General features: G+C 31.3%; 4 protein-coding genes across 4 annotated transcripts; 3 read left to right on the top strand and 1 right to left on the bottom strand.

Annotated features, from left to right (window-relative positions):
• Nucleotides 1-43,627: 43,627 nt before the first annotated feature.
• On the top strand, nt 43,628-90,864 carry LOC125073842 (voltage-dependent calcium channel type A subunit alpha-1). Its single transcript, XM_047684942.1, is given in 42 exon segments — nt 43,628-43,754; nt 52,975-53,109; nt 57,955-58,087; nt 58,744-58,883; nt 59,863-59,963; nt 60,590-60,745; nt 61,395-61,615; nt 61,838-61,941; nt 62,041-62,156; nt 62,735-62,794; nt 63,557-63,658; nt 64,857-65,054; nt 65,293-65,507; nt 65,609-65,821; nt 65,904-66,077; nt 66,329-66,376; nt 66,535-66,618; nt 67,236-67,339; nt 67,433-67,555; nt 67,782-67,961; nt 68,052-68,318; nt 71,483-71,626; nt 71,977-72,178; nt 72,255-72,419; nt 73,792-73,902; nt 75,582-75,665; nt 75,816-75,857; nt 76,877-77,059; nt 77,231-77,322; nt 77,443-77,596; nt 77,671-77,798; nt 77,866-78,068; nt 78,158-78,369; nt 80,290-80,459; nt 80,658-80,670; nt 81,698-81,816; nt 83,302-83,456; nt 84,718-84,798; nt 85,513-85,706; nt 85,923-86,032; nt 86,137-86,287; nt 86,289-90,864. Coding segments are annotated over 42 exon segments (6,069 nt in total). The 5' UTR covers nt 43,628-43,740; the 3' UTR covers nt 86,757-90,864.
• A 667-nt stretch (nt 90,865-91,531) lies between these two features.
• On the bottom strand, nt 91,532-105,497 carry LOC125074500. Its single transcript, XM_047685835.1, has 24 exons — nt 105,095-105,497; nt 104,751-104,921; nt 103,919-104,178; nt 103,390-103,562; nt 102,771-102,861; nt 102,060-102,293; nt 101,305-101,566; nt 100,763-100,932; nt 100,518-100,641; nt 99,596-99,662; nt 98,490-98,756; nt 97,858-97,918; nt 97,738-97,781; nt 97,349-97,444; nt 96,779-97,272; nt 96,183-96,543; nt 95,080-95,996; nt 94,980-95,002; nt 93,360-94,902; nt 93,132-93,272; nt 92,898-93,014; nt 92,298-92,504; nt 92,085-92,208; nt 91,532-91,658 (listed from the first exon to the last, which is right to left on the bottom strand). The coding sequence occupies exons 1-24, from the start codon at nt 105,359-105,361 to the stop codon at nt 91,540-91,542; spliced, it is 6,333 nt and encodes a 2,110-aa protein (XP_047541791.1). The 5' UTR covers nt 105,362-105,497; the 3' UTR covers nt 91,532-91,539.
• Nucleotides 105,498-115,266: 9,769 nt separating this feature from the next.
• LOC125070482 (protein obstructor-E-like) lies at nt 115,267-122,488 on the top strand. The gene is made up of 5 exons (XM_047680376.1): nt 115,267-115,429; nt 118,981-119,175; nt 120,576-120,779; nt 121,940-122,153; nt 122,362-122,488. The coding sequence occupies exons 1-5, from the start codon at nt 115,387-115,389 to the stop codon at nt 122,417-122,419; spliced, it is 714 nt and encodes a 237-aa protein (XP_047536332.1). The 5' UTR covers nt 115,267-115,386; the 3' UTR covers nt 122,420-122,488.
• Nucleotides 122,489-133,174: 10,686 nt separating this feature from the next.
• Nucleotides 133,175-139,325, top strand: LOC125072274 (protein obstructor-E-like). Its single transcript, XM_047682836.1, has 7 exons — nt 133,175-133,305; nt 135,076-135,162; nt 136,871-136,984; nt 137,839-137,903; nt 138,121-138,259; nt 138,685-138,898; nt 139,206-139,325. The coding sequence occupies exons 1-7, from the start codon at nt 133,266-133,268 to the stop codon at nt 139,261-139,263; spliced, it is 717 nt and encodes a 238-aa protein (XP_047538792.1). The 5' UTR covers nt 133,175-133,265; the 3' UTR covers nt 139,264-139,325.
• Nucleotides 139,326-144,179: the final 4,854 nt, after the last annotated feature.

Consider the following 144,179-nt stretch of genomic DNA (forward strand, 5'->3'; position numbering starts at 1 on the left):
ATGAATTATAAACACAAATTAAGCACATGAAAATTCAGTGGTGCCTGCCTGGGTTTGAACCCGAAATCATCGTTAAGATGCACGCGTTCTAACCACTGGGCCATCTCGGCTCGAACCGCCAAGAAACTCAGTAATTACTCTTTTCCAACGTTTGAAATTCAGAGTTATGTCAATGAAATACATACAATTAAATTTATTTTATATATGCTTGCCTTGACCTTCAGTCAACAAATACTGACTGCACGCTTTTTTATCATCTTTATGATATAAACTTGTGTTGAGTAATATACATATAATGGTTTGTTTTTTTTTTATTTTACCAATGATTTCAATTTTTTAATTTAAAAAATTAAAAAGTATAAATAAAACATGATAAATAACTAATAAAAACATATAGAGAAGTTCTACAGCTTCAAAAGGCGCGAACAAAGGGTTGGTGAAGATTGTATTATTTGAAAATAAAAACATAGTAACCCGATCAATGATAATAATTCTAACAACTTTTTTTTTTTTATATAAGCAACGATGTTGATGATTTGGTAAGCATATATGCACGAATATTTCTAAAATATATCATTTGAATATTTACCACATTTCAATTCCTAATTGACAATGAGTTTAGGTACTAAGGTAAAAGTTAAGGTTATATGAATACATTAAAAAAACTATTGAAAATATTATTTTATTTTTCTGTGAAAACAAAATCGACAACAGTTGCTTTCTCAACACTAGTTCCCACTAGTCCTCACTAGTTTCCACCCGCGGTTTCGTCCTCCCTTGGGGTCAGGTATTAGGGACCTTGACGTTTGTGTAAAATATCATGATGATCGGTTGTGTAGATAAGCGTTACAAACAAATTTATTTTCACATTTATTATATTAGTTAAGATGTCAATATCTACTCACTTACAAGGAAAATATTCAAAACTATAAACGATTTATTTAAATCATAAATAATATCATACGACTTAACAAAGTAAGGCTTTCTAAAATGTTTGTTAAATTCAACCAATGGCGAATCTCTTATGTGTATTACGAAAACTTTATTGGGATGTTGGGCCATCGCCAGACTGTCTCGTAGCCTCTTTTATACAGAGGCTTGCAGACTTAATCTATTACAAGATTTTCCGATATTTTAAACTGCCATTACCCATTTCTTCATCTTTTGTATTTATTAGAATTTATTATATAGCTTATTCACAGTTCCATTTTAATAATAATAATAATTTAAATGGCTACATAATGCAATCTGCTTTATGCTTGAATGTAGCTTTAATCATACTAATTTATAACAATTTTAGGTTATGTGATGACAAAAAGGTTAACTTATTGCTTTTGCTAATAGGTTATTTGATAAATGAATCATACGGTATTTCATAATTTGTTGAAACATAAAGGTACATTTAAATCACTTCACACCTATATTGATTCAATAGTTAATTAATTTAAGTGAGATTGAGAAAACTTCACTTTTAACAACTTCCGATTTGTTGTTTCGATTAGCACTCCAAGTGCATATCAGCGACTTCTTAAAAGGTGCAGAAACGAGGAAAGTCGACAATCGATAGAAAGCGTGTGTTGTGTTGTGTGGGCGGTGTGGTGCCGGTGCACGCGGTGCAGGCCGAAGGCAGAAGGCTAAAGGCGCGGTGCGGCCGCGGCGCCGAGTGCGGGCGTGCGCGCGCACAGCGGGCGGCGAGCGGGCGCGGGCGGTGCGCGGCCCAGTGGCGTGCAGCGCGCGCCGCGGACGCCCGCACCGGCCGCACCGCAGTGTCGAGCAGGAGCCCGCCATGCCCGGCCCGCGCCTCTCCCGCGCCGCCTGACAGCATGGCCCACCCGACCGCCACCACCACACGCAGCCACGCTCTGACCACGGTACGAAACGTGAACCAATTCTCATCGACGACATCGACCGCGCTCAGTGTAGCCTTCGACCAGTGACAGTGTTTCCGACACCAGTGAGGGTCGGTCAACGCAGAGTTTTCATCTCGTTTCGATCGTCCGCAGACCGAAAGGAGTAGGCGCGAGTGGCCACCCGCGTGGCCGCTAGATGGCGCCGCGCGTCGCTCCTGCGGCGAGCGCTCTCCGCCCGCACCCCGCCGTCATAGCCTTTTGTTTCACGCTGTTCCCGTTCGTGTATATAAAATAATAATTGGCTGGCGACGGTGGTGAGTAGGGCCGCGCGGCGCCGTGCCGTCGCTGACGTCAGCGGAGCCCGGGCTCGCGCCGAGCCGCGCTCCCGGCTTCCCCGACCTTCCGCCACCGCCGTCTACCGCTCGTCCGTTACACGACACTGACACGTCAGGCTCAGGCCTCACAACTAATCCTCCGCCCCTCTCACACGAGCTCGGTTATCGGTGTGCCAAATCCGTCGTATTAACAAAACTCGTTGTGATTTTAGTAGCGACTTCATAAATACTTATTGAGCCGATCGTGCGAATGCTTGCGGAGGTTAATTCGATAAACGGAATATTGATACTATAAAGTGTGTAGGTTTCATTCATGTAACCTGTTAGGGTCGACGATTTATCTGCTCCTAGCAACAGCGGATCGCGCCGATACAATTAATTTTCTGAGTTAGCCCTAGCTAAATGAGCGGTGATTCTATTACGGAAATGAAGATAAGAGAAGCGGTATTTCGTAACGGATTCATTTAACTAAAGGAGTGCGCCCGTGAGCGACGCGCCGCGCCCATGCCCCTAAGTCTGGTGAGTGCTAGATTGTAAGGCTTCGTGTAACGTGCCATTTTCGCGTGAACTTTATGTTTAATGCATAAACACTAATCTTTTTTGTTTTGATAATTACATAAATACCATTAAAAGTCTACGTGATGTCACTTTAATATTCAATCGAAAAACAGTACATAATTCGTCGTCGTAAAATATTGACAAGAAGGGATTTGATCTATTGATACTGTAACGAATCAAATACATCTCAAAGAATATCGATGGTCAAATATTTACTAATATCACATACGATTATTAGATAAGTGACTAAGTCCAGTGGAATTATCTGTTTGTGTTTTGAAGTCGTTACCTTTGAGAACAATCAATACACCATATAGTATGACTTAATGTAAATACATTATTTTTCCATTAACTTACTGATTCATATTTGGAAGAATTTTAAAGCAGATGTTTTGTCTTACTCTCTCTCGGTAATTTCAAATATACACGAAAGTGACGGCCGAACCTTTTGAGTAAGATTGATTTTAGTAGAAGGCACGAACCAAATTTTATATTTTAACCTCTGTTGCTCGTTCTATAACTATTTTTCCTTTAATTATATGCATAAACTTAACTTCGTCTCAAATAAATTAGTTACCAATGAATCATATGAAAACCTTAGGAATTTATAATAAATCATTTTATTTAAAATCGATTTAGGGATAAGTTTCAGTCGTATCAAGGAGTTCCCAGGAGATAAAATAAAAAAAAAGCGCCATGTCGGATGTCTATACTTACGATGAAGCAGGCTCCTTTACATTTTAAAATATACCGTAGATGTATACAAAATGTTTTCCTTCAACATCAAACCTTAGCACTTTGTAAGTGCATAAACTATTTAGACAACTTGTTATAATTTATGAAGTAATCAACTCGAGTGTCAAACTAGTGGAATTAAACTTAGTCTCAAGCAGATTTCTTTAGTACGTTTATTTAACTTGCATTATTCTGAGCCAAATGCATACTTGATGTGATAAAAACGTTATTATGTCATATTTTATCACCTGATTATTTGCAATTAGAGGCGTTTGATTGTTCACAATATGTTTATTTAGCATACCTTCATACATTTGTGTTTTTTTCTTAAATAATACAAAACTGAATGGAGTCACTCACTCTTAGATAATACCAAAACTGTAGCTTAATACTTAAATTATTATATACACAAAAATAAAATAATAATTTAAAACTACCTGTTAGGGTGTTGCTGTACTATTATTATATAATTTAACCATTGCTCTTTGAGTATTTGAAACGGGATATTAACCATGTTTTTAATTTTTATTTGGTGAAATCAGTCGTGGTGGTGATCAGTCTCGTGAACAAGTCATTTGTAGATAACGTCGAAATATCGAGCTCCACCAAATAAAAATTAAAAACATTGTAAATATCCCGTTTCAAATATTTATAGTAATAAAAATAATCATATTAATTTAAAATCTTACATTGCTCTGTGTATTCAATACTCTGTAATATTCAACTAAATGCTAGGTAATGATGTCTAGAAGTTATGTTATTTCAATTTTTTATGTCTCTTAATATCATATTTTGCTATAAACATGCTATTAAGAGTTTAATATATTGTGGCCAACGTTTAAATTAATCTTGTAATATTTGGAAAATCTGCAAGTAAATTTGAGGTACAATGCATATAAATGATTTATCTTTTAATCAGTGTAGTAAGCAGGTAATGTTTTTTTATAAGGAGACATATTACACACTATTCATTTATAAGGCTTGTAATCAAAAGATAAACAATTTAAAAATTAATAAATTTAAAGATAAACTTATTTATTTTTTATATTTTTGTTATACTGTATTACAAAACTTTTAAAAATGAAATTCCCATTCTTATTTCTAAGCTGTAACCTGAGAATCCACTTACAAAGATATGAACCTATGTTCCAAATTTAAACTTTCGAGACTCAATAGTTTTTTTTATGGCTGCGCGTTGATATTCATTCAGGACAAACCTTTTTATAAGTATACTTTAGTAAATTTATGTAAAAATTGTTTTTAATAAAATAATTTTGTTACAGAATTATTATATTACGTTTAAATGTCTTCTGTTCGATGTAAATAACTAAAAACCCAACTATAGTTAAACATAATGTCTTACAAAATATAAAACAGTGTTGAGTATTAAAAAAAAAGTAAAACGTGCTGGTGATATTTGAAATATCATGTTCATTCTAAGATTGTTACGTCGGATTTGGGACAAAATACAACCTTTGAAATTGGGTCACTAAAGTACGTAATGTCTGTTAGTCAAGGAATGGTGGACGCGACGCGATTTCACTAATTTCATGCTGTATTAAATTTTATGTAGATGAAAAATATTTTATGAGCAGTAATCAAATAAATGATTAGGTAATTATTAGGTTATGATGAGACTGATAAGCAATCTTAATATGTGCAAATAGAGGATTTTATTCGTGAAATATATTTTGATTTAATAGCGATAAGATAAGTATCGATAGTACAATTACATGTATTATATTATTTTTTTATTTAGCTTATTGTTTAAATAAGGCTTTAGTCAATATTTAAAAAAGTACAAGGTTATTTCATATTTGTTGTATAAAAGTAAAAAAAAAAACTTGATTCATCTGAACTAGATTTTTACAGAAATAATATGTATAGAAAGCATCTCATTATAGCATTCAAACAATGTATATAATGTTTTTAAACAATGTATATTTTATTGTACTTGGTAAAGGTAAAAAAATATTTTATCTAATAAAATGTAGCATCTCGTAGATGACGCTACGAGATTCTACGTAAAAGGCTACGATATAATTATATATTTTAATAAAACTAATGTGATTTCAAAATCAATGTTACCTTCATTTAAATTAACCTTACCAATAATTTATCATTATTTATTTATGACCTGAAATCAGACAATAAATGACTTTAATGTTTGAAAGCTTGGTAACATATATATGCAGCTGTCATGCAATGACGTTGTGTAACGTACTTGTCAGTAAATAGTTGTAATCATACGCTCAAGGGATTGGGGCATATACTGAAGCAGAATATTATGGTATAAAAAATATTCGAAGCCGCTGACATTACCGATGACCTCGAAGACACCATAAAATGGTAATTTACTTTATTGTCAAAACAAAATGTCATTCTACTAAGTGATTTAATATTTGTCGTCTTATATCCAAGATATTGGTGATCATGAGTAAATTACTAACTCGCTATGTATATATATATATTAACTAGTTTCATGATATAAATATTGGAAAGGATTTTTAGAAATACATGCATATGTCGATTATTTTCAAACAACTTATTTATTGCATTCATTTTCTACTTTTCAATATTCAACCTTAAAAGCTCCTAACCGCCTACATAAATACTTGATATTTTCATTGAAACCACTTTGTAGAATTTTTCAAGTATGTAGTTTATTAAAAACAAAAATGTTATCACAATTTTTGCCAGTATCAAAACAAAAGCCCAACACTCAATACTGTTGATTTTAAAATGCAATTAATTTCTGCTTTAATCTGGTTCACTTAAAATAAGGTACCTGAGAAAACCTTTATATTTTTGACATGGTTTACTAAGTCAATAATCTGAACGTGCATGATTCTTTTCTTTTTTCTATCAGGATTTTTAGTTAGGCCCGTAGAAGCCAAAGAGTTTTGCCAGGGAGATTTTATATGTTAGTAAAACTGTTTAAAATCGGTGCCAAACCCATGTAGAATTCAAAACATTATCGTGTAGATAACGGACTACGACGCCACTTGTACACTTGATTATAATTATATTTCTTTATTATTTAATTTCTCGTACAGTCATCAACTCTACGTTGAGCATTCCCGGCGTAGTCAAATTTCGGTCAAAAGTATATTATCATTATCATAATATATATTTAAAGCGAGATTTATTGAATCAATTCAATTCAATCAATCTACTCATTCACACAGATGATTATAATACGAACAGATGCAGATGTGTTTAGTGTTGATCATACAGGATGGAGCCAATAAATCTCAATGACTTTATTTTAGTGTTAAATAAAGGGACGGTTGTCACCAATCATCCTGAATGTCGTGCAATCTGTATCGAATAGACATTATTACATTATGATGTTGAAACGTCGGACATAATAAAAACGATAATATAATGGATAGTTGAAATAAGTAATTAGATTATTTTTACCCTTTCTGGAGAAAGTAGAGTCAATTTTTCTTTTCTTTCTTTTGTCTATTTAAGGTTATGTTATATTTATAATAAAACCTTATATATTATATTTATAAAACTAACGTTTTATAAATATAATATATAAGGTTTTAAGTACTTTAACTTTTTATTCCTAAATATTCTTTTATTTCTTTTTACTGGGTTGTCACACAGTAAATAATTTCTAAAATATCTGCAAATAATTTATGTTATTCTGCAGACATTTAAGATATCTAAAATTTTTTATACGAGTTTTTCGTGTATCTTTTATAGTTTTGGCAGTGTTCGCTTGTATCTGACTGACAATTTTCTCTCCTATTAGTTGACATAATAAGCTTTATCTCAATATATAAACATACATCAACAACTGTCAGCTTTAGAACTATGTGAAATTTTCATATTAATTGGATTAGCAGCTTGTGCGTGCATCCGGAAAAAAACTAAACAACAAAACTAACCAATTAGTATAACTTTTTATAATAATGCTTGCTTCGGTACAAAGTGTATACAACTTTACGTTCGTTAGAACACAATAAAGATGTTCAATTAATCATAATATAAAGGGTGGTTTTTATATTTAAAACTTAATTTAAAACTATGATCATCAGTAAATTATACTTGGTGGTAGGATTTTGTGCAAGCGAGACGAGCAGCAATACTAGTAATGCTGTGTCCTAGTTTCAAGGGTTAGTGAGCCAGTGTAATTACAGGCATAAGGAACATAACATCTCAGTTCACAAGGTTGATCGAGCATTGGCGATGTAAGGAATGGTTAAAAAAAATATGGTACAAAGTCAATGGGCAGTGATATAAAAAATACCTTCATAAAGAAACATTTGAAACCATAATCTCTTATATTATGAACTGCCAATAAACCTTCCTAATATAAAAAGCATCTATTCATAGATTCATACTTAGGCTGTACTTATTCTGACAGGCAGGTCAGTGTTATAGGTCTGTTTATTATTATAACTTATTTGATTAACCATACATTATACCGCTAATGAACCGTAATGAACTTGACGCTCCAACATAAATTCGGTATGTATCGTACAGATTGTGTGTTAATACAAAAAAGGTGTAAACAGTTAAACGCAGAACATATTAACATATTATACAGAGCGAAGAATAAGCAAGACGTATTCTTAAGCAATTGTTCACATTCCATAAGGTCATTAGTCCCTTGATTGTAAACTATTTTGATAATGTAACAGTTCCTCTTGGTTTGATTTTTTTTTTGTTTTTAAAGTTAAAGTCATATTGTTATTGTATTTTTTTTTCCTTTTTTCTGGCTTTTATTTGTGCCAAAAAGACACAGATTATATTGTTATTGTAATGTATCTCTACTGTAAAAAATTGAAATTAATTATGCCATTAATACGACACAACTGTAGTCTATATCAAAAATCACTATCACTTGACTTATTCGCACTTTAATTATTTTCTAAGACATCAATACGAGATTGATCTGTAATTGAATTCAACACATTCAAACTCCCTGTCACGACCTACTTTACGACATCTTTGTATAAATGCATGCCTACGTTTTATTTGCCTACACGGCCTCTGGAATCAATATGCAATCTAGTATTTTTTTAAAATCTGAAATACACAGTACTTTAATACTGGCAAGTTTTCTTTCAGGTGGTTACCGTCTGATAAGAGAATAAAGATTTTATGTGCCCTGTGCCCTCAGTTACTCTGGCTCACCCATCCTACAAACGGCAACACTATTTTTGTCAGTAATATATGTAGTGGGTGCACAACCCAGAGAGACATACCTAGTCCTGAAAAGTAAAGTGTTACTTCCACTCATATATATACTATTTGATTGTAAATATATATTATAAAATATTAATTTAAGCTGTCACGTACCTTGTGCCTATAATTGCATTTAATTATTCTATGTTAATTCGGTTTTCAAACCGGAATACAGCAATGCAAAGTATGAATGTTTGGCGGTAGAATAACTAATGAGTGAGTCGTGGGCCAGGGTATGTAGCAAATAAAGTGTTATATTACAAAAAAAAATAGAGACGCGAAGTACAACGACATAAGATTTCTTTGTCAATTATTTAACGAAAAAAATATCTTATCTCGTTGTGATTAATCTTTTAATAAATATTTAAATAATACATGTCTTTTCTCGTTGTTTGATTATACAGGGGTATGTTACTTAATAAGAATGAATGTACGATTAATTTAATATAAATTATTTATTTTTATTTAGTTTAGCTGTCTCTCTGTAGGATCTCTATTAATAGCATTTCGTTATCTTGGCTTGTTTATCGAGTTTGGTTCCGTTATGTGTTCATCCTAGACTATTCAATACCATCATACGTTTATCACTATGCATAGATTCAGAAATCTACCGACTACATAGATGTTAAGTAAAATCAATTGTTTAATTTTTGTTATGTTGAATGCATTAAAATGAAAATGTAATTTATTTTGAATCTCGTGTTTGTCCTTCGAAGAACTTAGAAATACGTCATAATAAAATTAAATCTACGCATCAGCTAGGTCAGGTGTCAGAAAGTTTTGATATCGAGAAAAGTTTATAGCAGGAATTTGTATAGATTGTGCAACTTGAACATTCAAGTTTTCTCAAAGCCCCTGAATTAGTTTACGTTTTGGAAAAAAACATCAAAATTATATTATTGTTTAATATTTTTTTACTTGGTGGTAGAGCTTTGTACGAGCCCGTTTTTGTAGGTACCACCCACTCATTAGAAATTCCACCGCCAAAGAACATTACTCAGTATTACTTATTTAAGTAGGCTTTTACAAGCACTTTTTATTCGTCATTTTAGAAACTAAATATGTAAATAATATAAGGAAGTCAACAAGTATTAGTACTATACAATCTTGTATTGAGTAATACGCTTTTTTATTGATGTATTTTTTTTCAAATTATTTTAATTTATCAAATACTGCATAAGGTTAAAAAACCACGATACCAAGCAATGCTAAAATCTACGACCGGTCTGTATATTATTATTTTTTATCATTAATTTATTTGTATTATTTCATTAATCGACGGAGTGTCATTAAAACGTTAGCAAGATATTAGATTTGCCAGACTTTTAGAACCAGCACGCTGTCTGCGGTTAGTTCTCTTTGGGAATGCTTTTGTTTGTTAAGGAAATACGGATTGATAAAACGCTTTTGCTGGTTATATTAATGAATACATTTAATACAAAATCCCACAGATTGAGATAAATTCCTCTGCTGGAATCCAACTGCATTTTATACCCATGTATTAGTCTAGGTTGAGATGTACGAGCAATTATTCTCGTCCATCAATTATTTAGGTAACATACAATAAATAATGCTTACAGTATAAGCAGTAGAATCATTATCTACCAATTATTACTTACTTATCGTTGAATTAAGTATATAATAAAATAAACAGATATAATTAAATACAGACATAATCAAATCAAATATTTGAACGATTTATTCCATGATCGAATAAATACTGCGGTAGAGATTTAATTGGAATTATTGAACGATGTCTAGGACTTAGGATTTATTCACGGTTCAAGCGGTCTGCTGCAGAAATACGAAAAGCATGACAAAATTAAAAAATATATTATTATTTTTGCGTTCAACGTGTTTGTGTTTGACTACACAAGTTACTATGGTAATATTGTTACATATAATTAATCTTTTAAAGTCTGTCGTATTCACCATGAATTCTAAAAAAAAAACTTTCCTTACATTGTCAATGGGCCACCAATTTCAGGAACTGAGATGTTATGTTCCTTGTGCCTGTAAATACACTAGTTAACTCATGCTTGTCGGTAGAATATATGACGGTCTTGCATGAGGCCCTACATACAAATAAGTAAAGTTTTATCGAGGTTCAAAGTGCAATGGACTGTTACCTTACGACCTTAAAATTTTTAAAGTCTCTATACAGCATAATAATAATCAACACACTGAAAGTACATACTCAAGCATAATATATAATTCGCGTATCAAAATGATATTAGCAGTCTCTATTGCATGCTCGTTATTATTCAATATACTAAGTAGTTGAATGACTAATATCTAATGCTATTCTGTAATTAAGTAAGGCTTATGGATTATGAATTTAAAACAAATGTAGAGCTATTCTGTAAGAAGAAAGTCGAAACTCACCGCAGAACACGAGCTCGAAATGTCAGAAAGGGTTGTGCGATATTGACTATAACGGTTATATAATTTATAGGAAACTCGTATCAAAATGGCGTATCATCGTAACTTGGTTGTCAAAATTTCACGTGAGAGATGAGAAGTATTTTAGAACTTTTACAGAATCGCACTCTTGATCGTGGTAATGATAGCTATGTAGGCATTTTTTTTTTCTCATATAGATGTCTTTGTTTAATACAATATAATAAATATAAAATAATGAATAAACTTAGAATAAAATATTTATGTTGTTAATATAACTACAAATATCGTGATGGTCCAATCGTTTATGGGGAAGAATGCGTTCAAACTAATCTACAATAATATAACAACGTTCAACGTTGAAGGAAGTATCGTGAGGATACATCTGTATTATGTATGTATGTATTATGATGAAATTCTACCACATACATATCTACCAACCTAGATTAGGGCAGCATGATATAGGCTCCAAAACTTCAGACTACTTTGCCTCCCTAGGCCATTTATAGGGTATTCCTAGGGTATTCTATTTCTCTATTTATAAGAAATCGTTATGGTAATTTTTTTAGAATTAATCTTTACCGTCCTATTAGAACATGTATATGGCCTTGTATACTTTATTAAATAATAAATTACCTACTTGGTTTATTAAATAAAATAGCAAGACATAGGACCACAGAACCTGTTCGGGATTCATATCCTAAGCTGTGCCCCTAAAATCGAGAATTTCCGTTAATAAATTCGCAGTAGCAGACCGAAGTTTAAATGCACGTGTTGGATTGCTATCCCGCCGGATTATGAGAGTAAGTGAATAGTGAGTGCACCTGTTCGCGCATACAACAAACTTGTAAATTATCAAAAGAGCATAACTCTTATATAAAGTCCTTTGCGATCTGTCGATTATTAAATATGATTATGAAAACGCGTATACAAGGGTAAGGCACGTTTTCCCTTATCTCGAGTATTTTAATGGATAAAACCGAACTCGCTTTCCATCATGCGATTGCGTGTGCGTTAAGTTTATTGGAATAAGTGGTTCCTGTAAAAAAATTAAAAAAATAACACGTATTTTTTTTTTAAGATAGTTGACGTATCAAATTATTTACAATAATTATTTACATTTCTTATTATTATATTTATATTGTTTGATTGATGTATATATGTTGTTCATTATGGCTCAGTATTTGAATATATATGGTGTTTAAAAAATATATTATCTAAGCTTTTTAATAGATTTTATTATACAACATAATACCAATTGTACGCGCGAGAGAAAAGTGGACTGTATTTTGGTATAAAAGGGTGTTACCTCAAAACTCTGGGCTCGGTGAAGACACGTTCTTCTTGGGAGCGCTCCCTTGGTCTTCATACACTCGAAGAACACAGCCAAAGGGATGGGTGATATTATAGGAGAAGGATAAGTCCGTTACACAAGCTAATTTAAAAGGCGCGGCGCACTCACATAACACACGTTACCGCGGCTCACACCAGAAGGGAAGAGAGAAAAGGAAGTACGTCATACGTCAAAATCATTCCATAGACAAAACATAGACGTTTCAACGTACGCATACACCTAAATACGCTACATACCGCCCGCCTTAGAGTCACTCACTCTAATATAAACACTCGGACGGCTTCTACACTACACTATAACTAAACTATACTATTATTGATTAAAATACAAAAATATATTATTCACTGTCCGGGAGCGGACACACTTTAACAACTGCACGCTTGCAAACACCTTGTGCAGTGCGCACAGAAACCACTCGAACCACACCATCCTTGCCGGGATGCGTATTCTCAATAACACCGAGACGCCATTGCAAGGGTGGTAAATTGTCCTCTTTGAGGACCACTAATGAGCCTATCTTAACATTGTTCCGTGACTCTGTCCACTTGGACCTTTGTTGTAACGTATGGAGATACTCTTGACTCCATCGTTGCCAATAATGCTGCACGATATTACTTAGAAGTTGCCATCGAGTCAAACGATTTAATTTTTCATTTGTTACGTTTGGTTCAGGTATAGCTACAAGCGGTTGACCTATTAAAAAATGACCAGGTGTTAACGCTTGTGGGTCACTAGGGTCAGAACTTAACGGACAAATTGGACGAGAGTTCAACACGGCCTCTATTTGACATACGATAGTATAGAATTCCTCATATGTAAGCGTCTGCTGACCTATCACGCGCTTCAGGTGATGTTTGAAACTACGTACTTGTATCTCCCACATACCACCCATATGTGGTGAATATGGTGGATTAAAATGAAAATTAATATTTTGTTTTAGGCATTCCTTCGAAACTTTGTCTTTAAAATCACTAGAATTATGTAAGACACAATATTCACACAACATTTTACTCGCTTTTACAAAGTTTCGACCACAATCACAGTACACATCCGTACACACACCTCGACGGCTACAAAATCGTTTTAAAGCAGCAATAAAGGCTTCAGCTGTTAATTCTGACACTAACTCTAAGTGGATTGCACGAGTCACCATACACACAAACAAACACACATAGGCCTTATAAAGTTTGGCATTTCTATGAGTTCCTAGTTTTATCATAAAAGGCCCACAATAATCAATACCAACACGTAAAAAAGCACGACACCTATCCACTCGAAAAGAAGGCAAATCGCCCATAAGCGGTTGCACAGCTTTCGGCTTATTCCTAAAACAAGTAATACACTGAAATACTCTTTGTCGAACAATACTACGAGCTGACAGTATCCAATACTTCTGTTGCAATAAATATTGTAATGTTTGTACACCAACATGTAAATAGATTTTATGATAATAATCAATAATTAATTTTGTAAGATGATTTCTTTTAGGTAAGATAATTTGATTTTTTATATCATTATTCAACGAAGAATTAGACAACCGCCCGCCAACACGCAGTATGCCAGACCTATCTATAAAGGGTTTTAGCCTTTGTATACCAGTTGCACACGGTCTATTTTTTGATAAACAATTAAACACATCGCTAAACTCATTTCTTTGAACTAACTTAATCAAATTCAATAACGCTAAATTGTACTCCGACCCTGTAATATAATTACACTTAGTTTTTTCAACATTTAAACAATTAACTTTAAACCGATAACACCACGCCGTAACACACACTAGCTTAGAAAGATCTGAGTACTTATGTAGCAAATCAAAATCAATGTCATTCACACAAACAAAAGCTTTAATAACACGCCTTTCACTATTTATAATATTAACTTCACTATCCCCTATGTCATTAGTCATAGACACAGGCCACTGATCCCGTGACAAACGTAACCAAGGAGGCCCTTGCCACCAAAGGTTGTATGAAAGTAACTCTGAGGGTAACATTCCTCGCGAAGCACCGTCCGCGGGGTTATGAACCGAAGCAATATGAAACCAATTTTCAGGACTAACATTACACTGACACTCACTGGCTCGATTAGCCACAAAAGTTTTATATTGATGAGATGAACTCTTTATCCAGGACAAAGCGATAGTAGAATCAGTCCACGCAAAAACTCTATCGATCTTTATTCTATCTTCGAACACGTTCATAACATATTTAATCAAACGAGATAGAATTACTGCAGCACACAACTCCAACCGTGGTATACTAATCCTTTTAAGAGGTGCAACACGAGATTTCGACATAAGTAAATACGTCTCACTGCGTCCATTAGCAGCAGTAACCCGAAAGTAGACAACAGCAGCGTAACCACGCTCAGAACTATCTGAGAACCCATGAAGCTCAATCGAAGCTGCATTCGTCGATACAAATCGATTTATTCTCACACTCGACAAGACTGAAAACTCCTTAGTATATTGTAACCACACTTTTTTAAGATCAACTGGTAAAGGTTCATCCCACGATAAACCACGCACCCACAATTGTTGCATCACACACTTAGCAAACAATGTGACTGGGCTTAACCACCCTAAGGGATCGTAACACTTAGCAATTTGAGATAACACTGCTCGTTTGGTACACTCACACGAATCGAGTCTAACATTATAGTGGAACACATCACTTTGTGGATTCCATTGCACACCCAACACCTTGATGACACTTTCATCTTCTGCTGCAATAAAATTCACACTAAGTTCCTTATCACATTCAGGAATATTAATCAACACAGAAGGATTGTTACTTGCCCACTTGCGAAGTTCGAAACACCCTCGAGAACATAAAGCTATGAGTTCATCCTTTAATTTTAGTGCAGACTTCAAATCTGCTGCTCCGCTCACGATGTCATCGACAAAGATATCGTTAACAAGAACCTTAGCAGCATTTGGATAATTGTGCCCTTCATCAGAGGCCAGCTGTTGCAAGGTCCGTATTGCGAGATACGGAGAAGAAGAGAGGCCATACGTGACCGTTCGAAGTCTATATTCACGAACCGAATCAAATGATGAATCTCGCCACAAAATTCGCTGATAGTCCCTATCATCTTCGCTTACCAATATTCCTCGAAACATCTGTTTTATGTCCGCTACAAAAACTATCTCATGTAACCTAAACCTCAAAAGAATAGTTTCAATATCCTTCTGAAGCTTAGGCCCCACCAACAAACATTCATTAAGCGACACGCCATTACCCGACTTCGCAGAACCATCGAAGACAACACGTAGTTTAGTCGTTGAACTAGACTCTTTTATAACACAATGATGTGGAATGTAGTTAGGCCTATAACGAACATCCAAATTATTTTTAACCAATTCCATGTGACCCGAATCCAAATAATCCTTCATAAAATCACTATATGCCCTTTTCAATAATTCATTTTTGTTTAACCTTCCTTCCAAAGCTAATAAACGCCGCAAAGCGATATCCCGCGAATTACCTAAGTCCGGTCGATCAGTTTTAAAAGGCAGTCTAATTCTATATCTCCCATTCTTTTCACGAGTATGAGTTGAAACAAAATGATCTTCACAGCGCCTCTCCTCCAGGCTTAAAAAAGAACCAACAACTGGTTCGGATTCAATCTCCCAGAACCTTTTCAAAATTGAATCGAGGTTTTCATCAGATATAAAATTAGACATAGATACCTTCTGCAGGTTCTTTAGATTTTTATTTCTCACCTCTCCCATAACCAACCAACCAAACACACTGTTGATAGCATAGGGACCCCCACACGCACCTACGACACGACCGTCTCTTATGATAGAGGGAAACACCTCAGCGCCCAACAAAATATCAACCTTAGATGGAATATTAAATTTTGAATCTGCAAGCTTTAATGTTTTTAAATGATCCCACTGTTCAATAGGAATATAAACATTAGGTATAAAGTTCGTAATTTTATTTAACACTAAACATGACACAATCTGAGAATTATCATCACTATTCTCAGGTAGTATCTCACACGACACGACACCATTCGCCTTACACACATTAGACATACTGAGACCACACACTGGCACACACACCTGCCGAATCGGTAAGCCTAATCGACGAATGAAACTAGAGGTTACGAACGACGACTGTGAACCGGGATCCAACAACACGCGAGCCACCTCGCAGGAGCCGTCACGTCGCCTCACTCGAACCACGGCAGTGGACAACAAAACTGTTCCCGAGCTCGCACACACAGAGCCTTTAAGGGACACCACAGCCTGTTCTCCGCTGGCATTCACACACTCGCCAGACACTCGCCGTACACCACTTTCGTTTTCACGAACACGAGAACACTCTTTCTCATTCACACTATCTTGCTTAAAGTGCAAGAGTTTATTATGTGACATTACACACTTGTCACATTTAAAGTTTGATTTACACTCATAGGCAACATGATTACCTGATAAACACAAAAAACACAATTTATTTCGCTTTACCACTTTCGATCTATTATACGGAGACAGATGCAAAAACTTAGGACATTTATACAACTCATGATTAGAATAACACATTACACACTCATTATTATTTTTTAATCCGGTTGTAAAAGAAGAAACATACTTATTCCCGCTAGCACTCTTAACACTCAACACCCTACGCATCGAACCTTGACTCGACGCTTCACAAGCACGTATTTGCTTATCTAAAAAATCTAGAAGTTGAACATATGTCGGATATTCGCGATCACTTTCTAAGGACAATTCAAAGCGACGTCTCGACTCACTATCTAATTTTTTTAACACTAAGTGAAGCAATAAAAAACTCCATTCGCCAGTAGGAAAACCTAAAGCCTTCAATGCACTTAAATTTTCTACCAAATTATTTCTTAAACGTTTCATACCTTCGACGTCTATGTCACTACGCAACGAAGTTAAATTCAACAATTCATCCATGTATTTATTTGCGATACGACGTTTATCGGAGTATCTTTCTACAAGGGAATTCCAGGCTACAGAAAAATTATCGGATGTTAATGATAAACATTTAATTAAATTATATGCTTCACCTTTTAAACTTCCACGTAAATATTGAAACTTTTGTATTTCCGATAAACTATTATTACCGATTATGGTTGAATTAAAGAAATCAAAATAACTACACCATTCTGAATACTCACCGGAAAACGTTAACAACGGCAGCTTAGGTAACCTAACACTTGTATTCGGAGCACTACACTTTCCACAGTCAGATTTACGCTCAGAATTATTATCACTATCACTACGCTCAATAATTGACTTACGCTTTAAGAATTTATTATATTTCGCACGAATATCGATCACTTTGTCCATAAAATTATCACGGATTTCCTCCTGTTCGGATTCTACAAATAATTTTTGAGATATTAAAGTTGATTCGATTTTAGTCTGTGTTTCTTCAAACTGAGAACGAAGTAAGTCTAAATCACCATAACTCGCGTCGAACTCATCAACTAAATCCGAACTTTCGTAATGCAACATACGGTCTAATTGCTTAACGAAAAATTTTCTATGAAATAATAATTGATTTAAATCCATATTTAACACAATACAATTATTATTTTATAAAACACGAGACTAGCTAAGGAATAAGATTTATATTAAATTCAAACTAAAAAACAAGTTGTCCTAAGTAAACAAACACAATTATTATGACACTAAATAATATAATACTAAACTTTTTAACTCGACTGCGTTATAACACGACGCGTCCGGTCTATATTGTGCGGTTGCGCATCGACCGACAATATCACAAAATATGAAGGTACTTCGAAAAATAATCGACTAAATTATTTTTATGTAAAATAACACTTTTCTACAATGCAAATAATACGCAATTAATATAAATTACGTAATGTTGTAAAGCGAAATAAAAAATTAACACTATTTTAAATTACACATTAGCTCCTAACGAAAGTATTATCCGTTTCTCCATGGAATGATTTTGAAGTATTAACACGCGATTTAAAACACACAAAATCGCCGATTTACACTAAATTTTAAATCTCAAATCCGGCTCGAAGGACCAAAATGTACGCGCGAGAGAAAAGTGGACTGTATTTTGGTATAAAAGGGTGTTACCTCAAAACTCTGGGCTCGGTGAAGACACGTTCTTCTTGGGAGCGCTCCCTTGGTCTTCATACACTCGAAGAACACAGCCAAAGGGATGGGTGATATTATAGGAGAAGGATAAGTCCGTTACACAAGCTAATTTAAAAGGCGCGGCGCACTCACATAACACACGTTACCGCGGCTCACACCAGAAGGGAAGAGAGAAAAGGAAGTACGTCATACGTCAAAATCATTCCATAGACAAAACATAGACGTTTCAACGTACGCATACACCTAAATACGCTACACCAATATATTTTATTTAAATATATAATTCAGAATTGTCCAGTTTGTGTATGACCGATATTGACTTATATAAGTTTAGCTATTGTTAAAACAGATAAAAATGGATAACATTCAAAACAATAATGTTGGGAAGTTTATTTTTCGCCGTTCATATTTTCGAGAATCGAAATTGCGATTCAACGGGAGAATTCTGCTTGCATTCTTGCCATCATGCCACGCATTTGTGATTTGTTCAATAGTTATTTTTAATTTTGATCTGTATATATTTTGTCTAGAATATTTTAAATATAGAATAGAAAGATTCTATATTTAAAATATTTCTAAAGAAAACAATACTGTACTGTCAGATACACTGAATGCAGCTAAATTTGTTATTTTCTCTCAACATGCGTCTTTAAGATTAATGATTTTTAAGGACGAATAGTAGAATAATACAAGTCATCTTATGTAGTAAAGGATGTTTTTTAATCGTAGCGCAACATTATAATGTTATTTTACAATTTAGATTTATTTTGTTTAATTGGTTTTAAACTTATATGAACCAATAAAAGTGTAAATATCACTTTTTTATTTGAAATTGAATATGAATAGGAAATAATCGAACCAAAGTATTTTTGCTACATTTATTTACTATATATTCAGCAAATAAATAACGTTTACGACATCAATAAAATTTTATTCATCTATATAATCTTAAATCCACAAGGTCATATATATATAAACTATTAGTTCAATGCGTTGTATTGGCGTAAAAACTACTGTCAGTTTCGAAAAAAATACTTCAGCCTTGAGGAGAGCTAGCGGGGTGATTACACTTTAAAAGTTTTTAAAACAATTTTTGTTTATAATTAATATAATATTATTATCTTTTTAATTTGATATTGACTGGATTTGATTATTTTCGAGTGTTACTATCTTTGATGTCGGTTGTTTATAATAAACAAACTTTCCATTTCCCTTCCAGTATAAATATTTTCTTTAGTGTGGTATTATATTATTATACAATGCATATGAATTATATTATACAAATTATGCAACATAGTACATTATAATTAAAAGTTTTAAATACATCATACATATTTATGCAACTGCAATATAAAGCTTTACAAATAATTATCTTAAAGTCCACTTGAACATATCTTTGTTTTTTAATTATTGTATACTATGTGCCTGGAGTTCCACTCGCGTTAATTTTTTATTATAAATTGAAAAATTAACAATAATAACGGAAAAAAAATTTATATTTTTATGATGCTTTTAGTGATTAATCTTAATACTCCTTACTAAATCTCGAGTTAAAAAATCCAACTTCGTCCGCATCATCGGCTACGGTAAAAAGGTAGCCGAGGGTTCGTTCAGACGAAGCCGAAGTTTTTGACGAAGGCGAAAATGTACGAACTTATACGAACGCGCGCGAGTTGTGTGTCGAGAGAGGGCAGTGGCAGCAAGAGAGCGCGAAGTGTTCCTAGTGAACAACTATTCTGTATTGCAGGTCAGATCTATGACGATAGATGTACTTACTAATATATATAGCGAATATGTTAATAAACATTGATTTATTGTACAACAAACTGAACTAGCTTTACTAAACCGTCATTTATTGTTGCTTTATAAAACCGTCACGCACCATTTTACCCCCTCGAGGGGTGAAAAAAAATGCCCATGTCCTATCACGGGACTCAAACTATCTCAATAGCAAATTTTATCTAACTCGGTTCAGCGGGTTACGCGTGAAGAGGTAACAGACCATTACTTTCGCATTTGTAATCTTAGTATAGAATATAGGTATCAAGCTCTTTGACTTGAAAACTTTATGAATATTCTTGCCTGACGTAGAAAATCGTCAATAAAATAATAATAGGTAATATTTGATTGGATTGAAAATAAAAGGATCTGAGCGTTTATACTGAATAATATGTATATACATTATAAACACATATTATTATTTTTTTTACTTATTTATCTAGTACATCATTATAATGGTATTATTTATTTTAAAAGTACCACTTACTAATCTTTAGTATTAATGCTATCTGAGCATTAATAATGATAGACCATCTCGTCTAATTTAAATAAAATATCACGCACCTTTTCATATAAAAAAACGAAGATTAGATAAAGTTAAATATTTAAATTTGGTTCGTTTTTAAATCCATGATCATTAAATATTTATCTTTATATATAATATTTATTTAACGCCAATTAACAATAACAGTATTGAAGGCCAAAATTTTTAATTCAATATTGTTGTATCCTCTTTTTATATGAATCAAACTATTTCCATTGAAAAGATCCTTGTGAAAATAAAAAATGACATTTCTGTTTATTCATTTCTTGAACCCTGCTATGGACCGACAACGATACAAGCCAACCAATAGATATACGAGAGGGATACTATAGTGAATGACTATAAACAATAGTTTGTCTTAAATTTGATGACCGTTTCGCGTTGGAGCGACCGACGTCTGGAGCAGCGGCTTTGACATTTGCAAATATACATATATTTACATAAATATGTATTCGTTTCAGTCTGTTTTGTATTTGTGAGTCAGTCTATACTTTAAGTCATTGATCGCGGTCACTGTACTAAACATATCGAGACAGTTGCTTTAGCTAATATAACGACCATTAACAAGTAGATCATCAAATTGTAGACTATAAGATTTATTTATTTATTAAATAAAAAAAAAAAAAATTCAACTTATTACGGTATACACAGTAAAGGTTGGAGCCTTCTTTTAAGTGCAGCAGGGCCTGTGCCTGTGCCAGAAGACACCGCTCTTCCATATCAATATCTTAAACAGCATAGCATGTGTGTTTGTGTGTGTGTGTGTCATGCACCTACATAAATTATATATACATGTATATATTATTAAGTGTGTAAATTATAATATGCGTTTTAATAGTGATTCTACCTCATCATAATTGAGGTTTAGTAAATATTTTTTTAAGATGTCTTAAATAGGAATCCAATACAATGTACAATATATCTATTATATACAATACTATCTTATAAAAAGATGACACTTTTAACAATTATTGCAATTGCAAAGATCTAAGAATTTATCATATAAGCATTACATTAAGTTTGCTATAAAATTGCTAAGCTATAAAATCTCCGAGAAGAACGAGAAAAGAAAAACAGTGGTATTATTTATTTATTCTTCTTCACAGTCATCTTATTATTATACTTTTATAGCGATTCATCATTAAAAAAAACACAGACACCGGACACACCATTTTCTTATTTAATTTAGTTTATAGATATTTAAATTATTTTTTTTCTATTATATTTTAGGTTTATATGATTAGCCCTGTTAGAGTATTGATTGAAATAAAGCTACTTATATATTGTACATATTTATAATTGTATCACTACAGTAAAAAAAATGCCTGAATTGCTTACGTCATTTGACTTGACGTTACACTGTTTGCTCACAAATGACTCTTATTATATAGTATCGCTTTATTGAACACATTGGTATAAAATTCGATTTTTCTCGTTTGAAATTTGGTTGTGCTTGGTCGGTTCTATCTAAATTCATAACTCATAAATAAGGAATCGAACAAACGGTCTGTGTCACGAGACGAGATAACTGCGACAAAAACACTCCAGTCGCTTGGTCGAACAAGCTTTGCTGTAGTTTTACAAATCTGCGTCGTGGTCGTTTTATCTTTACTCGGTTTTACAGGTGTATTTGAAGCCTGAAATTCTGGCAAGCGCTCAGTTGATTGTCACATATGTAACAGGAGTTGGAGATAGTCTTGAAATAAAACGCTGGTTAGGTGTATAAATGTTATAGCAGAACTTCAGATTCCACGACACAAAATGTACAAAATCCATCACTTAAATTGGTAAACAGTTTACTTTTATACGATCAAATTTAACTCGCAATAAAAAAAAAGATAAAAATAACCAGCTTTTTAAAATACCTCCGGAATTCGACGAATATCATATTTCAGACTTAAAATTTAAATCACTCGTATAATATAAATATTTTTAGCTTCAACTTCGAATTTAGAAAAGTTAATAAATGCTGTGGCAGAAATCAATGTTTGGCAGAATTAGGGAGAAATAAATCTCTTTATGGCATTGGTTGGCGGACTGGTAAATGGCCTCCCTGATGAGTTAAGTGGTCAACTGCTTATAGAAATTGACGCCGTAGGAAATTTTAACCATTTCTTACATAACTAATTAACCTCAACCAACCTTGGAAACCGAGATGTTATGTCTATAATGGATATAGCATCTCAGCCTTGTTGTAATCTGTGACATTTCAATTATTATTATTTATTCAGTATTTAACACATATTATAAATGATGCCACTTCCACTGATACCAGATAGAAATATAATTATTTAGAGGTAACAAGCCAGCTGGATTTGGCACGAATGAATGTCTAATATATTTGAAATAATACACGAATACTTTATTTTAATTGATGTCACTTATGGATTATATATTTATTTGATTTTGGAATCAATATATTGTATTGATAACGTATTTTTAATGTTATTAGATTGATTTTTCAGGTAACGATATACTTTAAAATAGCATATTTATGAGACTAATCTTAACCGAAAGTAGCGGTTTCAATTTCGGGCAAGCGATGTTAATTTTTAATCATTTTTTTTTAAATAAACTTTCACACGGTGTTAAAGGAAAGCGTCATGAACAAATATATATGCTTAAATTTAAATAAGTATAATTGTTATTATTTGTATTCGATTTCTTTATCTACATACGTGGTCACGTGTCAAGCCAAGTTCAAGTAAAAGAACTGGCGAGCAGCACCGTGTGTAATATTACACGAACCATTTGGAGCCACTTTTGACACCGTCATAACTCAAAAACTATTTCATATAAACGTAAACTGCCAAGTCAGACCTTAGGCTACAATATATTCTCCTAAGTTATAAGAAGAAATTATATTTTATGTAGTTATAAATAAATTTCAGAATTGACCATTGAACTTGGCACCCATTTAGATCTCACTTCTTTTGTCGTTGAAGACCTATATCATAATATTGGCTCTCATTTCACATTTATGTTTTGATGGGATTGAGATTTTACTATAAGTTGTTGAAAGTTGATTTTTTTTAAATAAAAATGCTGCTGCTTTTATGACTATTTTACTTTCACATTTTTACTGTAGCAAAGTTATCGTAAATAACTAATTAATATCAACGATGTAAGTCTTAACGACCTTAAAAAGTTTGTTTCTCGCTTAATATAATATTTTATAGCCTTTTACTAATTAACGCAGTCATTTCTCGTATTTACGACTTACTTTTATGACCCGTAGAGAAGTCAACCGCCGACGTCATCCGTAGTGCGCAAAATCGTGATTACCGAAATTAGCACAATTAACAATATGCCATTAAAAAAAATCTTATACAGAATATCAGGATAAGGAACATATAAGGATAATATATCCAGAGTCTGAATCCTTATTTAAAAAAAAAGTTAAATACATTACAGCTACAAAACAAAACGATTTTCAATGCAACAAACGTGGACGGTATAATTCTAGTCTTGCCTGTCTACTGTTTTTTTATATTTTTTTATCAATCTATGAAATTATCGTAACATAAATAAACGTCGCCATTATCTTTTCTACAGGTTTTTTTAACTTTACAACTTTTCAGTAGAGATACATAAACATATTTGTAACTGCCGAAATGTATCTCTTGTGTTTCTTATGAACGCTGCATCTGCCCTGCTGCCCTGCCCTGTTCCCCACCATTTTTTCGTGTAAAACCTTAATGATGATCATTTAAAGTAGGTAATTTTAAATGATCATCATTGTTGTAGATTCTTAAAAATATATTATATATTTTGTTATTCTGTAAAAGCACTTATTGAATATTTTGACTGATCGAAAATTTTATAAATTACAATAACTATTTTTAAAAATTTGTGTAAAAACATGAAAGCTTCTACCGAATTTTGATTTGTGTAAGCTTAAGATATTTATGTTAGAAAAGGAAATGAAAGAAGTATTTTATAACCATAATAATCTCCTCTTTACTTAAGCCCATCTGGGTAGGTACCACTCACTTATCAGATATTCTACCACAAAACAGCAGTAGTCAGTATTGTTGTGTTCCGGTTTGAACGCAGTATAACTACAGGCGCAAGGGACATAACAGCTTAGTTCCCAAGGTTGGTGGCGTATTAGTGATGTAATTAATGGTTAATATTTTTACAGCGCCATTGTCTATGGGCGATGGTGATCACTTACCATCAGGTGGCCTATTTGCTCGTCCGCCTACCTATATCATAAAATTAAAGGAATAAAAATTTTCAAAATTAAACGCGCAAAAAATTATTATTTCTATTTATTTTAATTATTATATTTATAACTCAATATACCTATTTTCACCAAGTAACTTCAATTTTTCCATTAAACTATATCTCCACAACTACTCGAGACAAATTTCTGAACTGTGATAGTAGTCGTTATTATTATCAAAAATTGAGGCAAATAAATGGAATAAGAATGGATTAATAACAAGTAAATAAATAAAATAGTATTAAATATCTCATCTGAGATTCACATGGCACGTTGCACTCTAGCGTTGGTCACAAACCAATCACGTGAGCATAAACATTTTACACTTTACACACATCGAACGTATTGATATCGGTTTATTGACCGTAAGCTTTCGTTCTACTCAAAAAATACACTTTTCATTTCATTCTAAAATCGAAACATATTTCAATACAGTTGAAGCTCAATTCTATTTTTGAATATTTCATTTTTTCATAGATATTATTAAAAGTAGGATTTATTCCTTTAAGTTGAATTGACGGGTGCAACGCTTCCCTTCTTTTGCTTTATCCTAAAAATACTTTTTTACGGATAACATTATGATTAACGTTAGAATTACTGACCCTAAAGAATCAAGATTTCGCAAAACCCTTCCGAGTGCTTTATTTACTTTACAAAATTATGGTTTCCTCCATATTTTACTTCTACGTTTATAATAGTCTATTTTTTATATATATCAGCCAATCTGAATATTTCTTAAATTTATATAATAGTTATTATTTAATTAGTTACGTAATGTAAGTAATCATACTTACGTACGTAGTACGATTAAGTATAGTATTTTTAATACAGTTATTTTATTAGATTGGTTGTATGTACGAACATCAATTTTATTATAACATAAAAAGTTTCTGACGACTTTATTAATTTATTTAAAATGTAATTTGTCTAAGCTTGGCCAGCTATCGTCCAGCGCGAAATTTAGATCAGTTGTTTATACATATATTGATATCAATATTAGTCTAAATTACGAAAATAAATATAAACATTTTTTTTTATTTATAACAATTAATTATATGACTTGTCTTGACATGCTATATTTAAAAAGTTAAAATTATACAACAATAGTTTTTATAAGTTGAGACTTCAAATAATGTAACGTATGGATATTTTATTTGCATTCTAGATAGAACAAATGAACGATTACTTTAAAATGTTCCTTGGACATTTAAATATTTCTACCATAGGAACTATAATGCATTACTTTACATATTATAAGCAGTATCAAAACGTGTTTTATGTAAATCTGCGCCTTATGTATTAACGTATGTATGTGTTATATAATTCTCGGTAACCACACACCACGGTCTATGTAACAAAGATGGAAATCTATATTTTTCTTTCATAATTCCGACTATTTTAAATTAAAAAAAAATACTAATTATTAATATTTATTAATTAATGAAACACATTTGTTGTTGTCGATTAATTTTAATTTTAACACAAAAATGCGTTATTGATCCAGTATAGTCATGTGTATTTGACTAAACGCTTATACGAGCGCATTGTAATTTCAAGTCATATTTATACTGAATAATTTAAATGCGCGCGCTTCTGACATTTTTAATAACCTCAAAACATTCTAGACGTTTTAAATTTTTGCTTCTATTTTAAAGAATTGAGATCAGTATCTTAATCAATATTATAAATTTAAATGAATACATTTATTCATACAATCTCATGGCATATACGTTCTCAGGGATACAGAAAAGGGGATAACCCTCCCCCCACCCTTACACTAAGGCAAAGTCGCGGACGGGTGTTAGCGTTTAATATATTATATTATGAGACAGAATGATATATCATAAGATGAGTGTATCGATATACTTTTAAATAATTATACGGTTAAGCGGTGTAATTGCTTGCGACTGATCAAAAAATACCCGCAATTAATAACTCATTACTGTATATTTAATGAGTCTTTCAATAATGGTTGCTTGGTTTATGATTACTTATTATTTTGAAATTTTAGTATCGTATCATTTTTTTCAATAGATTACTTTCTATAATATATAATTTATATTTATATAATTTATAGCATTTGATAAATAAGTACTTGAAAATCAATTATTAAGTCTTTTATTTTATATGACTTAAATATCTTGTATAAACAAATAAGAAATATACTTTTAGTCTCCATTCTTAGAAAATACTTGTCTTTATTGCAATAATCCTCTCCTTCCTCTAAAACATCGACTTAACATGAATGAACAGGCTATGATATCTATGTTTTTAAATAATTTATATAAGTCAATAAAGAATTAAAAAAAATAAAGAGACAACTGAGAAAAACATTAAAAACTTCTTAAAATACTTTTACAAAACGACGAACGATTTCTGTTTTATGTCGGCTTATAGGCTATTTTAGATGAAAACTGCTACGTAGCTGCGCTACAACATTCGTAGCGATCTACGAAAATATGATACCAAATAACATTCCGATACCGCTACTTAAAAGTATTGTAAATTCTCATTTTCATTCAGTTTAGGGCGTACTCAGATGACGATATTACGTTTACCCATACTAAAATATGTTAATACGTTTTTAATATGATTGTGTTTAAATGTTTGTATATTATCCTATTTAAATATTATATATTAAAACATAAAATTGAATTCTATTACAAGTGACAAAGCTCCCGAACATTTCTCTTAGCTGTCGAACAGCAATAATGGTGTTCAGTCTTCTATACAAAAATATAGTGACAATTTCTTGTAGAGTCAAGATGACGAGACGGGCGCGTGACGTCACACGAGCGGCACTCTGCGGCTGCGGCTATCGATCGAATAAAGTCGTCGTGTCCCTATCACACCAGTCGCTTAAAATATACCGTTCTCTTTCTATCCTAGGGAACGCTGACTTGAAGGCTGCGTTCCGAAATACGCTACTAATATTTATTTTAACGCAACCGCCCGGTCTATTGGTCGAGCACGTGGTGAACGCGAACTAGTCGTTTAAATAGTAGTTAAAAATATATTTGCAGCTGTTTTTTGGATTGGAAATTAAGATTAATTAACTTTTGTGTGCATTTAGTTATGACTGTTGACTTATCGAAATTGTCAATATTCAGCCGAATAAATTTATGAATTTAAAATTTATAAAAACAATTACGCTTCAAATATATGTATTTACTCACTATATTAAATTGTTATCTGTATATTTATTATAAAACATAAGAGTTAGCAGTTACATAAATAAATAAATTCGTAGATACGTCTACGGGTATGAAGTTTATATTTATATCTACATAGCTTATAAAATTTTTAAATGTCTGACTGACATACACACAGCCTCAACCAGCGAGTCGGAAAGGATGGAATTTCGCAAAGATTTCTTTTGGAACGTAGGTGAATACTAAAATATTATTAAAAAAAAAATTGAAATTGGTAAATAGACTTCTGTTAATGAGATAGGAATATTTGTTGACTGTGGTCGTTGTTTTTTTGAAATTCAACCCAGTAGAAAGGAAAATCAGGATGAAAGTTTGTATGGAAGTTCTTTATGTTTAAAAGAGAGAATTATAGAAATCGATTTTTAGGCTTCTATTTATGGGCGATATACGGCTGATTGTGAAAACTAATACCCTATGAGGATGAACTAGAGATGAAATTTTGAATAGATATTTATCTTTTTTCGATGTTCGGAATATCTTAGGTTCGGTTTTTAGTTTTATACTTATGAGTATAAGAAAGGTTTTACAATGTTTTTAATAACTTATCACCTAAGTAGGTAAAATTGGGGATATAATTTGTTTGTTTGATAGTTGAATATATGGAAATTGATGTTAAGGCATCTCTTTATAGTCAAAAACAATCGTTACGGTAGTTTTAAATATCCATCCCATTAAAGAGTTAAATAGAGGATGAAAGTGGATATGGAACCCGAGGCAAATTGAGGGTATGGGCAATGCAGGTTACTAGCTCTAATAAATAAGAAATTTCGGTCTCTGAATAATGTTTCCGAATATACGAAATCTCTCGAAGATTAAATTATCACAAGAGTACAAATTATATATTGTCCTCTCGAAATATTTTTATTTCAATATTTATTCATATGAAACATCGTAATAAAAAGTTTAAGTTTAAGTTAATAAGAATATTACTGATATACACTAAGTTCTGAACCAACCAAGTAATGTTAAAAAATAAATATTTAAAAAAAAACTCTACAGAATAACAATGAAAAACTAATTAAAAAGAACGCTTAACACGATCAGGAAAAATTATACTGAAAATATGACATAAGCTACACCGCAAGCAATATTCTTAACAAATACAAGTGCAGGTTGAGCCCGCGAACACTTGCTATAATAATAATAATAATATTTATTTATTTCAAGTATCATCGACTCATTTTGTTAGTAATACATACTTAAATGTCTATGTTAGTACTTAACGTTAGGCTATTTAAAAAAAAAAAAAAAACATATGAATTATCTATTAGCCAGATGAATTTAAATTTGAGAGCCCTATATTTGTTTGCTCTCATAATTTTGTTGACTATATACCTGTTTATATACCTATACAACATATCATATAGTTTACACATATTGCACAGACAAACACAAGTTCTTCAATATATTTGTAATATAAATTAACTTATATTAATTTATATTTTTAATTTAATTTTTCTGCTCCAAATAATATTTTATTTAATTTTGAATTATTTATGCATCTTTATTGAATTTCTCAATAGAAGCTTACGGTTTTACTACAAAAGTTCTCACAGATTATGCATAAAATATTTAAAAGAATTGAGCATCATCTATTTGCAAAAAAAAATTTTGAATGAGTTTTATTTTTTAATACTAAATACTAATATAGTTTACTACGTAAAAATACAGATAACAAAAACAGAATAGATGAGTCAACGAGCATTCGCGACAAATCAGTATCGTTGGCGACTCTGTGGCGGTCATTTTTGGCGGGAAATTGCTCTATATCCGATCTATGCCCGATACCTCGCGCACCGTTGCGATTTGTTTATCTATTGACTCTGTTATATGACTTTATTGGTGACACCTGTAAATAACCAAGAGCACTAAACTCTAAACCAAAAGTCATAATATTTGCTCAGGAATTTGTCCTTAGAATAGTATATTTATTCTTATTTCTTAATATACAACAATCATTGGATAGTAGGATTGTCAAAAAGAATTATCAACAAAGATTTAGCACAAATTAATAAAATATGTATCTGAATATCAAGCTAATGTTCAACGTTGCATATGGTCTAGGCTATTTTTGGACTTACTATTTGCTATCACAGTAAACTCAAATTCCTTTATTCAATATAGAAGCATTACATTTACTTATTGATAGTCCTTGGGAATGAAACGATCGCCTCCTGGCTGTTTCTACTCATATACAATTATGTATATAATTAATTTGACGTAAAAAAAAAAGTCCCGCTGAGTTTCTTTCGCCGGTTCTTCTCAGGTCAGGGTGTTTTCTTTTTCCGAACCGGTGGTAGTGTTTAACTTGACAATCAATAAGAAAGTGTAATACTTCTATATTGAATAAAGGAATTTGAGTTTGAGTTTGAGTCAAATTAAACACTAGCACCGGTTCGGAAAAAGAAACACCGGCCATATAATATTAGGTCAGAGATAGACTAAAAGTTAAGTTTAAAAATTATATATTTACAGATATAGTTTACAAAGTCAGTGTAGTCGAAGAAAAATCCAGATCTTCAAAAATTTCTCAAAAATAGCAAATTACCGGAAAATCATATACAAATTACAAAAAATATAGTAAACCTTTATATGCTTAAAAGGCAAAATATGAACGATGGCTTTAGTTTAATTTATTTGTCACGATGGTTTAAACCTTTTCAAAATATATTACATATTAATTTTGAACTGGAAGTAAAAAACACCAATAGTAGCCAGTAGTTTTATATACTATATATAATATTTTTCAACGTAAAAATACAGCGTCGACTGCGGTAGCCAATATTACAGCGTCTGCAAATACAGGTATTATCTATTTTCTTTCCCTCTCAAAGTCCAATGCAACGGCAAACAGGCACGATTCGTGATCGGAGAGTGATCGGACGCACGACAAACGACTTTACGTGCCCTCTGAATTCTTCCGAACTCTGGGCTAGAACTGAAAATGTATTGACAGATAAAACTAAACCTCAATTGGCTTGAACCTGTAAAACCCACTAGTTGCTAGAACAACAAGAAAATTATAACATATTATGGAACTTTATCTATTCAAGAGTTTGATGTTGAAACCAGATTATTATGATTTCAATATAAATAATGACATATTATTTTTAACATTCTTTTTTTTATGATATCTGTAGGCGGACGAGCAAATGGGCCACCTGATGGTAAGTGGTCACCACCGCCCATAGACAATGGTAATAATTAATTAGTATTAGCATAATAAATATATATTTGTATATAATATTCTTAATTAAAACAGGGGTTTTAATGTAGTTATTTTTATTATTGTAATAAAATGTGATATTTTTCAATACTTTTTTATTTGAAGACTATCAAATCTGCCACCTGATGGTAAGTGGTCACTACAGCTCATAGACATTGGCACCGTATAGAATATGAATCATCTTTAAATAAAAAAAGCGCCACCAAACTTGGGAGTGAATATGGTAAGACCCTTGTGTTGCAAAATGAAAAAAAAAACCGCTGAGTTTCTTTCGCCGGTTCTTCTCAGGTCCGAGGTGTTAAATTCCGAACCGGTAGTATATTTTTGACTATCAATAAGCAAGTGTAAACACTATTCTATATTGAATAAAGATTTTTGACTTAACTTGACTTGTGTCTGTAATTTCACTGGCTCACTGGACCTTCGAACCAGAACAGAAAAATATTGTACTGCTATTTTGGAAAAATATTTGGATAAGTGGGTGATACCCATGAAAACAGGTTAATGTATCCAAAAACACAAAAACATAATTACATCCACATATAATTATATAAGCACTCATTAAGCATTATATTAAGTTTAATAACAAGCAATCGTTAGCACGTGGATAGCGAGTGACCACAATACAAGCTCAATAATAAATACGTTATCTTATCACTTTAACGATAAAACTATCCACCGCATGTTAATAACACTAACTAGAATGTCAACAACTAATCTCGTGATTGTGCCTAATAAGAATCGCGTCATGAATTGTGTCATAATCAAAATATACTTTATTGAAGTATGCTCGTACTCCATAGAAGCACTTTACAAAATTATAGTAAATGTAAAGCTACCACATTTCGGAACGGAGTTACTTTTATATAAATAAATAAAATAAATAAATATTGGACAACATCACATACAATACTCTGATCCCAATGTAAGCAGCTAAAGCACTTGTGTTATGGAAATCAGAAGTAACGACGGTACCACAAACACCCAGACTCAAGACAACCTAAAAAACTAATGAACTTTTTTTACATCGACTGGACAAGGAATCGAACCCGGGACCTCGTAGTGCGTACCCATGAAAACTGGTGTACACACTACACACTCGACCACTGAGGTAGTCATATGATAATTAAATGTTTATATCCTGCATGAAAATCAGTATATACCGAATCCATGCCTTTTCATATAATATACAGCCTTACATTTATTTAAATTAGCCTTCAACTTTTTGGTGATCAATTTAGGCCTCCTAAATTATTGAAGTCGACGTTGTCATGTCGGAAATAAGTTATTAGTGTACAGTTTTTTTTGCAGGCGGCTAACAAAGTGCATTGGTGTATTGGCGACTAGTACGTGTATATATCATAGCAGTATGTCAGGGTCATAGGAAATTGTATTATTACAAGTACTACTTGTGTTTGATCTGGTTAGAGCAAGTAATACAACTTTGACTTATAGAATTGTGACGGAACGTAATTCATGCTTTTATGTTGTTTGATGTTATCTTATATCTGAAACTAAAATAAGATAGCAATTTTTTACTATACAGTGTAGTTCTTACTTAATACTTAAAATACCGTAAATGATTATCTAGAATCTAGTAACTACCAAGTGGTTTTTTTTTTATGGTATAGGGGGCAAACGAGCAGGAGGCTCACCTGATGGAAAGTGATTACCACCGCCCATGGACATCTGCAACACCAGGGGGGTTACAGGTGCGTTGCCGGCCTTTAAGAAATAAGTACGCTCTTTTCTTGAAGGTTCCCAAGTCGTATCGGTTCGGAAAAACCGTCGGCGAAAGGTTCTACTACAGAGTAATTTTCGTTGACCTATGGAAGGCAGGCATATTTATTGTTAAGATTTGTGGAATATTAAAACTTCAATTAGCGGAGAAAACGTCAGGAGATCTGTGAAACGTCGATCTCAACATGAAATTAAATAATTGAGAACCAGGGACAGAGCAAAAAAAAAAATATGTATTGTATCTGAATACGTGTTGGTAAAGACAGAAACGTTCGAAGCTTTCATTTTTTTTTAAGCTGTCAATTTAGATAGGTATTTAATCATAGTATATGTGAGTGAAATAACGTGATCTTTCATAAAACGATTCGAAGGATGATTTTTTTTAACTCTAAAATAGCGTTGTACAATTTCCGATACAAAGAAGGATAAAAAACTTGGTTTAACGAGCATTAAACTAGTAAGGTGAACAAGTACGGTAAAAGTCTTAAAATTAGGATATTAGAGAAGTTCAATCAATAGAACAATCTGATACTGATGTGATATGTTAGATGTCTTTATTTTTCAAATAGAAAACCAGTAGTTATCGCTACAACATAAAAATATTCTAAATATATAATTAATTTTACACACGATTCATTGGTAGAATTATAACAAATACATAAAATGACAAAACTACTTATAATAAAAGTAAACATAAATACATTGAAAATTAAATTCAAATCACACATTTTACTTCCTTGAAATGGGTCCTTAGGAGGATAGTAAATTTTAGAACCACTGCACAAGATGATAAAACTAATTAATGGTAATCACAATCAAAAAAATAAATACGTTGTTCCGGGCGCGGCAGTTTACACAGGGCACGAGTGCTATGATTTATCTAATGTTATTATAATAATTTATAAATAAATGTAATTGTGTTTAATCTGTCAATAGAACATAACGACGAAGGGTCAATTTTACTTTTAGTCAATGTTATCGCGTCTTGTCATATACCGGTATGTTATAAATTTAAATTAATAAATAAATAATATTGAGTGATTTGAGTGACCTCTTTGAAAAATGCTACTCCGATAAAGTTTGATCTTATGATAAAACCATCGAATTATTTTAGTAACTATAATACAATTTACTACAATTGTATTCTACAACTAAATAATACGTCTTTATGAAATATACATATTATAAGTTTAACAGTAAGACGTTTTAGTATATATGACAGTTTCAATATTTTTGTTACGTTTTATTTATTGGTGTTTAGTATTATTTTTCATAAATATTTTATTGTAATGTTGGATGAACATTAGCTATATGGGATATCTCGTGGTAAGTGATCACTACAGCTCTTAGGCATTGGCGCCGAAAGAAATTTTAACCATTTCTTACATCGCCAATCGCCATCGCCTTATGCCTGTAGGGTAAGATTATCAAATACAACTTTATATTACAATTCAGAATTTTTTCTTTGTAGTGAATTTTAACTTCAATTTGCTCTCTTAAGTTTGGACGTAACGACAGTACTTCGTCATGTCATCGAACGCCGCGGTACTTTTTCATACTATGAACGAATTAGTAGAACGTTCGGATTCGATATTATTTTATTAAAAAATCAAGCTTAGTCGTAACAATAAAAATATCCAAATTTATTTATAAAATTAAATTTTTAATTTTAAAAATAGAATAATGTTATTACTTGCATACTTGGGATGACTTATGACTCCGTCATTTTACTAAAATCATATTCCTCATCATCTTCGAAAGTCTTATTCGTTAAAATCCTCGTGCCAACTCGAGGCTGGAAATTTTATCCAGTACAGTATGATGACTATTTTACTCAGTATCCACAGATTCTCGAATACTGAGTAAAATATTCGCCTTTCCTTATTAAATAATTAGTAATATATATAATACTTGTTTGAGACAACAAGACAAAGACATGGTAGTCATCATAGCATTGTTTTAATTATTTTTATAATAAGTTATTATTATACACATTGAAAAGAGACACAAGACTCTTATAGGTTCACATTCTCGAGTCGTTTTAAAGTGGAATTTTATATTAAATATAGTATTATTGGTTTAATGGTGAAATGAAATTAATGACCTAGTAATAATAATATAACAGCCGTAATAATAAAAGATTGCACTTCACTAGGAAATTAGAAGATTATGTTTGTAAATATAATCTCGTAAAAGGACAAGTGACTATAAGTATTCCCTTAAATTCGGACGTTCCTATTCATTGATAAATATTTTCTCCCACGATTAATATCTTTAAAACAAAAAATCGGCAGCGATGTGTTTAATTATATATTTCAATATATAAATTAACACATCGCCTGATAACGGCTTTGAATTCTAAAACGTTGTTTAATGTTTCAAGTGAAGCCTACGAACCTTCTTTTGTATCTATAAATATCGGATAAAGTGCGTCAGCCCGTGGTAATCGTTTACCTACGCATAAATGAAATGGTTACGATACAACGATTTGATGTATCCCTCCTTTACCCATTAACGGTAAAGCCAAGCCACTTATTGGTATATATGTATGTTGTCATATACAGTACAAAGCCCTGAATTAAATTTTAGTAGTATATATTATTGTATGATTTTAGAGTCTAGTCCTAAAATATTTTAGAATACCCCAAAATGATACATGGTGGCCATCGTATTATAAAAACCATTACGAATTTTCTACAATTTTCAGAGCCAACTTATTCTAATAGAAGCATGTTATTGCTTTTTTTTCTATTTATATATGATATTTTAAACATTTGCAAACAAGTTAATATTTTATAAATATTATCCATATCAATTTGTTGATATAATTTTACAAATAAAATTAATATATAGATCTATAATATTAATAGTTGGAAAATTTTGTCTAACACTCGAAAAGTATTTTTTAAATTTTATATACCTGATTTAAAGCGGTCCGTTGACACAGTAAGAAATAGTAAATAAAATAGACAAGACATACACTACTAATAGAAATGGACCTCGGATATTATCTCACTTGTGCCTTTATTACTAAAATATTATCATTGTTATGTATGTACTTATTATTAATAAAGAAATACTAATTGGTGGTATAATCATTATAAAGTGGGTGGTACGGTATAATCGTGTTCGACCAAATCTAAATGAGGTTATTAGCAATCGATGAATATAAAATAGAGCAAATGAAACAAGTCAAAATCAAAATATACTTTATTCGAGTAGATAAACATGAATTGGTAAGACTCTATAGTTACTCTTTACCGCTAATTAAATAACAAAGGTATGTTATTAAATTGGATTAAGTAATGTCATATACCAGGAAAGGCTATCTGCGTATATTTATAGTTGTAAAAGGAGTCATCGTAGGTATGTAGAATGTAGATCTGATTATCAACGGAACGAAGTCGCTTTTGCTGTATTGTTTATGTAACTATTATATAACGGCACAATTAAATATATGAATTACATTTGAAACTCAAACTCAAATTCCTTTATTCGATATAGAAGCATCATACTTACTTATTGGTAGTCAAATTAAACACTACCACCGGTTCGGAAAAGGAAACACCCTGTCCTGAGAAGAACCGGCGAAAGAGACTCGGCGTGTCTTTTTTTTTTGTCAAACTAATTAAATACATAATTATATTGAATATAAAAAGAAATAGCCAGGAGGCGATCGTTTCATTCCCAAGGTGTGCTATCAATCATAAATTCACTAATTTTATGGTAACCTTTCGCACACAAGCGTGCCTTAACTTTTTTTTAGTTTGACAACAGCAGCATTTTGAACGCTTTCTGGGATCCTATTGAAGAATCGTATACATTGAGACCCCACAAAAGAGTTACTGATTCTATGCAGTCGAGTAACAGGAGTAACAATTAAAAATTTGAAATAAAATTGAAAATAATTATACGAAAAGTAATTTGATGGGTATTAAAATCCCGTGTGAATTTAAATTTTATATAATATTATTTTTAACCATATTATGTTCTAGTAGAAAGGGAAATACATAAAGAGAAAGAGAGGAACAACGAAGGATAAAAGAGGTCAATAACGCATTTTTACGTGACAAATGCTGCCAGCTCTACACTACGAATAAATCCCGTAAAAGAACTTCGTTCCAAAAACTTAAAAGAAACGCTAGTGTCACTTCATCTCTTGTACTGAATATTATAATCGATTATTTAAAGTGACAAAATAACTTTTAGCTTTGAATTAAAAATTCTTGTAATAGATTAAGCGAAAGGTTTACATGGATTTCTCAAAGTACATATTAATATTATAAAGTTTTATTTTAAATAGTTTTCAATGTGGATCTCTATCTATATATTTTTAACAATCATAACTGCGTGCGTATATAAAATTTTATAAAGAACTAATTTTATTAATAAAATAATTCTCGAAATATCTTACGAATATTAACGGATTAGATTATGTAATCGTAAATATTGCGACATAAATATTGTAACGATGGCATACAATTATTAAACCTGCTCGTTAGCTTTATGCAATATTTTATGCATGTCTATCATTAAACTCCGTATTGTCAAGTATAAACGCTATGAGAATTTTAAATCCAGTGCAAAATTACTTTCTACATTTTAAATAGATTGATTCATTCATAGATTTTTCTTTATATATTTCTTTGGTTTTCAGTTTGCTTATGTTGATTTTATTCCTTGATTGTGAATTATATTTCACGTTTCTGTAAATTTTGATATGACTTTGTATAGCTGTTTTTTATTGGTCTATTTTTAAATCCCACGCATAAATCATGGCATCTAACCAATCAGCGATCTTCAAACAAATTAATTACATTACACGACCTAAAAAATGTTTTATATGTCCTTTGAAGCTCGCGCTTTAATAGCACTGTAAATACTTCTAAAGTTCAAAGTGCAGTATCTATTTACGGTAAAGTTATAAAATTGCATTTTTTACATTGAAATTTTAATTACTGCAACCGTATTCATACACTATGTATATTCATTATGTAATTGTAGATCTTCTCGTAAAATTATTTAGATCTATAAAAACTCGTATTACTTTGTGTTTTTAGTTCAACCATGCATTGCATTCGTTATATATTTTTCGATTCTTGGCCACAGTTCCGGTGATATATGCTCAAAAAATAGAAAACGAAACGTCTTTGTTTACGTTGCTAGTAAAAATGAATAATGAAAAAAATATTTAATTTTTAACTAAAACTAGAAATTAAATAAAATGCCATCATTATCGTTGCTGCTATATAGCTTATTTCTGACATGGTTGTAGCAGCGAAAGTCGCTGGAAAAAATATCAATAGCAATGATTCGTTCGTAGTTTATTTATATATATAAAAATAAAAAAAATATCACAGTAATCCTTAAATAAATAAAAAAGACAAAACGTTTTTTATTAAAAATCATAATACCATAAAAGAGCGTACTCTTTCCTTAAAGGCCGGCAACGCACCTGCAAGACCCTCGGTGTTACAGATGTCCATGGGCGGTGGTAATCACTTTCGATCACATTCCTCCTGCTCGTTTGCCACCTATGACATAAGAAATAAGTTAATTAACATATGTAGGTAAGGCATAACACTAGAAGATACATGTGAATTTTTCACGCGTAAGAAAAAATATCTTGATGTTTAAAATCGAATGTCCCGCTGATTTAAGCGCCTATTTTAGAAACACCATTGCATAATTTACTTATTTAATTAATTAAATACGATACTTTAACACGATCTAAGAAGTTTTCTTAGATTATTAAAGATGAACAATTCATTTCATTTGTTTTATAATTATCGTTATGATATAGGTACGTATTTTTATTTAAAATAAGATAAATAGTTTTCGAGAACATTATATGTTAACACAAAATTGAGATATTTATATTCGAACTGTATACATGTTTGCTGCTAAATGCAAGAATCATTTAAATAATTTCATAATTCAAGAATCAAATTATTATTTTTTATTTCGCTTTTGCTAAAAATGCGTAAAATTATCTGACAATGAAAAAGAGTGAAATCAATAACATTAGTGATTTCCGTAAGAACTCATATCAAAAATACGTTATGTTATATTAAAAGTTTCCAATTAAATGCGTATTCCTTAAAACTGTACAAATAAGCTGATTAATGGCTTCGAATAGCTTAACAAGGTTTATATAAATATATGTATATTGTATATTTTTAAGTTATGATATTAACGACTTTATTGATTAATATAAACGATACATTTGCGTTTGGCTGCGTATCTGTTGACAATGCGTACCGATCGACCTCTAAATGCTCGTAACTCTGTGATGAGGCCTTGTAGCCACGTCGGCGCCGGCCCGACGCTTCTCGGAAGGACCGAGGACGCGTATCTGGCCACCCTCCAAACTGCAACTCTTACGTAATTCTATGAACACGTTCATTAACAACTTTAGCAGAGTTCAGTTTGTTTTGAAACGTATAAAAAGTTTCGGACGTTATATATGCACAAGTATATAATTAAATGGGGTCTTTAATTATTCTTTTCTGTACAGAACTATATATATTTATTATAATTTTAGTTATTATTATTTCCATATTTTATAAATATTCATATTACTGTTATATTATTAATGTGTAAGCCATTAGTCACGTTAATTTTGATGTAGTATAATTTTATCTATTTTTAAACTTCGAACATGTCAAACTGGTATAACGACACTTTTATAACAAGAGGTTTGAGCAAAGTAATGCATTTGTTGTATTTGTATTTAGTTAAACATAATCTATATTTTCCTTAATGTAAAATATATATGTATAGCAGTCTTTTTTATGCAGTTATCGATATAAGTAAGATATTTTGGTACTTTACCAATTAGATCAAGTTTATTTTTCAGTAAATAATGTACGCTTAACATTCGGAATAATTCAATATAGGAATATACATGTAAGTAAAATTCAATACGAGTATATTAGTTATTTTGATAAAACGATTGCTTAAAAAATTCTAAAAAAACAAGCCAGTCAGTACTTTGTACTGAACTGTTGAAAACAAGCAATAAGAGTTAAAACTCGAGGGTTTGACCAATAGCTGTTTAAAGAGTTCCAATACCCATTCAGATCTGCTTGACGATATCAAACTATTGTATGTTCCCCCGAATGACGTTTATTTGCAAAGTTTAAAACCGATGCTATAATTAAAATAATGTTTAAATCGACTTCCTAGACTTGTTTACAAACTGACTTTTCTAGTTAAGCAAAGTGTATGAAAGCGAATGTCTTGTTCGTTCAACAAATTTATAGATATTTATGTTATACATATATATCTACTTAAAATGATTGGTTGAAATACATCGCACAGCGTATAGAACATATGTGAGTAGGTACTAAGAAAGGATTTTTCAAAATTAATCTCCAAAGTAGATGGGGGATGATGGTTTCTGTGAGAATGGTGATATGAAAAATCTGTTTATATCTCATCTCATCGGTTACAATACGAAGAACGCTGTATAATACAAAATAATAATTTATTACATACAATTAACGTTACAGAGTTACACGAACGTTTGTACCAGCCCACAATTTTTAAAAATAAAATATAATTATTTGTTGAAATTTAATTGAATATTTTATAGGACTCTGTATTAATTATTTGTTGAATAAATGACGCATGATCGAATGTTAGCAAAGCTATACATTCACGATCATTTGATTAGCTCGTTAAGCAACTGCGTCACAGTTGTCGTCAATAAATGGACACACTTTATTTGTTATGTGAATTAGTCGTTACTATTGTTATTCTTTAATAGCAAGTAATAAATGTTACGCCCATTAAAAAATTTCCCTATGCCATATCAAATAAATAATGTAGTTGTTGGTAGCTTTACGCAAGTTTTCATTTAGGTACCATCTGCTGATCATTTATTCTACAGCCGAGTGGCAATGCTTTTTGCTGTATTTCAGTTGGTATGTTTATTGAGCTACTGTAAAAGATTCAAGATACGTCAATACCATTATTTTCCATAACATTCAACGTACCATCGTTGTCGGTGTAAGAAAAAGTTAATATTTCAAATAATGAAAATTAAGTGCAGGCCACTTGTGTAAAACCACTAGGCCACTAGTATACAAAAATAGTTTTAATTGGTGCAATACGAGAAAAAGCTCCATAAACACTATTCGTTAAAATAAAATAATCAGTATCTTAAACAAACTTCGTTTTGACCAATAAATTGAGGTTTTCGAACATGATATTTTAGTCATTGACGTAGCAAGGAGGAGGGCGGGGTGATTACGGCCACCCCTTGAAGGCCCGTTGCCCCCAGAGAGAAAAATGATCCAAAATAACGTAAACGAAAAATATATTCTAAATAATTCGCCACATTTAAGCAAAAAAATATTTTTCATAAAATTAATATGTAATTTTTCAATTTAATCATATATAATTTAATTATTTACTTTTATAAATCAATCGCATATATATGTTATATTTAAATATAGCTGTTATCGGTTAAATATTATTGTATATTTGTAAAACTTTCAACTGAATCACGATGAAAGTTTTCAAACAGACGGTTGCATGCATATACGTTTTATTATGTTTCTGAGAAACAGTAAACACCCTCGCCAGACCCGTGCGTCACTGTTGATGTCAAATAAATGACTCAGTTTCTTGCGTTTGTTTGGAAGGAGTCAGACTTAAGGGTACCATAATAAAATATATTATTTTAACGTTACGGACGTGTGATGTGTTTATTTTATATTAGTAAATAGATGATAAAGATGCGTAGAGTTAGTTCCGTGCATTATATATAAATGTATTTATTTACAAATAAATACATAGTTGAAAAAAGTAACTACTGAATTTTTTGCAGTCTTCGCGGAATAATCGACTTTGTTAACGGTTGGTTGTACAAAATTTGAGTGTTGAATTTATTTAAACGTTCTTATTACATAAGAAACCTAATTTATAAAAGTAGATATTATTAAATATGGTTATATTTAGAGTAGGTACTCTTAATAGCTAAGTAGCTAGCAATATGTATTAATACTAAATTTTAAATAAATAAAAAAACACGGATATTCAAAAGTAAGTGTTATGAAATTTATTTTATGGCGACATAATACTTATCTTATACTTAAACTAATTATATTAAAAAGACGAGATCTATTTAATATATCATAATATATCAATATTAAAGACGTAAAAAAATTCCAACCATAATTTATTATTGGAGTTATTACATAAGTCTTAATATATCACAATACAACATATATTAAATGTCTAGAACGATTGATTATATTATAGGCTTCGCGGACAATAGGTAGTAAGCGCCTCCGAAGTCGTAGAAGCCCGTAGCTCGTTGCGGTGCGAGGCGCCTCGGTGTCGGGAATATTCGGCGCCGTCTCGTCTCCCAGCCTCTCGCAGATAGACGCATTGGAACTAACCCAGAAAACATTTTTTCCCACAGATATAGGCATCGAGGTCAGTCCAGCCGTTATGTTAATGGTACATCGGTTGGGAAAACCCTATGGCGTATATTATAATTTGTCAATGTCACGCCACGATAGGCCATTTTTTCTTTGATGAAGTAGGGGCATTTTTTACTTTAAAGTATTAGCATATTGTTTACTTTATATTCAAATTTACATTCAAATTTACGTCACTGATTTGGGATGTATGGATTTGGATTACATTTACAAATATAAATATATATTTTTGGTAAGTTGAATTAATTCATTTTTTTATTTATAAATCATACTGGCACTATACAAAAATAAGATAATAAATCAATCATACTTTTAATTAAAAAAAATAAAAAAATATATTGTAAATTATAATAACAAAATACGTTATTAAACATTTGTATAGTTGTATTTATTAAAATGTTATGTGGAATTCCAGAATCGATAGTTATACATTTTAAAAATATGCAAATAATTATTTTACTTTGAATCTGTACATAGTATCAAAGCCTTTCAAAATTAAAATAGGATAAAAAATGTGCACTAATTAACGAACAATTATAAAGGCTCGAAATAAAAATACTAACATAAAAAAACGTTTTCAAGTCAAAATAATATCACAAGTTTATTTTATGTTTTAATTAAGTTATGGTATTTTGTGATGCCATACAAATAGATATAAAATTTTTTGATACTTTATAAATATTTTAGAAAGGATCAAAATTACTCCACATAGTTACCTAATGTAACCCTAAGCTCATATTATGCAACCCATACGAGTTCATTTGTTAGTCAAGTGTTCGGAGCCATTTAAAAATCGAACCGAATTGTAGGGTAGACAAACATAAAGCTGACATGTGTTTTTACGATGTAAATATTGACATATAAAATAATAAATCATAATATAATAATTAATAGTATTATTTGTGATTACAAAACGAAGTTGTTTAATGATTATAATTCAAGATCAAGTTGACGAGAGCGCATTAAAATAAGTGAAATGTGTGTTTTTAAGTGAAGATTACATGGAAAAAACTGAGTAAGTTTAAATAGTTTTTTTTTTGCTATAATTGTGTGGCTCACATCTCACATCTAAACATTATTTATATTTTTTTATGATTTTTGATATCTAACAGCTCAAAATCGATATTTAATGATTTTCATAGTTCATAAAATTATGTCAAAACGAATGGTGATTTCTTTCTCCTTGGTATTACAATTAGCCAATATCCATCTTTTTGTCTTTAATTTATGTAATTAAAAACAGTACGAACCAATTATCTTTTCTTACTAGTCATTAAATAGTAAATGTTTTAATATTATATTAGTTTGCGTAATTATCGTCAATTGCTTTTATTACTTTCTACGTAATGTATTGTGTGCGATAAATGACGTAACAAAAATTTAGCATTTTGTTAACCGTTTAAACGAAGGGGCCTGTTTTATAGGCATACGACAATAACTCAAGTGTTTTAGTTAATGAGGCGTTTGAAGGCCAAGATGCGCATCCTTCAGTACGGCTGATCACTCGACCCCGTTTCGCACCCCTGCCTCAATGACCCCCATTGCGAAGTATTGAAAAATCTTAAGAATATTGATGATGTGTTAATATACCAAGGCCTTATCATAGACTTTAGATATTTTTATTTTTGCTGTAAAATTATCGATGGCAAATTATTATTAGAACCCGTCTTTTTATGATATTCTCCAAGATACGATTTAAAAGTTCTTAGTGAACAATTTTTAGTATAAGAAAGACAATAAAAAGGGTCTATATTTTTATATTAAACTTAGAATGTAGCTTAAAAATGAATCTATCGTAGTTATCATCAGTGTTCACTTGAAAATCATTACTAATAGGCGCAATAAAAATGTACAGTGGTTCTTAAAATTACAATTTTCCATTTAATATGTAAGTTTTCTAGGATTTGAAGTTACCATTTCGTGGAACTTTTCAGGTAGTAAGTAGTAAGATTTCTTAAAAATAGCATTTTATTACTTTGTCATCAATTTAATTTAATTCCCAAAACATTCATGAAAACGTCAACAATCATTCTCAGTAAATATCCAAGTATTTTGAAAGAATAATGAAGTAATTATTACAACTAACTAAAGTGTTAAAAATAAGTTTGTTGTATGTAATAATTGTCTCAGAAAACGTTGATATGATTTAGGAATATGAGCATTCGTACCTTAGTGTAGTCGAATTTGTTAATAGTATATTGTGCACTACTAACAGTTCTTGATTTATATTTATTTATATATAATACATTATTGATCCACTTATTTACTTACACCAACTTTAAATTTACTTTTAAAATTCGGATAACAGATTGATTCAAACGCCATTTTTTTCCGAAAATATATCATTAGTATCGCATCAATATCGATTTGGCTTTTGTAGTCTTGTGGTTGGAATAGACTACAGGCATCGTCTCATCTATCATGGTATTTAATTTTGACACATATGATCAGAGCGTAATGGATCTAGTGTTTGTGACATTATGAGGTGTGATACACAAGTGATATTATTAGTGTTATTTATAAATCTGAGGCTAGATTAATAGGTAAAGCGTCTTGTCCTATATTTTCCACCAAATCATCGTCGTCGTTGCCAGTGCGATGCAGCTGTCTGGTGACAGCTGGGCTAGCGAGATTGAGGGCGCCGATCAGGTGGTCGTGCACCTAAAATTATAACGATATCCTAATTAAAGTTTAACGTACTTTACCCTTTTTAGTACTTAATGTTACCGTATAAAATAATTGATTGCATTGTTATTTTTTATAAGTAATAAAAACCGTTGACTATAGACATTAATTTCTCATTAATAAAACAGTTTCAACTATTTCCTATTCCTGCGATTTTTAAATTATTTTGTGTGATTATAGACCGTATATATACAAGTACAATTTTTGTGTTAATATATGACCCTGAACTTCATGTCTTGTATAAAAACTTCCGCCATGGAAATGTACTTTATATGTGGCAACATTCGCGGTGATTAATCAAATGGTGACGAAGTCTATATCTAAAATAGAAACACAAACATACATTTTTATTTATAAAATATGTGTTGCTTTGTGTTTTTTTCATTAGTATTTAGAATTACAATTTTGAAGCTCCTATATCTTCAGATTAACCGTTTACAATACGTAATAAATAGGTTACTTTAAAGGTAGAAGTAGAAGTAGATATGGGGTCGAGATATCAAAAATTGGCCTCAAGATTAGGATTTAAATAATATTAGTAAATCAACAAAACTATTTTATTGTAATATCCTATTTGAATAAAGAAATTTAATTACAAAAGAACAATTTATTTGATTTTATCACAAACAAATCAACAAAGAAAAACAATATGTTTATTTTTTTTATATAATATGTATAATTATTTATTATTTATTTCCAATAATTAAATATACAAGTTTGCTGTATAGCTAGCTCATTGGGTACAGTTGGATGCTTTTTTGAAGTCTAAGAATTCCTTTTAAAGAAGGTTTCAGCGCGCTAACCAAATCGAGTCTATACCGAAAAGATCTATTATATCTGGGTTTGATGTTGAAATGCTTGTTTATTTTCCAATCTATAAAAACGTTGAAAAAGTAAAATGTATAAAAAACTGTATAAACGATGAACGAACGATATGCCAACGCATTGAATACGAACAAAAACGACTATATCATTTTAGAAGTTAAAAATTAATCAACTTCATCACAACGACAAAATTGCTTTGGCAACATCATTTTTAACAAACCAAAAAATATGATTATAGTCACGAGTTATTAAGAAAAACATATTTTTATATGTACTTCGATAAAAACGATAGTACAATCGTATAATAAACCTGCATTTTAACTTGTAAATAATCATTAATTCGATGTCAAAATACACTTATTAAATCTGTGTGTTTCGAAACGTGCATACAATTCGTGTATTGAATAATTTTTGTATAAAACTTTTGCAATATTTAAATAAGGCATATAGTTAGTCGCTGCAAGCTCGCGACCTAGTAAAATCACTTGCAAAATTAACGCACAGTTAATACTCAAAATAAACGTAATTATAAAATCCAATTTTGATTTTGTCGCTTATTAGTCTCCTCGAACGCGTCGCTTATGCGCGTGCTTGCAACTCACCAATGTAAATAAACTTGTCCATATTATTTTGGACCGCTGACTTTTTAAATGATAATATAGACTGAAGCCGAGATGGATGTATAGATATAAAACGAAGGCTACACAAATTGCTCATAAAATGCACATAATTTATTATGCAGCTTGTAATGGCGCATTGTGGTAAAATAAGCTCCAAGCTGCCTAGCTGTCGGTCACATACGGGCTTGCTATCACCTTATTAATAAAGTTTCAACAATATCCGAAAAGAATGGAATTGAGAATACATACAAAACACTGAGGCGGAGTTTATTTGAACGTGTCACAAAGTCGATTACACGCTACAATATTGCGGCTGCTCTCTACGTATTGTATTAAGTTAGTGAGCAAGGCTAAGGTAATTAAGCTATACGTATTCGAAATGGAATTGTCACGCTATTCTCGGTATTAGCTGCTCTATTGACCTAAATCGATGAGTCAATTCTATAAGCTAATAACTGCCGCGCCGTTGAAATGCATATCTGTCTTGTAAACGAATGCAATAGATTTCAAACTTTTCAAAATAACAGTTTTTCTTTTGTTTGTTTGTTTTTTTTTCGCGTTATTCTGTTTACGATTTGTTCATAAATATTGTAAACTAGAGTTTTTTTTTGTCATATTCGAGTTGTATTGGATTGATTTGCATGGTTTTCATATAATCTGATTTTGAATGATTTTTTTTTTATGATATCGGTAGGCAGACGAGCTTATGGGCCACCTGATGGTAAGTGGTCACCACCGCCCATAGACAATGGTGTTGTAAGAAATATTAACCATTCCTTACATCACCAATGCGCCACCAACCTTGGGAACAAAGATGTTACGTATCTTGTGCCTGTAGTTGCACTGGCTCATTCACCGGTACTGTGGGTGTGATACACACATATAACATGATAATACCTTTACGACCCAGTTCGTATTACCACCTTCAACTACTATGTTTAGTACTTATTGCATATTTAAATTACCTTAAAATTATACCAAAAAGGTTTTGTACGCAAATAACCAATAACTTGAATTTAAATGTATGTTTGATTTACTAATTTAATTTGCCGTTTGACTGTGGGCGTGAACGAATAGCGAATACCTAAATACCTGTATTCATGCACACTGGTGTACTTTCAAATTCTCTGCGGTAAAATCACTAGTCTTTTTATATTGGCCGCGTAGTAAAAATTTGTTTAAAAAGACACAAATAAACATAATAATCTTGTATTATTTCAAGTAATTCTAGATTTTTTTTGTTATATCATGGAACAAATAAAGTTTACAAAAGAGATTTTATATACCACTTAAAGGCTTTCTTAGCAAGTTTAACCATAATAATTTATAGGTGACATAAAAAAAAACGAAACAAAAGAAAAACGAACCTTACAGTAGTGACATATGATGTATGAGATCTATCATTCCACCTGATGGTAATTCTCACTTGAAATGTATTGGTAACATCTAACGGCCAACTGAAGCACACGCGCGTTTCCCAGCTTCCGGTTACATACGAGTACTTCCGTCCCTTCACGAAATTATATATTGCAGGAAAGCGAAAGGAAGATGTTGTAACATTAAAAATAATTTAAAAATAAATTGCATGTTGCAATAAACGAACACGGTGCTCACATTTGTGTTCCTTCAACATATTCGTGCTAATCCAATTTATACTGAGCCGTGTACGAATAAAGTTGCGTTATGTGATACTTGCGTATCAGCGACTTCGTTTGCATGTAACTTTAAATAACAACGAATACTGTGTTCGTCAAACATGTTCGTGGTAATATATATGTCATGTATGAACGGTGTTTAAAAAACTTTGACAAACGTTACGTCACAAAAATATTCGTAGATAACGCGCAGAGGTTTCGGCTACTTCAATATCTACTTCTAACTCTGGGTCCATGACTAAAAAGATGGAGGGCATACGGCAGCAATTTACAAACTCGAGTCGAACTGTGTTTCGTTTTCGCTTTGCTAATTTGCATCAATCGCAAACAAAATGTTCGGGTTCGATGTACGTGTTCATACGGGGCGTTCTCGGCTCTATGCATTATAGATATGCGTGCTTAAGTTCTACGGTGGAAAAAATTCTATACGTAAGACAAACATATTCTATACGTAATTTTTGGTAGTTAAAATAAATTTATAATACTTCTACTATTCGTTTTTATGTTAGTACATTGTACAACATAAACGTTTGTATTATTAGAACGGCTGCTCTTAATATTCTTAATTTCTTTTAACGTATAATTGTTAAAAATATTAATCTGTATGAGTAAATGAAATCAAAACGCTCCTTAAAAATTGATGGACCCATCTCATTATGGAGTCGACGTGCGTCATCCATTTATTATGTAACACGAGACCGATACCGGATCTTTGTTTTCATAAAACAAAGCTACACATACAGTGAGGAATGTAGGTCATTGCCTCAGCCCACAAGCCCTGTAACGAAAGGGAACCTAACGAAATGCATTAGATTAATTAATACAGTTTTATGTATGCTTCAACTAGCGATTCATGTCTCCAGGGCTTAAAGAATGGGCGTACCGCGCTTATCAGATGCCATATGCTTTCCAGTAATTTTATATCCGTGTATTTTTTGCTAGCTATGTGTTAATTTAAACTGTATCATATTGTATAATGTTTCAACGATACGATAACTAATCTTTGTTTAATGTTTACGAATTGGGACTGTGTCGAAGTAAGTCATTCATCGCCAGTCTGTCACGAAAATTACTACCTACTAATTAAAAGAAATAATTCAATGACCAATTATCCAAATACTTTCTAGAAGAGTATCTGTTATTCGACTTCGCTACGGAACTATACGATTTTTTATTATGTACTTAAAAACCGCACGCTAAATATTATTATATTATCCTCATGGAAAACATCATGGAAAACTTATGTTTTCCATGAGGATAATGTAATAATATTTAGCGTGCTTTGATTGCTTTGATTTCTTTTTTATTATATGTAAAACTGTTTAAAATGTTTCAATTAAAATGCGCGGGGTATATTTAAATGTTAGCATGATGGTTGACAGCACATTGGCAATATACGGTATATTCAATATCCTCCGATATTGGCTACGACTGGGCGTGACTAGTTTCCATCGGATAACCCACTTGCTCATCTGCCTTTGTTGTCATCTATTTAAACTATAATGCGTATTATTTTATTTTATACGTAGACCGTAGATTTATATATCAAACGTGAATTTCAAAACTAACATTCAAAAAACAAATGACTATAAGCAATAAAAAAAAATCAACATTCAATTTTTAAAATTCGAATTACTGGCTTAATATGTATTATGTTTAATATGTATGTAATTCCGTTAAAAAAAAGCATGATAAAATGTTGCTAAATATTTTGGCACGTGTACACTGTACTCGTATTTATACACGTATAATGTATAATAGATGTGCTGGATTTAATTCCAAAAGCTATCTTCAATAGCAGAGAAGGTTTTTCCTAGTAGTGGCAGCCGAGACATTTATTGGATGGTACTGTAACAGGTAGAATTTGCGTTTAATTGCTGATGGTAATGTTATTAAGCGTCCAAGCTCACTAACGTCATACGAACTCGTTATTTCGTTAGGCACGCGACGTAGAGAATTAAATTTATTAGCGCGATATTGGAACTCGCTCCCATTGATAATACGGCTTACTAACTCAAATATGTCGCAACTGAGCTGTGAAAGTGCATTTACATTGACATCTTTGTAAAGTCTGTGTCTATTTTGTTGTTTATATGAAATATCTGGTTTATACTGCTTTTTTAGTAGTTTTCCTGAAGTCAAACTAATTTTTCCCGATGTGCCCGATGGTAGCCCCACATTTATTTCAACACTAACATGATTATAATATCTGTCTGTTATTCTTTAGTTATTACTCATTTGACTCAATATGATCAGTTTAGTTGTTCGTGTTTAATTAATAAATAGACAGACTGACTTTTAATATATAAGTTATATATATCAGATAAAAGTTATTTAAAGGCAAAAAGAGCGTAATTTTATATATGAATGTGTCAGACACTTTTAAAATTGTGACTACCTTAAACATCTAATTCAAAAATATGGAAAAAAAAACAATGATAAAATTTATGTATATAACAATGGCTGTAACAGCAACTATGACTAACCATAAATCATTTAAGTACAAGGAAACAATTATAACAAAGTTCATAAATGCTGCTTCCATAGTTACTTAGTAAAATAACCGACTTGGTTTGAGATCTCACGACTTCAAAACGTGGATATTTATCAAATTAAAAAAAAAAAACATTTGAACTCTCAAAATTAAACTCTTACATAAAATTTTTGATCAAGGGTTAATTGGCAGTTAGGCTGAATATAGCGGGTCTTTGTCACATTTATTTATGTATGTATATTTCTACAAATAGCACAATCAATATTTCCCCACTGTTTTAAATGTTACTTTTATTACTTGAGTTTCATATTTATAACATTAATAGATAAATTTGATTCAGCACTGACTCCTGTGCATCTTTTACATTTATCTATTGTTCCATTTTCAAATTCCCAAGGGATATTTAAATCTCAACGAACAATAATAACGATTATGTGTCTTTTACTCGGATAAAAGGTATGAGATATTTATTAGCTTTTTAATTTAATTGCTATTGATTATCTCTTAATCTGATTTAATTCGTGAAAATTAATCAAGGGAAAAACACTTAGCTGTATTACTTTATATTTTTAAATCAATTTTTAAATCTCGTTTCGATTAATAATATTCATCTGTCTGTCGATTTAAAAATAAAAAAATCAGATTTTAATTAATTAACATTCTTTCATCTAATGATTAATCTTTATCATTAATAATAATTATCAGATTCATAGTGATGGGGCTTTGTGCCCGTCTGGTTACCTACCCAGTATCAGATATTTTTAGAATACCTATACTTTTTGACCCTGAAAAGGATAAGCTTTTTATTTAAGTACATATTTTTTCTCTTCTAAAGCATTTTTTACATCGATGTAATATTCGACACAACAAAAAATAATCGTATGTTTTACATTAAGTACAACTTTTTAATTATTATTATAAAAAACAGTCTAATGTAAGACAAACATTATGTAATTAAAAAAAAGTAAATTAATTGAATTGCCCTGTTTTGATCGAACGTCAGTTATTGATGAATTAAATATTTTAAAATGTTTCATCTTTAGTAGAATGCAATAACACGTCATTCTCAGAGATACGTAAAAGTTTCTTTATTATGAAACTTAGGTATATTTATTCAGTCGATCGTATTTTATGGTATACAAAACTCTTTATCGTGGTCGCTAAAAACAAAACCCGCAATGTAAACTAAATATACTTTAAAAATATACAGACGAATTAAAAACTCCTTTATTATTAACCAAACTTAAAATAAGCTACATAATAATTTACTGATTAAATGCAACATCTCAATTGACACAACAGTTGGTTGTAATTTGGTATTTTTATGCCTTCCACGTCACGTGACAACAGCGTTATTGAACATTAATAGAAATATGTGCACGGTAAGTTATTGAAGCTCATACTTCAGACACGCTCGGGTGAACAGCTTGTAAAACTGTGATTCTTCAATTTATAAAATAAATTAATAATTTATATACATATATATAATTTAAACAGTAGCTCAACGGTAAAATCTATTAATCTGTCTACTCCTTCAGCCTGAATTAGCTGAAATTTTGAAAGACAATTAGAAATATAAATATATTTTTTTATTTATTGATTTATAAAAAAGTATTGCCAGTACTAAAAAGTAGTACAAATTACTGGTGTATTTAAGTATATCCTAGACGTCATTGGTTGTTTTTTGCAAGTATTAGCCGGGTCAACACTGGACGATATATTTTGGAGCGATCATCAATCCAGTTCCAGTATCGAGGAGGGTGACATGGATTATTATAGATTTTAAATATAAAGTGTTGTTTATATTTCAGTGGAAAAAACGTAGCATTTTAACCCTTAACACTTTTGATTGTGATTTCTGAGCTGTAATGGAATTCAACTTATAATTTTGAACGTTACGAATGTAAGAGCAATAAATAATAAGTTTGGATTAAATTGTTTTATTGCAATTTCCAGGTTGGCGGCAGCGCAGGAGGCGGCGGGCGCGCAGGCTCGCGCGGCGCCAGCTGATACCATGGGCGGCGCGCACCAGCCCGCTACTCCGGGGCCCAGCTCGCTGTTTATATTCTCCGACGAAAATCCTATTCGGAGGTAATTGTTTATTTTACACAATAATACTAAAGTATCAACTTTCCATACATAAAAAACCTACAAATTGTCGACGCGTAAGAACAAATTTTGTCGATGTTTTTTTTATTAAATGTGTTTAAGGAATCGAAATATATTTATTAATTACGTAATAATCTATAAGACGTGACTCTCGTGACACGGTAATGTGCATTATACTTAATATATATGTAATCTTCTAAATGACGAAACTTCCTGTTGATATTTAAATTTAATCATTTAGCTTTAGTTAAAATGTTATACAACTTACTTCTGTACAAGATATTGTAGCATGGTGATTAGTAGAGGACACGATTGACGTCTGGTTTATCGATTAAAAAATGCTTTACCAACAAAGTATACGTAAGTAACCCTCAGACACGTCATACGTCAGACGATAAAATGGATTCAGTTGAATCATATATAATTACTATTGCATTTGTTTGTATTAAAAACAGCGAATACTTTTAATATACACAATCGTACACTTGTTAAAAATACATATTATTATCTACGATGTTATTGTACATTACATCACTCGAAATTATACTATTACTAAAATTCAAACAATTAGAATTGAAATTCTTCCCTATATAATAAGCATTATAATTGTTTTATATGTTAAAATCTTAACGAGATCAAAATCCAGGATTCAAATATCTCATTTTGTATGCAAGCTTGTATTTAACACTATTGTAATACTATACTATGACTAGTTCTTGAGAATGGTTGTAATCGAAGGTTTGAATTGAAATATTTCATGTCAAAATCTGTTACAGATTTAAAAAAAAAAAACAACTTAAATCAATCAATTTTCTTACAGTCCTTATAATAATATTGTCATTCTCGGGACTGTAAAAATATGTTAGTTACAAAAATGATTAAAAAAATACATAGCACCGATATAAATCGAGGTGTAAAGACGAAACGTGACTCATTTACGAGAAAACTGAATATAATGTCCAATACATATTTAAACGTTCTCGTTTCTCCAATCCATTTTCTAAACAGAGGTAGAGGTGAGGCTCTTTGAGGGTATGGAACGTGTAAAATCCTCGTCTGAATATTCAATTACCTTTGAATGATTCATTTTTCTGCTAGCGTTACAGCTATGTAATTATCGTTACTTTTTCTAGTGTGATATTCGGTTTTGAAATTAGAACTAATGATAAATAAATATTTCATGGTCATATTTGATAGTTGACGATACTAGAAAAAGTTGTATGACAGTCTAAATAAGGTCAGATATTTATAAAGTTAAATAGTTTGCACTATAACCAACTAAGAGGTCGAATCGATGGAAACCGTTTTAAAAATAAGAGGGTTTGAATCAACAATGGGATATTTGCAGCTTTTTACTTATATAACGAAACTTTTATATACCATTAGTATAAAATAAAACAAAAATGAATTTATATTTTAAATTTGATTTATTATTTATTTTTTTAAAAACGAATTAATTTAAACTAATAAATTGTTTTCGCCGCGGCTTCGCTCTTCTTTTAAGTCTTGGTCGTCTGATATGATATGATATTATGATCATAGACATAAAAAAAATACTTTACGTTCCTCCTTGAAGTTTAAGCTTGCTTTATACCGAATATCATCAAATTGGTTTCAGTGGTTTGGCAGTGAAAGAACTACAGATCATATTAAATTTCTTCTCGTTATTCGCTTCCACTTGTAATATTAAAAAATATACTTTAATACATATAAATAAACACAGTAATTGTCTATCAACATTTTTTTTAATTATGTCATTTTGTCTCAACTAAAAATATTTGTACGTCGTAGCGGAAGAATTTTAAATGTAACGGTTTATTTAAAATATGTATGTAGGACGGGTCAGGAGAATAATATTAACTGATGAAGCAAAACGAGGACGGGTATACATTTCGCTAGTGAAAGAGTTGAATGTAATTTCTTAGTCTCGTGATGACTTGAATGGTTCTCCTATTTTAAGTTCAAACATATCTCGAATACACTCATGTTTTTAAGAAAAAATAAATTGGTAATAATCTTCACTAACAATAATACTATCTTAGTGATATTAAAGATCTATTTACATTTTCGTAATGCGTTTTTTTTTTGTTGTAATAAAAACATATATTACTGAATTCAAAAAAATAATAAAAACCTTTATCGCAACTAGTTGCCAATGCAGCTAAAGGGGAAAATTGGATATATTTTTGAAATGAAGTTTGAGTAAGATGTACCTATTAGAGTAAATAACGATAGAATCGTATACTAATTAGAATATGTCCTTTTGTTTTCTACTTAAAATCGCACTTTCCTATAACTTTTGATCCATATCTAATTCCCATTTAAATATGGAATTGGATTTACATATGGATATATTTTTAAGATTTTGGGCGGGAAATGTCAATGTAAATTTTGAATGTGAAATATTTTCTGTAAAATTATTTATCATAGCAGAGATAGTATTGTAAAACTAAGTAGTTTGTTGTTGTTTGAACGAACTATCACGCTCATAAATCTCAGCAACTAACAATCCGATCAAAAAATATAATTCGGCGTTTGATACCCCTGTCATTTTGGAAAGGTTAGAAATTATTTAATAAAATGCTACAATTGGTAAACAGCGCGGGGCATCTCTTCATTTACAAACGTAAACAATCAGCATTCACTCATCTCGTAACTGTTGCACAGTTTATAAAGGATAATAAATCCATCACAGAGCATTACATACCTATCGTCAAGACTCATAAAATAGTTCGTATGATGAAATTATGTGTCAATCGGTGCGTCAATTGTACATGCGACGGTCTCGTAATCCCAGGCATTGTCATCCATAGGCATTAGGGTTGAGTAACGCATAGCTTGACGACGACGACATACTGACGTTGTTAATCGTAAAATCACAAATTTATAATTTGTTATTTTACGATTAAATATGCATTGAAAATAAACAAAACCTCCTTTTTTGTCAAATAATGTACTCGTATGACGATACATTGCTCATCTATATCAAATGTTTATTTTTGTTTTTAAATATATTATTTAGATATACATGGTATCTATAATATTATGAAGTTTGTTTCTACTTATCAATTGCTTTACTAAATAAGTCATCATGCGCTTATTCTACTCCCATTTATTCGAGATCACTGTATTGATTGACTTGATTGTAATAATGACCTGCCGATACCTTGTTGGGAATGGTGGATTAATTCTACACCAAACGGGTGATAAATCTATAAGGAACTTAATAGAAACTTACGACACTGCTGTTTTGTAAAATAACATTTTCGACAAGAATGTATATAAGTTAAACTTTAACTTACATAAATTCTTCATCGGAGATTTTTAAGCGATTGCTTAGCGAACCGTAAAAGTAACGCGCTCGCACCATCACGCGCAACTTTTGACGAGCGAGTTGCGTGCTGCCGCGTGCTCGCTACAATCATGCTACAGAGGTCAATGACATTTTACAATCATCATCGTCTTTTGTAATCTCAAAATGATTTTTATGATCACAATGATAATTAATAATAACGAAAACTGTCAAAAATAATAAATTATTTTATATTATGCCGGTGAAAAGTTTGTAGGTTATTCTTAGTATGTAACTATAAATGCTCTGCAAACAATGTATACGACATAAGTACCTGTGATAAAAATGACTATTGAAAAATAAAATACTACATTTAAAGAGGAAATCATTGAGTAAGAAAATATATGAGTACATATACGTGTCTTTTTGTTTCGTGTTTATATATTTTCTTACTAGGGAACAAAAATTCATGTACAAGAAAAAAAACCCTAAATGTACAGATAATTTGCAGAATATGATGAACGTAAATTAGATTCTGGAATATGTCTCGATTTTATAAAACCAGTTTGAATTCAAATTCAAAATCGACATACTTACGACATTATTTCGATATGATATTCCATTTTATTATCTCTGCACCAGTAGGAGCGCGTCGTGTAATAAATCGTGTGATCGAAGAGCAACGTTAATCATGTACTGAGTGCGCTTGACATACTCATAATATGACGATAAGCGTAATTATACCCGGCTTCTATTAACTAGATGACAATGCTACAATGTTAAATTTAAGAGGCAAGCACTGATCGTTGAAATGCTATTAGAATTGAATACATTCAATTCGGTAGCATTTTAAAATTATATTTTCTGTAATTGATAGTTATATCGTAATAATACACATAGTAATTAATGTTAAAATAATGAATCGTTGTCGTGATAAAAATCAAAATCAAAACAAATTCAGTTCCATTAAAAGGATTTTTAATTATTTTCGAGTCTGTAATGATAGTTTAATGTGAAATTTTAACTGGTTCGGCATGTCGATTATAACAAAGAAAACATGCAACAAACATAAATCACTGCTTTAAACTAATTTCAGATCAATTAAAACGTCAAAAATATTTATAAGATGTACTTTATGACAGAGAAACCCTCTCAGAAAGTTTGTCATATACCGTTACGAGTCATAGCGAGAGAGTTGTATAAAATTTTTCAATTCGATTTTTTAACCCAAATGTATGTAAGTAGTCAAATTCAAAACATTTCCGTAAATTTTTCTCCTCTGCTTGACAACCTTGTCAGGATTTTTGTTTTGTTGTTACTAAACGTCTTTAGTCTTACCAATAACAAAAATTGAAAATAGGAGTAAAAAAAATAATATGTTTGAAACATGCAACACTAGTTTAACAATACAAACTCTTCAGCATTATATTATTTTAAATATGAAAAAAGAAGAATCAATTGATTTTAAACTAAACTACTTTGTGAAAGTGTAATTCTGATATCTTATAAAAATATTTTTTCAATTTTACTTACAGGTATACAAAGTTCATTATCGAGTGGCCGCCCTTCGAGTACGCGGTGCTGCTTACCATCATCGCCAACTGCGTGGTGCTGGCGCTGGAGGAGCATCTGCCCAACGGCGATAAGACCATCTTAGCACAGAATCTGGTGAGAACTTTATTCATTTTTGTAACCTATTAAAAATATAATTTTCAATTGCTATTGATATTGTATTATGTGGCTTTACAATTCGATGACATATAAAAATTACAACATTATATAATTATTGTTTTAGTATAATCTTGTATATCTTTAACCGATTCCAACGGAAGAATGAGTTGAGATAAAAAAACAAACCTTAGATTCACATAAATCATCGGCTTTTCTTATAGCTCTGCTATATTATGCACTACATACAGTTCGTTATTAATATATCTTTAGATATAATTGCAAAATTTTTCCACTTCACTACTTATATCCTATTTTATTTGACAAATATAACAAGTTCAATTCGCGAATCCATAACATAAAATAATTATTCAAGATCTCGATCAATCAAGACCAAGATCGCGAACAATTCAATGTCAAATTTGATTATTTAGCCTCAGTCATCTTGTAGTCGGAATTGACTTTAGTTGAAACATATTTCTAAATATATGAAAGATATAGCAAAATTAATCTGTTAAAAATACGTATCATAAATAGAATCGTTTTTATCACTAAAAGTCAAGTAAAAGCAATATTATGTTGACATTTTTTCATAATTAAAACGTTAAAACTATTTACCGTGATATTATATTAATTGTATTTTTTATTTGTTTCAGGAAAAGACCGAGGCGTACTTTTTAGGAATATTTTGTGTAGAAGCCTCGTTAAAAATTTTAGCCTTAGGTTTTGTTTTACACAGGGGTTCTTATCTTAGAAACGTTTGGAACATCATGGATTTTTTCGTTGTAGTAACTGGGTAAGTAAATTTTCAAATTACTTTATACGTATAAATAGATCATATTACCTGAATCCTCTAAAAGAACAATCATAGCATTGGAATATAGTGTTGATGAGAGAGAACATTGGAATGCATGAATATCACAAAAAGGACTCAAAAATTATTCAAAGATTGAAAATGAAGAAGTTTTAATGTTATCCGCACTCAATTAGGTGATTGATAGTAAGTTAGGTATGTAAGGGGCCCTTACTGAAACATTCGATAACAAAAACTAGGTCGATGACGATTTTCGCCGAATACAACGTGGACGTTGACCTGCGGATGCTGCGCTCGTTCAGAGTGCTCCGCCCTCTCAAGCTCGTCTCGCGGATACCAAGTAATTCACAGTAATTGGCGAAAAGTTCAATAAACTACCTTATTATATTGTATAGAACGTTCTGGCTAGATGTGGTCGATGGATCTTTTTTGAACGTAGATGACACAGCGCTAGTTTTTGAAAATAGAACTTTTACATTATTAGTGAGAGAACGTAGCATCGATTTCTTGCCATTTGAGAATCGTTATAGATGAGTGGTTTTCGATTTTTTGTGATTTATTGTCGATGCTAAATGTACTTTGGATTTCGGTTATTACGTGTTGCATAATAGATAACATTTATTACATTGTGTATTGTTATTTTCAAATAAAATTCTAACGTAAGAATTTAGCTAAACACAATTACTTAGGTGTGAATAAATATGTCATAGTTTAAATTTTGTAACGTTTAACATGTGATTAGTTTAATAAAAATGTAACTAGAAAAACTACTTAGATCGTAGATAATAAGCTAGTGACTCTTGTTGTGTTAAAGATGTGGGAATATGGTTCTGAAGTTTATAATACCGGTTTTTTTACGTAGTTGTCACGAGCCTTTCACGAGCATATTCCTCAGTAGTCATTTTATTATTAAGTTAGTTGCTAGTTCAAGCTATAGTATCGAGTGATATGTGTTCGGCAGTATCATCACGCAGCTGCCAATCGCGCCCGCCGACGTCGACTTCAGGACCTTGCGTGCCATTAGGGTGCTGAGGCCCCTTAAATTAGTATCGGGCGTTCCTAGTGAGTTCTAGAACATTCTTAGTTTAGCATTGGTAGATTCACCTATAGCAACTGTTGCATCATTTGAGCGGAGTATATTTTTAGATCTTTATATAACCAGTTTTGGTTAATATGTAATTTTCACATGAAATTATTTAAAATGTGAGGTAACATTACATTTTTAAGTTCAGACATAGGTTTGCGTGACTTTCTTGAAAATCATAACAAGGAAACAAATAATTTTGTATCAAATTATGCAACAGAATAATCACATGTTCTTGTGCACGATCACTGTAATTTTTCCATTTGCTGGCTTTTTAATGTTATATTGTATCGTTTAATTTACATTCATTATAATATTCTTAACTAAATGTTGTTTTTTAATCTTAAACATCGATTTTAGTGTTAACTCTAACATCGTTATCTGATCTATAACATCGTAATCATTCTACGTTTTTTTCAACTATACGCTTTTTTCAAATTGGCTTAATTTTATCATCATTGGTATAAGACACTTTGTTATTACCCGAAATTTAAAAACAATCATTTTTAACTTCACAATCAAATGAGTGCCTTAACAGAAACTATTTGGTCAATATTTTTAAGTTCTGCGCAAGACTATGATTATAAAAATAATTTGTATGCAGGTTTACAAGTGGTATTGAAGTCGATAATCAAGGCGATGGCCCCGTTGCTGCAGATCGGCCTTTTGGTGCTTTTCGCAATCGTCATATTCGCTATCATAGGCCTCGAGTTTTATTCTGGGGCGCTACATAAGACTTGTTATAGCTTAGAAGATATTTGTAAGTATATTTAAATAAATTAACAATACTTAGGTACTGATGTTCATTAAAACTAGATAGAGTTGTTCTTTATTTAAATTTACGTCAACTTTGTTATTATACTTTGTAAAAACTACCAAAGTTAATGCTCAGTAAACAAATAAACTTGTGCTACTTTGTGTTTCGGCCATAAATTACAAGTCCTGACCTAGTTGCTACGGCAGCAGTAATAATAGAAATTTACGTTGCAAATTGTGCATATAGCTTTTTGTCGTCGAGCAAATCTTTTGGCTTTAGACCAATCGAAAGTGAGAAAAATTAAGAAATAGAAGATGTATCTGCTACGTCTATTGTCAAATTGAATCGGTCTGGAAAGTAATAAGGCCATTTATACAATTATATTATACATTTTTTGGTAAATTAATACTGGTTAAGTATTTCAGTAGCATGATAAAATCTGATAGATTTTCAATCGATTACTAATTAATAACCATTCTATTAACCTCAAATTTCCTATTAAATTTACGTAGATCAAATTCAGCTTCTAATTAACTTTCATACCAGATTGAACTGGATTCTTCCAGATCTTATAAGAATTTCAAACTTTCACGATAGTGTTACGAACAATTATACAAAGGAACAAAATGTAATGCTGATATTATTCCTACAGCTGAAGTAGTTAACGATGGCGAATATCCAACACCATGCAACGCCGACAACGAAACGCTCGCACCTTACGGTGCCTATGTTTGCACTTATGACAAGAGCACGTGCCTGGAGAAGTGGGAAGGACCGAATAGGGGAATTACCTCCTTCGATAACATTGGCTTTGCTATGCTCACAGTCTTCCAGTGCATCACTATGGAGGGCTGGACCGCCATTCTCTATTGGGTAGGCTTAATATGTACTTTAATTGTGTGATAGTGAACTTTAAGTTTTGAAATATTTAAATTATATACATCGTCTTGTTATGTGACTTGTATATAATATTTAATTTAAAGTTATAAATTCTCTGATATTATATAATTACCGAAATAATAAAACCAAATGCCTTTATTCTAAAAATAAATAATATTCACAATTATATTTGCTACAAAATATTTATTGTTTCAGACAAATGACGCGTTAGGTAGTACATTCAACTGGATTTACTTTGTTCCTCTCATAGTATTGGGTTCATTCTTTATGCTCAACTTAGTTCTCGGTGTCCTTAGCGGGTAAGTGTTTCAGTCATTCACAATTTTACATAATTAAATATGAAAATCATAATCGCTTTAATCATTTTTTGTTTGATTTAAAACATACGTAATGTACAGAGAATTTTCAAACGAGAGGGGCCGTGTAGAACGTCGTGCTCAATTCCAAAAGGAAAGAGCTCGGCAAATGTTCAATCAAGACTTTACGGGTTACATTAATTGGATTACAGAAGCAGGTTGGATTTATGTTTGCTGCTTGGGGTAGGGCTACTTAAAGACCACAGTAGACGTGTATTTGATCTACATTTTTACAATTGTAGGTGTAATATTTAAACGCTAGAATGTAAACATGCCAGAAAGTTTTATATCACATTTTGTATCAACCATTTCATATTTAGTTTTATTTATAAACCATTATGCTACATATGTATGAGTTCAATCATCAGTATCAGTCTAATAAGTATTTATATTTTTAGTTCATTTGAATATTAAGCTATTATAAAAAGTTACAATATGATTATCACATTATCAATAACGTAATATATGGGATCAATCCCAGAAGAAAAATAATCATAGTAATCAGCTCGTATTCATCGCTAGTTTGTATCATCTTGCTGTATTTTCAGTGAATTCGCTAAAGAAAGAGAAAAAGTAGAAAATAGACAAGAATTTCTTAAAATAAGAAGACAACAGTTACTAGAGAGAGAACTCAATGGTTACGTTGAGTGGATTTGTAAAGCTGGTGAGTATTATTATTACTAACAAAAAACGGTTAAGAAAATTGAAGCTAACACATATACATAATCTGTTTCAGAGGAAGTTATATTAGCTGAAGAAAGGACGACGGAAGAAGAGAGAATGCACATAATAGAAGGTATAATTGTTTTCGACTTATTACTTTTAACAGATATTTTTGCCAATGACTTAAGCGAACCCATCTGCGGGAACAGCAATAAAATATATAATCATACGAAATTGGGTGAGGTCAATTAAATTCAAATTTTTCGAAATCAAGTGCTACCGACGTGGTTTAAACGCTTAGTATGAGTCGAATTTATAGAGTAACAAGTACTAATAGCAGAAGGGCGCAGGCCTTTTATGCAGTTTTGTCCACTATTCTCCCAATATTTTCAAAAGAGACTTAAAACGCCGACATCACTCATTCATCACACATCCTACCACTCAAAAGCAATATAAAGTATTGCTGTTGAGCAGTACAATAGTTTGAAGGCTAAATGATCAGTGTAATTATTGGCACAAAGAACTTAACATTTTCGTAACTATCATTAGCGGCATAATAACAGGGTAAGGAATTATTTATATCTCTAACGATGACAATTCCTATGCATGGAGATTGATACTTAACAGAAAATAATTAGATCGTATTTTAGCAAGTAAAAGTTTCTTTCCTCAAATACAATATTAGTTCACAATTATTTTAAACATACTGATTTATACCATGTATGAAATAAAACTTAAATTCAAAACATAACACTTAAAATATTTTACTCAAAAAACAATATCACAGAACCACGGTTATAGTAGTATGTATATATTAGTTATGTATGTAGATTCTATATATTTGATTTTAAAGTAACATAATAGGCTGACCAAGTCATAATTATACATTTTATAGCACGAAGAAGAGCAGCGGCAAAGAAAAAGTTAAAAAACTTAGGCAAAAGTAAAAGCACCGATACCGAAGAAGAGGAACAGGATGAGGACTGCGGGGATGACGGTCAGTATGATAACCCTTTTTTCATGCATAATCCTATGTCGTGTGTTAAGTAGACGACGTTATCGGGATATTTTATTTGAATAGAAGAATAATAGAACGTAAAAATTTTCTTTATTTGTCCAAGATAGCAAAATTTCTTAATTCGAAATATATTTTTTTTACTAATTCTTCTGTTTTAAATAGTCATCGTCTTAAAGTTAATCAGCTACAACATATAGAATTTCCGTAGGGTTTACCTTGGATTAATGTACATAGTATATCTGTTTTCATTTAGCTCTACCAATACTGTATAAAATAATGAATGTTGCATGTTGTTGTCTTTCAATACTTGAATCTTGTACTCATTCATTTCCATGCGTAATCGTACTCTACTTGTGTGTTGGTTGTTTACAGTTCCAAAGAAAAAGCAAGGTATGGGATCAAGCGTGACGCTGGTAGAATATTCCTTTTCATCTTCTTTGTAGTCGATCTAGTTTAGATCTAGCCTTAGGAATAGCGTACCCTGATCCCTTTTTAACAACGACCATGTGATCCTATTTATGTTCTTAGATTTTATTTAGTCGCTATTTTCCAACTCCCAAAGCTTGATAATCATAATCTGACTGATGACTAGTTAAAAGTTACCTTGAAGCGTAACGTTAAAAATAATACTATGAAAGCAAAATATGACATGTCCCAGCGGATGGGTAGTTAAGATTTATGTGCAATAAATATCGGGTGGAAACTCCGATAGAATTTCGATAGCCTCGGAAATCCAATTACTGTTCAGTGCTACTAATATCTTTCTAAGCATATAATTTATTAATATGTACGAAATGCTAGGTTTTTACTTAAAACATCTAAAATCTAAAATTTGTACTTTTTTCTAAAATGTAATTGTATTAACCAATAATTTATGCTTTGTCAAAAATTAGAATTACTTACGTTCATTGTTATAAATATAAAAAAATATATTATATTGTATGACACAATGGCAATATTTTATGAAGTCATTGGGGACTTATAGTAATTATATTATAAGCACTGACCAAATGCAAAAAATAACGATAACACTAATTTAATGTCACGCACTATATTTGAACTAAAAAAACAGCTTAAAATTATTAAACTTAACTTTTTTTTAACAAATACCAATTAGATTATATTAGATAACTTCAACTTAAAAGTGCGCAAAATTAAATTTAGTCATATACTGCAGGTTTTTTGAAAAGCAAAGCACGCTCCGCGGGTAAATGTGCGGACTTCTGGCGAGCTGAAAAGAGATTTCGTTTCTGGATCAGGCACACGGTGAAGACGCAGTGGTTTTATTGGTTCGTCATCGTCCTGGTGCTCTTCAACACAATATGCGTAGCCGTTGAGCATTATAGACAACCTAAGTGGCTTACTTCATTTTTATGTCAGTATAACATATTCACTTGCAGTTTCTGAAATGTTGATCGAAATCAAATTAACTAATTTTGCTTGTATATAAATAGATTGGTCGATGATATCGAATGATAACATAGCAACCAATGAGAGTTCAGATCAAAGCCAAATTAGTAAATCTGACTTTTGTCAACGTATCAGAAACTTGAGTACAATGATTAGATATTAAATTTGTTTTAAAATACAATTTATTGGTGATTATTTTTCAGACTATGCCGAATTTGTGTTCTTGGGGTTATTCATGATGGAGATGTGGGTGAAAATGTATGCCCTCGGGCCTCGCATTTACTTTGAATCATCTTTCAACCGCTTCGACTGTGTTGTCATATCTGGCTCCATTTTCGAAGTGGTATGGTCAGAAGTAAAAGGTGGCTCTTTCGGTCTCTCTGTCCTTAGGGCTCTGAGACTATTGAGGATATTTAAGGTTTGCTATTAAATGTTCTAATGACATATATATATATAAAAGGCATTTCATTGTTAGATAATAATAATCTTTGATTACAACAACAACATTTATTTTTTCAGGTTACAAAATATTGGTCGTCGCTACGCAATCTTGTGATATCTCTTCTAAACTCAATGAGATCTATTATCTCGTTGCTGTTCCTTCTATTCTTGTTCATTCTTATATTTGCTCTACTTGGAATGCAATTGTTCGGTGGGCAGTTTAACTTTGAGGAAGGCACTCCACCGACCAATTTCAACACATTTCCGATCGCGCTGCTTACTGTCTTCCAGGTAATTGTCATAGTATTATTAAACTATAAACTGACATTCAAAACAAACACATAATTATTCTAATTGATTTATTTTTGTTTAGATTTTAACAGGTGAAGATTGGAACGAAGTAATGTATGATGGAATACAATCTCAGGGTGGTATACAGAGAGGCATGATCTACTCGCTATATTTTGTCATTCTTGTGTTGTTCGGGAACTATACTCTTCTGAACGTGTTTCTTGCCATCGCCGTGGACAACTTGGCTAACGCTCAGGTACTCAAATACAGATATAAAATACAACAGAGTTGCTTTGGTAAATCAATACGTATTTTATAAAATGCTTACTTAATAATATTAAATTCTATTAATTTAAATCAAATCATAAACTCCGTGAATTGATTGACCAAAGCAAAATCTGTTATGACCATATAATTGTGAACTCTATTGAATGTTGTGTGTCATCATCAGAGCTCATTTGTATATTTGACGCTGCTTTACGTGTAAAAGCCAATTTTTATTTACAGGAATTAACAGCAGCTGAAGAAGAGCAGGTCGAAGAAGACAAACAAGCAGTAAGTCATCAGTCTTATTATTTAACCCTATAAAATTAATATGTTTAGCAATAGTTATTATAACAATAACTTCAGATGTTGTACCCTACAAAGGTAGTTATGAAACTGTACATTATAAAGTTCTATTACATACAACATCATCTTTTTCGACAAAATAGGAGTTGGAGAAAGAGATGGGTGCTTTACACGCGATGGATGGATCACCGTCTCTTAACGTTAGTCAATCTCCAACAAGTAGGAAGGTAAAGCAGAGCTAAGCCGTGCTTGAACTTCAATGGTTGTGGTAGCTTACAATATTGTTGACCAGTTGAAAACTCATATTTTCATATTGATATTATTTTTCTACCAATCAAAGGTAGTAAAAATCATTTTAGTAGCCAAGTATCATAAAGCTAGTTCATCAACCTGGTGATAGTTCAGCAATATTATAAGTTTAGTCGTCGATGGATCAATGTTGCTTCTGTGAGCCGAATGTCGAAAGGTCGAATGTTTATTTGAATTCGAACGTTTTCTCTATAGATGCCAGAATTTAATTTCTAGGAAGTAATTGTCTCGTCAATGTTTTGAGTTCTCGGTTTAACACCGAACAAGCTAAATTTTAATGATTTTATACTTTTGCTTTTTTTATTAATTGGATTACACGACTGTTTGTATTACATAATACTTCAATTTTATAGCAATGCATGTTTGATATGCAATCAAAATTTGTGTACTTTCTTCGTGTTATTGAATTAAGATGTCTTGTATTGAAATGTTATAACTAGTAACAACAGTAATATATTTAAATGTTTAAGATATAAATATTTTGGAAAATTTATCCAATCATTTGCCAAGTTTTAATGCAGTTGTAATGTTTTAGAATAAAAAGAAGGAAGAGGCCAAAAAAGATGAAGAAGAGATACCAGATGGACCAAAACCAATGCTGCCATATTCGTCCATGTTTATTTTGTCACCTACTAATCCGTAAGTTGAAGAAAATATTATAATAAAAAAAATCTTACAATGGTAATGGTATATATATTTTACAACTATTTATAACTTACCTTTTTGTTACAGCATTAGACGCGGCGCACACTGGATTGTAAATTTAAGATATTTTGATTTTTTTATTATGGTAGTAATTTGCATGAGTTCTGTGGCTTTGGCAGCTGAAGACCCCGTAGTCGAAGAAAGTAATAGGTAACGTGTTTTGTTATATAGATACGAAAGTTTATTAATTTAAAATATATATTTTTTATTTTTATAAAACAATAATGTAATTTTTAAAAATATTTTACTAAGTCAATAACCCTTAAATTTAAGAATTATACAAAAAAGTTTGGGATAACAAAAGGGTCTGTTTATATACACACACTTTCTTCGATGGGACGAGAATTGTAATAAAATAAAATATTTTCTTTATCAGAAATAAAGTATTAAATTACTTCGACTACGCGTTCACTGGAGTCTTCACTGTGGAGATGTTGCTAAAGATAGTCGATCTCGGCATCTTGTTTCACCCGGGCGCGTATTTGCGCGATCTCTGGAACATTATGGACGCCGCGGTCGTCATCTGCGCCCTCGTCAGCTTCGGTTTTGAGATCGGGTATTATGATTTTTGCCTAATCTACTTTTAATTCATCGTTAAGCATTTTTATTTCTTAGTTTAATCTAATTAATGTCTGTTCTTTTTCAGAGGTGTGAAGAAAGGGGCGGGACAAAATTTGTCCACAATTAAGTCGTTACGAGTGTTAAGAGTGCTCAGACCTTTAAAAACTATTAAGCGTGTCCCAAAATTAAAAGCAGTGTTTGACTGTGTTGTGAACTCTTTGAAAAATGTCATAAACATTCTCATAGTGTACATATTGTTTCAATTCATATTCGCTGTAATCGCAGTGCAACTTTTTAATGGTAAATTTTTTTACTGCAACGATATCAGTAAGAATACTTTTGAAGACTGCCAGTAAGTATCATTTTATTGAGAATTTGCTTAAATTAATATTTTTTTATGTGTGATAAAAATATATATTAGCATCGACTGGAAACGAAAAAGTTAGATTTAAATAATTGCAAAACGTGAGGGCGCTGCAGGCAGAGTCAATAGTAAACGCTCCACATAAAATAACTTTTTAAAATGATATCATTGCGTATTAGTAATTTTTGTCGTGTTAATTTTATATGAAATTCATTCGTTATAACGTTGTCCAAACATACATACGACGTGACGAAGACTTAAAAAAATCAAAAACTGGTAATCAAATCTCTATGTGACCTTCCTTAAAATATAGAAACAAACATTTAAACCACACGTGTAAACGAAGTGTAAAATGAAGTGAAAATATTGAATTAATGGTTATAATTGAAACTATTAAAAATAGTGATAATAAAAGTGAAGATAGAGTGTTGCCATATAAAGAAGTTAAATTCTACCATTAAACATTTTTCCTATATTTTGTAATATCAAATTATAACAGATAAGATATGGAAAACCAGATGCAATATTTACTGGAAAAAATTTAAGAACAAATGAATAAGCAAACAATATCAATTACGGAGGCGGTTACTCGAAATATTACATAGCAAATGGGGACAAAGTTCAAAATGCTAGAGGAACAAAACCAGCATGTTCAAGCAGAAGTTTCGGAACTAAAAGAAAAAATTAAAGGATTAGAGTTACAGAAGAAAAAGAACAATTTATTATTTTTTGGAATAAAAGAGGGCACCGCAAAAGAATCAAATATAGTAAAAATTATGAAAGAAATAATCAACACTCACCTGTCACTGGATATCCAGGAATATGAAATCGATAAAGCTCATGTATCGAACAAAAAACAAGTAACGGACTTCGACCTATACTTATTTCCTTCACCTGCAAATGGAGACGAAACAAAATCCTTAAAAACAAAAATAAATAAGTAAGTCTCTATTGCCAAAACTCGAAGAAGAAAGGAACAAAGGCAATATTGCCTACCTGCGAGGAGATAAACTTATAGTCAAGAAACCATTGGATGCCCAAAATAATGAGAACAGGAAAAGAGAATCATCCTTCTCATCTAATCAGAAGCAACTAGCCGCCTCAGCAGGTCCAAAAAAAATTGCTGCAAAGAACGCTTTCGAGCTTATGACTCGTCCTAGAAGCAACTCACCCAAAGAAAAGATTAATAATTAGCAATGAAAACCTGCCAGCAACCGGAAAAAACGACAACGATAAGTCCACAAACTCACAACCAATAAACCAAACAAAAACTCACCTAATCCGGCTGTTCCCCGTGGGGGAAAGAGACCATAACCCTTAAGCTAGCATAAAAACCCAAAATGAAACTCTAAAAATTGGCACATTTAACGTTAGATCATTAGGGTCAGAGATAAGATACATAGAATTAATGTATCCACTACAAAATATAGAAATAAACATACTCGGTATAGAAGAAGTCCGGAAAATGGGATGCAATATTGAAGAACATGAGGAAGGAAAAAAACATAAGAGAAACATAATAAATTTCACAGGCCTTTCAGACTTTGATAATAATACTGATAGTAATACTACAAATGGAATACGATCATGAAAGTTTATCAATAATACAAGCGTACGCTCCCACAGAAAATTAATCAGAAGAAGCAATTACCTCATGTTACAAAACCTTGGAAATTGTTTTTAACCTGGTTGGAGCACACGTCCTTCTGATTGGAGATTTTAACGCTTGGGTAGGACTAGCAAATATAAATGACAGCTTAGTCATGGGAAAATTTGTCTATTGAATTCGAAGTGAAAAGCTAGTGCAATATGCCTTAGAGAACATAAATTGATGAACATCAACCGTTAGAACAACCTGGCTTCCGTTCGGGCTTTTCCACAACACGTTAACGCTTAACCACATACACGTTATTCAACAAGTTATAGAAAAACACAAAGAGTTCAACAAACCATTATATATAGCTTTCATCGATTACGTTAAAGCTATTGATACGATATCTCATAATGAAAAAAATAGTCTATATGGGAAGCCCTTTTTTTTTTTTTGTTTAACGAGGAGGAAATGCATTTACGCATGCCGCCCGGTCGGGGGACCGGGACGGGTATGTGGGACTCAACCGGGAACTAATGCCCCGTGCCAGGGCACGCTAGTGCTAATGCCCTGTCCTACCCACTAAAACCATCCTCGGGTTTCCACCATGCCGCCGAGTGGTGAGGCCACGGGATCGCCAAGGGCATATATATGGGAAGCCCTGGATCACTGCAAAATTCAAGAAAAATGCATAAAGTTATTAAAGAACATCTACAAAGGAAGCACCAGCAGAGTAAAACTGGAAAAAAGAGGAACAAATATACCAATCTGTCACGGAGTAAGTCAAGGAGATCCTCTTTCACCCAAACTTTTTATAGATGTATTGCAGCTTATCTTCGAGAATTTGTGCTGGTCAGCAAACGGAATTAGAGTAAATGGGAGGAGGCCAAAGCACTTAAGATTCGCTGACGACGTTGTCTTTTTCGCCGAAACAAGTGACAAACTAGACGTAATGATAAGCACACTGAGAGAAGAAAGCGAAAAAGTTGGACTCATAATGAACTCATAATGAACCAAGATAAAACCAAGCTAATGACAAGGTGGACCCATGAAATAATACTAGAAACAGGAAAAATTAGAGAGTAAAAACAAAAAATAGAAAATTATGGAGTAAGCTAGAGGAGGCCTTTACCCAGCGTGGGGTTCCAATAATAGCGTAGTAATAGTTATTTAGTTATAAAAGAAAATGTTATTTAAGTTGGTAATATTATAATTGCAAATTTATTTACTAAAAAGAATTAGATAGTAGGTAGGTTTAGCCTACCAAATTTGGGTTGTGACTATTTAAAAAAAATATGGATAGGTAAATTTGATTTCGTATTGTATTTGCAGTTTATTTGTAACAAGTATAACAGCCATCGCTTTATATTTGAATATTTAAAAAAAAAAATCTTGTAGAACAAGGTACTGTTTTATACCAGCACCATGAAAAAGTATAATGAAGAAAATATATAGGATATTATATAATATTAAAAAAACTCAATCAAAAGCTGTATCCCCAAACTAAAGCTCTTCATATATTTTAGTTTTCGTTATATTATATTGTTTTTGTTTTCCACAGAGGATCATATTTCTTTTACGAACCAAACAGCCTCCTGCCGAGAGTGAGCAAGCGTCAGTGGACGACTCAATCCTTCCACTACGACAATGTCGCCTCCGCTATGCTCACACTTTTTGCGGTGCAGACGGGAGAGGGCTGGCCTCAGTAAGACATTTAGTTTTATTAATAATCACATGCACAATGTAACAAAGTTGGGAACGCATAAAGAATTTGCAATGCCTTTACTAGTAACTTATTGACCTTTTGATCATTTTTTTTTCTATACTCCATTGATTGGCGGAATCTGTTAAACGTAAATGAATTATTATATTTTTCACAAAAACAGAGTTAGAAAATTGCAATTGTTCCTTTCTTTTGAAAGCAAGTTATTCCACCTTCTTTTTTCTGTAAACTCGGCTAACGTTAATTTAATATTTCGGCGACTTATATAATAAAGTTTCAAATGTGAATAGAAATTTTTACAAATTAATAGTGATATTTTTTCTTCTTTACAGAGTATTACAAAATTCAATGGCTGCCACCTACGAGGACCGGGGACCGATACAAAATTTTCGAATAGAAATGTCCATATTTTATATAGTTTACTTCGTGGTATTTCCTTTCTTCTTTGTTAATATATTCGTAGCTTTGATTATTATAACATTTCAAGAGCAGGGTGAAGCTGAGTTACAAGACGGTGAAATTGATAAGAATCAGGTAAAATAACATAGACCAAAGAGGTTATGCTGATTTCATGCGAAATCAATGATATAATACCTTTTTTATCTTCTAGAAATCATGTATAGACTTCACGATAGAAGCACGTCCTCTAGAGAGGTATATGCCAAGTAAAAGGGGAAGTCTTAAGTACAAAGTGTGGAGAATAGTAGTCTCTACGCCTTTTGAGTACTTCATCATGGCACTCATTGTGCTAAATACGTTATTGCTCATGATGAAGGTATGTATCAAAACTTTTATTCAACGTATTACAATGCAATAATGCGAACAAACATAAATTTAAACACTTGATAATGATAATATCAAACGAATTAACATAACAGAAAAGCACCGTAAATGTGCAAAGTAGAAGTCGATCACTATTATCAAGTAGAAAAAAAATACAGTTGAGAAAACCACACGGCACATATTATAAAGAATTAGACTAGTCGCCCAACGTCCGATCTTCACGACGGCATGCACCGAATCCAATTGAAGTTAATGTTGTCCTAAATATATGTGTCTTCTATGTCTTCCAAACCTGCGCTACTGTTAGAGTTAACACAATTTTATAACTAACAAAACTTCTTATGTATGGGTATAACTTAGGAGACGATATTTACTCTAAATATATACCGCAAAATTTATTTTACATATGTACGTGTTTATAATTGGCTTTAATTAGTACTGCCAAGTAACGCTTACACATTACTCACACAAACACTACACAAAATTTTATATAATTATATCGGCGTCAGTGTACACAGCAATGGAATGCGCCGTTTATTAACCTGAGCCTATTCCATCAAGTGTAACGTCAACAAAATTTTTGTTGTTTATTTGTGTTTTATGTTGTGTATTCCTTTCCCCTGCTTGCTACTCATTAATATTTATGTATAAGTGTTTTTGCACGATACGCCTACCTGTCCTGCACATGTTCGGCACAAAACTAACACGTTTATTTAATGTCCGTGCTTGTGAATGCACACATCTCTGAGATCAGGTCAGGCATGAAGCCGTCCATGTTGTTCGTGTTGCATGATTCTACTAACGTCCTATTCTTGTCTTATGTGTGAAAGATTTGCATGATTGGTAGAAAGGCCTTCCGCCGAGCAAAAGTATTGGTGGCTTCAAGCTGCTTTACGTACATGTAACTTTTTATATCAAGAATCACGGGTGTACGACATAATATTGTAAAAGTTTAATCAAATATAAAAACATCGTTATCACCGATTCCACATATTAAACCCTCAGTACTTTTTTTAATTTCCTTCCTTTCACTATTTAAATATTAGTCACATCTTGATTATTTTGCCTTATTTTATAAACATATTAATTTTTAAGGTAGAAAGTAGAATTATATAACCAAATCACATTTTTCGTTTAACATTTGATTATTTTCTTCCCTAGTTCTTAACATTTAAGTATTATTGTTTATTTTGAAATGTAATCTATCTATATTATAAAACTATTAACAACATTATAACAAATGCATTCCGTACATCACTGTTCTTACTATAATATCTTATCTCGAAATCAGTAGTACGCATCAAATAACAAATAAATATTTTCATTGCCATGGGTTTATCTGACACGTCATCACATAATGGCAGTACTATAATCAAAATGACCTCTACGCGGATATCCTCAAGTATTCGAATATGGGGTTTACTGGAATGTTTTCTGTGGAAACGGTGTTGAAAATCATCGCTTACGGTGTCAAAGTAAGTACACAACAAACACAGTTAAAACTGACACTTATTAAAGTTTGACGAATAGAGGATAGGATAAAGAAAAATGTAACAAATGTACTCTTTCTGCTAATAACATACTGTTTTGTATATTTTCATGACTTTATGGGATTATTTCTAGCCAAGTAAATATTAACCCTTTCCATGTATTCCCTACTGGTTTCTCTCTGATATTAATGTTCTGTGCCAGTTTAAAATTTCATTTGCATTTATTTGTAAAGCATGGCCTCTATATTCTGTTGCATGCGGCACATACGTGTACAAACACAACTAACAAAAAACTCAAAATAATCGTTCCAAACAATGCTTGCCGTGTCTTACAAGCCGATGTAATAATGTTCAGGTAAGTTGAGGGTTTCTTTAGCTTCTTTGCCGCCTTATCTTCACCTGGATCAAATGGGTTAGTATTATTCGTTTCTAGTATAACTTTCACTTGTAATTAAATATTTAAAATGTACTAACAATAAATGTTGTCTGTGACTGCTTGTCGCATGTACAGTGGCCTCTGCATGAAGCACGTGCACTATTCACAAAATAACTTGAACAATACAATTTAACACACTGAAATATTGGTTCTAAGTGAAGAAGCCAAAACAGACACAGTAACACGTACGTTCCTTAATAAACAATACAATTGTTATTGTTTATTTTTATTTTTTTAATATAGCGGTTAGTGACTAAGTAATGTTTTTTTTTTTTTGTAAAAAAGCAAAGTGCTTTAGCTCAATTTCGACTTATATTATATATAGGTTTGTTAGAAAATTTAAAATTGTTATGTAAGTTTTCGTTAATCTAAGAATTGATGATCTTACCTCTCAAAATATTGGTCTTGGTTTTGTGTTAGTTTCACGAGGCTCCACCACTACTCATGGACGTGTTAACAGTCATGAACATAGTATTTACGTTCTTCTTTCTACTCGAGACAGTTTTGAAGTTAATTGCCTTCGGATGTACGGTAAGAATTACTCCCTTATTGAATTAAAATTACTATAATTAGTTAATAATTATAACGTCTGCGGATCAACGACCAGTTTCATTAAAATTGGTTTTCATCCGTTTTCAAATTTATATATTATTATGATACTGAAGATTCTCTATGGATATGCTTAAAACGTTCTTAGGATTCCAAAATATTTGGAGTAATGTTCGATGTCATTGAGTAAGTTTTTAGCTCGTCTGAGAAACTTCATTAATCATTACTTAAAGGTACGCATCATTGAACAAAACATCCCTAATTTTAGATATTTTTAATATTCAATATTGACTTGAATATATTTAAAGCTAGTAAATTTTTTATAGAAAATTTATGACATGCCGCTTATTTATTGACAATAATTTTTAATAGATTTTTTATATCACTTAATTATTAATTTTAGACTTATAGGCAAAAAAATGTAGAACTATTTTAGATATAAATAAATGAAAAAGAGAGATATCCTGATTCCTATCCTTATTTTTTTCCTTTTGCAAACCGTCTAGGTATGGAAAGCGTACATTTGTATATAAGTAGTACGATAATTTATTTCTACTTTAATACTTGTCCATAAGAAACTTAATTTTGGATTTATATATATTATTATTATATTCAACTACCAATGACTAGTATTTTATCATTTAAAGGGTAGAAAATAATCATTATCTTATATTTGCAGAATTTTTTCAAAGATCCTTGGAATACGTTCGATTTCATAACGGTCATTGGAAGTATTATTGACGCACTTATAATGGAATTTGGCGTGAGTATAATTTATGTTGTTATGTTCTTCTAAATGTGACTAAAAGTATGACGTTTTAGCAATTTGTATTAACAAATATTAAAACTTCTTCAAAAAATTGTGCAACTGTATTTGTTATATCTTAATAAATGCCAAGGTATATGATTACAGAACGACCTTGCTGAAAACTGTGCTGACATATCCTGTCAGCAGGTAAAGAATTATCACTTTGATTGCTAGGAAACTTAGAAGTTTTTGTAAACAATTCTTGGTGGTTTAGAATTTGTTTAAGAATCTAATTGATATTTAGTAGTGCTAGAAGATTACTGACATTTTCGTCTATAGAAGTTTTATAGCTTTTAAAATAGGAATCGTGTGCTAGGTGTGTTTTTAAATCTTAGATTTGAAATTTTGTGGAATTGATGTTTCTTGTTTTAAGAGTATAGACCGTATTTAATTTGCTAGAATTTAAAATTAGTTGTGTTATCTAACTCAAATGATAGATCATCTTTGTATATTAGTTTTATTATAGATTTCTTACTAATTGTGTCGTCGTCGATTACTTACCCTAATGTTTATATTATCATGACAAACACTGTCGCTAGATATTCCAGTACGCTAGAAAGTTCATAACATGGTCCTGGTCGTCTTTAGGGCCTATTTAGTTCATTTGCTTCACCAGCTTTACTTTTGTTACTTTCAACTGATGCAATTTACTATGTCTTTTTGGTAACGCTAACTCTATTTATACTAATTTTGCTATATCGTGTACTTTTATTTATTATCCTTTTCTTTAGTTAAAAAAATTAAATCAATCAAGGACATAGTGATTTCGTTTAATTATTTAAAATTTTATGCTTTATAAGATAACTATGACAAAGTATATACTTGCGACCAAAAATAATGAAGTTTTTTACCTAACCTAATCCTTGCTTTCATTTTGTAACAGATAGGTTTAAATATTTACAGTATATGTAGTAAATACGATGTAAATTCTCGAATAGTAGGTAGTGGTTTTTTTCGTATTAAGCAAAGTTTTAAGTTCAGTTTATATTATTATGTTTTATATTATTTCTGCTTAAATAAATCATTGGCTACCAAAACACTTTTTAACCCTCGATTATATATATTTTCTTCATAAAATATTATCGTTTTGAGATAGACTGTAAAAGAAAATATTTCTAAATCGTTTCGATATGCATGGAATATAACATATATTCCTAAATTTCCAGGAGAACACATTCAACGTAGGTTTCCTTCGCCTGTTTCGAGCCGCGCGACTGATCAAGCTGCTTCGACAGGGTTATACTATTCGAATACTTCTGTGGACGTTCGTGCAGAGTTTTAAAGCCTTACCCTATGTGTGCCTTCTCATCGCGATGCTATTCTTTATCTACGCCATTATCGGGATGCAGGTCTGATACATAACCTATTAATTCGTTATATAAATTAACACTAGTAAAATCTAAGAGACAATATATTTCCATCTTTTTTGGAAAATGAGGACCTTACTATTTGTGCTACTATACTGTACTTGTGTGTAATATTTTCCAAAAATGTTAATTAAATGTAAATTTCTCTAACAGGTGTTTGGCAATATAGAATTAGCAGCAGAATCTGATATGAATAGACACAATAATTTTCGAAGCTTTATTCAAGCGTTAATGTTATTATTTAGGTAAGCGAAAATTTATTTAAAAAATACATCGGCGTCTTTTCTTTCACATCTCGCAAGACTTAAATTTAATATTATATATCTAACTATACTGAAATTATAATAATTTATTTTTACATTTAGGTGTGCTACAGGGGAGTCGTGGCCAAACATTATGTTAGCATGTCTAAAGCCGGCCAAATGCGACAGGGAAGCCGATAAACCCCCAAACGAATTCTGTGGTAGCACCTTAGCATATGCATATTTTGTGTCTTTCATATTTTTCTGCTCTTTTCTCGTAAGTATTTTATAAAAGTAAATATTTTATTATGAAATATAAAAACTTCTTTCCAAACTTTTCTTCTCATACAGATGTTAAATTTATTCGTTGCTGTTATCATGGATAATTTTGACTATTTAACGAGAGACTCGTCCATTCTCGGAGCCCATCACTTAGACGAATTTGTCAGAATTTGGGCTGAGTATGATCCAAATGCAACGTAAGTATAAAGTGCATCATGAATGTAATTTATAGAAGAACAGAAAGTAATTCACATTTTATTTCAGAGGGAAAATTCATTACACGGAAATGTACGATATGTTAAAAAATATGGATCCGCCTTTAGGTTTTGGCAACAAGTGCCCGAACAGACTAGCGTACAAAAAATTAATTAGAATGAATATGCCACTAGATGATGAAGGGAAAGTGAATTTCACAACTACACTTTTTGCCTTAATCCGAGAAAACCTCAGCATAAAAATGAGATCTGGTAAAAATAAAGGAAAATAACTTTTAGTACACAATAAAAAACGATGGTAGGATAAAATATATCTGTGTATAACCTATTATTGTTTTTAGCTGAAGAAATGGACCAAGCCGATGAAGAACTTAGGGAAACGATAACCCACATTTGGCCACTTCAAGCTAAGAAAATGCTAGATTTGCTGGTGCCTCGAAAAGATGTTCTAAATATAGGAAAGTTAACGGTTGGAAAAATCTATACAGGACTTCTTATCCTAGAGAGCTGGAGATCGACTAGGTTTGGCAAGAACAAACCAGAGGGCGTTCCGGTAAGTCATCTTAAATAATTAGAAACTATGCACTCTCATCGTCTAATTTTCCTTCCACGTGATTTCTTAATCAGATGTCTAAACAGAGTTTAAATTATTTAGGCGTAGTTCAACTGAAGCCAAAGTATAAGTGTGTGGCTAAAGTGAAATGTATGTTTCTGCACAGTTTTAGTAACTTTGAGCCAATTGTAAAAGTTTCGTCGTTAGGTTTATTAACTACACGATTTAAACGTAGTGTTTGTTGATGGACCCTTAAACTCCCTATGTTTAGATTTATAAAATACACTTTATAGTTAGCTAATTATAGATTGTTGTGTTTTCGTCTCGTGGATGTATTGTTGTGTATATTGAGATGAAATCAGCTTAAATACTACCTTAACAACTATTTGGTGACGAACTCTTTGGAACGATATCAACTTTTGAAGTAAAGAACTACAACAATACAACGTCACATTAGTTGAAATCGACTCTTGATGAGTCGACTACATTGGTGGTTTACTTTTCAGGCATTCAGCGAGAATAGCCCTACGGCCAATCAGCCGGTAGTATTTAATGTTTTAAGGAACGAAACTTTGACTACCTTTTTCTTGCACTATTTTAGATCATTTATTTATGCATTTGTTTTTACATAAATTTTTCCGCATCGTGTTTGAAAAAAAATAAAAAATACATAATCATAAACGCAAAAAAATAGCGACCGAATTAACACGATGGTCCGTAAAAACATTTCATAGAGCGATTGAAAGAATTAGAAATTTAGCATTTTAAAATGATTTAGCTTTAGATTATAACGCACATCATTTTGGTAGCGTGGACAAAATTGTGATTAACTAAAAAAAAAGCACATATTTGTCCAAATGTTAGGCCTTAGTAAACCACAATAAATTATTTGTGACCTGTCCTATAGTTGCAAAATTCGTAAATAGAATGTAGGCGAATATGTTTGTGTTGAGATTTTTTTAGGAATCGTAGAACTAGAAGTGTGTCTTTCCGTAGATTAATTATCGTTTTCCCCACTAGTGCCGTCTGTTTTTAAATTATCGTTCGCTATTTTTATATTTATTGTATTTTTATTTTCCTACGGTTAATATGTACTTTTTATATTTATATTTCTTGGAACTGTGCATGATACTTTTGACTCTTTATGTCAAATCTATAAAATCAGTTTTTACTTTCTTCCATGACTATTTCACTTTTGTTTGAATAACATTTTGGCTCAATTACCTACTGTAACATATTAGAAGCCTGATGTGATGATTTTATTGTGATACAAATTTAATGCTTCCATGCTACGCTATTATTTGCCACAAACAATGACAAAATAATTATATTAACTGCAACATTTAAAAACGAAATTTACGCTTGCCTAAATGAAAGTAAAAAAAAATCTATATCTAATTTATGATATCAATGCGACCTACCAAGGATTGGCGATGCTGATTGGCAACATGCCTCTGGCTTCGAATTCTTGCACACTTAATTAAAACGCACTTCTATATACAAATATGCTTTTGTCATTTACAGCTCCTCGTAAAAACACAAACTTTCTTCGACGTCTATTTTACTGACAGAACATTCATCGAGGTCAATTTTAAACACTGTATTTACAAAAAGACTATGTTTAGGTTTCTTCTTCAGAAATTCATCTTCGCTGACACTAAAATTACATTCCATGTTCGACTTCATAACCATGACACATGGAACTTCACACTCGACAGAACACAAACAGAATTACGAACACCAATAAACGAACTCCAGCATGGATATGTAATGTATGGGAAGTTTGCGCATACTCATGTAGACTTTAGTGAATTATGTAAATAAAATGGTTGAGGTTTATAATGGTAAAGACAAAATACGGTAACATGAGATTGCGCAAGAGCTTGGGAAGAGTAGGGTGATATGGGGTGCGTGGTGCAGAAGGCGTCCTTGTTTAACTGCCTGCTGGATGCGGCGGCAGCCGGGCTGGGTCAAGGCTCGCGGACCGGCTCATTAAGTCACGAGGTACCCGGAATACCAGCTGATGGCCATCCTGAAGATCCACACAGTTTAGCTAATCTGGCTAAACGCTCTTCAAGAAAATCTTTCAAGTAAGTTGATTTAAATAATCCTTTAAACTAAGTATTACTGTAGAGTATTAAACAACAAGATCAACATTATTCACATCTCTTATGAATTAATATAGCAAAGTATAAAATTTAATCGAAAACAAAAACATTATTTTTTATAGAATTCACAAAACTTTAAAGATTTTTCACTTTTCTTACATTTGTTTTCTTTTGTTTCAGGAACAATAAAAAGGTGATTACTGTTGGTGAACATATTGACCCAATCATTATTGCCTTCATACAAACAGCGCAATGCTAGTTTTAAATGAACACGAGTATTTATTTGGCAAAATTAATTATGAATTATAATATTGGCAATAACTTTCTTAACATAAATATAAAGAATTCTGTAATGTTCTGGGTTAAAGTGTTCGATTGTCGTATTGTTGACAAATGGGTGTATCTTACTTACTAACTTATTAAATATTTCTTTGCCCTAGATAGTTGGTGTTGTAACATTGTTAGTCTCGCTGTTTCGATGTGTTGTCCTAATGAAGATACTGTAATCAATTATGTTCCACGTTTCATCGTTTAGCTTTATTAAATAATAATCCTTGTTTCTGTAGGTCTAAAGTATGGTAAATATACTTAGGGGCTTAGGCCCATTACACGTCTCCTTCTATAGATTATGTTGTACTGATAACTACTTTTGGTTTAACGTTCACAGGTTGTTGATGTTTAGGTAATTTTTTTCAATGTAATAACGCAGTTTTATTTGTAGAATATTGATGTTTGTATAACGAATGATATTGATTAGGTACAATATAGTGAATGATATATGTGTATTTTTTATCTACTAGGGATTATGATATATATAATAAAATGATATTAGACACAGCACTTTCATGAACGAAACACGAACACATTAACAATACTGTCATTTCCATACTTAAAACTAATAAACATAACAACTCTAAATCTATGTCATAAACGCATGGATATCTAAACACAATATCGCATGATATTAATAAATAGTTTTATTACTAGTATATCTAATTCTGATAATTCTGGTAAGTATTTAATGTGTTTTAATAGATCTGTATTGCACAAGCATAATTGCATGCACTGCAAACTGTATTTAGGCACACTAGATGTGCATCGGTGTTGTTTACTTAGACCATTTTGTAAATATGGGACAGTAAATGCATAAGTTTTGAAAAACGCGAAAATATTTTGAAAGGAGTCAAAGGAATGAATTTTAAATATTCTGCATGATTTAGGTCCTGGAGTTGCAAGATGTGGGATCACACCATGCTTCCATGGAATCTTTAGATGAAGCGAGGTTACAACCACCTCACACTTATCAAAACGGGCACCATGGAAGGTCATCTAGTTTAAGGTGAGAAACCTACCTATTAGTATTATTATATACACATGAATATGTATGACAATAGCCTATGAAATAGTATCTTACACGCAACTTTTACATCTACCAAGCTCTCTTTGAAACATCTTTTAAAATATAACGGTTTAACGGTAAAAAGGTTTGATGTTAATTGCAAACTGTAAACAGCAAATTCTTATTAACAAACAATGCTTCAAACTTTTATGTAATTTAATGAGGGTAAGTACTGTTAATCATTTTCACCGCTCCGGTCATCAATGATAATTTTGCCAGATTTCATCAGAATTTTATCCGCATCGAGCTCAACCAGCTCTTGATTATTGTATCATTTATAGTAAGAGAAAATACGACTTAACTACTTTTAACCACTTTATTTTACCTTTAAAGTTCTGGTAACAACTTCGCCGACATTCAAAATAAATATCAAAGATTAACTAATCCAGATCTCGACCAATGATTCAATTAAACATCAAGGTTGTGTCTTTACTCCTGTAGTTGGTTTAGGCAAAATGTTACTGTAATATATAGCATATTACAGTAACATACTTCATACGAATATAGTATAACATGATGTCGTCCTGATCGATTTCGGCTGCATATTATGATGCAAACGCGTGTGCTTAGTGCACTCTCTATTTCTTCATACGCATAATCCGATAAAACTGCAAATCCCAAACCACCTTTTAGTCCTAGATTTATTCAGACGTAGGTACAATGACTCTACGAGAATGTAAACACTCAATTTTCATACTACTACTGAGAATTTATCGACAGAAAACCCGACCAAAAATTAATTTACCGTACCTGGGAAGTTAAGGTCTTATAACCACTAGCCCATTTTACCATTATTACTTTGCCGAAAATAATTGACATTAGTCCATATTTATTTTGAAGAATGTTGGTATATATTTGAATTTATCGTCAACTGTTTTTTGGTAAAGTTATGTTTTTTTTTGTTTACTTTTTATTTTATTTTATAGTGTCATCGAAGAAGAAATTGATCTAGAAGATATCGTAGTGATAAGCGGTATGTTCAGATAATAATCTAAACGTGCATCCACTCCTATAATGCCTATATAAAATATTAACCAAACTAACATACCAATAAAAATAATATTTGCATGCATTAATATAAATTAACACACGATGCGAAAATATTGACTGATGTTTTTATTTATGTTAGAGGCGAGATTTTATGATTTTAAAATATTCGAATTAAAAATTAAGCAAACATCTTCAAATACGATACTTTTAATTTTCTTTATTTTTCGTTTAGTGTTTTTTTGATCACCTTTAACCTTTCCTGATAAGGTATTTAAAAAAAATATAACGTCAACAACGAATTATCATATTTGTTCGTCATATTTGGATTGGGGAATTGGCACATACGTAGTTGGTGTATATTGAAATGAGGACATAAACAAAGGTACAATGATAATTATAGTTTGGTTAAACTAATTAAATTTCAAAATCTTCCAGACGAAGTCCAAGTCCAAGACGAAGAGGTCACTACGGAGGCTACCACCACGAAATTGGCTTCTCCGACACAGTTAACAATGTTGTCGAAATAGTTAAGCATGAACATCAAAGACATGGTCGAACGCATAGAGCGCCTCACCACTACCACCCCCATGGTAGGTTATGTTCGTTTTATTAAGTAAGCTAAAATGCTAATGTTTATAGCGTAAGGTTCGATTGCAATAACACATTTAGGTAAATCTGCTGATATACTTTAATATTACATTTGCCATAAAATTCATTCTATGTTTTTGTTAGTCGTATGTTTTATTTATTTTCTTTTCATTTTATATCAGCATATTTACTTTCGGCTTAAAGCTATTGCAATTTAAAAACATTGGTAAAAATCATTCTTCTGAACATCACTGAACAGCCTTTGATAAGCTACTTTTTCGCCTTCCAATATTATACCCATTTTTTTCCATATAGTTTTCACGCATATTGTAACCTTAAGCATACAATTACCTTCCATTTAGATTTAGATTATGGAACTAAAACAGTTTTGCAAACATTTTTCTTCTCATGAAGGTACTCTGAAAGTTTTCTGAGAAGATGGGAACCTTAGCTTTAATGTAGTTGTAGAAGTTCATGTTCCGTAGATGTAGTCATAAGATTTTCAGTGAGCAAGCCATTGTGCTACATAATAACATAATAATAAGTTCGTAATTTAGATAAAAATTGTTTATCATAGTCGTATGAAGTATTCCACAAAGCCAGTTTTGTAAAAAAAGATTTTGTAGTTTAATTTTAGCTCGAAGTTTAATCTCATTCGTACGCTATTACAAATAAATACCTTAATCATATTGTTTGATACTTAATAAATAAGTTTATTAATTAATACGGATGAATGAGATCTTAGCTCTAAAATAATAATACCGAAAAATAAAAACCTAATTTGGCCATTATGTAAACGTTTGTAATAATATACAATTCGTAACTTATCAAAATTGTATTGCCTGCTGCATGTTAAAATTAATAAGTGTCAACTTTGGTTGCACAATGCTTCGATTGAGATTTAATATAACGCCTGGAGCGCATGAACCAAATTAACCTCGATTGAATCATGCAGCATGCAAATGCTTGACTATATATACATATATTTTTAATTTGTCTAAACCTTATTTTGTGTACATTCAAACTAGACTAAATTTTTGTACATTACACTGTACTTATTTTGTGTCCCTCAAACTTTATAACATTCGGACACACAACTACTCCAATTGGAGTAACAATCCAATCCTGTGTTATCCAACATCCACTCCCTCCATAACTTCAATACAAACTTTTAGAGTCACCTTTGTGAGAAATTAGGTCGGTAATCCGACGGGCATAGGGTAAAGCGTGGTGGAAGGTACATGAAGGTATTCCTGACAGCAGGGAAGGAGTGGAGGGCGCCGTACCCCACGACCAGCCTGAGCCAGCCCTCGCGATCGCCCAGCCCGCCACACCACACCTACGGTGAGATCCACTCGCCACACACACTGGACCACAACACCACACCTTACGATATACCAGTTTGCTTTATGCAATCGATGTCAATGTTAGAGACACTACTGAAAGTAAGGATAACACTGCTTTTTCGAACACAACTGTTATTTTCAGGCGTGGCTCTTACTAGTGTAACTTTTGTCATGGCCTATCACAATTCAGTCATACAAACTTTGCAAGGTAGGCACATCCACATACCCAGAAAAATTACTAAATATAAGTCCTTCACAGCGTTTATTATTACAAAAATGTATTTTTAATCCGATCCCGAAATTAAAATCCCTTTATCATAAATTTTTAAGCACCTATGAATTGTAAAGCAAAGGGTCCAAATTTTGATATTTTTATTCAACTTTAATTCATAAATCTAGAGGCCCTTTGCTCATTCAAGATTCGATTTGTTTAAAAACTTAATTTAATCGATGTCGTATGAAGCTATGCGCATGTAATACATGTGGGGGAAGCTTGCAAAAACCGCGGCGATATCCATAAGAAAATTGTTTGCACATCTGTTCGTTATTCTGGCTATATAATTTTCTCTAGTCTTATTTTACCTTTCTTTACTTCGTTCATCTAATTATATTACGCCTGTTCATCATATTCTTAACATGCTTTGCTCTGGCTGGCGGTCGTAATGCGGTTGGTTAGCCAGAAATATGAACGCTCAAATTATTCAAAAAGCAGTTTGGGCGTCAATAGGTGGTGACCGTGAGCGCGAACGAGACCGCGAATGGCGGGAGTGGCGCGAGCGGTCGTGGGAGCGAGAGGGAGGCAGGCGCGGTCGCGGCCGGCAGCTCCCCCCGACGCCTACTAAGCCGTCCACCTTACATGTAAAGCAACAACCACCATTCAACAGAATCAGCCACAGTCCCTCGCACGTAAGTAAATATGTACTTCACGTCGGATTTAACATGACCTATGTTTAATCTTTCGTAAAAGAGAGTTGATATGTGTTAATTTATTAACAAATGTTTTTCATTTTAAACTATCATGCAGAATATTCTGCGTTTTTTTCAACATATTGCTATTATAGAAAGCATTTTAGAGATAAAGAACTATAATTTATCTATACTATTATTTTCACATTTCCACAGTTATCTTTGAGGCACACAACTCGAGAACCGTTAGAGCCTCTTCATGACGAGTACGAGTACGGTCGAGAAGTTGAAAGACTGATACACAGAGACTATAGATCTAGAGAAAGGTGAGTCTCGATTTAAACTATATTTGATATACTTAGTATATTATTCCACGTAAAAAAACTCAATAAAATAGTAATGACGTTTATCATTCGTGTCTTCCTAAAAGTCTCAATGAAAGAGGGCATGAGTTCGGCAGGCGCGGATGGGGCTACGAATCGGATCGCGGCGGGCGGTCGTACGAGGCGCCGCTCAGCTACGAGGCAGCGCTGGCGTTGGGGCGCGGCGGTGGGGGAGCACGCGCGCTGCCGTCGCCCGCCGCCGCGCCGCGTCTCCCCAACGGGTACAAGCCGCGCGCGCGCCACTCCGACTCCGACGAGGACGACTGGTGCTAGCGGCGCCGCCGCGCGCGCTCCCAGCGGGATGTGCGCGCGCCGACAGACCCCTCCGCCACCGCCGCGCACGCGTATACTTTCTGACGCGGCCGCCGTCGCACGCGTCGCCGCAAACGTCACCGCGCTCGAACGGACTCCCGTAGCGCGCGCCGCTCGCGCTCGCGTGTGTCTAGTCAAGGACGACTTTCGCCGCTCGCGAACAAGGATGTGCCGCCGCGATCGGCCTTCCGCGGCTTCCGAGTGTCCGAATTCTAGTATTTACAAAGTTTTGGAAAATTTAATTTTTAATTCGCTAAAATTTTACTCTTTGATTTATATTACGGTTAAGGTATTCGAATATGAAACAGTGCCAGGCAACTCGTTTGCGCTAGGATTTTTACATAAAATGAAATAATTAGTCTGTATCGTAAAAGTAAACTTTCTATATTAAATTTGCACTTCATAAAATCTCATAATATATATCGCCTGCTGAAACGACACGGGGCTGAGACACCGGAAGTGCGGTTCGCCGCTACACTACGCCGGTCGTTGCCGGTACACTGAGCCAGTGACGGGTATACCCCGGAGAGTGGCCGCTACCCGCGCTGCCGCCGTTCCGCCTTGTGCTCGTTTCATGTTCAAGTTAGACGCTGGAAGAATCTAGCATTTCATCGTCGAAACAAATTAATACTAGGGATGTATAAAATATTTACATAGCGAATAATTTTTACTTAGTTAATATATACTAAATAAATAATTGAACATTTTTTATTGAATTTGCTGTCCTTCCCCCAAGTGCTTTATATCTATGTTATTTAAATTTAAATACAATTAACTAAATAAATATGAATTGTACGTAAACTTTGAAATATCCTGCATTATACTTAAAATTGTTAAATCGTGTGTAGGCCAGTCAATTGACGGCTTAGTGTTTTGTTACATTTGGATATTACATCGTTGTCGTAAAACTTTATGTAAATAAAATGTTTAGTCGCAACGGTGTTCCGTAGCTGTAATGTGCCTGCAATATCTCGTTAGTGTAATCGAATGTTCGTGACGCCACGGCACTGAACGAGCCGGACCAAATGTGACAAGATTCTCTATGAAGTCTCTTGACTGGATTAATGATATTGTTTATATAGATTTTGTCGCCTGGTTAAGGAAAGTACTTAATATTGTTTAGATAACAATTAATCATCCATAGACCAAGTGTATTAAAACTGTTTAAATTTTGAAAATTTTAATAGAATAACAGCATTAAATATACCTTAACATCAAGATTATCTTCAGAATCGATTTAAAATTGTAGCTTATTAATTATTATTATTAAAAAAAAGAATAAAACCTAATCCCATAGTGTTCACTGTGATTAAATTAAATTTGTACTTGAGGTTTCCATTATAAAATAATGTCACATAATTTTGATTAATTAGCTCGAAACGCTTTACATTTAATATTAAAGGGCATTTTCAATTTTAATAACCTATATCTACGATTTAAATAAAAATGTTGTAAGATAATGATGACCAGGCACAAAATCGAAGCCACCGGTGACTAATTTCCGAATTGGTTTACAACTTATCAAATCTAATACAGCAAAAGCATAATATATTCCATTAAACAGCGAGGCTGAAGTGGTAAACCAATTCTGATGCGTTTAGTAAAACGTAAATCATTGTGTAACTTTACACCTGGTACATTCGACCCATCGTCAAATTCACGAAGACACGATTTTATATCTCGAACATAATTTTAGCCTTAAAACAAAATTAAATGAAAAAACAATAAAACATTTCAATAAAAATTGAATTATACATTTCATCATTTATGAATGAATTAAACGTTTCTTTCAAAAATTAAGTGCTGTCAATATTTACTTAAATAATTCATACCAAATATTATAAATACATCGACAGGTTTTAATTCTTAATCGAGTTATTTCTGATAATATTTTTATGTTGAATGTAATTTTTATTTAAGGCTATAATTAGTGTTCGAGAGTAAATTGTTATTCATCTATAACATTGTTGCGAGGAACGTATAGGCTACGTACAAAACCTAAGTACGGAAAAATTGTAAATAGATAATTTTCTGTGATAACAAATATGAATGGTGTTTATTATTAGAACTGTGTGATTGCATAGGGAAGTTATTTATTTAACAGATACGCTGTGTTGGAAAAGAATTTAAATCTGCAAACGTTTGTTATAACTATCCAAAATAATGTTGTTCATTAAAATCTAACTGTTCATTAACGTTGTGCATGTCTTGTGACTTAATTATTTATGAATGATGATTGCATGATTCATTTTGACTAGCGGTGATTGTAGGTACAAATTTTGTAAAAATAATGAATTTTTTTTATGAACAATTTGCTAATCGTGTATTCAGCGATGTTTTGTGCGTTGTTTGTGACTAGTTTCATAACGAATAGTACCGTTTCGTATTTATTTAATACTCTTAATTATGATATTGGTATGTAGTTAAATGTATTATACAAGAGATGATTGTTGTGCACAATATGGATTTATTTACTTGCAGCTCGTTTATCATTTATATATAAAAATAAATATAAATTATTATTTTAAATGAATATTTTGATTGTTATTGTTCACTTCAATGTCGAACAATTTGTAAGTTCTATCGTTCGTTTTTTTTAACTGTGTTATATTTTATAGTACGAATTATAATTCCTTCTGTATTTCTGTTAATTCATTCAAATTAATTATATTGTTATAATTGTGTAATTTAAGGTTTGTTTTCGAATAGAATAGATATTTTATAAACCATATCGAGTTGCAATTTCTTTATAGTCACCAAACAAAAACATGAAATGCCGATAATTTGGTTTATATTCAAGTCATTTGTTTTATCATCAAACTGATTATGAAATTGCAAATTTGATTAAATGATAATTATTATTAAAATAGAGTTGTTAAGACCTTATTCGTAATTCGTTTTATTTATCAATTGTTCGCGAAGGAATGCATGTTTCATAATGTATAACTGGTAATCCATGGTTTCAGAGTGGTAGATTTCTTCTATGTAGTTTTCTCATTTAAAGTGATTGATTCATAAATATATTTATATTGTTATTGTATAGATGTATGAATTTTGTTCCGTCATTTGTAATTGGAGCGATATTATACAATAAGCCGATGGACTTTCAATGACTGAGTGGTATTAGAGTTGCAGAGTGCGTCCTGCTTTAGTGTTTGTGATACCCTCGTAACTACGTCGCGCATGCGTGTTTAAGACGTGTAAATATTGTAATATATAATGCGGCCGTTATGTAGAGGTCGTATGTGAAAATGTCTAGTGGTATGTACTAGTTAATATTAATGTTAGCTAGGTAATCTCGTCCCCAACTATCCTTGAATTTAAGTTGGGAGTTTCACTGCCTTAAAATAATAAAAAAAGTTTTACGTAATAGTTACCTTAACTACTACAGATAAGGGCTACTCAATATTCTTATACGTTTTTTATCGTTCGATAACACGTCACCGTATCCGAATAGTTCGTTCGTTTTTCAATACTTGTATTCATAAACACGTCTGCAATTTGTTTCCTATTACAATTCATGTTACTCGCAAACGAAACATTGATATTAACACTTTCTCTTAATGCATTATAAGAATATCACTCAATGAATTTGTTAAATCGATTTACTCGTAATAAATTGTTACCAATGAATGTCTTAACTCTTTTCGTTTTCGAGACAGCTAGATGAGCTAGGTAACTGTGACAAATACGTATTATACTAATTAAGCGAATTTAATTGTATTTATTCCTTTAAAGCTAAAAGAACCAAAAATAATGTCATTAGTATAAGATGCAAATAAACATTTGCTGAATAAAATCGTTATCAGTTCCCACTTGCAATATCGTGATAAGACAAATGCAAGCGATTGCTAACAATACTGTGTCGAAAGTAATCATGTGATAATTATATCTTGAACTTGTCAAATAGGTAAGAGCATTCGTTCGCTGCTAGTTTATATAGGAACTAGCAATAAATACCGCCGTGGGTTCCAGTAATATTTTAAGTGATCTAATTAATATAAAGCGAGCCTTTGCTGAAACCGCTGGCTTGGAGGATCCTTTAGTAAGTTCGACGCGAAGTGAGTTCGTGATGTCGATGTCACGTTATGCCTGCCTTGTATCTGTATAAGCGCTTTACCGAACGACAAGTTTTATATTAAATTGATAATTATTACTGTATATTTAGCATAGAAAGTTCATCGGCAACGAGAGATCACCATAGATATGTTTTTTTGGTACGATCCAATAACTTTGCAAGATAGTAAATACTATTGATATTGTATTAATAAAGAACCAAAATTAAATTAGTAAATAAGTAATTTATTATCCTAAAACTAAATACTATACGCATGTTTTCACTATACCTACTGGTAAAATGGTTATGTACAAGACGAGAGCTACTGTTTTATATATGAATTCTTGCTCGCCTGTAAAATTTTGCAGAATGAATCATATTATAAGATTGTACAATATGAATAAATGCAAAAAAAAAGACATTTCCTCGACATCTTGTGATATTTTATTTATTTAAACGAAGTTGTTATTCTCGACAAACCAATCAAGATAACAACTCGAGTAACATCAACTGATTAAATCGAATGAGATCAAACCTAACCACAATCCTTCGGTAAACTACGTATCCTTCAAAAAAAGATAATTAAACATGTAATATGATAAGACAATGTTGATTATACAAATGAAAAATTCTGGCACATTAATAAGATATAAGACTTAGAGCTATAACCTATAACCCATCTACGCTACAGATCCGCGCGCGATTTTAATGCCCGCATTTAATACGCGACAAGACGCGGTGCCAAAGAACTACATAGAAAATTATGGGTTATGGCACTTAAAGCGCTCCGTAGTATAGATTTATCATGTAAAATCCTGGGAAACGCCTTTAACTAATCTTTAAATGTCTCTGAGTGTGGCAGTTAAGCTTATAATAAAAAGAACGTTTGATGAAGCAGATTTCAGTATTTTATGTATAGACAGTCGAACGAGGAAATAAAAAAGCTTGTATTTTCAACAATTTGTAATTGATCAAAAAAATCAAATTGAAACGTACAATAATTTAATTTATAACGTAATAAAATTTTTATATATTTGCATAATATTACAAGAATTTTTCAAATTATGAATAATTAGGGTTCTCAATCATCAGAATCGACTGCATCCGTATCCAATGAACTGACATCGGCGTCAACATCACTCGTAATTTGTACTGCATTCGTATTCCTTACTCTTTCGAATACGTCATTCATAGTATCCCCTGAAAAACGATTTAATGGTACTGTAATACATTTTGTTTTCAATTACAATTTTAAAAATAATTTTAGTAGAATTGCTTTGAGTGACTTGTTCACAGATGAAACAAAGTAGAAAAGACACGAAGAATAACATCGATGTGTTCATGACCAATTTAAAGTAAATTTTATTTTGGAGATTAATATTTATAAACATTATCATCCACTATTTTGACCAGCATTCGAAATTTTAAATAGAATCTAAATCTGATGGATGTTTATTAAACACCTAGAGAGTAAAGAAAAAAATAGAAATTTTCAAAATAAGAATAGTCCTGCATTTTTCATTTTAAATATATAAATAAATAATACAATAGCTTAAAAGTATTGAGTACGTATAAAACATAAAAAGAAACGTAAATTAAAAAAAAAACAAAATACATTTCTCTCACCTTCAACGCTTCTATGGGTTTCATTAATTTCATCATTATCAGTACTGACTTCGTTCACGTTCATTGGTTCGTGAACATACTGCGTGTAGTGAGGAGTAATCGTTGATAAATCTATTAGTATGGGCTGTTACAAGAAAGCATTTATTTTATTTTCTTAATTTTTAAGATAAAGTTAAAGATCTTTTTATTTGGTTTAGTTTTTTGGATCTTAACCTCGTTTTGTCCAGACGATGTTGCACTCGAACTAAGCGAGGTTCCTCTGCCAGAACTGTCTTGGGACTGATCGCTGTGCATGCCTCTGCCATCACCAGCGCCAGCGCCAAAACCAACTCCTGGTTCCAACGCATTGCCATTCACATCAAATACTGGTTCTCCTAATGGAATAGGAAGAAAATCCTCCTCAACTTCTGATTCTGCAATCTAAACAGTCTTTTTGCTTTCGATAGTTTTAGTTAGTTAATTTTTTATGAAAACGACTATTATACTATTTTATGTGCCTGCAAAGTATTTTTACTTTATATAGAGATAGGTGACACCAATCTTCGGAGCTAAGATAGTGATATCCTATCCTTCAAATCGGAACAACGATTATCAGATAAGTGGGTGGTATCTACTCAAACGGGCTTGCACGAAACCCTACCACTACCTTCTTCAAATTAAGCAAGATATCAGATACGGTGCTTAAAATCGGTCTAGAGGACATCGTCATGTTTAACAATTTCAACTACTTTTAATATATTGTATATAATGTAATACTACGAATATATTATTGGTCTTTTTTTAACTAAAATAATATATTAATAGTAAACTTACAGATGGCTGTTGACTGATAATATTGAAGAGCCAATTCGGAACATATATATCATCTTCATAGAAACACGATTCGTAAGTATCAGAAGATCGACTAGACACAAACAATTCCTCTGAAACCTATACATTAAAAATATAACGAACAATATTTAACTTCTTAATCAAATGCAATTTGTGATATTTATAAATAATAATTACTAAATAAAAGGCGTAAATACGCACAACATATAAACTTACAGCTTGTCTTGCAGAACATAATGCTATACTGCCAGTTTCAGAATCAATTAAGTTGACATGATCTATTCGATCACCTACAAATGATCCACTATTCATTGAAAATCCACTAAACGCTTGTGCAGCTAAAAGTCCGTCTACATTCTGTGAAAAAAATACGAAAATAATCATCTTAATAACCGTTAATGTAAATAGTATCTAAATTTGAAAGCATAAACAAAAACAACTCACAGTGATAACGTTCCGATCATTTCGTTCAAATATATCTTGTACGGAACTAACATTTAAAGCATTTTCAAGTTCATTATCAGCAAGATAATATTCAGAAAATTTAGAAGTAGATATTGATGATAAATCGCTTGATTTTAATGAAATCGAATCGATTTCTGTTTTGTTAGTTAACGGTTTAACATCTGGAGAACTCAAAATTGAGTCATTTAGACCTGTTCTCGAAATTTTATCTAATGTATTTTGAATGTCGCATTCTAGTGTGCTGTTTTGATTAGGAATTATTGTTGTAATACTCAACGGTGATAAGCTGCTATTAAAACTACTGTTATTAATATCTTCTCCGTTTAATATTATAGTTTCAGATGCGGAAATGATGCTGTCATTTGAATTACTTTCATTAATATGTATTTTTTGCTCTATTAACTGTCTTATAGCAGACATAATACTGCTTCTTGTACTATGCAAAGATCTATTAGCATTGTTACTAGGAGGACTGTCTAACGTGTCTGAATTCTCATTTTTATCGGTGTCTGAATAAAGTGATTGTTCATCTTCAATTGATTGTAAGGTCGATACATTATTATTCGAACTTATACTAGGTGAACATTCTTCTTTGCAATCAGAATGGCTATTATCTAAATCATAACTGTTTTTTAATAGTTTTTTAGAATTTAACGCATCAGATAAATAATTATCGTGTTTATTATTCGAAAGATCATACATCGTGTTTGGTTTTTTTAAATTATTTTTCATAACTGCTGGTGGTGTTAACTGTAATTTTGAATGGCCAGTAGCTGCTTGCGCCATAAAAACACTTTTTGTTTTTCCAACAAAAGCACAATTACTTGTTTTTGGAATATCTTTTTTGCAGGAAAAAAGATTTTTTGATGATTCCGGAATATTTTCTTTGTTATAGCACATTACCGCAGGCTTGTTAGAAGACTTTTTATTGCTTTTATAACGTTTGGAGCTATTTTTGTTTTTAAGAGCCTTATTTTCTGATTCAAAGCCCGAATTGCTTCTATCTGATGATGGAGAGTCCCTTCGATGTGCTTTATTACGAGTAAACACAGCACGAACAGTCGCTACACTATTAGGCGATGAACATGGAGAACTATTCTGTGATGGCGGGCTACGATTCAATTCAATTGATCGATTTAAAGTATTACTATCAACAATTTCTGTATTAGTCGTAGAAATTGGCTTATTCGTATTGCTCTTTGTTTCATTTTCATTTCGAAGTACTATAAAATTGTTATTAATTTTCATGTTTTCCGTAAATTTGAGTAACTCTTTTGTAATTTCTTCTTTTAAAGCATAAAAGAAAGCTGCATTATTTTTATTACAGCTTTTTACTCTAGGATCGAAATTAATTGTACTATCACAATTTTCGTTAGAATGTTGCCTTTTCTTTCTTATGGACGTGGGAACATAATCATTCTTTTTAAAACTTTTGAGATCATCTTTGTTTTGACGTGTAGCGTTCAAATCAAGCGCATAGTTTTTGGAATAAAATTGTTTTCTGTTTTGTGATTTTTGTGAACTGAAAAGTAAATTGCTTATATCAGCTCATTAGCTCAACATAATTACGTCATCCATAGAACAATTAATTTGCCATACCTCATTTTCATTATGGATGTGGCCTAAAAATTTTTAGAAAATTAGTATAATTATTGAATAAAGCATAATCATGAATGCATTTAAAATACATAATATTTACCTTGGTTAACGTTTTATATTTATTTTTGTTGAGAGGCTTCTTGTTTGCTTCATTTAGTTTAATTTGTTTAACTGTTGATGTTATAGAATGTTTCGTCGGTTTAATTACATTAAAGTTCTTTAAAGTTTTTATTGCATCCATTTGTTTTTTGGGATTTGTGTCCTTTTTCTTTTGCAGTGATTTACTCCGTCTTATAATTAATTCCTGAGAATTTTTTGAATTTATCCTACGCAAGGGTCGTGAACGTTGCCAGTTACCTTGGTATACAACATCTTCAGAATATATGCGTTCTTTATAGCTGTGTACATGAATACCTCCAAAGATTAACTTATTCTTTGCATAGCTAATCTGAGATCTCTCGGTCAAATTATTAATTTTGCTAAGGAGTTTCACTTTATTTTCATTCGCATTTTTTGATGAGACTATAAATTGGGATAGCGGTTTCGTCGAATCGCATAGACTGCCACAAAGTTCTGAACTTGAATCTTCAATTTTAATAATGCTACATTTCAATTTTTCTAGTTTAGTTTCTTTTGCATTTTCATAACGATTAGATATGTTTTGAATTTCTTTATCATCGACCGCATGTACTATAGTTGGGCACTTAATTCTACTCGTATCGATAATATCAATATCTGAGTCCTTAATTTTGATACCTATTGCTATGGGCAGGCCAGCTAATCTCGGTGCAGGGTCCAATAATTCGGTACACGTACTAAAGTCATTTGTCATTCTTTTATGTACTCGTATATCAGCAAGTGAATTTTTGATTTTCATACCATTTGAAAATAAATTTGGTATTATAGTTGATGACGTCGTTGCCGATATAGTTGCACATGTTAGAGAATTATCTGGTCCACATTGAACATCTGTAGATAAGTGTCGAACTCCTTTTGAAGTACTTGGTTCGTTGATATCTATTAAAATATCATATATTTATGGTTTTAATGCTTAAAAAGGTAATTGAAATCTAAATTCAAATATAACTGAAAAATATTTTATTCGAGTATGTGGTTGTTCAACATCATTTAAAAAACTAAATGTGTCTAAAATGTGGTGTACGGGGGAAAAAAGGAGAAGTAAAAATTCTTTAATATACTTACCATAAATAAAAATCGTGTCAGACGATAAATTTTCTGTATCCATGTTTCCCTTTGAAAGAAAATCATCATCTTTTGATATATTTATTACTGTCTCCAACACTTCATTGTCTACAATCTCAAAATCAATAATTGGGTCAATTCCAATATTACGACGTAACGCTATTGATTCTTCGCCATATTCTGATACTATTCCAACAAACAAACTATCTTCAGCAGCAGCTATATCGCGTAGTTCTTCAAAAATATTATTAACCTTTTCAGTATCCATATGACCCTCCAATGACGAATCTACATAAATATCTTCCACGGTTTTTTCTATGTATTTTTCAGCATTGCAAAGAGTTATCATACTATCAGGAATCTAAAATACGAAAAATATTGAATATTTGAATACAATTGTTTACTTAAAAAGGGCGCATGGTGCGCCATCTTGTTTATTCATTCTGGTTGGAAAAGAGTGTCAATGGGAGTTGAACGGCACTCTAGTGAAGAGTCGCATCGATGGTGGATTTTTATGTAAAAAAATCACTGCACCTCATTGTTTTCGAAGCAGCATGTTAATTCGTTCAAGACAAATTATTTTTCAAATACTTTACCGGTTTAGATAATGTTGAGCGCAGCTTCTGGTGCTCTTTTATTTTTCTGTTTTTGATTTTGTATTGACCATTTATTAGTTTACTGGATACCTTTTTAACAGTCTTTGTTTTAGTAGATTTATTTTTGAACGCTTTCTGTTTTGTCGCATACTTTGGCTCAAGCAGTGTATCATTTACTTTACACACACTCAACTTTATAGGTGATTTATCATTGTTTGATCTAGAGATATCAGTTATATCTGTCGAGGGACTTATTACTTTGCTATCATTATCATTATCGTTTGATTCATTTGGAAGGGTTTCATTAGATGCATAATTATTAGATTCACAGCTAGGACTAGAGACTAGTTCAGTGTGATCACTATCTTGGAGTGCTTGTGGGTTTATTGATTTCATATTATTAACTTCCTCGAATCCGAAATGATCTATTGTTACATTCTTTTTTAATTCTTCTGCTACCTCGTGTGTTGGACTTATATCATTGTTATAATCATCTGAAATCAATACAACTTTAATACCGATGTTATCAATTAAGTTCTAAATACGCATTTAAAATATTACTCATATTACCATATTCTTCTAGATCATTAGTTGTTACACTAACAACATCATCAAATTCCATATCATCTAACTGAGCTTCTTGGCGAACTTCAACTATGTTAAAATCTAAAATAAAACTTAAATGTGCAATAATATGATTATAGTGATGATTAGATTTACTAGTGACGGACTTTTTGAAAGTCAAAGAAAGTTACGTACATATTTATTATTTTGAAATAAAAATAAAAATTTGGAGTGTGACTTAGCTAGTTTACGCAAGAGTCACTTTTACCATCTTTTAATAAATAGTCAATTGTTTTTACAATGCCAATACCGACAGGTAGAGGTGCGACATACCGTCTAGTTTCTCATTTCAACATTCTTGCTATAAAATAAAAAATGATTGATAGTTATTATACCTGATGGCGCCAGAACATCGTTATATTTAGAAACGATATCTTTTCTGTAAATATAAAAGGGAATTTAATTGATTTTACGAGAAAACATATACAGGAATCCAAAGCATAAGCTAAACTTACACTGCGCTGTCATCGGTTGAGAGCGTGTTAATAATATTTTCGTCATTATGTTTTTCACTACCTGAAATTAAAGTTGTGTACTGAATCAGCCAAAAAAAATTACCTTCGATATAACCGTAATATGACAGGTACTTGTAAAGAAAAATATTGAAACATTGTACCTACTGGAACCCTTGTACATGAAACTCAAACAAAATTTAATTGATAGCTGGAACATCAGCAGAGGTGAAATATTTTACCAAGTATTTTAAAAGATTAGGTTTCCAAATAGGGCTCTCTTAACCCAGGGTGCAGGGGGGTAAAAAAAACTCGGGAGCCGCGCGTTAATTGGCGCTTCGCCGATGGTGAGGCCATTATCGGCGACCAAGTCTCTTTTGTGGGGAGGGGAGATCGCCAGAACATTGCTTGCACCTGGGCGCTAGTTCTGCTTAAGACAGGGCTGTTTTCAAGGTATATCTCGTTAAGGGCTTAATATGCTGTGGCATATTATTTATTACATGTTTGAATTAAGTTATACCAAGGATATACTAATTTAATACTAATTTAAAAATTATCCATACATTCTGACAGAATTTTTTATATTCCTTGGTCGTTAAAAAATAATAACGTTAGTTATATTTCAATGTTCTCACAATATTCAATGGAATTTAATGGATAGCTCTCAAGGAAGTGTCGTCTCCTTCTTTCAATAGCCTTTTCTGTTAGAGTGAGTAGATCGAATAGCTTGCACTGCATCCAGCTAGCCGGTGGTGGGTCTTGGCGATCTTTAGTTGTGTATAGAGCCAATTTCATCAAGCGACATACAATGCGATCCAGTTCCGTTGTAATATCTTCGTCCGCGGTAAGTAATTTACGAAGTTTACGGACTTTCTGATCAAGAGCTCGACGAAGACATCGACCTAAGAGCGTTTACGGTTATAGTTTATAATAATTAATTATGAAGAAACATACTTTATTTTTACCTGTAACTGATCTGTGTGACGTTCGATTTACGTTATTGCCGACACGTAGGTGAATATTTTTAATTAAATGTGCGTCATAAATAAATTAGTGGACTACAATCATTCGTTTCAATAAGAACTCAATCTAAACGCAAATAAAAAATATATGTATGAAATCATTTTAATAGATGTATAGGTAAAATATCCACTTAGCTTTTGTCACATTATAGGTTAATGCAAAATTACATATTTATATGTACGGGACTAAATTAAAAAGGAAAAACGCATAAAATTTAAGTAATTCTTTGAATAATTACTGTAAAAGCTTTATATTAAAAACATTGCTTCTAAAGACCTAACGGATAATTATGTCGTTTTGACCGATTTCGGCCACGGTGCCCAAATAAGGGTGATTAGCCAGCTACTCGGGACATATGCGCAAATACATGTACACTCTCTTTTTCTACACTCTCATAATCCTATGGAGTGGCAAAACCGACATGACCAGAAAACCGGTACTTGGAGTATACACGCGTACAACTTCTAGATTCCGGGCTCATACTTAGGATTTTATGTCTAGCCAATAGACCAACGAGGCATTTAAGGCCAAACAAAATATGTTATTAAGGGGGGTGATTAGTTAAACAGTGCTGTCTTCTTTCGCATGAAAATTCTATACTGACAGAAAGAGAGAAATCATTGTTTAACTAAACGCCCGCCAAACAACGTTTATGAGAGGTTTCTTAGACAAAATAAAGTCTGACTATTAAAAATTATGTTAAAGACTTAACGCAAACCATTATAATCCGGTAGAGTCGCGCTACCTTCTGATATTGTATTGGAACGTACATCTGATGTGTCCCACTGCAAAAAGGCCAATTTGTTAAGAACATTCCACTTACTAAATAATTATAAACTATGATAACCTACCTAATCGTTTAACATATATTAAGTATATATGTTAATATGATTACGTTTTTTTTTATTTGATTATCTGACTTAAAACGTTTAGATGATCAGCTATCGTCTACCGAGGACTCAAAATTTCAATCCTAGTTTCAATAACTGACCATCGGATTTAAGTTCATTCAAAAATAGCAAGTTTGGTAAGCATAACGTATAACTATTTTATTCCGTACTTCAGAATTTATTTTAAGTAAAGAAATAACATCTTCACATGCACACATACAAAGTAGTCTTTTTGTCTAAATCATTTTTAAATATAAATATCCCATGAATGAAATAATCGGTCGGGCTATACATATATATGTTATACTTTTTAGAGAGTGTTTAGTTAACCACTGTTATCTCACTTATTCTATCATCATTTGTCATTAGAAAGAAAAAGACGGTATAATTTAGCTAGTAACTCCCTTATTCAGGGAGTATTTATAGTTCAAGCCGTCTATCATCATGTCTGTCAAATAATTTCATAGGTCAAATAGTAACCGTTCCGTAAAACAAGATGACGTAATTTTGGATATAAATATTAAACATATTCTTATAAACGATAACATTTAATTACTTATAAAAGTACTTATTATTAAAATTAAATCTTAAGCTACAGGCTGTTTTTTAAACTATATTAAAAACAGTCTCCGTTTAAGACAAAAAAAACTACACTTTTTTTCTTACAATTTTTGGTCGTTAAAGAGAGTTGTTCTAACTTTAAAAACTCAAATAAAAAAGCTAGTTAACAAATTCAAACTGATTTTTTACATCAGATAGAGAGTCTTCTTGTAAATCTTCCTCTTGGGTATGCAAGGACATATTGTCCATCGTTAGTCGAGTGTGGATCACTACATCGTCTACGACGTCATATCCATTCCACTCGAGAAGATCCCTGAAATATATACAAAAAAATTGGGTCGGAAGTAAGGCAAAGTTTTTCTATGGTTATGCCAATGTTAAGAAAAGTTTTATCTGTGTTATTATTATATGAATATATTTTATAAGGAACATACTTCACTTTGTCGACATCGGTTGTAATATGTTCCACAGCTTCCATTAATTGACGAATAGGTATTTCCAGCTTCTGCGTGTCTGTTGTGAAATTTTCAGGTTGGTCGACGTCTATGAGTCTGTTGATTTCCTCTGATATAGCATCTAGGATGCGGCATTCATCCGATTTAATCTAAATTTGAGAGGGAATTAAGAAAACACAATAATGAGAAGGAGCAGATCCTATGACTAAACACCTACATACGGCGCCCTCTAATTCTAGACATAAATAGATATTTTAGATTATCTATGTCATTAAAGGAATATTTATATATATAATAAGGAAATTAGGACTGTGTCTCCACCACATTGCTGTATTCTCGTCAACACATAATACCTGCCTAATTGTAATAAAAATTATGTTAAAACGTAATGAAAGTAATTGTATTCAAGGCAAGTTTCTATTTACTGTAAGTAAACAGTATATTCGAAACTGAAAACTAAACTACTAAAAAGATACAACTTTTTGAAAATTAACATAAAATAAATTAAAAAAAAAACTAACCTCAAAAGGGTAAGTATATTCCCTGACAGTTTTGTAGTACTGGTTCCAGTATGGGGCGTTTTCTCCCCAATTGATATTGCACCAAATGCTTCCTAGGATGTTTTTATTTGATTGGTCCTTATTAAAGTTGAGCATCTTTGTCAAGTGTCGAATCTCGTCCACAACTTCTCTAGTATGATCAAAATTATCAGTCTTATTCTTCGCCAATAAGCCCAGTGTGACTTTTGAGAACTTCTTTACTTGAAGCATTGAGCAGTTCAATCTAAAAATATTAAGTATCAAATATTAACACAAAGTAATTTTATAGTAAAAACACATTCCTGTAGTATTTAATAATAAATACTAATTCTAGGTTGTAAGGTAGGTTGTAAGGTAAGCAGAGGCCTTCTTTCCATCCACAAAGTCTGCATAATCTAGTCAGATATTTGAATATCGTATTGAGCGAGGAAATGCAAGCTTAGCTTAACTAATCTCAAATACATAAGTATAACAAAAGAGTTTTTAATGCTAACAAAACTCTAATGGGCTATTTTCATACGATTATTGACAATTATACAAAATATATAAAAACTAGTTGAATTAATTACTAAATATTTGTAAGTACATACTTTTTTTATAGATTTATAAAATAATAATGCTACTGGTAAAATATTGAGTGACTTAGGGTGATTTTTTTATACTAATGTAAACTAAATCTTTGACAACAAAATTACTTTGCAGTATAATATGATATTTTACATTACAAAATATAAGACCTGCTCGCAACATCTTCTATCTCATACACTCTATACATCCTTTTCCTTCTCGGTATAAGGACATTTACATACACCTCATCGTCAAACAAGAAATTCTTTTCCAACTCATAGTCCAAATTACATTGCAACGTCTTGTCTTGGGAACCAAGATTATCCAAAGAAAATGAAGGTGTTGTAATAACAATTGTCATAAAAGACTGCTGATTTATTAATAGCTTGGTATAAGACTCATCACTGATAAGGAAAAAAGTTTTAATAATATGAAGGAAATGTTTAATAGTAATTTTATATATATAGGAACAATTTTTATAAGAAATTTATAAAAACTAAGTTTCTGTATTAAATCAGCTTATCAAAATTAAAAAACAAAAACATTCATTTTGACTTACTAAATACAAAATATTTTAGTATCTATATCATATTAATGCTATAAACCAGAAAAAATTGTTTCTTCATCTGAATGTGCTCATTTCATGATATATCAGACAGATTGAAAAAAAGTGCTTGTGTTAAATAGCCTATTTATTGAAGAAACTACCAGTAGCAGTAACATGAAACAGGGATGCGACAGTGCAGAGCGACATTTAAACTTTTAAAGGTATGTATGTTACAACATATTTAAATTTAGCCATAAACAAGTGTGGCTTAGACATTGTGCCAAATGAAAAATTAGCATCAATATTAGTTTGTAGACTAAAATATAAATCTTACTTGTTTTCTAAATAGAGCATATTATCTGAAATTGAATCTGGAGTCTCCCAACTGTCAGTCATCTCACTAAAATTATTAGGATTTGGTGCCTCTGGAACCAATTTAAGCATTGCATTGAGTTTAACAAATAGACTTAAATATTTTTTCAATATGAACGATTCCTTTTTTAAATAAAATAATAATACTTTGTACCAACTTAGTTAGTAAATATGCATAAAAAAAAGTATTGGTGATTGTAAATACAGCTTTGCTTGCCCTTAAGCTGCTAAACAAGTGGTTATATGATGCAAGAGTTACAATATCAAATTTTATTATATGAGTAGGATATACTTTGTTGACTTGCTCAATTGTGCATTGTACTTCATCTGTTCTCTATAATTACAGAGAAAATTTACTAAGTTCAGACACAGCGCTTGCATTTTAAATTAAGTGTTTTGGGATGTATATATAATATGTAAAAAAAAATTGGTAATAAATGTTGCTTAAAATTCTAATGCAAATTATAAATGATTGTGCCAAATAGCTCATGAAAAAAAAACTAATAACAAAATACAGAGGATACTTTTCAAATTGTGTAGTGTCTTGAATTAAAAAATTACTAATATTCCATTCTACTAACTTGCAACAAGCGCCAGACTGTTCAAATTTAAATCTGGCTGTTTTTGATAATCCTTTGCATAAAAAAGCGCAAGTTGGCTGCAACATCCAAGATGTAAAGTATCAGGCGGTCCAGGACCAATTCCTTTTGACATAACTGTGTATTGTGGATACCGAGCAACAATGTTACTACACCTGCAAATAATATTATGAAGATTGAAATATGGATTTTTTTTTTATAAATGTAGCACTAACATTGAAAAACATTAAGGATAGAAAATATTAACTCCTAATAAAATCAGTCAAGTGTCTCTTAATAACTTGCTTTTAGACAGTCTTTAAAAGGTGCAATTTTGTAATTAATCTGTACTGAGCTTTCTAATAAGTTGGAGATTTGTAAGTTTGAATTTAGCTCCGGATGGATAAAAAATGCAAGAAAATGTAAGTTAACATGAAACCATTTCAATGATTGTGTGTTTGATGGTCCCTAAATAGTTTTTATTTTGAATGCAAAATGTGTAATTTAGTATGTTACTTATTTCTTATATTACCAGTCATGAAACTGTTCTCTGCTCCACTCAAAGAAATGGTCAAGCCTTCTAAGTCCATTTTTTTCTAGGGCTTTGAAGAGGACATTAAAATCCCCATTAGGCGTAGTAATAATTGCAACCCTAGGTTTAATAAATCCAAACACTGTATGAACAAATCTCTCCAAATCATGAGGAAGCATGTGTTCTATCATCTCAATCGCTATAACGGCATCACATCCTATCAATCTATAGTCTGGATCTGCTGCATTACCTTGGAAGAGCTGAAATAATAATGAAATGAAAAATCAACTACTGATATTTGATAAGCATATTATTATTATACTTAAATTTATCTGGGTGCTTGTAAGAATCTTATAAGATACAAAGTCACAGGGTAGTATACCAAATTGAATATTTTTCACATAATGTTAACTAATCATTTATTACATAGTAATTAATTTACATAGTATAAAACAAAGTTGCTTACCACTATCTCTCCCTATGTATGCTAAGAGCTTTAAAATTACACAATGGACTTTGAAGCAGGTTTTTTTAATAGATATATTGATTCAAGACAAAGGTTTATATGTATAATACATGCACAATATTAGAGGTTTCTAAAGAATGTCATAAATAAACACATTTTTTGTAAGCATTGGTGGAACACTATGAGATAGATCAAAATATATATTATTTACACTTTAAAAAGGTCTTCAAAAAAGTCTGCTATGGTATATGTCTATCTCTTAGGGATAGCCCACAACAACCGTTTTTTATTCATTGTGCATTTATTTTGTTGTTCGATATACTATTAAAATGATCTGTTTCAATAAATCTTATATTTTACACTTACAGTGACTTGTAATGGACTTTCTGTCTTTGAAACATAATTCTCACATTCAAGAAGATCAGAAGAACATCGGACTGGTATTGTTTCTATATCAACACCAAGGATATATTTCAAACCAGGTACATCCTTCAAATATTTTATGAAACTCATATTGTGATAGCCAAAATCCACAACCTGTGAAATTAAAATTATAGTTGCTAAGACTTCTTTCGTAGGATTAATCATTTTTATTAAAATTTATTTCTAAAACATTGTCATTGTGTGTGCAATATATTATATTACAATATAGGTGAATATTTAGGAATAATTTTCCAAGCAGATTAAATTTGTTTTGTTTTTTTTTATACCTTTTCCAAGCTTCCACACCAACGTTCATCCATTAGACAATCTACGACTGCGGCATAGCGCTGTACATATACTGGTGGATAAAACACTACACCCTTTTCATCATCAAATTCCGCAAATACGTGTTCATCTGAATCGTCATCATCATCAAAAATTTCATTTACTTTGAACTGGAAACTCAGTCTTTTGTAGTAAGGTCTTAAAAATCTATCTAATACGGCGATCAGTGATTCGCGAAAAAAAATCAAAGTTTGCAGTGCAATTATCATTTTAGAGGATAGGTAATAAGTATATTTAAATATGTAACATTTGCCTTCTGATAGATGTTAGCGATTATTACATGATGTTCACATGTTTACTACTGTTTTGTTTTTTTTTCTGTCACAAAATTTCTTGCCGGCTGTCATTCTCGATTCTACCGCACAATTGTCAAATGTCATGTGTCAATAAATGCTGTCAGTCACATTGTTACTGTTTTTCTAAAAAAACATTCTAAGATTTTGGCACCATGATAATACACCTTGGTAATTTTTTATCATTCACTCCGGATAACATCTCAAACAAGAAAACATTTCATTTTTCTAATAAAAATTATTTGTTTTTAATATTACATCGCCATATTTCAATGCATTTTAAATTTTATATACTCAAATTCAAATATCGTCTTATAATATAAAAAGATTATACTTTAAAAAAACACCTCACGCCGGACAAGAACCGAGTTTCCGATTCCGAACTTTGGCGATTCACAAATTCAAATTGTTTAAAAAAAAAATGTATAAATAAGATATATTATTCAACATAAGATTATATATATTATATATAAAAGCGCGGAGCTAATACTTGTTGACTTTCAGAGAAAATATGTTATATGTATGTATTTTTTTTTGTGAGTGTGTGTAATCGTGCTGTTGGCCTTACTGGCCTTTATAGAGTCAGGCGTTGGGCTGAATACTAACTACTAGTCCTCGGCCCAATGCCTGACGCTGTAGACGGAGCTGAGTCTATACTCAGCTTTAAAGTTTGAACACTTGCGTCCTGAGGGTATCTCTTATGAGATCGCACCTCGGCTTAAAACGTAGTCGGTGAGGTAATTATATGTACCCTAGGCAGTATGTAGATATTTAACTAACATAACTATGTATTTCAAAATATGTGCTCTAATGTTCGATCAAATTTATTTTTCATTCGCTATTAGATTTTTTTAAAGAATTATTTAGCCATCCTGTTGGCTACACCAACGATATATATATTGATTTTTACATATTCCATTGTATTCTTTCTGATTAGTCATTTATTGTCCTATTAATAAAAACATCTGTTCGTCCTGCGTTATGCTTTAATTCAGTATTTTAATTTCTTAAGGTGGAGGGGAGAAATCAATTTTTAAGACATATAATTGTTTTGCTATTGTTCGAAAAACAAATACCTAAATAAATCAATATTATATATATTTGTTTTTTGATCTCCTCCCGCCTAGAAAACTCTAATCGGAGATGGTTTTTGTGTCGTCAGTCGTAATTATATTTTGTGATTTTTGCACGCATCCTAAGATGATCCTAAGATGGTTCATGAATTAACTTCCGTGTCCTTATACTTAACATAAAAACCATATTATTCTATCTACATATCTATTTTTATAACATAATAATTATTGCAACACAAATTAAACCAATTAAAATATACTAACATTTAATAAAAATAATGTCGTATGTTGTTTGATTATATATTACATACTAATATAAAATTATATATATCATTCGTACTGTTTTTATCGTTATTATTAAACATTTGCCGCCATTGACAACTATTATAAATTATGAATAACATAAAGACTGGCTAAATAAATAAAAAGTTACTACTATATATTAATTTTAATGCATTGTTTGATTCATGTCTAAAACATTAAAAAAATTATTGTATTTTAAAATAAAAATTCAGCGGACTTTAATTAAATTCAAGTGGTTTTTATTCTACACACGAGTTGACGCTGCTAAGCTATTTCGTTGTCGAGTTTTTTATATTTCTCTCTAGATGGCGCTGATTGATTCGATATTTAAGTAAGCTTCGACAAGTTCATAATATGTCTTAATTTAGACATTAATGTAATAGAAATCCACATCATATAAAAGGAAGTGGATAAATAGAAGTGGTTTTAATTCAACTTGTAGGATTTACATTAACAGTCGAGATAGCCCGGTGGTTAAAACACGGTAATCCTTTATCCTATGCGTTCAATCTCGGTCAAGCATCAACCCGCATTGGACTAACGTGGTGCAATGAGCTCCAGCAAAAGCCTTATTTTCAAACAGGAGAGTCAGCTTTAGCCGTAAGGTATTAATAGCCTGTCACTTTTGAAAGATCTAAAAAAACATTGCAAGTTAAATGACCACAATAATAATAATCAATGCTAATAAGGATTTATTTTAATCTGGGTTAGTTCCGTTCTTTTCCATATTTATTATTATACGCTTTATAACCGTCTTAAAGTCAGTTATAATATGAATGGTTTGGTTGATAATATTCTGCTAGTAAAATTTATATTATGTGTAAAAATAAAAGCTTCTCAGTTGTTGAATTTGTAATGTTTTCTAATAAAGAAAGTTCCACTTGTATTAAAAAGTGTAGATTTTTTTTTGAAAATGTTAATAAGTTAATAATTTGTCCTTATAAATATACTAGCTACCCGTGAAGCTAGAATATTCAGATTTTAAATTGAAAAAGCAACATAAAAAGAAAAAAATACTTTTTTATTCATTAAAATCCGTTGCGTAGTAAAATCGTACAGGCGGATGAATTTAGGGACAGAAAATTAATTTGGTTTGTACTATATAGTTATTTTGTTAGGTTGGATATTCATCAACATAATTATTTAGTTATAATATTTATTTTGCTGATACGTATACTAGATCTCTCTAAAAATAAACGTTTAGTGACCTCAATTTAATGATTGTTCCAACAAATGTTGTTAACTGAGTAGGTACCTATTTTATAACAATATATTTCTTAAATAAAAGATTGTGACGAGAGACTAAGGCGAAAAAACTCCGGCCATTATCCTTAACTTTAAATAAAAAGAAATACAATGTGAGCAAAAGAGGTCTTATCTATTTTAATAATTCCATAAATAAGTTTTATCTACCTACACGTAAATATAAAGCAACAAATATATAAAAGCAACGCAACTACGAATAAGTGAATGGAAGCATTCCAGAAGATTAAAAAAAAAGTCAACGTATCCGCATTGGCTTACAAAGAAAATTGAGTTTTATTGTACCAATACGATAAAATAAATACTTATACATAATATAACGATTTTTGGTACACAGGTTGTATTTTTAAAATGTATGGAATTTTTAGTCAATAGATTTTATAATCGCAGTTCAAGAGACCCGCGATGGCCTATTGAATAAAATACAGTACATCTTAACTGACGACCGTAGATCCAAATCCAAATCGGGTGAGCACTGAGTATCTCTTTGTGTAACTATAATCTATTTTGTATTCCGCATATAAGAAAAACATAATGAGATAACCTACGTTGTATGGGTCCCGTGACATCCCCCCAAAAGACGGAGTAGTTACTGCTGGTTTTTTAGTGGGTATACTGGTGCCTTCAACGCCGGCGCGCTCCACATATCCCCCTACATGATGTGGGGGAAAGGAAAAAAAATACGTTTTATGGGTGAAATTGTTATTGTTCTACATTTATCTACATTCAAAGCGGTAGCCTCACATTAAAATGTAGATTGTAAAAATACGATTCAAAATTATTTCTAAGGGGTTACTTAAATTAATTTTATTTTGATTTTGCTACATACGATACTACAGACTTTTTTGTTCCGAGCTGTATAAATAATATGCTTAATTCATAAGATATTCTTCATTTATATTATAAAATTCATTTTAATATCAATATACTGAATTTTAAATTGGAGTTTCACTATATGACAATACACTCTATAATCTGACGGTCCATGTAAAGATCTTATCCCAGCAGTGGGCTATTTACGCAATGTCACATTACATAAAGTAATGTAATGTAACAGTACACTATCTAGTAATCTACTCATTATAAAACATAGCTTAGCGTATGAAGTTCTATGTTTTATTTCAATACATGCACAAGCCGATACTTTCTAAACATTAATGCGAATATAAAAATACTTAATATCTCAGTATTTTATAAAGAGCCAAGATGGCCCAGTCGTTAGAATACATTAATCTTAACCGATATGTTCGAACCCGCGCTAGCACCACTGAATTTTCACATACATGTGCCGGATGAAAACTTACCACGAAAACAAAACAAAACACAAAACCCGCATTCTAGCAGCTTGTTGGGACAAACTCCAAAACGTTGATTAATTATATATACCCCAGAAAGGGCATATTTTCACGCTCTTACTTATTTTACTTAACAATATTTTATTTATTTACTTTAATTTGTCGGTTAAGTTGCTAAACCTTTGACTATATAATTTACTGTTAAAACATGCGGAACTCTTGATGTTTATTTATTTCCTTTGATAAATTCTAGCAGTGAAAGTAGGTATTGTGGAATTGACAGCATTGTCTGTGATCTATCATTCAGCAACATAACCGGTATTAATGTTAATTGTCTGTTAGATGTAACATTTAATTTACACACTGGTCATAGCCTCTCGACTATTATGATGACGTTTTATGTCCTTTAATTATTAAGTAGTTAATTATTCAATACCACTAACATTGGTTTACGTCACTACGCTCTCTCTTTATATATGTTTATTGTGAAATATAAGTTTACGGAGAATGTATAATATATTATGTACAAAACACTGTTGTGCCTCTTTCACACTCTACTGAAATGTCGACTAATTTATTTTTATAGATATATTCACACCCGCTACCCTTTCATGTTAAATTAAATATTTCAAAAAAACTTTAATGAATATAATCTAATTTGTTTTTTTTTTTTTTGCTGAATATTATTTTAATCGATGGTTACCCAGTTATACTAATGCATACCGATAATAATTCAACGTGGAGGAGCTCTTTCGTGATTGAATAGATCTGTCCAAATAGATTACCTCGTATTTATTCAAAAATATTAAGGATTTTTTTTATATGTCCAAGATAAAGGATTGATAAAAAATGTTCTTTTAAATTTGAAATTGTAAAATATATTACGTAAGACAGAAAAATATTTATTTTAACAAAGTGTCTGCAATAAATTCGAGGTAAATGAATAAAAACAAAAGCAATCCATGCGTCAACATTTAAGAAAGTTGTCTAAATTTGTATTATTTTTCCTATACATGGAGATATGTAAACGCTCCGATGTTAAATATTATTAAACATGTTGTTTGATGTTTCGGTACGTTTCATCGGTCGTTCATGTATAACAACAGCAACTATTAAAATACATTTATTTTCTAATACTTTAAGTTCCCTTTAAGACAATTCGTAAGCTACATGACTACATACATCAGAATATGAAGGAATATTTTCAAATTTGTCTTTTTTTATAGATGTAAAAACACTGGAGATGTTTATTATACATAGGTATATGATTCTGCGTTTAACTTTTTTGTTGTATAATTAGTCGTGAGTAGTTAGTAAGTATTAGTAGAATATTAAGGCTTTAAATTATAAAACAATAATTGCAAATATTTTTATTTTTGACTCTAGACTGATCTATGGGTATAACCCACATTCAATATTAGTCAATATTCAGCTGCGAGTCAATGGAACAATGTCACGAGAACTAGTTTTATATCTAAAACTGGTCTATCGTTATCACGATAGCTGGCTCAACGTATACGCTATTACATTCTGTTTAATAATTTAATATAAGTTGTAATATAACGAAAATTTATACTAAATAAAATATTATATTGTTTGACACCATACTTTGTGTTATTATATACTTATATTAAAAATTGTAATGGCACCGTACACTTTTTAGTTTATGATATTGAATAAGTCGACAGTAAATTTCATTTTAATTATTGTATAAAGATATAAATAATAGAGTTCAAAGTACTGTTCTCAAATTAGTAAGTACTACATTATTTTATGGCTTTAATAAAATTCACAAGTATTAAAACAAACTGTCAAATTGTGTAAAACAACAAAAAGAATAAATATGTTTCGCCTATCTAATTAAGAAATATATATTTCAGTAAGTAATTACTGGTGATCCGTTTATTGTACACTGCGAAATAGGAAAAAAAATGGTTTTTAGTAAAACGCCTTTCACTCAGATTGTCTAAAATACTCTCTAACGAATAACCGAAAACAAACGTGTGATATGAGTAAATAAAATTAATTCTTGTATTGCATAATTCATTTACATTTATCTTCGTCTTATCATAAATGACTTTTAAAAAATCATAAAACTGTAACCTTGTGTTTCTCACACGCAAATCCAAATATCCCGAATGCAAAGTTGTTATGGTTTCTAGGTATTTTAATTAAAATTGTAATCTTACTTTTTTTTCATTGGTACCATATTTAAATATGACGAAACACGAAATAATTAAATGTAAAAAATAATTATTATAAGTACAAATCATGACTAATTAAAACAGTGACAGCATCCTTTGAATGAAATCAACACTCCTCCTTTGAATCGCAATTTCGATTATCTGGATGATCCGCCAGTGGAGGCAAATACTATGTTATATCTATATAACCGACTATTGCATAGACTTTTACATTATAGCATTTATTTTGACCAAATTTCTACTACGTCGACAAGTCGACAAGGACTAGCTAGCACAGTGGCGGAGATATTATACACTTAATATACTTATAAATGTGCGTGAAGGCACATGTAGGTATAAGAGGTGCACACACACACACACACTATATAGTTGATAGGAATCCAACGCTCGGACAAAAGTCAGACGTACGATCGACGGCTTTAAGAACTAAGAATGCAACACATTACCAAAACTTCAGACAAATACTGAAAAGTTATTAAAAAGAACGACGGATATTGTTGTGTTATTTATTGGTCCGATTCGTTATTTTAATCCAGGATCTGAATATAAGATAGATTCTACCTTATAGTCTAAAAAACCAGCGACGTTTAAGGTGTGAGATAAAAATATGGTAGATAAAAATTTGGTACCTATAAATTTTATTTTAATTTTTAACTTTGCCATTTTCTAAATTCGAATCATTTTATAAAAAAAAACACCTTGGTAAAGGCATATTATTCGATACAAGATTATATAGATGATAAAAAAGCGTGGAGTTAATGCTAGTTGAATTCCAGGCAGGATATATAACATACATATATAATTGTATTTAACTAACATGACTGTATTTTTAGATGTTGAAAAAGAGTAACTATTGAGTTTCTTGCCGGTTCCTCTCGGTAGAATCTACATTCCGAACCGGTGGTAGCTTTACTTAATATAGTTTGTTAAATGACGATTCAAAAGTGCTTGTAAAGGCCTACTTGAATGAAGTATATTTTGATTTTGATTATTATAAGAAACAGATATTTGCACCGAGGTTATCTAATACTGGGCAATGAATTATGTAAATTAAGAAAGACACCGATCATTTATTTTGTAGGTCTCGAGATTATTAATAATAAATATGACGTAAATAATATATTTATTAAATATAAATTAGACGGCGCTCGAAAGTTAGTTCAAAGATCGCGTTCCACTACAATATGAATGCGTAATAGATTTTCATATTTAAATGACATTAAAAAAATATCAAAGATTTAAACGACTGTGAAAAACTAACTGCGATAAAATTCGCTATTGTTGGCATTCATTTTCATGGAAAAAAATAATTTATAAATAGATACATAGTTTTTGATTTTTTACCTCAAGTCATAAAGAAAGTTTGGAAGAAATATTATGACTAATTTTTCATACTGCTTATCTTTTAATGAGAACTCCAGTGTCTTATATAACACTTTATTTAAATGCATTTAAACCGGATTCAATGATATATTCACTTCTATAATAGTTAATACTTAAAAAAAATATTATTTAGCAAACTAGCTTTGACAATACAGTTGTAAAATATCGTGAAATCGCCTCAGTTTTCCAAAAATTCTTTACTAAGATTTGTAGCTGAGTCATTAAAAATGTAGCGAAAACTTTAATTTCAAATAAGAAAAATACCGTGTTAGTGAAAAAATAGTGTTTCTGAAGCAGCTACTAAATAAATATACATAAAATATATACCAGAAAATTTAGAAAATGTATTACGGTATATAAAATAATGCTATAAATTTAGAGTGTTGATATTCGTGACATAAATAATAAGTACGTTTATTCAACAATATTATAAAACTTGCTGATTAGGTTCAACGTGGTATTGTCTGAATAAATGAAATAAAATAAAAGATATTTAAGATATACAAATAACTTAAGGATAATCTCAGTACTATCAATACTCAGTCCTATAAATTCTCATATTATATTTAAAAATAATTATCAACTTTGCAGATATTGTAAATCGACAGCCTGAATTTTTTAGTTCCGTCTTTTTTTTGCACTATTTTTTTTTAAATCTTGTATTATATAACCATTAATCCAAGTAAATTATTACAAATTTACAAAATATACATCCCCTATAATTTTTCAACTGAATAAATGAACGCGTAGTTTCGATGTAGAAACAAAAACGTTGCAGTAACGATGACATTTAGGAAACTATTATTGAAAATAATGTTGTAAGGGTCAATCTTTTTTTTTTTCTACAATATATAGCATACTAGATCAGTAATATATATTTATCTGAGTTGGGCGAAGGAATGTTACGACTTCCTAAAATTGGATCATTAGAATAAATTTCATAAAGGGAAGTAAGATTTTTTTTTTTTTTACAAAAAAGATTTTGTTATTGCAGACCTAGTCCAGATCCAATTTGTGCAATATAATTAAAACAAAACAAAGCTAAACAGTTCTTGTAGTACGATAAATATCCTGTAATTTTCCTTTGACCTACTAAATACAATACCAAAATATCAAAACAGTAATCATTTTAATTTCAATCATTAGTGAAGATTACGTATCATTGAATTATTAATCCTACCTACGTGCTGTCAAATTTAGCATTCGTTCAGAATGTGGGCGTGCATGTGTAAGCGTCTTCATTTGATAATGTTATGCGAATCTTTATCATTGGTTCCGGGCGCCAGAACCGCAAAGGTCGATTTTGCAATCATTATGTCTATGTGAGTACCCGTTGAACTTTAGCAAATACTTACGCGAAATTTCTAAGTTTTTGCTTTTATAAAACGCAAAATATGATCGTATGTGTTAAATTTATTTAATAACATTTATATCTTGTATGTCATTATAAGTATTTGCAAATATTCAAAATCAGCGTAAATACAAGATAATATTATTTCTTAATATGTTCACATGAATAGTACCCATATGTTACATACCTATGTATATGCAGTAGTAGCGTAAAAAGAGCTACGATATACGTAACAAATAACTTACAATACTTAACAGCTTAGTTTAACTTTTTTTTTGATCATCTTAAATGAATCAAGAGCATTTAATTACTTATATCAACATTATCACACACGACCCACTTATAATAATTCCCGCAATACGCTTTCATACAATTACTAGATTGTATAGTAGTTTCATTTATTATGTATAGATATAAAAACCAGAAAAATATATACGCTTGGCCCCAAACTACTTGAATGTTGAATTTCATGGACCTAAATTTAAGAAACCTGTCAAAGTGAATGGTAGACGCTGGTCCACGCGTTCAACGCGCTTCGTTGGAAAAAATATTTTCAACCAAGCTGGCCGATTTATTATGCACGACATAGCGTAGACCGTCTGAGTTTTTAGAATGCACAGTTAACCACATATATGGCGAAGTAGTTTAAGGTTCATATGAGAATCGATTCATTGTTATTTTATAAGTTATGCTTTGCATACGGAAATACTAAATATCTCTGCCTTCAATGGTGATCCGGTAAGGATTCCCTTCTCTAGGCTCGTTCGATTGACATAGTTAGCGGTTACGATATTCAGTATATCCCCAGGAATGTTGCTTTTAGATGAAGACACCCGCTGATTAAATTGCTTTGCAACCACGGAAATTAGTATTGTTTCACTTATAAAATAATTTGTTAAATCACGCCTAAGTCTTCGTACCGGTTTTAGTCGCATACGCAGGTCAGGTGAAGAAAAAGCGCGCGCGACGCTTGCATTTGTCAGTCGCACCAGGGTCGTCAGAGGGGTCGGACCGCTATCTAGTCATTGTATTTTTAAATATATTTTAATACCGTAATCAAAAGGTCATCATGAAAGTGTTCATCGTGTTGGCAGCAGTCGCCGCCCTTGCGAGTAAGTTAATATATTGATATTTATGCTTTAAATTTATTATAATAAATAAAACTATAAAATATGTTTAGACTGATAAATTAAAATATTTTAGAAAGTGTCCTTGAATATATTTAGTCGTAAGTTTAATTAATTTAATTATATGTCATAGGTTGTACTCTATAATACACTTAAAATATTGTTCAACATAAAGATCTTTATTAAAGTGATTAAAAGGAAAGAGGGATTTATTTCCCCAAAACTCTCTTAAATATATCAAAAGTAATGCTTAAGACTTAAGAGTACAGAGAAACTTTTATAAGAAAATGATATAAAACGTAAACGATGTTATTTTTTTTTACGGTAAACCATATCAAATCAAAACTTGCATAAGAATAATGTCCACAAAGGAAATATCTAGTAGATTTTAATTGAACATATTCTTTATTAAAACCTGCAAGGTTTTTTATATTTAATTTAGATAAAATATAGCATTTTTATTTGGGACGATCACAGTGCTCATACATGTGCTTTAAAATTGGTTAAACTATTCCAAAAACTTTTCACGTATACTCAAATAAACGCTCCAAAAGCGGATTTATTTTCCGTTATACAAGCCTTTATTTCGTATTCGTAATGAGTAGTAATGTAGTAATCGTTCGAGGAAAAACAAGTACAAGCATTTTAACATGAAGTGTTGATTTTGAAATATCTCTCTTAAATCAAACAAGATATAGAGAAAAGCAATTACAATAAGGTTTTGTAAGAATAACAGTCAATGAAATATATAATTTAATGCGTCTGCGGAAATTCGGCATTGACCTTCGAGTGTACCATAGTTGCAACGTACTACATAGTTTTAGTAGCAGAAAGTTGCGATATTTATGCCATATAAAATTTACGCAAATGGTATATAGTGACTTTTGCAATGTAACCGCTTTACATAAGTGTTTCGGAAATGGTAACTTTTACGATTGGTAAAGGTGTCACCATAAAATCCGGTCAACGCAAATTGATATTATATTACATGACAAATGTTGTATAAGGCTAAGTTATTAAAAAATGATATTATTTGTTATATGAAATTAATAATACTTAAGTTCCAATCGACAGTAAAAAATAAATTTGTTTTCCTTTTGAGTATGTAAGTGCACGATTTTGTTAAAAAACCAAAACCGATTCCCGATGAATATACAAGTAGGGGAGATCACTGTATAAAACATGAATGTACCAATTTTATATACAGACTTACGGACAAAAAAATATTATGTTAATTAAAATATCGGATAATTTAATATTTAAAAGCTTATTCAAAATATATTATTTTGAATGTATTATTAAAATAATTCGTATAAAATAAAATAATAACTATTATTCGGATAAAATTTTATTCAAGAAAGCTGAACTATATATAATAAACCATCCAACGTTTATTTGCGTATTACTTACAAACGCAGTTATACAAACAGACAAACGGACAGAAAGTAACGTAGTAGATTATAACTACCGCTGAGCTAAAGTCTGCTCATCTTTTATGAAGATTTGGAGCTTATTGTATCTAACCAAACCGTTCCAATACGGGTTGATGGTATTAAAATATACAGTCACATAAAACAGTTATAATCATTTTAATTTAATTACTAGTTTTGTACCGGCTTTTACAATTAATTTATGTAATTATACGATTCGTAAACTATAATTATCTGCTTCTTACGTTAAACAATTTTTCCTTTTACATCAATACATTAGTGATAATTAACATAAGGCTATGTCTTTTTTTAATATATGTAAAATAAAACTTCGAAGAACGCGTTCAAGGATATCATTAAAACTTGACATTTATTTGCGTGTACCGGTCAGCAAATGAGATGTAGACGTGACTTTGAATAACATGCGTTCATTTTTACCCGAATTTAATAAATCAATTAAAACATTAAGAACAATCTTTATAATTCGCAATGTGTGTGATTAAATATAATATAATAAATAACTAAAAGCGACGATTACAAAATTACGAATTAAAGCTTTAAGCTGATCGGGACTGGACTTTGGTCATGATATAAAATTAATTTAAAAAAATCAACAATTGCTTAATATGGAATCCTAAGCATTTGATATAAAGTTGATAGTTCACCAGCAAAATTCGGGTCACAGCACGACCCTTGATGCATCCGAGCGATGCACCTCGTGTCGCAAGCCTTCGCTTTCACTTCTCAATGCGTTGCGTCACTGCTTACGCTAAGTTGCAATAGGTTGCGCGGGCGTTAATTCGAAACCCGGCATATTTATCCCACGTGGACAGAATTTTTATACCTCTTTTTTTTAATATAATCTTAGTAAGAACACAAAAATTATTTCAGCGCTTGTAGTCAAATCTGTTTATGACTACACAAAAATCGAAAATTTTCTAATATTTATTTTATTGTTTTATTATTTTATATAATAAATATTTATTATATAAAAGAATATAACCTACTTCATTCGATAAAATTGGTATTTTTTTTACAAAAAATAGCGAAGGTTTTCGGCCACACGCGATACCCAACTGAAAATGCTTAACCTAAAATATGTGTGTATAAGAAATACCTTACGTAATGATCGAAGTGTTTTTCATTTCAAAAGGTTACTAGTCGACTATAAATTAGAATAATCTTCGGACGTACCTCATTAACATAAGTAATCATTAACTCTGATAATATTTTAAGCAATAACCGGCTTAGCGTATCCGCGATAAGATTGTAATTCAACATAAATTTTACTGACCTAGTGGATATGTGTGAAAATAAATAAAAAGAAACTATTTTTGTCAAAAAATATTTTACGTAAATTTGAGTTTTCGCCACAACCTTGACCGATCGTAATTCAAACCCATAAATTAGCAATAAATGTGCTATTTAGTGAAAATGTCGAATTATAAAAGTTTATTTTATCATACTTCTATGATACTTCCGTGTTCATTTAAATATCGTATTATTATTTGAGAACCTTATCTATGTGTTAGCATTCAAGAAAAATTATTTTTTAATATAACATTTAAATAGAAACTTTTTCAATGCACGCATGCAATTTCACGTATCAATATTTTTAGGCTAATGAATTCCATCGTTAGTTTACTAAATCATTTGCGAAACAAATGACGATATTATGATAGGTGTAATACATGAAAGGTCGTTTTTTATCGACTCGAAACTATAATTGACATGCAACTTCTTTACACTTTTACAAGTCTGAAGTCACCTTTATGTGTTGATCAATTAACTATTGCCAAAGCACGCGTAAGAGCAAGTGGGTAGTAGGTAGGTAACCCAATATTGTTTGTTGACGCTTAGCGACGATTATACAATGTTGCGTTGTTATGTAAGAAAAAAAAACAGAGCCGTTCGGTCTTTAGAGTATCAGTACTCGGTTGGTCTGATTCTTGGCTTGATTGATTCAGCTTTCACTATCTTTATGTGATCGATTCTTTTCGGCTTGTATTGTTATCAGCAGACCACTATTACAATCAATACCACTAACAATGCTCCTAGACTCACTTTAAGATTTCATGAAATCTAAGCTTTTTATTTTATTCGCAGGCGCCCAATTCAAATGCCCGAACAAAGATGGCCAATATGAAGACGATAGGCAGTGCGACAAGTTCTACGAATGCGTTGATGGTGTCGCTACCACCAAGCTGTGCCCCGACGGTCTTGTGTTCGACCCTACCATCAGGAAGATCAACAAGTGCGACCAACCCTTCAACGTAGATTGCGGTGACAGGACCGAACTCCGTAAGTAATTCGATTAACAGATCTATAGTGAGTAAACAAAATAAATAAGGTGACGGAACTTTTTACGGATTGATAAAAAGACGCGTCGTTTCTACCAAGAATTTCTTTTCACTTTTGATTTTGGATTCGATTTTTTTTGGTTCTCGATTTTAAAACTAAAGGCATATTAGTTTTAAAATCTGAGATTTTAAATTATCCAATAGTATGAAATTGATTCATTAATTCAACAACAATACCATAAGACAGCATATTGCTTTAGTATATGTGGAGCACAGTCATTATCTGGAGGTCATTCAACGCAACCGTGCCAGAAATGAAAGTGTCCTGTCCACCTTTGACCACCTAGGTCACACCCTGATGATTTTCTAGACCAATTAGAGTCGTGATTGTCAGGTAATATTTACATGAACGTAATTTAGAATGTCGATTTTATTTACACGCCTTATATAATATAAAAATGTATATAAAGAAATGCTTTATTTCATCGTAGTCTTCAACCGAATAAATTATAACTTTGTATAGTTAAAGTTGATATTTGCTTATAGCGTTTCGTCACAGTATTGTTGAATTAAAAAATGTGGCGCGCAAGTAAAAAGTATTGAAACGCATTCTTTGCATTAGCTAGACTTTCGCAAAAAGTGATTATATCATATGAGAACAAAACGACCGTATTTACCTATAATTTTGTTCACGAGTAGAATCATGATTCTATTTACAGACCAGCAGTATTTCTTAGTAGTTTTTTTAACACATATATTTGCATTAAATTCCACATTCAAGTGCGTCCGTGACTTGTTTGAAAAGTGTGTAATTTACCTTTCCTATAAAATTTAGGTATAAATAAGTCGTCTTACTTGAGTATAAGTATAGTTCTCGTAGATATTATACGTCGGTAGGCATTTTAATGGGACGTGAAAGGAATTCAATAGCGGACAAATCAACTCGTTGGATCAAGGCGAATTGGTCGAGAACGGAACAATGTAAAAATAGTGATCGACGTTCGAAATTCTTGCTGTCTAGAAATGAAAACTCATTTGTTACTTCCTGAACTTTTAAGTGGTTACCTAGAATACGACCTCAACGTCGCAACCGGTACAATTTCAAGGTTTACGACATTCATTAATGCTTTTATCCCCATTTCTAGAGTTGAAGTTATGTTGACTTTAAGGTGATGCAACTATTACACTTTTATTAATAATTTGATTTCAAAATTGGTTTCGATCGCTCGCCTTGGTTTCTTTTTGCAATAATTCACAGTAAGCTGTTTTCATAAGTCACATATCTACATTAATAAGGAATTATGTTAAACACTTTATTTGCTATTAAATGATATTTTTCCTACAGGTACTAAAATAAGATCGAAAACATTTTAAAATGCTATGTCTTAATTATCCCTCCAGAACCCCCCAAGCCCAACAGCCAGTGCCCACGTCGTAACGGCTTCTTCGCCCACCCTGACCCCTCCGTGTGCAACATCTTCTACAACTGTATTGAAGGTGATGCTACCGAGGTCAAGTGTACCGCTGGTCTTCATTTCGATGAGTACTCCGGTACCTGTGTGTGGCCCGATTCCGCTGGCAGACAAGGATGTATCGCCCAGGAGAGTAAGTACACCATACACGTTAAGAAAATATTTTTAAAGATTTAGTTATTGATAACATTTATTTGAATAAAATTATATAAAAAATAGTAATTTTATCTGCATGCAATAATACTGATATTCCATTTCTCTATAGTATTTATAATTAAAATAAGTTTCTTATAAACAAATGTGATTTTCGGAGTCGACAGGGAGTTTTTCGAGACAACTTGTCTCATATATGACAACATACGTATTTTTCAAACCTTTTCCTATATGTAAATCCCCTATTTATCTATCCCCAGATATATTAAGATTTGTTATTATCCTATTGTACATTAAGTTTGACGAAAAACGTTTAAAACTTCCTTTGTATACTACATAAAAAACTACATAAAACATACGAGTGTTATAGAACGCCATTCGGTACCATTTAATGAAATGTAACCTCCCTCTCATTAGGCGCAGTTAAATTAAAATGTATCAATGCATTTCATATATTATACTAATCTCCACTTCTTTACCAAACATCGATGAAACGTTACAAATGAAACATAGCACAGTTTCGAGTCAGATATTAATAAGAACTCATAACGAACTGGAAGAAATCAATTACAATTTATAATCAAAAGTATCTTAACAATAAATAACAGTCTTATAAATAGAACATTCATTACATTTCTGTAACAATGACTAATACGGCCAGTCACTGCACCAAGCGTTAATATTCTCTAAACAAATTGACACAATACGAGCCATTAGTCTCCACGAGCATTCGTGTCGATTATCTAGCCTCTCACTTAGCCGGTCACTGGCACAGAGCTCAAAGCTGATACAAATGCGTTGCCACGTAATCTTACACAGCTGTGAGGCTGTTCAACGTGCCCTTCTCCAAGTTGCATTCACTGTTTCAATTCATCTGAACGATCCACTATTTATATCTTTCATGACCTTTTGTTCGGATAACCTTATTTCGAAATAGATGTAGAATTAGTTAACAGGTACATAACAAGATATAATTTATAAAGGGTTTTAAATGCAATATCATATTACAATTTCATAGTTAAAATAATATTTAAATTTAGAACTGAATGATATGCCCCAGTTTGTTATTTCTAAGATAAATTTTCCATTAGCAATATTATGCAAATAACCAATTCAATAGCTTAACGTATTTTCTTATAGAAAAGACCAAGGATGGCTTCGAGTGCCCCAAGGATCAACTGGTTGACCCTCAAGGTCAGGCTGTCGCCCACCCCAAATTCCCTCACCCCAATGACTGCCAACGTTTCTACGTTTGCTTGAACGGTGTTGAGCCTCGTGACCTTGGTTGCCAAGTCGGAGAGGTCTACAACGAGGAGAGCCAGAAATGCGACGCACCCGAGAATGTCCGTGGATGGTAAGTAACGAAAAAAATTAATCGTTAACATTTTAATGATAAATTAATGTAAATTTTTACTAATTTATTACATTCGTAGTCCAATTTTTTTACGTACATGGAACTTAAGTGTATTATACATTTTTCCATTGCATTACAAATTCGAAATCGTTGATCTATGAAATTGTTTATAATAATTGTAAAATACATTTTAAAATTTTTCTTACAGCGAGGATTGGTACAAGGACTCTGAAGACGCAGCGCCAGCTCCTAAGGCGAGATCCTAAGCTAGTGATAAATATATAAGTTACACCTAAGACTTGATAAGTTAATATACTTTAAGATATAAACAACAAGCGTATTTTATTTTATTCCTTACGACAACCTTAGCAAGTAAATGTCAAAATAGAAAAAAAATAATAAAAAAAGCAATTATGATTGCTAAATACTACAACATATTTGAATTCAATATGATTTATTAATAAAACTTTAAAGTATGCAAAAATTAATCAGGAATGCATGCAATTTAAATATGATATAAATTTCTTATGAAATTCAAAAACTACATTCATATTACTTTAATAGCCAGAATATTAGGTTAACCTTGATATATCATTTGCATGCAGTTAATTAATCAAAATTAATTCAAATAGAGAATCATTAAAATATTTTCATATTTCGAAATATTGAATTGTCAATTAAATATTTAATCAAAAGAATTATTGCAGTGAATAGCGAACAATTCTATTAACAAACTACCTCATTAAGTGAAAGGATATACGGTTAATTAAATTATTTTCAATTCAATTGCAGTAACACCTCTTTGACGTGTCATAATTAACTTTAACATTTAACGTCATATTTACGTTAGACCAATATTTGTATAAAATTGCAATTTATAGAGATATTTTGAAATATACTAAAGACGAAACAAAATAATTCTACATGTTATAGAGGTTGTTATGCCGCATTTAAATTAAAATTAAAACAAAATAATTAATAGTTAATATAAAACATACGAATGGGACGATAAATAACTAGTTATCGTATTCCTTAACGAGTTCTTAAAGGTTAAGAGTTGTCGTCGTTTAAGGCAATCGAAAGTTGAAAAAGATTCGCAACTAAATTCATCACGCTCATCCAATGCCAAGAAAAATACATATGTATGAGTATATAATGGCTCCGCTTTACTTCCGTCATGTGCAGGTTTCGTCATAATCACGGCGGGTATTTTGTGTTTTCTCTACATCCTGTAGATGCTGAATACATTTTTATTATTTTATAATAATATCAAATCTTTTTTTAGAATATATATATAGTGTGGAAATGCCTTAGCGGATGTGGAAATCAGTGGACAACTCGTATAAAGCCTTTTTAGATCCAAAATTACAATTCCTCCCAATAACGCTTAGTAAAATATTACATAAGATGAATAAGGATCTAACGTACAAAATAAAAGATATTTTTTTAATCATGTACCCTCTCACGCGTAGTAAAAATTCAAAGCTTAATTACAATCGGATAACTAGTCTAGGAATGCATATAGAACAAACATTCAAACATCAATTTTTATTTATATACATTATATTTATTTTCTATATATTACATTTGATGCATATAAGTGATAAAAAGACCTTAACATTGCGATGGACCGCGATACACTGAGGCTGAGTGTCAAGGCGGGAATTAATACGATCCAAATACGTACATCTCGATTTAAAAGGCAAAGTAAGTTATGTTAATGGCAGCAAATAGTAAAATAATGATAATGTTTATTACTCTTCACAAAAACAAACCTTTCATCATTAAAAAGTGATATTCACTTCTAACGACGTACATTCGTATCATAGTCTAGAATCTGTGAATATTATATAATATGTTATATATGTGTATTAATTCAAAGTGTTTCGTTTTCAATTAATAAATACAATTAATTTTAATGCGCGATAATAGAAGCATTCAATTATATTAATTATCTACTAAAATGATCAATTGAAGACTGTTTGTAACATTCAACTCGAGTGAAGTAATTTTTTCTCAAGAACCCAGTTGAGTAGAACAGAATTTCAAATTAAAAGTTTCGCTATTTTTGGATACTTCAGTCAGAGTTATATTAAAACTAATCCTTAACGGAAAAAAATATCCTACCCCGGAAAGGGTAACCAAAAAACACTAAAATTTTTTTAAAATAAATCTTGAAGCAATTGTGTTCTTTCTTTTTTACGCATATCAATTTTACTCATCCGATAATCATGACATTTAGCGTACACGTTCTATCAGGGATACAGAAGAGGACATAGGGTACCTAGTACCCGCTTCCCCCAAATCACAGGTAAAGCTGCGTCAGTAAACTATTTGTAATAAAACAAAGAAACTATAATAATAATTTCTCATATTATATATAACCCATTCGAAGTACACGTTAGTTTTAATTAAAATCAGTAAGCATATTTCTTAAGCATAGCATCACGATGTGTTTGAAATGAAGTGTGAAGTATGACGCCATAACTGAATATATCTATTAAAAATTAAATTAGTCATATCTTAAACAGGGCGAGGTTGCTTTTTATAGAGCCTATTATACAGATAATAATATGTATATGTGTCAAAGACAATAAACTTTCAAAACTCTCAACAGCCTTTTGTTTACTGAAATGTTACGTATATATATGTATATGTAATATGTAACATAATTCTTTCACTATGTAAGCATTGTGTTTAAAATTTCACATCTAATTAAATAATTATAACTAAATTTTGTTTTGAATTAATTTCTTCAAAATAAGTAGTTTGATTATTTAAATTAGTAACGGGACGTCGTTAGAAAACTAAAATGTGTAAAACTAAAACATTTATTGTGTCATGTCATATGGTATGTTGAGAACATTTTATAGTATGTTTGAAGGTTAGATACTAATCCGTACTTATGTTGAATTCAAAATAAATATCATATTAAGCAAAATATTATAATTAAAAATATTTTTACATACGTCCTTTTTTATTAATTTTTGCATATAAATCTAGAATAAATTTGATAACTTTTTTAAATATTCAAAACTAGAAAAAATATGATTTATTAACAGATATACGTATAACCCTTCCGTGTTTGGTCTCAATAAAACTCTAAAGCAAAATTATTAGTATTTTTTTTTTATTATATCAATCATATGTATGATTATGTATATCCCGTCACAAATATATATTAAGAACAATTAATTAAAACGTCTACTCTATTCAGTCATTAATCTGTAATCTTATCAATAGGTTTTAATCAAACTTTCTTATATGACAATCAAATCGTTGATTTGACAGACGATTTTGCAACAATCTTGTAACTTTAATTTGGACAAGCAATTCACTCCAACTTCACACATGATATATATATATATATATATATATATATATACATACATACATATATGTGTTCACTTATAACAAAGCGAATTATATTTCTGTGTTTATAATCGTACTCGTTATCATAATATAAAAGTTACTTGTCACTTTATTTAAGTTTTCTTTTAAAACATTACTAGGCGGTCGAGCATATGGCTCACCTGAAGGTAAGTGGTACCAGCTGCCCATAGACATTGGCGCCGTAAGATTTACCTTTCCTTACATCGCTAATACACTAACAACTATCGGAACTAAGATCTTATTTTACTCGTACCTGTAATTACTCACTCACTCAACATTCAAACTGAAATAAAACAATACATTGTGTTGCTATTTGCCGGTAGAATATTTTAGTGGGTGGTAGCTACCCATCCGGGCTTACACACCTACCACCAGGAAGAAGTAAACTAAAACTAGTATTTATTTGTTTGTATCTAGAAAAAAGTAACAAACAAGACTACATTTTTACTCTGTGGTACTGTATAATATTTCGTAAAAGAGCTGTAGCAAGCTTTTATCAACACTATTTGTATGAATTGAGGTATTGACATACCTTGGTTCTCTCGGTACGAACATAATCAAATTAACATTGTTTTCAATTTCGTTGTAATATAATTGATATCATTAAATATAACTCACCTTTCGCCAACTCAACATCAATTAATGTCACACGTTAAATTATTCCATCAACCTGAATTTGATGTTGATAAATTGCTTTAATTATCTGAAAGTATGGTAACATTCTAGATTTTACTATAATATGTTTAAATCATAGACAACAGATATTTTTTTACAGTGTATATTTTGATACATAGAGCGAACCTAAGATTTATTTTAAATAACTGTCTTGGCTACAGTGACGAAAAAAGTTTGTATATTGCAAATTTAAGTATTCAAAAATACCTAATAAAATATGGTTGTAGCCTAACTTGATTTAAAAAGAGTCAAATTATAACTCTTTTGACCTCAAAAGAGTTATAATTTGACTCTTTTTATTTAATTACGTGTATGTTTTTTTATTTAATCAAGGGTCTAATATATAATCAGAAAGTGCTTTATCTTAAGTGAAAGTTGATAAAACTGGATCCTTGCACGTGTTCAAATATGAGTTCATGTAACATGCTGTTACATAAATATAAAAAGCTTGTTTATATAAAATTTTTAGTAAGTGCCTGTTATTGTTGTTTTTATAAAAAAATTACACGGGAAGTGCTTTCTAGTCTTTTCCGCTCTATTCTCACTAGAAAGCACTTCCAGTAGATAGTATAAAAATACAGAAAAATATGTGTTACAATAGATACGGTAAATATAGTTGAATACCTAATAAAAATTTACTGCTTTAGTTACAGTACATTTTATTGACTACAAAAAATGTTCAAAGCCATTTTTTTTCAAATTTCAATTACTTTAAAAATATTTTGAAGAATAAATAAATAAATAAAAAGTAGCAGCTATTTTTGAGAAGACGCTTCGTCAACACGGGTTGGATACATATTTGGTAGAATTTCGCCAAGCACAAATGTATTATTAGCACAAATTAGGAACATGAAAATTGAACCTTGTTTCAACCGTAACCTTACATAAATATACCGCTGGGCAATCTCGGATTTTTTCGTCAAGCCACAACTAAAAGCAATTTTGCTACCAATAAATAGCTTGTAGTTGTTTACATAATAAGAAGTTCATAAATAAGTTTGACAAATCGAGGTTCCGAAAGTGTTTTTGTAGGTAATACTAAATAAAAGAAGCTTTTTTATCTATAATGCGTATAATGTTTAGTACACGATCTTGTTTGAGCATGCAAGGCTGTGTCCTGTGTGTCATTCAAATAAATAAGGCTATTTACACATTCAGTGTAAGTTAATATATATTTTTATTATTACTATGAATGTTTTCTCAGGCCCATAATAAAACAATTCGCTTATTAAATTAAAATAAGCTTAGGATTATTATGATTTTATAAACCAATAAAATATAAATATGTAAAGATAAGACAGTATTTTAACTATATTACAGTAATTTTTATCATCGAAAATGTGTCTTGCCAGATTTTCTTTCACGCTTTATCGACTCGGGTTCAGATCCGGTTCATTAGAGAGCTTGCTTGTGTCGAAAGTCCGTAAATAATTTAATTTATTACTACTTTTTAGACAAAGACCGAAATACGAATATAATTCTTATAAATAAATAAAAGCATTTTAAAGGATTCATGACGTCATAGCCGAACTACTATAATATGATTTTTTTTCTGAGCGCCATTCTTCCGCTAACGCATGTAATCCGCGTATCGCAATGGCTAGTAAAACAGAGGTTATAGCGTAGTAGGGCAATATGATCTAACAACTATAAATATCTGTTTTAATAAACAATAATTAATTGTGCACTTAATGTCAATGTTGCTATTTAATAGAACGAAGTTGGTGTTGCTGAAACATCATGTACACGAAGCCTAGGATATTCTAAGAAATATGGAGTCTACTTATAACTGACAAACACGAACCCTGACTTATAAACAAAAGGACAAATCAATTATAACACACATATGTAAATCAGATTACGGTGCACGTTATTATCAAAGCATTTATTACCTCACTTATATAGATCGGTCCTCTCAGCAGACTATGGGCCTCTTCTGTTAAGGATAACTTTAGCGTTTTATGAAGATTGATGAAGAATTGTCTAATATTCACTATGATTAGTGTATAAGCTTTGCGAGTTCTTTTTCTATTTAATATTTTACTGTTGAGAATGTTAATCTGATCTGTTTTAATCCGTCAAAGTCAAACCTTTACCCAAAGACCTTTTGTAATGTCTTTTATTGCCAATTCGTATAGAAACCTCAATTCTGAGAAAAACCATCGAAAGATCCTAAATTGCGGATTTATTTAAGGCATCGTTAATATTTCTTACAATGCCATTTTTTGGGCAGTGGTGACCACCATAAAAAAAACTAAGTCAAATTTAACGATAGAAGATTGTCTATTTCTTTGATCAGTTAATATTTTACTGTTTTTTAATTGTATCCTATTTACTGAGAGGTAGGTATGTTCCAAATTACTTTTAAATACAGATAGCCTTAAGAGCCGAGATGGCCCAATGGTTAGAACGCTTGCACCTTAAACGATGATTGCGGGTTCAAACCCAGGCGCTGAACCACTGAATTTTCATGTGCTTAATATGTATTTATTATTCATCTCGTGCTCGGCGTTGAAGGAAAACATCGTGAGGAAAACTGCATGTGTCTAATTTCAACGAAATTCTGCCACATGTGTAAAATGGAGCAGCGCGGTGGAATATGCTCCAAACCTTCTCCTCCTGGGCCTTAGCCCAGAAGTGGGAAATTTACAGGCTGTCAATGTTATATGTATGTACCAGATACCCTTTTGATTAACAATTTACTATAAAAACTATGCTTAAAAAATTATACACTAAGCCTAAAATTAATTTTCAACTGGTATTCGATTAGTCATATCTAATTGTTGTTGCCACGTTGCCTAATTTGCTGATATCATACTAATATTCGTGCAATATAATTTCAAATAAAGTTATACAAATACTAAATTATGAACAAAACAAATGTATACATTAACACAATTACGTGTTTTTATTAATTTAAATTATTTGGCTTTAAAGTGCAGACTTATTTGTAAAATAAAGCTTATGATTGTCAATACATTTTCACTTTTGTCAACAATAGTAGTCGATTAAATCATAGAAAATTATTTTGAAGTTATCATACTTTATAAAATCATCCGTATCTCAAGAATTATAATAATATTTATATCAAAATTCTGATTTAACATGAGAGTATCGTTAGGTTTTTATAATTCGTGTAAAAATAGGAAGAAAGTGAAGTTGAAGCCACTTTCTGAATGCAATGTACATAATTATGTTTGCGCGTTTGTGTGCGCATGTGTGTGTGTGTGTATATCTTTCTGTGATGGACGAAGAGAATTTTTTGTTTCATCATAAATTGGTCAGACTATTTAATAGTTATAAATCACTATATTATTATTATTATCTATTCATTATCTTGATTATTTCACTACTTAGTTACTTCTAATCTACATTAATGTTCTTATATAATCCTAGTAAAAGCATACTCTACTGAAGTCCTTTTTTATATTGAACTTATAAGAACGTTGGTATTAACAAACAGCTCACAAATTACTACCCATTGCGCAAGCTCTCCCCTTTCAATACACACAACTTATTTTAAAATGAAGTCAAGCATTTGTCTTGTAATCGATGATGAAAGAAAGGTCATGAGGGAATGTTTTCCTTATTACCGATTACTAGAAGCTCACATGTGACTAGAATAACATGTTTTTATTACGTACTTAGATTCATTTTCCCGTTTTGGTTAAAAATTAAATAACTCTCGTTATAATTTTCGCAAATTACCTTGTTATAAAAAAAAGGTGTGCATTAATTGTCCATGTTTGTTTAAACAAGTTAGAAAATTATCTGTTTTTTTATGTTGAACCGTTGATGAGCACTTCTAACAATAAGGGTCTGGCTACGAATACAATAATAGATGAACGATTCTTAAACATAATTCATCTTACTTTTACAAATAGTTAGTTTTGCGAGGCTAAATCGCTGCAATAAAATAAAAAAAAATCATATCAAAGGAGCATCATGGAAGCAAACTATCATAAGCAAGAAAAAAAATAACGTAATTAAAAAACTTTTTGTCATAAAGTTATTTAAAAAGTGTTATTACAATTAATAAAGTTATTTGAACGTAATAATGCAGGATTTTAACCAAATTACTTTTGCATAATACGTTTTAAAAAGGTATTTAGACTGATGTAAGACATTGATCGAAACGACTAATTATATAGTAACAAAAATTCGCAATATCTTAACCTATTTTGTAGCTCGTTTGTTACGAGCTATATTTTATTTTTTAAATCATTAAAATATAATGCATATTCATTTTCATTATTTGCATCTTTTATTGATATAATGATTGTGTAATATATATAAATACGTTACTACTACATTATTATAATATTCATTTTAAAAGTATATACTTTTTGTGCTTGTATATTAAATTCTGAAGTTTTATTTATTTCGTTTAAATATTACTAAAATAACGAACGATTTAAAAAAATATTTAGTAATAATGAAGACCGAGATAAAGCTAAAGTACGAAAACAATATTATTATTCTTTATTTTATAGGTGCTTATAAAATGATGATTATGAAAGTCACTGCAACCTTCAAACGCTCGAAAAAGTTCTTCCTTGTAGGAACAAATCAGAAACACATTAAAAACAATTTCTATATTAAAATCGATACAAAAATTATTGAAAAAATAAACTGCATTTATAAATAACATAAACAGGGGACAATTTTAAATATTTAACGTTAAATAAGATTTTCAATGTTTCATTTAATTGAATTTTAATGATATATATTTTTTTCATTTCTCTCCTCAGAAAAAAAATACACACATACAACGTAATATCTCATTGTAATTAAAATATTGTTACATATTTAAAGCAAATGGGTTCCACCTAGTAATTGTTTCTCTCCGCCCATAATAATTTACGTAACCATAATTAAACATACACATCTACATATACATGCCAATAGGCATTGCCCCGAGAAAAACATAAGCCAGTCGTCACACTATCAATTCACCACCAAACACACAATCTAAGATGTAATTATTTTTGCCTATAATTGTGCTGGCTCCCTTCCCCTTTTACCCGGAAGGAATAAGCCTTCAATATGTTTGATTTGATCAATAGAAGTATTTTCTTCCCATAAGTAATAATATACATCAAAAAATAATTACGACCAATTAAATCCCAAACATTTTATTAGTAAATTATTTTTTCTCGGAAGTACCATCGGAGTTTTGTTTACACATCCTTTATTTTATTTCTTCATGGAACTATTAAACCTATATTTAAAGGTACTTTATAAAAACATTTCATCACACATATTCTACATATAGTTACATAGGTATGGATAATGAGAAAAAGTGTCAATAGCTTATTGGAAACGCGAAGTCCGGGTGTGGCAACTTTGTCTTTTCAAAGAATCAACAACATATGGTCACCGGAAAATAGTCATGTGAACTTTATTAATATCGTCATAAGATTTATTATTGTTTGTGAAAAAGTTATTATTTATTATAAGAGTCCCAGGAATGACTCATTGTGAATCAGAACATGTGCTCTGAATTGTGTCAGGAAATAATTGAATGTGCATTTCTTGAAAATTGTAAATTGATTCATAGTTTCCCGTCATTTGAAAATAATTCATGTTTTTATAAAATTTAAAAGATAGTAATTTTTTGTATTTAAATGTTTAATTTCATTGAATTGTTGACTATAAACTTTGATTTTATTTCAAAGATTCAAGGATAACGGATGGAATTAAAGTGTTCACACAATAATAACTTTTTCCCAATGCGCCAAAAAAGCCGGTTGCCCGTGAACACGAAGCCAAAAATCAATCAATCAATGATAACCTCGAAGAAACCAAAATTACAAAAAGTTGTATAGGTAGGTTTTTTCTTAAAGGAATAATTTAAATTAAATTACAAATGTATTAATAACGGTTCACATTAAACTAGATTTATAACTACATGTAATATTAATTTATGGAAAAGAGTGCTGTTCTACGGAGTAACTTAGAAACTTTTTATATCCCAAATCATCACAACCATCATCATCATAATTCAATTAAATTAACTAGTTTCCACTAACAGGGTTTTTTTTTAAATGGTCACTCGTTTCCTATCAGTACAGGCACTTAATTTAAGATAACAAAAATAATTTTAAGCTGACCTTGTATACACAATAATGTCTACGGTATTTTGTATTTAATACGAATTTATCGAGTAACTTTGCCATAAGTGTGACCTTGATGTAAATAAATTCGAGGCTAGTTATAGAAGTGTCTTTAAGGCGGTGGTACCGTACCGTATGCGACGTGGCTTTTTCCTGTCTATTTCGGTTATACATTCATTATATAGAGGAATTTTATAATTAAAACATTCGACGAACTAAGGTGCAAAGTAAAATATTGAAAGATTCTAGAGAGATCTTATTTGAAAATAATTATCTATTGAAAAACTTTTAAAAAAAAAAAAAAATATTTTGAGATATGTGAAAGTCACATACTGGAGTGAACAAAATTAAGTCCGTTTTTTTAATACACAAACATCAAAATTGTCCAATATTTCAGCTGGTTAAAACTGGTTTATTCAATTGTTTCAGTTCAAATTTGATCACGCTATGTGACATAATCAGATCATTTATTGAAAACGAAAGCATGCACAAAAGTACAATTAATTAATAGTAAATATTTTGCTTGTTTTTTTACGAAATACTTTAAACTCCATTCCAATGTAAATTTTTGAAAACGTATATAAAAATAATAAAATGCACCAAGTACATAATTACCAACATATGTTTGCTTTAAAAAATATCAGTATTGCATTCACTAACACAAATATTTTTAAATGTGAAATTTAAATTGACATACTATATTTAGTCAAAGTTTGAAAATTTACCAATAAAAGTTTAAAACCAGTATTGTAGGAAAGCAGCCTCTTTCGTCGAATGTTGTTTATAGACTCGGCTGCGCCGGCGCCGGTTACAATGCGCGCCACGACAGGCAATACAGAGCAACCTTCCACGGGAACCGCACGTGTACCCGGGCATTTATAATAGATATATATTTTGTTAAGCTTTTAGAATCAGTTATTCCTTCAAGATGAGAAGTTTACTCGTCATCTTCGCCGTGTGCGCTTTAGGTAAGTTTTTCAGTTAACTTTTATACAGTTTTAATTTTAGAATCTCGAAAGTTCTTCTATTTAAAAATAAAGATGATATTTGTTTTTTTTTTATTTTTTTTTTATAATCTTACATTTTATAATATTTGTAATTATTCGTATATCATAAAATTTTAACGTGTCAAGAATTGTAAATAATTTATATATTAATTTATGTAAATAATATAACTGTAGTATCGATAATATTTAAATGAGTGTTTCGACAAAGACCAACTTTATGCAGCTTTAAGCTCCACACGAAGTAAAAGCTTAAAGCGTGAATTGCTTCATTGCGGTCACAACTATACATATTTACAAGATAATATACGCTGCTGGCTACGGCGTTTAAATATTAAATATAAGACGAAAATTCCTTTCCGATTTAAGGGTTATGAAAGTAACAGTAGCCAAGGACGCGTTGCGAATTCCTGCAGACTGTGGTTACAATTATATTAAACTTATTTATTACAAAATTACAAACTCTTTTTACTCTCGGTTACTCTCACTTGTGAAACAAAGAGGTTTAAACTGTAACGTAATAATGTTACGTCAAATAGATTGCTTTCTCCCTCGTGAATGTAATCTCATGTTATCAATCAATGTCAAATATACTCTAAAACATGACTCCACCCTCTCATTTGAACAGTTCATTTATGTATTAAGATTATTGAGTGTATGTCCTCAGGCAGTTGAAATAAGTTTGACTACAATTATTGTAACTTAAAGATTTATTTTCGTAACAATTTATACAAAAGAGTTTTATATTGAACTGCTTATTTATTTATTTTAAAAATAATTTGTTTAAATTGAATTATTTTAGAAAGCTCATTATTGTCTTCCTCTGTCGAACTCTAGACCGCAGACCTCGGAATAAGATCGCGTAACCTCTTTACCCGGAATAATATTTTTTTCATTTATAAACACGAAAAGGTTTTAAATAATTTCTAATTATCTTAAGATATTTGATTGTCAATGTAGAATAATAATAAAACGGTTAATAATAATAAACTAAAAAAAATATTTTTTTTATGATGCCCAAAAGATATACAAACAATTAACTTAGAATGCATAGTGTCTGTTTTAAATGAAGAAATAATAATAAATATAGTCTATTATTACTTGACAAAATATATATTATTAATTATAATAGTAAATTCAACAATGTACACCAATCGTCCTCCTTTCACGTGTCCTTACAAATGTTCTAGTAATTTCTTAATGTTCGTTTTGCAAGGGCAATTTTACTATTGAATGCTGTCACGGTATATCGGATTTTCGAAACCTATGAGGTAGCGTTATTGTGTTAAATGGCCTGTGTGTAAGTAGCGTGAATTGGAGCACTTTCGGCAATCGTGATCATGATTTTTTTTTTTCTAATATTTTAAAATGTAACGAATGAAAAGTTATTACGATATCGATAATCGTTATCGAATCTTTTATAAATAGAATTGATATTTCTATGTAAGACAAGATTGTTTAACTTTATAGCGTTTATTTCGCAATTATTAAATTACTCGTTTTGTATAAACGATATAATTAACGGAACAAATTACAGTCGAAAGCTGAATTCAATTGTAACCTAAATATGGATTAATGCATTTAGATGACGATACATATACATATATTTATTTTACTAAGCTAAACTTATCAAAATAAAGCTTTTCCTTGCAGAAACATACAAAGCTATAAATTCTCATATCACTGTACCATTTTAATGTATATAATATTGTGTTAAAATAATTTTTCGAACAGTTTCAGCCCAAGATTTCGAATGCCCGGATAAAAGTGGCTTCTATCCAGATCCCTACCAATGTGACCTTTACTACAGATGCAGCAGAGGTTAGTATCGTGTGTCGAAAGGTCAACGGGTTCTGACATGTCGCTTTAAATGTCATTTACCTTCATACACATGATTGCACACGCAGTATCATTAATTATTATTTAACATATTAATTTAACAGCGCGCAATTGGCTAATTTCATACTAATGACATTAATTTTATTAATATTATATTTACGGAAAGTTTTATGCAAATAAGTTATAAAACTTTCCGTCGTTTTATATAAATATTTATAACCATAGAACATACGGTAGCGAAATGACATAATAGATAAACAACTTATTTTGTTTTATGTGTTTTAGTATATAATTTACTTTTAGTTTTATGTTAATGCCAAGGATAAAACATTTTTATTGGCTTTAGAAGGTTATGATAATTACAAGAACCATCCTGATTATTGTTATATCATAATAATATTAAGCGAGCTCGTAAAATCTCACTGTTGGGTTTTATCTTCTATTTGGAGAAAGTTTATGTATTTTGCCATCACGCTATCGTAACGTGGGACATAGTATATGTAGGCTTCTTTACGTTATTTTAATAACTCAACAGAGGTGCCGTCGGAGTAGTTGTTATATCATATTTGCATTAGAATAATGTTATTTTAATGTGTGTACATATTTGGGTTGTCCAAATATTATTTGAACTATGCAAGCTCCGATGACGTAAGATGAAATATAAACACAAATTAAGCACACGAAAACTCATTAATGCATAGACGTATCCTATTTAAAAGAACATTCTATAATAGTATAAAAATAGTATTTATTAAAAAAATATATATCAAATAATTTGTCATTTCTAAAACGTTTATCTGAAGATTATATCGAAATGTTTTTTTTTTATGTCGTTTACATTTCACTTTCACTTGAACGTAACTTAAGATAAAGGGTAAATATAATACAAATCTTAATTATCATAGTCGTTATACAGTCATATGCATATATTTCATACAAGGTCACATATCATATGAAATCGACATAAAAAATAATAGATAGTATGAAATAAATTCCTACACGTTGCATATATGAATTAATTTTACAAACAAGGGTCACTGGTCTCAATACCAGCTTAGCAATTAAGTTCTAGGTTAGATCGCAAGTGAAGATAAGCAGAAAAATGTATTGCTCAACTAATTTATATTATTGCATGTAATATTAATTTCCCTAGAAATTTATGACATTATTTTAGTGAGAACTTTTCACGTATTACGTAAATTATAATCTACAGCTCTCTTGTTATGTTAACATATTTCTGTTCGTGCGTATTGTAACGAATACTAATATGTTTCATGTATTTTAGAAAATACAGTAATAGTGAATACGGCGAAAGCACAAAGCACTACAATGGAATACAAAACATCGTTTTGTTACAGATTTTTTCGTGTTGTTTCTCGCTTTATTTTAAAATTTAAATCACATTATTGCTTTCCACGTAGGAACGTGCTTGAAATATTATTGATAATTTAAAGTTAATTTATAGTTTGGAGTATACTGCATCAGTGAATACTAACTTTTTTTTTCTTAAAAAAAAATACTGCTTATATTTATGTAGTTTGTAAATATTAACAGTACAAAACAGAATGATGAAATTATTACTACTTTCATAATGAAGATAGAGAACAGCGAAAATATGTCAAGTTAAATTTAGCAACTATTAATAAATCCATCTCACGGTGTATGTCACAGAATTTTGTTTATTCTCCAGGAAAATCAGAAACAAAGCTCTGCCCAGACGGTTTAGTTTTCGCCGATGAAAACCCTCACAAGGAACTCTGCGACATTCCTTCTAACGTCGACTGTGGAGACAGGAAAGAACTGCGTAAGTATATAGAATCATAATAGGTAAAAAATATTATAAAATAATTAATTATTAAAGAAGGTAATTATAACGAAAGGGACAAATACACTGAATAGATGAATTTTAATCAAAGGTACTACTACTATAGATAGGTATTAAAAATTGGGTAGTAGATTCATGACATCTTATACAATTTGTGAGCAGTAAGTGTTAAACATAAAATTTTAATAAATATTCCGATTTGATTGAGTATAATTTCACAATTTCTTTTTACAAGCTTTTATTTAACATCAACTTTCTCTTTGGGTAAAATTTAGCAACTAAATTTTAAACCAGTTTCAACCAACCGACTGAGCAGAGAAATTTTGGTTATAGAGATGATGCAATTATTTATTTGTACATCTAATATATCTATCGCCAAAATGTATGTGCCACATCCATACATGTAAAAGCTTACTCGCAGGTTAAGTGCATTAGTGTACAAAAGCTTGATTTAAAGAAAAGTTATTATGTAATGGTTGTATATTGAAACATCACGTCATCACCAACGAACTTTATTCTTTTATAACCAGAATGGTACTAACTCAACTTCCTTTCAATTCCCTTTTTTAAATAAAAACTTACAATAATAATTAAAAATAAACTTTGAGAAAACAAAGTAATACATAACAAATTAAAAACATAAGAACTCTATGTAATTTTAATAACTAAATTTTCCTTATATTGGTTTTAATAAATAAAAACAAAATATGGACCAACAGATTTGGTTATTTATGTAGAACTTAAAAAGTGATTCCAATTTGACATTAGATATAAATTGTCGCTAAAATCAATCAAATACTAGTTAAATAAAAGTTGAACTATTTTCTTTTCAGAGGAACCTAAGCCCACGAAAGGTTGCCCCAGGCAAAACGGATACTTCAAACACCCCGATCCTCAGGTATTTTAATTGTCATCGCTTATATAACAGCAACACGTATATTAAAAATTTTATGATGATCTGACGAAACCTTATTCAGCGAAGGCATATGTAATTGTCAATCGAGAAAATTCTTTTTTTAAATTTATTTTATTAGAGCAACTTTTTTTTTTATTAGTTTAAAAATAAACTAACCTAACTAAACTTTATATATAAAACTATATTTTAAATATGTTAGGCATGTGACAAATTCTACTATTGTTCGGACGGTGTTCCCAACGAGCTGCCTTGCCCTCCTGGCCTCTACTTCGACGAGGAATCCTCAAACTGCGACTGGAAAGAATCTGTACAAAGGCAATGCGACCAGATTACAAAGGGTACGCAGATAGTTCTTATACAATTTTAAAAAATATAATTAATAAATTATTTATCAAATCACACGTATCATCAATATGATATCATAATTTTTATTCATAATAATAATTAAATCGAAGCAATCTTTGTATTATTATTACTATTTTTATTTTTTATTCAACTTCACTTTAATGAGACTAATGTAACGATCGTATGTTTTATTTTTTTTGTGTTTTCGAATTCGAATTATTTAATTTTCGCCGGACAATTACAACAATCAATAATTCCCTAATAAAACGTTCAAAATGAAGATCCAGAGAGTCATGAATACAGTAAATATCAATGTAATGCATATACCTCTAAAAATATATTGTTTTATAGTTTGGCTAGAAACACTAGAAGGTAATCACAAGAATTTGTTAAAATATTTTCTTATATATTGTTACAGACGTTTTAGATGATGGTTTCTCTTGCCCCGATGGTGAAGTGATGGGGCCCAATGGACGTGCTCTGCCTCACCCCACTTTCCCCCATCCCGAAGACTGCCAGAAGTTCTACATTTGCCGTAACGGAGTCCAACCCCAAAAAGGCAGCTGCCCCTCAGGAAAAGTGTACAACGAAGACACATTTATGTGTGATGACGCCGAAAAGGTTCCCGGATGGTAAGAAATTACAAAGAATTCAGATGTTTTTTCAAATTAACAATAAATAAAAATATGTAATATAACTTAAAAAAATAAAAATTGTAAATGTGCATGTATATAATATTTATATTATTTATATTATAAAATTCAGCAAAGCTATTCGGAAAAGGAAACATTTAAGTATTTAGTATTTATGTAGATAGACGTTTTTAAATACTTAAACACTTATGTATTTAACGAAAAAAACTTTTCTAATAACCTAATGATACCCGGCCATTAATGCTTCCTGAGGTAAAACGAATTAACTAATTGTTTTTTTTTTCAGTGAAAATTACTATGAAGGCCAACCAATTGAGAAAAACAAGACACCGAAGAAGGCGTAACAATTAGATAATAAGTTTAATTAATTAATAATGTTAAAGTTTAAATAAATAGTTATACGGATAATTTTCTTGTATTACTTTGAAGACCTCCTATATTGATCTACTAAATTTATTTAACTGCATTGAACTGTCCTCGCACAACCACTCTGTGGAACCAGCTTTCGCCGGCGGTTTTTCCGAACCGATACGACTTGGGAACCTTCAAGAAAAGAGCGTACTTATTTCTTAAAGGCCGGCAACGCACCTGTAACCCCCCTGGTGTTGCAGATGTCCATGGGCGGTGGTAGTCGCTTTCCATCAGGTGAGCCTCCTGCTCGTTTGCCCCCTATACCATAAAAAAAAAAAAAACTTTGTTTTCTTTAACATACATAACTTCATACATATATTTATCACCTAGGACATCAACACAAATTAATTCGGATTTAATCGCGATTTACTTTTCTATTGTCATGGCGGCAGACAGAATTAAACTAAAAAAAAAAGTACAAATAATTACGATTAGTAATAAAAATAAATCAGCATACATAAAAATAAAATTGACATACCAAGTATATTAGAATTACAAGAAAAATTTTTTAATATTAATTACAACTATTTTCGTATTATCACAATTATGACTTAATTATATAAATAAATAAATATTGGAAAACATCACATCACATACATTACTGATCTGATCCTGATCCCAATGTAAGTAACTAAAGCACTTGTGTTATGGAAAGTCAGAAGTAACGACGGTACCACATACACCCAGACCCAAGACGTCGATGTAGAAATCGTTCATTAGTTTTCTATGTTAGAAAACTAATGAACGATTTCTACATCGACTCGGCCGGGAATCGAACCTGGGACCTCGGAGTTGCGTACCCATGAAAACCGGTGTACACACTACTCGACCACGGAGGTCGTCAAACTACATTAATTATATGATTTTCAAAGCAAAATATAATATAGAATATTATGTATAACAAAACTTGTCAATTAGTACATACTATTTAAGTAAAATAATAAAAAGCTATAATTCTATGTACATATTATTATTTATAATAGTATCGGTGGTCGGGCAAATCTGCCATCAGATGGTAAGTGGTCACTACTGCACATAGACATTATTGCCGTATGAAATTATAACCATAACTAATGCGCCACCAACTTTAGGAACGAAGATGTTATATCGCTCGTGCCTGTAGTTACACTAGCTTACTCACCCTTCCCTTCAAACACACCACAATAAGTATCGCTGCTTGGCGTTAGTAGGTTTGATAATATATCGTCCCTGAAAGTCAACAAGTACCTACTCCACGCTTTTTATCATCTTACAAAGATCTCTTGTTGAATATGACTTATTTATTAATGCTATTTTTTAATTGGCAAAGTTTTAAATATAAAATCGACTCTGCGTCATAATTATCGAGTGCACCAGGAAAGGTGATTGATATTATTTTACAAACTTTTTGTGGGGTTTGTATAATTAGATTGCTTTGTTACTACAAAAAAATATAAAATTAAAATATAAATAACGTAAATGATACTAATAACCGAATTATCAGTATTTTCTAGGCAAACGATGCAATAACAACTTGTTATATTAACGGTAAACTGAAAATAATTTTAGTCGCCTGTTCTTATGAAGCATAAGACTCAATGGTACTTTTAAAAATATCAATCCAATCACAAAAACTAGCTTAGACAACAGAATGCGTCTAAAAATTGAAGGCTATTTATCGGATACACCTTGCTGCCGCCGTTGCACCCGTATCGTCTGTCGCTGTTCTTGCTTAGCACACGTTGCTACTGTTTGAAAGATTAGTGGACTTAGTTACTATTACTGCTCCTTAGAATCATAGCAGCATAAAGCAGAGCTATATTCTATAGAACATTCGTCAATATATAGCCTATATAACACAAAAAAACGATTTAATCTTTTTGAGATGAGCGTACTGATAAAACTTATAATACTGGTAATTTACACTAAGGTACGAATACTACTAAACGTGAGAACTACTCTTATGAATATATTTCAAATTCAAATGGGACGAGACATCTTCATTAAAATTGCACAAAGATCGACGAACGTCAATCGTATATTATTTCTCTTTGGAAAATGTTTACCATCTTAAAAAAAAAATTTTTTTTGATGATTTTCGATATCCCTAAATGGTATACGTAACGGTAAGTTTATATGTTATTCCAAGTAATAACATGAATAATCTTTTAAATGCTTGAAACAAAAAGGCTTACCTGTGCTATAATCAATTATATTGAATTGATTGTTATAAAATTGTGTTCGTCAACCATGGACATTGGTGCTGTAAGAAATATAAACCATTCAAGCATACATCGCCAATGCGCCACATCTTAGGAGCTAAGGTGTTATGTCCTTTGTGTCTGTAGTTACACTGGCTCACTCGCCCTCAAATTGGTAGTTAAGGGCGATAGAATGTTTGATTGCACAAGGCCTGGCTAATATTTCTTACAGCGCCACTGTCTATGGACGGTAGTGACCAATTACCATCAGGTAGCCCATTAGCTCATCGGCCTACCGATATCATAAAAAAAAAAATCATTCAAAATCAGATTATATGAAAACCATGCAAATCAATCCAATGCTCGTCCGCTTACCGATATCATAAAAAAAAGATTACAGTAGATTAAGATATCAATAGAATAAAATTAATCGTATGTACTAGTATAGTATGTAAACCAGTTTGAGAAAAAGAAAACATAAATATATCAGTAATACTAAAAACAATAATTGTAAATTTTAAATAATAATATATTTTACATTTTCAAACAACGCTTTTATCATTTTATATATTTATTTTATATTAGCAAAGTAATAATGTAAAGTAAGAGGAATTTTATCGACGCCCACTTCGGTGTTAAATTACGATTTCTCAACAAACACAAATTTGTAGAAACGTTCATTTTGTTCTTAAACGGCGAGGTACAGTAAATGAGAAATGTTGAAGTGTTAAGACATTATTGCTTGTAACACCACCAGAGGATATACTGTGTATGTATATTGTATATAAATTCTACACAAGGCTGATCGACTACGTTTCCTTTGTGTCTACGAGTCGGTCCGGTTCTCTTTCATCAACTGATATTGCGAAACTGTTACAATTAGCTTTATCGATCATTATTTGTATTAAGCACTTTAGTGTTACTATTTAATACTTTTTGTTTGTGTCCTTATTAATAAGTTTCAGGTAACGAGAATTATATTGAGAGTCAATATCTTTTTTTATCTTTTAATGAGCTTTAAATGTCCACGTTAATTATTTTATTATTTCTTATGTGTTATTCAAAGGTTCGTTCGTGTTCAATTGTTCTTTTCATCGTATCGTTTGCCAGTGGAGTAGAATACGTCCAGTCTATCTCTTTTTTTTCAATATATGTGGTATTCTAAATTAAATTTAACTAATCTAAATTTATGCCCGTCAGGCAGGCTGCCAGCCATAAAAGTCTGTCAAATAAGTTTTCATGCTTTAACATTTTATTTCGTCTTGTTGGGAAAACTCTCTCCTCACTTAAAGTGGGGGTTAAAGTGGGGTACTCTTGGGTTTAGTTTATCACAATACGCACTAAAACCCAGTGGTATCACGGTATCGCTTGCTTATGTTATAGTGACGTCCCGGGGTACCTGGTAATAGAGAATCCTCTTTCCTCACGACGCTTACGACTAGAATAAAGGTGCATAGGTCTAAAGCCTTCAGCTTTTCAACGAAGCAGGTCAGCGGAGGCATACTCCTCACGTTCTCACTCCGCGTTCGATGGCATTAATCATGATCGACAGCGAGAGATTGTGACCGACTATTGCTCAATGCCTCTGGGCCCTCACGAGGCACACTATGATTAGCGTGTGGTTCATCGTGTCCAGTAACTGGGCGCTGTCTTACTAAGCTAGAGCTAATTGCCCTGATTTGCCCCACTACATACACATTGGTGTATAGAAGCTAGCATGGTGATTACGGTTAAGTAAAAGGCGGTGTATGGCAGTCAGCAGCAGCATTGTGGAGCTTCGGTGCCAGTTGGACAAAAACAGTCCTAAGATCTTTGCCCAGGATCAAACCCACATACCTCATCTAGGTTTATACCTTTACGTTGGATACACGGTCCATACTTGTACACTGCGCAGACAGGAAGTGGATACGAGCGGATCAATCAGTAGTTCGATTTGAAATGAAAATAAAATACTATTAAAGTAGTATATATATTGGACTTGATGTTAATAATTCTTATGTAAATAAAATATATAACAGAAGAATATATCATGTTTTTAAACCTCCACTAAAAAGCAAATAATTAGTATTGAATTCCCATTGCTTCCATTATTTTATTTTGGTTCTCATATGATTGATAATCTGTGATAATTAGCAATAGTGTATTTAGGCAATAATACACCAAGCTGTTACAATTTTAAGCCAATCCCAGTTCGGTAACATTAATTACGTTAGGTCCAACACAACAACCAGTTTTATTGCTAGTATCTCTACCCTTAATTAACTAATATTTTGCAATACAACGTCGGACGTGAATTGGAATTCGCTTTTACTTTCATTCAAACTTTAGTAATAATCGATAAATATATCCGTTTTTTATGTTACATATAATTAAAGAATAACATATTTTACAATTCTTTGTTTTAATTGCAATTAATTTGAATGTTAAGACATTCGAACATTTGGTAAGGATAATTCATTCCTTAGTTTTAAGATTTAATACAAATGGTATCAAACCATTGTCTTATTATTTAAATTTAGTTTAATATTATTATAGTTTCAAGATAAATATATGAACATACATTATATCTCTTGAAAAACATATGATAGCGAATCATCACGATCATATGTTTCATGTTGTTGTCAAGTCTCCTACTTAGATTTGGGTCACAGTGCTCAATCTGTCCCTTA

This window comes from Vanessa atalanta, chromosome 2, assembly GCF_905147765.1.
Source record: "Vanessa atalanta chromosome 2, ilVanAtal1.2, whole genome shotgun sequence".
NCBI lineage: Eukaryota > Metazoa > Arthropoda > Insecta > Lepidoptera > Nymphalidae > Vanessa > Vanessa atalanta.

Excerpts from the sequence above, each read along its gene's own strand:
- LOC125072274 (XM_047682836.1), top strand. The coding sequence starts at position 133,266 with ATGAGAAGTTTACTCGTCATCTTCGCCGTGTGCGCTTTAG. Across the intron at positions 133,306-135,075 it reads CTTCGCCGTGTGCGCTTTAG|TTTCAGCCCAAGATTTCGAA; the intron begins GTAAGTTTTTCA and ends TTTTTCGAACAG. Across the intron at positions 135,163-136,870 it reads TTACTACAGATGCAGCAGAG|GAAAATCAGAAACAAAGCTC; the intron begins GTTAGTATCGTG and ends TTTATTCTCCAG.
- LOC125070482 (XM_047680376.1), top strand. The coding sequence starts at position 115,387 with ATGAAAGTGTTCATCGTGTTGGCAGCAGTCGCCGCCCTTGCGA. Across the intron at positions 115,430-118,980 it reads AGCAGTCGCCGCCCTTGCGA|GCGCCCAATTCAAATGCCCG; the intron begins GTAAGTTAATAT and ends TTTTATTCGCAG. Across the intron at positions 119,176-120,575 it reads CGGTGACAGGACCGAACTCC|AACCCCCCAAGCCCAACAGC; the intron begins GTAAGTAATTCG and ends TTATCCCTCCAG.
- LOC125074500 (XM_047685835.1), bottom strand. The coding sequence starts at position 105,361 with ATGATAATTGCACTGCAAACTTTGATTTTTTTTCGCGAATCACTGATC. Across the intron at positions 104,922-105,094 it reads GGTGTGGAAGCTTGGAAAAG|GTTGTGGATTTTGGCTATCA; the intron begins GTATAAAAAAAA and ends TTAATTTCACAG. Across the intron at positions 97,782-97,857 it reads TCAACCGATGACAGCGCAGT|AAAAGATATCGTTTCTAAAT; the intron begins GTAAGTTTAGCT and ends TTATATTTACAG.